A 112,969-nucleotide genomic window follows, 5' to 3' on the forward strand; every position below is an offset into this window, starting at 1 on the left:
TGTCTCAATGGCTATATATATACCACATAGGGATTTATCTTTGTTGGAGGAATACTGTCTCACTGGTTAATATACAAAATCATCTTATTTCTATTGATGGAGTGCTGTCTCAATGGCTATATATATACCACATAGGGATTTATCTTTGTTGGTGGAATACTGTCTCACTGGTTAATATACAAAATCATCTTATTTCTATTGATGGAGTGCTGTCTCAATGGCTATATATATACCACATAGGGATTTATCTTTGTTGGTGGAATACTGTCTCACTGGTTAATATAAAAAATCATCTTATTTCTAGTGATGGAGTGATGTCTCAATGGCTATATATATACCACATAGGGATTTATCTTTGTTGGTGGAATACTGTCTCACTGGCTATCATGGCTTTATACCATTTTTTTTTTTTATGTGGAATACTATCTCTGGTTATTATTTATATTAAAGATCATCGATTTTTGGGGGTTGTCCTTAATCTCTGTCAATTTCAAACATTGTAATTGTTAAAAATGAATCATTATGATAGATATTTGATTTGACATTTGTACTTAGGGGATTCTGGATTCTAGTGTATTTCAATTTTTACTGTATTATCTGTTACATACATATTGATACAATGGAACTAACAGAAACACACCATACAGCCGTTACATATCATCCATATTAAAAACACAACAGATACAACCAAACCTTGCTGCGTACTTAAATAAGGGTTGGGTGGAGTAGGGAATAGGTAAATGGAGTGGATATAGGGGATAGGTGAATGGAGTTATTAAACAAATGAATAAGAATGATAGAACAGATGGGGCTTTGCTCATTGTTGAAGGACATTCTTACACTGATAGTTGCTTAAATCCACTGCACAAGGATAGCTGTCTTGTTGGCATTCATACCTTATCTCCTATTTAATATGTATAAAATTTAGAAGTAAATAGGGTCACCAATACATGCAAGAAGTCTGTTATAATTGGAAAAGAAATAGAAATAACCTTCACAACTCATTTTCTCAACTTGATACATAAGATATAAGCCTTTGAAAATCTAATAATCTAAATCTTTCACAATTGCAACATTATAAACACTTTTTCCAAGGAAGTCACTTCATTAGAAATGATTGAATACAGAATAGGACTAATTTTTTAAACTTGACAGAAACGTTACTGATATCAAACTGTAATGTAACTTGCAAAAAACACCTGATAAAAAAAGTATGCTTCCTCTTTTTTTCATGGACAACATATATACTTAATTGACTCTGAATATCAGTGGTTCTCTGCAGGTTCCTGTACGAACCAGAAAAGACGGCCATAAAAAGTCCTCTGTCTAAAAGTAATTAAAGTGGTGTTAAACATCAATCAATACATTCTTTAAAGGACTGGAAGGCTTCAATAGACCAAATCGTGCTAGGAAAATGGACTAAACTTAAAAATGAAAGTGTTATATAAAAACAGCAGGGCATGGTTGTATTGGAAGGGTTTTTAAACAAAATGAATATCTATTGTAAGGCGAGAACAAATACTCGGCAGATTTACAGATCTGGTACTAGTTCACCTGTTAAAAATCCAAATGTATCCCAATATTGCTGAAACTCTTCTGATGGGCGAGAAGGGGCAATTTGCACTTCATCCTCACCTTCATCAGAATTTGAATCAGAATCAATATCGCTACAAGCATCTAACTCAGTATCAGAAAAACATTCTAATTCATCAAACAACTCAGGAAGTTCATTTTGACAACTAGCAATGTTCTTACAGTTCTGACACTTACAACCTGGACCACAATAACCACCAACACTAAAACCAGACTTCTTACAACTGCATCTATTAGTGGTACAGCCACTTTTGCAAGAGCAACCCTTGGTGTACCACTTAATAGTTTTCTCCACTTTATCTATGTTTACATCAGAATCCCAAACTACAGATACAGTTGTGTTTTTAATAATCCAACCAGATTTGTCTATGGGTTCTAAATGCATAGAATTGTCAAATGCTTGCTTCCAGTACTTGGCAACCCAACAACTTCTATCCCAATGAAGCTGTAAAGCATCTGAATTGGGGAGCATATTATCCTCAGATTGTATACGCTCCCACATATGCTCACGTATAATCTTAACCAATGCTGTGTGACTTTCTAATCCGTCACCCAGTTCAATAGTGTTATATAATTCACTAATAGAAGCAGATGGCCGAAAAGCAGGTCTATGTTTAGCAAAATATACTGATGCTACCAATCTATAAAATGAACATAGCCCTGTTTCATCGTGTGTGGAAAGGTTCAAATCACCTGCAATAAACTGTGCATTCTGATAAAAGCCATCTAAAAATGCTTTCTTACCACAACCATGGAAGAATGACACAAAATCACACCCACTGCAAATATATAACATCTGAATGCACGATTCAATATGATGTATACCTTGCAGTGAGAGGTCATGAGAAAGAAGTGAAACGAAGCTCATCATGTCTATAAAAGTCTTCTCATAGGGAGTCTCTTTAGTCTGTACAAAAACAGACTTCTTTAGAGACTTAACAATAGGGAGACCAATGAAAAAGGTGTCTGTATCTGGACTATAAATAACAACTCGACTGGCAGCTGCCTGAGACGCATGTAACCAAACCCGTGTATCACCTTCTTCATGATTCCCAGACAGCTGTGCAAACTCTACAATGCCAACGTGAAGACAAGAGATTCCAAGTGCTTTGTCACGGTTTTCGTCATCAAAACCACCAGCTGTAATGACAGTACACGAACTTTCTATGAAAAATGGCGATGCTAGTCTTAAAAGTTCATAGGACAAAAAATTCACCAAGTTTCTCTTGTTTTCACGGTTGGCTAGAAAAGACCTCCAACTGGAAGGCAACGAAAGACCTGTATGTATTACTGAACTCAACACAGTAGGATCAGACGCCTGAACACTACTATCTCTTCGTGACCTCTCCACATCCTTCGGACTACAACCATGCCTGTTTGGGTGATCAAACACAACATGGATTTCTGAAGCAGAAAACTGCTTATATGACCTAACAATCCACCTGTCAAATATAAACTTAGCGTAATCTCCAAAGTTCTTATGCTGAGGGGCTGGGTTGGAGTTAATCATAAACATGCCTTCCAGTATAACTGCAGTAAGTCCTGTCTCTGTGGGTAAAGCAGAAAGGAATGCATCAGGATAGCGTGACCTAAAATGATGAAGGGACAATGACTTCTGACCTTTCATGGGAATGCCTTCCGCATCACAAATAGCTCTAGGCAAAGCCAAAAACTGATCCAGATCAGAAACTGGTTCTGAGGAGAGTTTTGAAAAAGCTATTTGCTTGCGTAAACAAGAGATCACAGTCTTGTTATCCTTGATCTCCTTCTTCTGCTTATGAACAGTGACCTTAGGAGAAGAAAAGGTTTTAAGGTTTCGCCTTTTCCTGTGTGGCTGCTTAACTGAAATATCTGGGACCCTGATCAAGAAACACTGAATATAATTATTCATGTCCTCACTACCATAGTACCTGTACCTCAAAAGGGAATCTGCCTGCTCACTAGTAGCTGTGGTGTGTGTAAATATGTGATGAAGACCACCTACCAAATCGTCAACAAATAATGAGGAAACCTTCAAATTTTCCACATATTGGAAAATCGTCTGCTCTTCACTATGAATGTAAGAATTAGACAATTCTTTACGTTTACCTGACTGACCACTTTCAATATCTAACTGCACCTTCAGATTATGCAATGATTCAGCTCTGTAAGGCAGATAATATGTCATGGCAGTCAATGAAGGCAAACTGAAGGTGTTTATTGCCTTTTTGGTCTTTAGGTTAATCTCCATCTCATGAGCTTCATCAAGAGCCACTGAAAAAAAATTATCCCCAGACAAAGACACTGCAAAGCAACCAGCCTTAAAATGGTGTATGACATCAACAGGGAATGTAAGTAGGTCAGCAAAGTGATAAGGAATCATACGCATGTAATTATGCCTGTCGAAAGCAGTGAAAAGGCAAGCCAAGTTCTTTAGCGAGGCATTTCGTAAATCCCAATTTTGTTCCCTAATGGCAAGGTATAGACCAAGGTATGCCATAAAGTCTACATGAATAAAAGTATCCCAAAAACGAAATGTCTCGCTTTTTTCACTTGATAGCTTACGCCATTCATCAAATTCGACTTGTACACCTTGCAACATCATAGAAAATCTATCCTTCTGTTCCAAAACAGAAGACCAAACCTTGAAATCTTGAATATCACCTTCAAGATTCCCATTACAGTCTCTACTGAATGTAATGTCAGCACTTTTCAAAATGCCAGAAATGATTTTCTGAAAATCATTATCAAAACAAGCAACACCCGGTGACCTGTGTGACCTCATGAAAGACTCTACCTGATATCGGAACATGGCTTCCCAAACATGTGATAAAAACCGATGGGTCATGGGAAATCTAGTGCACTCTGTCAACACCTTCAGAGTGGCCCCGTGATAAAACTTCACAGCTAGTTCTTTTAGACCGGCATCATAGTATATTTTCATAAACACTGGTAGCAGGTTCTTCAGAATATGCCAATCTCCAGGGTATGGCAAAACCCAATCTAGTGCATTACCATATTCTGATTTCAGCTTAATAAGAATATCGTAAGACTTGCCATCACCAACTACAACTAAATAGTTGATCTTAGTTCCAACCTGGAACTTACCATACAAAATATTGAGTGTCAACTCAACTGTAGCTTTGGAGTCGGCGGTTTCATCCAAAACTGCAATTGAGTGAAACTCAGAAACCTCTGTCTGGCTGCAGTCATATGCTAAATAAGCCTTAAGTCCGGGAACTACAATATGATTTGTTTTCAACACTGATTTAGAGAAACAGTACGCCGACAAATCTGACACGTGTTTATCCCACGCAACTTTCTCTACCTCAGATATGGAAAAATCATCTAAAGATAACCGAGTAAACCTATTTACTTTAATGTTTGAAGGTTCACCAATGTTGTCTCCAGGTTCCCTTAAGGCCTTAATCAAATCAGATGGAATACTCCTAGATACTGATTTTACACATGTATCCGAAGCACTCTGATCTGGATCACCAGACTCAGATGGCTTTGGAACATACGTAAAATCATGCTTAACACTCGGCTTAGGTGTAACTGCTTGAATAGTCGTGCCATGAAAACCTGATTTGTTTGCTCCTGTCCCAACTATAGCATACTTTTGGTTTTTATCCAAATTGTCAAAAGATGCAACAGTGAAACTGTCTGAACTTAACAAATTAGGTTCTTTATCAAGCTGAATGCACCTACTACTAATAAAACGCCTCAACGACTCTTTCGAAACAGTTGCACCTAGTCGATTGCTTATTGCTAAAAGTTCTGTAGAAGAACCACTGTATTTGTCCAAGACATCACTTAGAAGCAAATGAAGGGGTTGACCACATTTAGAACTTTGAGCATTAAAAATGCAGCTAGCAATAAAAAGCCTAGGAAATAATCTCAAACATGAATCATCTATGCCTAAATAGCTGTTTTCCCATGAATTAAACACATCTCTGCGCAATTCTTTCTCCTCAATTTCATTTGCAGTAAGTCTATAAATGAAATTCCAAAGAACAGGGTCAAGCTTCCGTATCTCATCATGCACATCAAAGCATCTAATATCAGGTAGTTCAGAAGAATTAACACTTGAAGAAACATATGATTTAATACACTGTCTAGTGATTTTTAATGTTTCATCAAGACATTCAATCTTCTTCATTGCCTGTAAACTTTCTGACAAGTCATCAAGTTTAATCTGCAAGGCCTTATTCACAGCTTGAAGTTCATCAATACTCTTTTTATGACCATGAAGCTGTGAATGTGCACAGCGCATGAAGTCTGTACCTACTCTATATACCATCCTACCTGTCTTCAAACCCTCTGGCACCCAATAGTGAAGTGCAGAGCCTAGGCATGACTTAAGCATTTTAAAAATCCACCTAATATCATGCCTAGCTCTATTTTCACTATCAACATTTAATGAAATGTTCAAAGTGTTGCACAATTTTGAGACATGTCCACAATATTCTGAGTACAAAGACTGCAGTAAAAGTGGTTTATATGTCAAAAATTTGTTTACAACTTCTGCCAGAATCATCCTGAAACAAAATAAATCAATGTTTGTGACGTCCACTGATTTAATATCAATCTCATCAAACTCCTGTAAACAATCAACTAAAAATCCATCAGACTGTGCATGAATTAATGTGAAATTAGTAGATTTTGAAAACACGTTGTATGATCTATAGCAACTCAAACATACTATCATGCTTTCAAAATCTATTTCTTTTTCAACATTTAATTCTTCTATAATGTACAGGTTGAAATGGTCATGTTTATCTGGAGATATATTAACAAACTTTTTAGAATATTTCAAAGATTTGTCACATATACAACAGTTAATATCATAAACACATTTCTGATACTCTCTATAATGATGCTCACATAATGTAACCTTAGTATCAATGGAATGGGGAAGGGGTTGCTTAGATGAGTCCCAAAGTTTAAAGCAATTCTTAAACTTGTGGGGCTCAACTGAAGCAACCCTACATGATATATCACAATGTAAAGCTGAAAGGAAACATGAACCTGAAATAGAGACACATGGATCTTGTGCAACACTTGCACAATCACTTAAAGTGGAACATGAACCTGAAATAGATGCAGAAAAATCTGGTGCATTACTAGCACTATCACAGAGTTCTAGACTTCTGCGTTTAGTAGGGGGTGTAAAATCATCACTCACAAGACGACTGTCCCTTGTAAACTTTGCTGTTAACTTTGCATCACATTTCCTGCAAATGCAATCATCATCTTCTATAGAATGATGTTCCTTTACATATTCATAATATGCAGGTAGTCTATCCTTTTTCTGACACATATGAACATAACGCTTCTTGAGATCATGTGTGCCACAAAGTTTACAAGGACCGGGTTCCCTTCCACTATGTACCAAGCTACAATTAGTGATATGTGGCATTGTCCAACTGTTAACAATCAATTTATCACAATCTAATGACCGTTACAATTAAAAAATAAGGTAATGCTAAGTGTACAGGGACAATAACGTATGAAAATACATGTACATGCTGACTTAAAATGGATGGCTGTGTGTATTGGAAACTGATAAACAAAGACCTAAATCGGTTGAATTTACACAGATCTGTGTTTAAATTGACAACAAACACGTCTGGATACTTCGTAGATGTTATAAGTGTGTGTGTGGTGTTACAAGAGCTTAATATATGGCGATATTACAAACAAAAATGAGAGTTTTTCTGAAGAAAATTGCTAATACAACCTTCCGTGAGGAGTCCTCTTCAAAAACAACGTGGTTATGTAACGAAGGCTGGTAACGTGTAGCCACTTTATAACGGTAAATCTAATTGGATGATCTTCAGAAAACAATTATAAAATTGCTAATAAATGATTGGATATCAAATTCTGTCAGATTATTATTTCATGAAAAAATGTAAACATTGAAATCCGCCATTTTTAAATACGGAACAAACTCATTTTCAATGTAGAATTAAAGAACATTGCGCATATTGCCAGCATATCATACATAGTTAATCATGGAAATATATATATTAAAATATGTTTTATATACTTACTATTGTATGTTTCAGTTAATTTAAAGTGTTAATTCCTTAAAGAACGGAGCATCGTGCTCAAAGACGACGAAGAAAAAAATATAGGTGGCGCTGTTTGTGGGCGTAAACATTTTACATACGGGTTCTTTTTTTGTCGACAAATTGACCTTTAACTGTCAGATTCAAGCGTTTGCCTTCCAACTGCTGTAAGAGTCATTTGAGAACCAGCTTGCAGACAGTTACAGCTACTTGTTAGAATTGTGTTGTTTTCATGACTCTTTTGTATGTGTGTATTGTATTGTGTGTGTGTATTGTATTTTGTTTTTAAGTCGATTTGAAAAGCTCACTAGAGCTTGTGTTATGTAGTTTAATGAATTTCGACTCTAAATAAAACTTTGAATCTTGAATCTTGAATCTTGATGGTAACTTCACGATTTGTAACATATCTTTTCAAAAAATGAACCATGCATTTTGCTATGCGATTGTACGAAAGGTTAAACTTTCGCAGCACGCCACAATCGCAAACGTTTTACAAAATTGTCGAATTTGTAGCAGAGTTGCAGATCTTTGTTCAGTTTTAAAAGAATATATTTTTTATAAGTAGGTTTTATTTTCTAATAACTTTTTATGATTGTTTACTGTAAATATTGATAAGATAACCGCATTTATAGTTGCGTTTCATATTTCAAAATAATAAAAATATGATACATGTAACTGAAAAGAATTCATATAACGGTTTGATAAATAAAGGCAACAGCAGTATACCGCTGTTCAAAACTCATAAATCCATGGACAAAATCGGGATAACAAACTAAAACCGAGGAAAACGCATTAAATATAAGAGGGAAACAACGACATAACTCTCCAATGTAACACACACAGAAACGGACCGAGCATCAGACAAAATCCCACGAGAAAAAACAAATATAACATCAAAACCAAATACAACATCAAAACCAAATACATGAATTTGGGATAGACAAGTACCAAGACACGTCTTATCGCAATGTGAATGTATACTCAAAAATAAGAGAAAACAAACGATGTGTGATTGTGAAATGCAGTTGCTAAATAAGTTTTATTTGCTAAATGATTTAAAATGTTATACCGACGTCTTGTCGATAGAATGACAATAGACAAAGGTGCAATCGAGAGGAACAGTAATCAATATTTTTTTGTCTGCCAAACTTTGCAAATTCTCCATAACATGCAATGATTTGTTTAACAAATAGTAATACGTCTATAGTATGAAAACACGATGACACATCACTATAAGCCTTTGTCTATTGAACGAATCTACAAAAAAAATATTTGCATTTGCCCCTTATATTTTGCTACGGTGTTTTTAATATAATCAATTTATTGAAATATTTAAAATCATAATAAATCATTATGTCTTTGAACAAGCATGCTGCATACATCTTACCCAACTATTGCTATATTACTTATCTCAATATTTATGCATACGCATTTTTTCTGATTATATTTGTTTTCGTGTTATTATCTTGACCAAATAAAGTCAATTATAAATAATGAGAGTTATGAGATGTAGTATACTTGTTGATAAGACACCTATCAGACAAATTTCAAATGAAGTGGATGTAAGCAATTAAAGGTATCCATACACCCTTCGATAATAAGAGAAACCCTTACCGTATAATTGGATTTATAAAAGACCCCGACATGAAAAATAAGACAAAATGCAATTGAGAATCGAAAACTAACGGCCTTAGGGACGACATCAAAATATTAATGTAGAATATAAACACTGAAATCAAATACTAGTAGTTTTGGGGAGGGGGGATTGCTGCACGGTTTTTTAAATATTTTTTTTTTATCCAAAATCGATTTTACATGTATCCATATTAGTCAATCATTTTTCCTCAATTTAAGTTAAGAGGTTAGGCGGTGACGAAGTTGATTACTACAGTGTGACTGTCCTCCAATTAATTTTAGATATTATTTTTGCTTTGAAAGACAGAAAAACACATATTTAATGCATTTATTTTCGAACCAAAATCCTTTGAAGCCTGCGTAGTAAAATTGAAATCACAAATTCAGTTGAAAACGGGTTCGCGGAAAATGATCTCGAAATGTTAACAATAATACGTCTCTCAAAGTTATTAAATATTTTAAAAATAAATTTGTAACGAAACAATTACGAAAAACATACGTAACAAACATGCACCAACGTCAACAATGAAATGCAGGCTCTTGACTTGGGATAAGCACATGTAGAATCTTGCGGGATAAACTATCATGGAAGATACCAACCCTCCGCTTACCTGGACCATTGGTGTGACGGCACGACAGTCGAACAAACAATGCAAAACAATACAAGATAAATACAAATACGAGAAACAGCAAAAAAACGAAAACCACAATTATTATTTTATTGGTATGATGAAGACTTCAAAAAGGGTTATTCAAAAGATTGAGAATGAGCACATTATCTTGTATAACTGCATGCTAAATATATAAAGTACTGATCACATGTCACTAAATTTTAAAGGATCAATGTACTGATCACGTGTCACTGAATTTTAAAGGATCAATGTACTGATCACGTGTCACTGAATTTGGAAGGATCAATGCACTGATCACGTGTCACTGAACTTTAAAGGATCTTTGGTATATTTCGCCTTTTGCCCATGGTGTTGTTTGTTTTTAATTGACTTACGATTTTGTTATATCCTTCCCCTTTTCGTTTTGCTTTTGTCTGTGACTATAAGTATACTATTCCTAGGCTTTGCAAACATTTTGTTGAATCTATTTTTTTTCTATGAGATGTCTGGATATTGTATAATCTGAACTTTCCAATTGCAACAAGTCGTGTTTTTTTAACTACAATGCGCAAAAACTTATCAGATTAAAGGTATGTGGTAAACGGCGCAAAGTGGAAAGGGATTAGTATAAGTTGCAAAACTTGTTTCCCAATCCACTCTAAATAAATATGTTTAAACTAAACTAACGGCGTGGTAGAATCTATACTTAAAAAGTTATAATAAAAACAACAACGGAAATAACATCTATGATAATACGAAATAAGAATGATTGTCATTTATGTAATAATCGTTAATTTTTAAAGAAAGTGGATTGTTTTTCTATGAAAGTTTATCAACTTATAAAAGGTATTTTCTACGGAAGCGTATTAGCGCCACACATTTTTTTTAATTTTTCTTCCTATGTTTGCGTTGTAACGCAAACCTTTGGGTTATAACGCAAACATTTGCGTTACAACGCAAACCTTAGGAAGAAAAATAAAAAAAACAATGTGTGGCGCTAATACGCTTCCGTAATTTTCTATAATAGATAAGAAAAATGATAGCACGTAAGGGGATTACAAGGGGCAATCAAAAATCAAAAATCATACATCAAGAAATAAAGAATCACCAAAAAGTACAACATTTTCTTAAATAACCGGGATATCAAAGTCCACAAAATACTTTTATACATATTTCTGTATTCAGTTTGAGAAACAATTTAAAAAAAAATACCACACACACTTTAATAATAACAATAATTCATATTGAAATGGATTTATTGATTTAAATTTAAATTTCGAATCCATTAAAAGAAGTAAATATCCCGCTGTAGCAATATCCATCACCAGTTAGTATAATTCTTATCCAAATTTTGTCATGTTTCTTCAAAGAAAGGACACCCGACTGTGTTGATGAATGGTTCCATTTACTACCTTCATTCCAAGTATGATTTGCTAACCCAGCAGGATTACCATTCTTCACAAGTTCAGTAGGACAGCTTCCCCCTGGGTTTGTAAACATTGTCCAGGAAAAGTAAAATGTACCATCACGCGGGCTGGTGAACACGCCGGTTGTTTTATCATATGCGTCCCCAGTGTTTGTTATCACGGTACCAAATATAAGTTTTGTATGCTTTGATACCTTCGACAGATGTTTGTGTAAATTGGCTGAGAAAGCTGACTTTACACGATCTATTAAAAGAAAATCAGTGTATGATTTAAAACATTTAACAATTAAGTAAATTCATGTCAAGATAACGATATACACAAATCAAATTATAAGGTGCCGTGATCAATGGACTCGATTACTTATGATATAACATCAAATATGAAACAGGAAAGTTAAAATAAACACAATGCAAACTATGTTAAATTGCATTGATTTTTATCAAATATGTGATTATTCAACACACAAGTCTAATGTACATGATATAAAAGACCAGAAGCAAAAAGAGGCTTATTGACCAATATATATTCAGATGTATAGCGTATTAATATTTGGTTAAGTTAATCTTATTCGCCGTTCGTTTAATTATTATTGAGTGTTGAACTTCTCTTCTTTTTTATGTATTCATTTGAATGTGTGATGTACAAAGTAATTCCCAAGTTAAAGAACAGAGTTAAGAGTTCACTTGGATACACTGTATCCGCCAATTGTTATTGTATACTAGTAGTATATATTTATTTTTAACTGTTATAGCAATAATGTAATATACGATATTAGGTTCGTTTTAATATGCATCAATCCGCTTGTTACATTGTATTGATAAATTAAAATATCATACCGCTTGTTTCACTTCCGCATTCATCAGGATTCATGAGATTAAGTTGATATTTTATACTCCTCATCAATTTGTTGTTACTGCAACACTCCTTTGATTGAACAGGGGACCAGAACAAAAGAAACAAGACAAAAAACATAATGTATGTGCATCCCTGGAATTAGAAATAATAATTCTTGTAACTTTTCATACAAATATTTCTATTTCAAAGTAGAAACTAGGATTAAATACTGTTGTTCAGGGAACAACTGAAGCACGCCTCCGGGTGCGGGATTTTCTCGCTGTATTGAAGACTTCGACTGTTTTGTGTTCATTGGTCGGGTTGTTGTCTCTTTGACAAATCACCCATTTCCATCCTCAATTTTACGTTTGGGCGTGGCTTTCGTACATAATGTCATTTTAATATATTTCGCAATTTAAATGTTTTAGCAATATCAGCTTCTGAAACAATTTCTTCAGATTTCCGAACCTCGTTGATTTTCGGGTTCTTGTTTCGGCCCTTGTTTGGCAGTTAAAAGTTTGATAAAATTTTCATTTTGTTTTCTTCAAAATAGCCTAAAGTAATTCACTATATAACTAGTATTATTATAAAAAGGTGATAGCAGGCGCTGAGTTTTCCGTTGAATAAAATTCTTACAATTGAAAATAAATTTCTGTGTGTGAAAATGATACATGAATAAATCAAACCCATTGGCAAGAAATATCTATCAATAATTACATAAGATGTATGTTTCATTATAATACGTTATTCTGATTGACTAACTGCACATCACATGTTATTCCGTAAGCAATTGCATCAGACAATAACATTTTAATCATTCGTGATGACACGAGGTTAATTAAAAAAAAAAATGATAATAATCGTGTTTTCATGACCCAGCTAAAAAAATGTAATTATAAGTATTGAATGCTTCTTTTTGTAACTTTATAGGGTTGTAAAAGCGTTGACCGTGCGTACATTTTTAGAATGAAGCGCTTCCGCGCTTCATACAAAATGTACTTCGGTCAACGCTTTTACACCCAATAAATTTACAAAAAAAAGCATTCAATTCTTAATTGCAATGTCAACTGCTTAACCCAAGTCGCAGGATGCATGTCATAAACCAAGTCGCAGGATGCATGTCATCTCAAAGAGATTCGCCAACATTGTTTCCGATGTACTGATATTTCATAGAAATCACTTCAAAACAATGTTTTTAGAGTTTATAATTTTTACTACATCAATTTCAAAACAGACGTCAGATGACAAGGTCCATCAAGAACAAAACTGAAACCAAAAAAAAAACCGACACTGTCAATCCTTTAGGTTCTGGTACATGAAGCCTTTGCCGTAAATGAACACCGCCATTATAATGAACAAGAACAGGGGTCCAGGGCATATCACATGATTTGAACATTAAACGTGACGTAATCAACTCGAACCGCAGATTGTATTTGGAAGATGATGTATGGATTATAATTTCAGGCTATGTATAATTCATGTATTTAAAAAGAAATAATTGCAGATTTAAAAATGAAAACGAAATAAACTTATTTGTATAAATGTTTCGTTTTTAATCAATTCCGCTAGTATTGGCGAATCAAATAAAGTTTTCTATTAAACATTCCCAACGTTACATGTGCACCCTATTACAATTAATAAACATTTTGACAATAAAATTTGTAGTTTATAACGCTGTTAACAAATAAATATTACTTTACCTCCATAGTATTGACTTTTTTATTATTTGGATATGTGCCGGAAAGATGTTGGCAAAACTGTAATTTTACATTTATATATGAATGGTATAGCATGCAATCCAAAAATTACATGTTATTGAATATGGTATGTCATGTAATCGATGAATATGATACATTTTGTATGTCACATATGATGAATGGATCATTTAGTTCTAAATTAATTTTTTTTGAAAATTCAGTCGTGATCACAATCACGTCCTCTTTTCCTCAAAGGTGACCTACTGAATTATACTTATGACCTGTTTGTACTTACATGAGTATCACGACAAATGTCACATGTAGAGCAGGATCTGATTACACTTCCAAAGTATCTACACCACTTCCGTTTTTTAAGTTTGGTTGGGTTCTCTACACCATCTCCGTTTTTAGTTTGGTTATGTTCGTGTTGGTAATGTTTTGATTTCAATTTACTGTGCATACTGTTGTGTGTCTTTTTGAATATCGTTTTCGTTTCTGCCGTTACAATGTCAGTTTGCTTTCGACAATGCGTTTGAAGGTCCCTTGGTATCTTTCGACTTTTTTTCCAGCAATTAAATCTTATGTTGACTGTATAATACCGTTACAATCACATGATGGTTTTTCAGTTTACTTTTATCTCTCCAAAGAAAAGAACAGTGCCATTAGCATAACATTAATATCTGTAAATACATTATTAAACTTAGTTTACCGTCGGTGCCATATGCTGACTTCTCCATAAATTTGTTTAATGCCATTTAATTTCATGTACGTATTTGTTTAATCTTGGATGTGGTGTCTCCATGCCAGTAATATATTATATATGTATGTACCAAAGATAAATTGTTTAAAGCAACACTTTTGAAGAATGTTACACGAAATGTTTAATATTGTTTAAACTACAGGTGATAACTCCGGACACACTTTGACAGTGTGATAGTTGTATAAATACCTTGGATTATGAAACCTGTTAAACCCTAACTTTTTCATCTTTGATGTTAAGACAACATATTTATTTCAGTGATATGAGATAAATGATAAATCGTTCAACTAAATGTTGATATTGTAAGGTCAGGTTCCTTCCAGTCATAGACTGATCATGCAAAAAACAGTGAACTCATCATGCAAAAACAGTGAACTCATCATGCAAAACAAAATGGAACTTTAACACCGTTCTAGAAGATCTAAACTTTGATAATGACATATCACTTCTCTCCACAAAAACGCAGAAATTAACAACAGAAGCTGAATGAGTAGAAATGAAACTTAACCCCAAAAGGTGTAAAACTCTGAGATCCAAGCAAACACCGAGTAAAGAGCTGATAACATTATACAACAAGAGAGTGGAACATGTAGACAAGTGCACATACCTGGGAGCAGTCATATACTAAAAGGAGGGAGGAGGAGAACCCAAACCGCATACATTCAGCTATAAAAGGCCCAAAAATGCCAATATAAAACAATTTTAACGAAAAAACATACGGCCTTATTGTCAGTATTATGCCAACGTGAAAACAAAACATTCTTACTGCGATTTCATGGTAGATATTTAAACAGGGAAAGGCCTTTGTGTAAACGTTCAAATAAGACCCCTCCCTATAAACAAAAAAGTATAAGTATGTAAACAACATCTTGATGACTTGCTGAATTTTGAATGTTCTTGGATTTCCTTAAACTTAACGAAACGTACTTGACACAACTCAAAACGAAAGAACAACACTTCAATTGCTGTTTTTCATTTCAATATGACAGTGTTGGAGACAAACTAGCAACACCAAAGTAAAAAAAAAAAGAAGCAACAAAACAAAAAAGACAAAAACAAACCAGTCCAACAAACACAGCATAGAAATGTAAAGGCTGAGCAACAAAAATTTAAGAAAAAACCCCGATAAATGAACATATTATTCGCTTTTCGAACGACGTGTATAAACCAAATAATACACTGTAAAATATTGTTTTCAATAAATCTCTCGATTCATTTTCAATCAAAATGTATTATGAATAAAATTTGGTTAGACAATGCTGCTTTGTGCGGTATTATAAGTGTTAAACAGGGAAATAAATCTTATGAAATTTAGAATTAACGGCTTTCTATTTATCTCTTAGTAATTTTTGTATAACCTAACCAGTTTCAACAGAGGATGATTTAGAAGAAAACGTAATTTACCAATGTTACATCTTAAAAAAGCTTCAAAAAAAAAGAGACAAGACGGCAACGTAAGCTTCCCTGGCTATTTAAATCGACACTCCACATCAATGGGATGTCTAAATATCTTAGACCGTGGAAACATGCCGGTGTAGTGAGTTTGGATATAGACATATCGTTTCAGTCAACTAATTCGTGATGACAACTGCAAAACACAGATCGGCTGGCACAGGTGCACAATTAGTACCACTTGGAATACCGACTGTCAATAACAAAATCAATCCAGCAACCTTAATAAATATAGTGTCAATCAAAAAGTCCATCATTAGCATTATGTCATATTTGGTGTATTGCTGTAGGAATCAGTGTAGTTCTTCACAAAGTCGGATTTTCCTTGGCCTGAAATAAGGAACTAGTATTTACATATACTTTTTTTTGTAGAAAAAGCTTTGCTATTATTGTCCTATTGTAATGTTTATTTGTGTATTTCGTTGTCCTGAATGTTCTTGCATTTATTTGTACTGTAGACCAGTCTGGAATGTTGTACTTTAATGTTATATTTAACATTGTCATAAAAGCGCGAGGTTTGGCTATCCGCAGAACCAGGTTTAACCCACAATTTGTTTTCTAAAAATTACCTTAACTAAGTCAGGAAAACTGCCATTGTTATATTATAGTTCGTTTCTGTATGTGTTACATTATAGTGTTGTGTTTCTGTTGTGTCGTAGTTATCCTCTTATATTTGATGTGTTTCCCTCAAATTTTGTTTATTAGCCGGATTTGCCTTTTTTTCTCAATCGATTGATGAATTTCGAACAGCGGTATACTACTGTTACCTTTATTTCATTAAAAAGACAATACAGTCGATCGTTAAAATGAGTATGGGTATTTATAAATTAGAACGTAGACCACTCGAAGGCTTTAATGTTATAACATAATCAAATTGTTAATCGAAATAATCTTTATTGTAACATTTTTACAATTTATTCAGAATAATGCAGCTTTGAACCATAGTGCATGTTTTTTAAGTTTCGGTACGTATTCCACGGCAAGATAATGTATACATAATATATAGTAATGTTTAACCCCGACGAAAAATTGCGCCCGTCTCCAGTCAGGAGCCTCTGGCATTTGTTTGTCTTGTATGAATTTTATTTTTAGTTTCTTGCGTATATTTCGGAGTTTAGTGTGACGTCCATTATCACAGAACTGGTATACATTTTTGTTTAGGGGCCAACAGAAGTACGCCTCCGGTGGCGGGAGTTTCACGCTGCATTGCAGACCAATTGGTGGTATTCGGCTGTTAGTTTCTCTTTGGTCGGGTTGTTCTCTCTTTGACAAATAGAAACGAAGTCAATTTGAAATTGAGAATATGTGTCTTCAGAATGCTAGATGAGAATATCTAAAAACGTCAAAAAAGGCAGTAATAATCTGCTAGTTGTTTTGTGCTGTTTAATCTCTTAACCCGATGCTCCGTGTAGGGAGACTGCCAAGCTCATTGCCTTGAAAGAATCATTGAAACAACTCTTTTAGGAGCCCGTTGGTGACCTATATAGCTATGGCCATACAACTACTAATATTCAAAACATTTGTTGCTGTGCAGTTAAAATTATTTGTCCTACACTAGCGATTGAGCACATTGTATTGCCCATATATTTTTACTGCATGTTAAGCAATCATTCATTTATGCAAAAGCTTTGGTCTGAGCCTTTGATAATGTTACTTAGCTAATCAAATGACTCTTTAAGGGCCAAAATCTATCCAGGAAAAACATATGTACAACTTCTACAACTCCTGTATATTGCGCTAACATAAAACTTAATATTTTTTTTTACTATTCGTGTTAAACGCCACTTTCACAAATTATTTTGCTATTTCGTGGTGGCCAGCTTTTATTGGTTAAGGGAACCGGAGTGCAATGAAGACACCACCTATCGGAAGTATAGCTGACATTTTCCAAATCAATTTAGTTTAAATAAAATCTTGACGAAGGAAAGATAACTCTGAATGCAAATGAAATCTAATAGAAATAGTTGTAGGATATACTTTCGGTTGACTTTAAGTTATTTATTTATAAACATTCAGTCAAGCAATGAATTACTGTTATAGTAGTAATATGCTTGAATTTCAAAATAAGAACTTATGTGGTTGTCCACAAGTCCTAATCAATTAATTCCTAATTTATTTATGCAAACATTTCTAACTTTTCTATGTTGTGTCATGTGTACTATTGTTTGTTTGTCTTTTTCATGTTTAGCCATTGCGTTTTCAGTATATTTTCGATTTATGAGTTTAAATGTCCCTCTGGTATCTTTTGTCTCTCTTTTAAGGTTCTTGATAAATACTGTCATATATACATGCTATTATGTATCCCATATCTCCTTCGAAGTGACTAAGGTATTGTTTTTCTAAATGAGATTATCTAACAATATACATTCTTCGGTAATCTATAAGTAGATAATGCAGTGTAAACTATAAGTAGATAAGGCAGTGTAAACAAATATATTTGACATATCTGGCCTTTAATGTACAGATAGTCTATTGTGATAATAGTTTTAAAGTGCAGCTGCATTTTAAAAACGAAAAAGATAAATGTTTGTATGGAAAATGAAATATTCGTGTATTATTAACTACTAGTGGCCGCCACCTTAGACTAAAACCAGACTAAGCTAGCTAGCAGAAGAATTTAAGTGCAGATACACAAACATGTTCATTGTATATTTATAGTCGGATATTAACTTACAGTTAAGTGCAGCGGCATTTTATAAATAACAGGGTAAAATAAGTCATCATGTGTTAGTGCAAAAAGTGGTTGATGGACTGTGAGGGATTTGTTGTGTTATCTTCATAGATAGTTACAACTTTACAATGCAAGATATAAAAATTTATAGGGGGTAGCGTCAGCAAAGTAGCACATAAAAATCAACATTGTATTGACACATTTTTATTGTTGACGACTAATTGTTCGTCCAAATGTTTGGTGTCGTTTTTCTACTCTTTCTGGATTTTTTTTTTGCGTTATCCGAGGCGCATAATAAACATTTCATCCTGTCTTTGACAAGATTTCCTTTTTTTTTTTAAAGTTTTATTATTAAAGCTGGATATATCTGTCACTTTTGTATTTGTTCGTGTTTAATATTTGATTACTTGTCTCTTTTGCACTTGTTTGTGATTTATTTGGTTGCTTAAAAGTCTCTTTTGCACTTGTTCGTGTTTTACGTTAAGCTTGTCACTTTTTGCATTTTTTCCGGATTTGTTTTTTGTCTTTTGTGCTTTTGCACTTGTTCGTGTTGTTGCTTTTCAATTTTGCACTTGTTCGTGTTTTTGGTTATAAGTTTTGCGTTTTTTTTTTTCATTCTGTTAGCGTCACTGGTGAGTCTTTTGAAGTCAAAACGCGCGCGTGGCTTATATGCAAAATGTAGTCCTGGTATCTATGATGAGTCTTAATTCTGCCTATATATTAAGCTTTGGTAATAGGAATAGATGAAAATGTAAATAAGACAATTATTAATGTTTATCACTTTGTAACTCTTCAGATGTGATTTTTGTTGTCCTGTGGAATCATTCAGATTTTTAGTTTGTATTATTCCTGTTATCCCCTTTATGATTTGTTTTTATCAATTTATAACACATCTTAAGTTTTATCTTGTATATCTATTAGTCCCGTCAGTGGCGATAGTATTTAAGAATTGAATGCTTCTTTTTGTAACTTCATTGGGTTGTAAAAGTGTTGACCGAGGTACATTTTGTATGTCTAAAAATGTGCTCAAGGCCGTACTTTAACCTATAATGGTTTACTTTTTAAATTGTTACTTGGATGGAGAGTTGTCACATTGGCACTCACACCACATCTTCCTACATTTATAATCACATGGTTTTAGCTAGGATCATGAAAACACGAATTTTTAATGTTAAACATGTATTAATTCACCTGTGTACTTTATTGTGGGACCTCGTGTTACCATGAATGATAAGTTGCATTGTGTAATGCAATTGCTTTAGGAATTACACGTGGTGTACAGTTAGCCAATCATAATAACGTATTTTAATGAAACATACATCTAATGTAATTATTATTGTATAAACTGTTAACACATCGCTTATGTAAACAAAATATAAAAGTCATTCGAGAACCAGCTTACAGACAGTTACAGCTACATGCTGATGGTAACTTCACGATTTGACACATATCTTTTTAAAAAATGAACCATGCATTTTGCTATGCGATTGTACGAAAGGTTAAACTGACGCTGCACGCCACAATCATAGACGTTTTACAGAAATTGTTGTATTTGTAACAGAGTAACTGATCTTTGTTTTGAATTAAAAGAATCTCTTTTTTAACCAGGTTAGTTTTATATAAATTAATAACAATAACTTTTTAGGATTGTATACTGTAAATGTTAAGATAAGCGCAGTGATATTTGGTATTCCAAATGATAAGGATGACACGAAGTAAAAAATATGATAACTGAAAAGAATTCATATAACGGTTTGATTGTGAACTTCAGTTGCCAAATGAGTTTTATTTGCTAAATGATTTAAAATGTTATACCGACGTCTTGTCGATAGAATGACAACAGAAAAAGGTCCAATCGAGAGGAATAGAGTCAGCTTATTGACCTGTAATCCATAAGTTTTGTCTGCCAAACTTTGAAAATCTTTCATAACATGCAATGCTTTGTTTGATAAATATTAATACGTCAATAGTGTGAAAACACGATAACACAACACTATACGTTTTTGTCTATTGAACGAATCTACAAGAAAAGTATTTGCATTTGCCCCTTATATTTTGCTATGGTTTTTTTTATATAATGAATTCATTGAAATATTAAAATCATAATAAATCATGATGTCTTTGAACAAGCATGCTGCATACATCTTACCCAACTATTGCTATATTACTTATCTTAATATTTTTGCATACGCATTTTTTCTGATTATATTTGTTTTCATGTTATTATCTTGACCAAATAAAGTCAATAATAAATAATGAGAATTATGAGGTGTAGTATGATTGTTGATAGGACAACTATCACACAAAGTTCCAATGAAGTGGATGTAAGCAATTACAGGCAACCGTACACCCTTCATTAATGCGAGATACCCTTACCGTATAGTTGGTTTTATAAAAGACCACGGCATGAAAAATAAGACAAAATGCAAATAAGAATCGAAAACTAACGGCTTAAGGGTCGACATCAAAAGGTCAATGTAGAATAAAAACACTTAAATCAAATAGTTTGGGGGGAGGGGGGATTGCTGCATTTTTTTTTTTTTTATCCGAAATTGATTAATTTATTTTGGATATTATTTTTGCTTTGAAAGACAGAAAAATACACATTTAATGCAATTATTTTCGAACCAAAATCCTTTAACGTCTGTGTAGTAATATTGAAATCACACATTCAGTTGAAGACGGGTTCGCAGAAAAGGATCTCGAAATGTTAACAATAATACATCTCTCAAAGTAAAAATTAAATATTTTTGTAACGAAACAAAAACGAAAAACAAATAAAACAATCATGTACAACGTCAACCAATGAAATACAGGCTCTTGACTTAGGATAGGCACATGTAGAATCTTGCGGGATAAACTATCATGGAAGATACCAACCCTCCGCTTACCTGGACCATTGGTGTGACGGCACGACAGTCGAACAAACAATGCAAAACAATACAAGATAAATACAAATACGAGAAACAGCAAAAAAACGAAAACCACAATTATTATTTTATTGGTATGATGAAGACTTCAAAAAGGGTTATTCAAAAGATTGAGAATGAGCACATTATCTTGTATAACTGCATGCTAAATATATAAAGTACTGATCACATGCCACTAAATTTTAAAGGATCAAAGTACTGATCACATGTCTCTAAATTTTAAAGGATCAATGTACTGATCACGTGTCACTGAATTTGGAAGGATCAATTCACTGATCACGTGTCACTGAACTTTAAAGGATCTTTGGTATATTTCGCCTCTTGCCCATGGTGCTGTTTGTTTTTAATTGACTAACGATTTTGTTGTCTCCTTCCTCTTTTCGTTTAGCCTTTGTCTGTGACTATATGTAAACTAGTCCCAGTCTTTGCATACATTATGTTGAATCTAGTTTTTTTCAATCAGATGTTTGGATATTGTATAATCTGAACTTTCCAATTGCAACTAGTGTTTTTTTAACTTCAATGCGCAAACACTTATGAGATAAAAGATGTGTGGTGAACGGGATGGCTTGGTAGAATCTATACTTAAAAGTTCATAATAAAAACAACAACGGAAAGAACATCTATGATAACACGAAATTAGAATGATTGTCGTTTATGTAATAATCGTTAATTTTTAAAGAAAGTGGATTGTTTTTCTATGAAAGTATATCAACTTATAAAAGGTATTTTCTATAATAGATAAGAAAAATGATAGCACGTAAGGGGATTACAAGGGGGCAATCAAAACTCATACATCAAGAAATAAAGAATCACCAAAAAGTACAACATTTTCTTAAATAACCGGGATATCAAAGTCCACAAAATACCTTTATACATATTTCTGTATTCAGTTTGAGAAACAATTTAAAAAAAAATACCACACACATTTTAATAATAACAATAATTCATATTGCAATGGATTTATTGATTTAAATTTAAATTTCGAATCCATTAAAAGAAGTATATATCCCGCTGTAGCAGTATCCATCACCAGTTAGTATAATTCTTATCCAAATTTTGTCATGTTTCTTCAAAGAAAGGACACCCGTCTGTGTTGATGAATGATTCCATTTACTACCTTCATTCCAAGTTAGATTTGCTAACCCAACAGGATTACCATTCTTCACAAGTTCAGTAGGACAGCTTCCCCCTGGGTTTGTAAACATTGTCCAGGAAAAGTAAAATGTACAATCACGCGGGCTGGTGAACACGCCGGTTGTTTTATCATATGCGTCCCCAGTGTTTGTTATCACGGTACCAAATATAAGTTTTGTATGCTTTGATACCTTCGACAGATGATTGTGTAAATTGGCTGAGAAAGCTGACTTTACACCATCTATTAAAAGAAAATCAGTGTATGATTTAAAACATTTAACAATTAAGTAAATTCATGTCAAGATAACGATGTACACAAATCAAATTATAAGGTGCCGTGATCAATGGACTCGATTACTTATGATATAACATCAAATATGAAACAGGAAAGTAAAAATAAACACAATGCAAACTATGTTAAATTGCATTGATTTTTATCAAATATGTGATTATTCAACACACAAGTATAATGTACATGATATTAAAGACCAGAAGCAAAAAGAGGCTTATTGACCAATATATATTCAGATGTATAGCGTATTAATATTTGGTTAAGTTAATCTTATTCGCCGTTCGTTTAATTATTATTGAGTGTTGAACATCTCTTCGTTTACGTTTAATTATTATTGAGTGTTGAACATCTCTTCGTTTAATTATTATTGAGTGTTGAACATCTCTTCTTTTTTATGTATTCATTTGAATGTATGCTGTACAAAGCAATTCCCAAGTTAAAGAACAGAGTTAAGAGTTCACTTGGACACACTGTATCCGCCAATTGTTATTGTATACTAGTATATATTTATTTTTAACTGTTATAGCAATAATGTTTTGTTTTAATATGCATCAATCCGCTTGTTACATTGTATTGATAAATTAAAATATTTTACCGGTTGTTTCAGTCCCGCATTCATCAGGATTCATGAGATTAAATTGGTATTTTATACTCCTCATCAATTTGTTGTTACTGCAACACTCCTTTGATTGAACAGGGGACCAGAACAGAAGAAACAAAGCAAGATACATAATGTATGTGCATCCCTGGAATTAGAAATACTAATTCTTGTAGCTTTTCTTACAAATATTTCCATTTCAAAGTAGAAAGTAGGATTAAATACTTTTATTAAGGGAACAACTGAAGCACGCCTCCGGGTGCGGGAGTTTCTCGCTTCGACTGTATTATGTCCATTGGTCGGGTTGTTGTCTCTTTGACAAATTCTCTATTTCCATCCTCAATTTCACGAGTGGGCGTGGCTTTCGTACATAATGTCATTTTAATATATTTCGCAATTTAAATGTTTTAGCAATATCAGCTTCTGAAACAAGTTAGTCAGATTTCCGAACCTCGTTGATTTTCGGTTTTTGTTTCGGCCCTTGTTTGGCAGTTAATACTAAGATAAAATTGTCATTTTGTTTTCTTCAAAATAGCCTAAATTAATTCACTTTATAAATAGTATTATTATTAAAGGTGATCGCAGTCGATGAGTTCTCCGTTGAATGAAATTCTTACAATTGAAAATGTATTTCTGTGTGTGAAAATGATACGTGAAAGAATCAAACCCATTGGCATGAAATATTTATCATTGCAATGTCAACTGCTTAAACCAAGTCGCAGGATGCATGTCATCTCAAAGATATTTACCAACATTGTTTCCGATGTACTTATATTCCATAGAAGTCACTGCAAAACAATCCTTTTAGGGTTTACAGTTTTTACTACATCAATGTCAAAACAGACGTCAGATGGCAAGGTCCATCAAGAACAAAACTGAAACCAAAATAAAAGACCGAAAGTGTCAATCCTTTAGGTCCTGGTTACAAGCAGCCTTTGCCTTTGGTAAACACCGCCATTTTTGAGAACATGAACAGGGGTCCAGTGCATACTACATGATTTGAACTAAACGTGACGTTATCAACTTGAAACCGCAGATTGTACTTAGAAGATGATGTATGGAATAGACTTTAAGTTTATGTATAATTCATGTATTTAACAAGAAATAATTGTAGATTTCAAAATGAAAAAGAAACAAACTTATTTGTATACATGTTGCGTTTTTAATAAAAATCCGCTAGTACTGAATAAAATAAATTTGTCTATTATTAATTCATTTCAACGTTACATATGCACCGTCTTACAATTAATAAACTAATATTGTGACGATAATATTTGTAGTTTATAACGCTGTAAACAAAAACATATTACTTTACCTTCATAATGTTGACTTTGTTATTATTTGTATGTGTGCTGAAAATATGATGGCAAAACTGTACTTTTACATCTATTCATATATGAATGGTATAGCATGCAATACAAAAATTACATGTAATTGAATATGATATGTCATGTAACTTGGGAATATAATATGTCATGTAATCGATGAATATGATACATTTTGTAAGTCACATATGATTTATTGATCATACAATTGAAATTATTATTTTAAAAGTCAGTCGTGACCACAATCATGTCCTCTTTTCCTCGAATGTGACCTACTGAATGAAGCACCTTGTTGCACTTACACGCGCAACACCACACGTGCCACATGTGGAGCAGGATCTTCTTACCCTTCTAAAGTACCTGACACCACCCCAGTTTTTAGTTTGGTGGGGTTCGTGTTGTTCAGTCTTCGGTTTCGATATACTGATTTTTGTTAACTGTTGTCTGCCTTTTGGTTATTGTTTCCGTTTCTTGCCATGGCAATGTCAGTTTGTTTTCGACCAATGCGTATGATTGTCGCTTTGGTATCTTTCGCCTCTCTTTTCTAATAATTAAATCATTATGTTGCTAACTTACACTGACAGTGATATCAGACAGTTACGATCACATGATGGTTTTTCAGTTTAGTTTTGTCAATCGAATGAAAAGAACAGTGACATTAATACCATGAAATGTCGTAAGCAAGGTTATATGGTCATAATATCTGTAAATACATTATAAAATTTAGTTTACCGTTGGTGCCATATGCTAACTTCTCCATCAATTTGTTTAATGCCATTTAATTTCATGTACGTATTTGTTTTATCTTGCATGTGGTGTCTCCTTGCCAGTTATATATTATATCTGTATGTACGAAAGATAAATTGGTTGAAGAAACACTTTTGAAGAATGTTTCACGAAATGTTTAATATTGTTTAAACTACAGGTGATAACTCCGGACAAACTTTGACAGTGTGATAGTTGTATAAATACCTTGGATTATAAAACCTGTTAAACTCAAACTTTATCATCTTTGATGTTAAGACAACAGATTTATTTCTGTGATATTAGATAAATGATAAATCGTTCAACCAAATATTGATTATTTCGGTCAGGTTTCTTCTAGTCTTAGACTGATCATGCAAAAAACATGGAACTCATCATGCTAAAAACATGGAACTTTAACACCGTTCTAGGAGATCTAAACTTTGATAACGACATATCTCTTCTCTCCACAAAACTAAGCGACCTTGATGAGAAAACGCAGAAATTAACAACAGAAGGTGAATGAGTAGAAATGAAACTTAACCCCAAAAAGTGTAAAACTCCGCAATCCAAGCAAACAAAGCGTAAAGAGCTGATAACATTATACAACGAGAAAGTAGAACATGTAGACAAGTTCACATTCCTGGGAGCAGTCATATACTAAGAGGGTGGAGGGAGAAGTGACATAAGCAACAGAATATAGAAAGCAAAAGGGGCATTTCATCGCCTAAGAAATATATGGTATGCAAGAGGAATTGGCCGAAAAGAAAAAAAAAACACCTATATAAATCATTCTTTAGACCTGCACTATTGTATGGGTTTAAAACATTGAAGCTCACAAACCTTGAAGAAAAGAAACTCAATACTGTAGAACACCAATTCCTAAGAAAGATCATAATAGTAAGATGACAAAGTAAACATCAAACAAAACAGTAAATGAAATTGCTAACACTAGAAACATCAGTTGTAAAATCAGAAGGAGAATGAATAGGACACATATCAAGGCGTGAAAGAGACAACAGCATTTATGTAGCACTACATCTTGCAACGGAAGAGAAATGAACTAGAGGAATGTCACGAACTGCATGGAAAAGAAGAACAGAGAGAGAAAGGAACCAACAAGTGGACAAGTTTGAACGTGGCTAAAACAGCGGCAAAAGATAGAAAAGGCTAGAATAGCAGCATGGATGGTTTATGCGACTTCTGGCGCCAAGTGAATTAAGAACAATTGTTGATATTGATCTATGCAATGAAATATATTTATTGAAATCGTTTTTTCAACTAATGATACCTATTGACGAGGTTTCGGATGACTTAAGTCTTTGACTTTTGATAACCTCAATGAAATGTTTTGGATTGAAGCCTTTTGATATTCTTGTTTTTGATAAGTTATGATACGCTTTTCATGAGTCGCATGTTTGCGCAGGATCATTTTAATTACAGGGAGTACATGTCTTTGAGATATTACCCTTTTATAAATAGTTTTTTTGGTGGCGTTTGTGTTGCTCCATTTTTAGTTTTTTAGACAGTTTTTTGTCTTTTGGTAATTTTGTTTATTGCCATGGCATTGTAAGGTTTGTCTTAGTTTTATGGGTTTGTATCTTCCTCGTCCCTTTTAAACAAGCTTCTTGTATAATATTCTCAGCGTCTAATACACAGCAGGATTAAAGTTGTTAGCCATGCCATATCAACTAAACATGTTTGTGTTCTTATATGAATAAACACAAGTTGAAGATATAAAATACCAAGTAATACCATATCAAAAAATGTATGCTTTTCACTGCACTTTGAGTATCATAATAGTCTAACACTTATAAACCGATCGCTGTGCATATATATTTTTAATTATTTACACAATGTCACAAATGTTGATATATATTTAGTTTAGAATTCAAGAATATTAATTTACACAACTGATATATATCTATTTTTCTGTGTGTTATTTAGGAAGCCCAGTAGTTGCAGGTCAAAAGTCAATGCTTACAAATGACTTTTAGTGTTGAACATTATTTTCATATTATGCAAACTGTATATAAGTGATGCCGTATATGATTTATGAATAATGTTGTTTTCTTTATTATTTTTTAATGTTACGATACATTGAATGAAAGTGTAGGTGAGTCTACAGTGGTCAACCTCACTCCTGCTATTTGTGAATGTTTTCAATTATCAGTAGTTTTCGTTTTTAATATAGATTATTTTCCCGTTTGAATGGTTTTACACAAGTATTTTTTGGGCCCTTTATAGTTTCCTGGTGGGTGTGAGCCAACACTTTTGACGGTATGTTAACCTTCAGATGTTTTTTTCTTTTACTATTAACTCTATGTTAAGCAGTCATTCATTCCTAATATGCAAAACCTAAGGTAATTGTTACTAATTAAACTAGATAACTCTATTAGGAATAAAGCTAGTTTAAGATGCAATCCAGATTGTATTTAACAATGACATAATCCAGTGTATCGCACTAACATGTCACTTTCATGCTTTTCAACTTTGTACTTGTTTGGCTTTATAAATATTTTGATATGAGCGTCACTGATGAGTCTTATGTAGACGAAACTCGTGTCTGGCGTACTAAATTATAATTCTGGTACCTTTGATAACTATTATCACTCTTATGATATTTTTTGGCAGTCAGTTTTTGAAGGCAGAGGAAACCTAGCTGCTCTCTAAGGATCCATCGACCGACGGCAGGAAAACTGGCATTGTTCGAATAATGTAGTTTTATCAAAATCTAGAAAAAGGAAAGACAACTCAGAATGCAATTGAAGTTACTGTTACAGGATATACCTTTCGGGTGACTTTAATCTATTTATTTATACACATTCAGCCAAACAATAGTAGTAAATACATAATATTTATCCCATATTTCCGTAGTAATGACTAAGTTATTGTTTCTTCTAATTGAGATCATCTGACAATATACATTCGTCGATAATCTATATTATGTAGATAATGCAGTGTAAACAAATGGAGTTGATATATTAGGCCTTTAATGTACAGATAGTCTGTTCTGTTAATAAAAGTGCAGCTGCATTTTTAAAGGTCTGAACAGAAAATGAATTTATCGTGTATCAGTATATATAGAGTGCGAATCCAGCTAGTTCATTTTCACTGTCATATGCGGGTTTGTTTATTGTAGAATAAAGGATCATGGGAAAACTGTATTTGTTTACGTTTTGAAAATACTAAATTAATTGATTTGAAGGAAAGTTTTTACATATTTTCATTGTGATATGTCTATATTATGTACAAACATAGCATTAAAGTTCAAATGAGTGTTATAAAAGCAACATAATATAGCATATCGATTATTGAAAGCGATCCTTTTTAACTATAGATGCGATGAATTATCACTGTTAGTGCAGTCATTTCTGATGTTGAATTTTCGAAGATGCGAGGAATTTTTATTGTAGAATTATGTGATAAATGCACTTGAAACAAATGAAAAAAAAACTTAGTTGATGACTTTAGAATTTATGATAAATGTATTTTCAAATTGAAATACAAACTCCTCATTCATTCTTTAATCAAATATATAGCTTTTCAAACTTGTAACAAAAACGCTTCTCAAAATGTCATATTGTATTCTTCAAATTACGGTTTTCCTTGATTTTAAAAAAAATTAAAAGATATTTCTGTATTTTTTTGAAGTCAAAGATTGATATGGCGGAGTTTAAGTGCAGTCTGTGTAAAATAGAGACGAGTACATTTGAGGACGTTCTTCCACGCAATGCATACACTTGCGAACAGAGAAATATGCATCTTGAAACGTAATGGTGACGGAAAAGCTTATAAAAGATTAACTTTCCTAGTTGTACCCTCAACTGCTTCAATTTCCATATTCTGAAAAAGACAGTTTTTGGTAGAATAAATGTTCTTGACTCGATTGTTGCTTGCATGATTTTTACTGTGTAAGGTGAAACGGTATGTGACATACATTATCATCATCACAGTCATTAAAACATGAAATGTAAGGTGTGTGGGCGAACTGTTTTGTTTGCATTGGTACGTGACGTAGAGCACCCTTGATACAAAAAAAAATGATCCGTAATTCACAGCTCGATACCAGAGGAAGATTTAGGGGGGACAGGGAGTTGCCACCTTTTTGGGAAAGTATTTGGTTACTTTTATATGGAATCACTGGTGCGGGTCCCCTCTTAGGCAGTCATTGGGCCCCTTCTTATGAAAATTTCTAGATCCGCGAGTGAATACTATCACAGAGGTCAAACAATGCACATTTGGGTAATTGTACACGACATGCATGCTACAATTCATGTTTGATGATCTTAGACCCTTAGGACCTCTATGTGGGCTATTTCGATAACTTGGCAAAAAATCCCCATACTGGATACACGGTTAGATTCAGCATTTCAAAGAACCCAAAATATCCATAAGGACTTTTGTCTATAAATTTGGTGACTACAAACTTGAAAAAGGGACCAAAAATATAAAAATGCATGCATGGGATACATTTGTTATTGAAGGCATGACTGTAACAATAGGATGAAGATACATAAATATCTTATTCTGGGGTCTCATTTGGGGGGGGGGGGTCTGATCTCTGATCCCGCTTACTGCTTTGTCAGATATTCCCGCTTATACTATGCAGTTCTCATTTTTTGAAATTTTCCGTGTCCCGCTATACTTTATTTCTCGTTTTCACGACACAATCATTTGACTTTCGCGAATCACGCTTACAATAACATCGCTTATTCCGCGTCACACTTATAACCCAACGCAACCCACTATTCTACTCTTTTCTGACTCATATGAAGCCCATTATAAATATATTAAAAAAGTGTCTTTTTTATCCCGTCTCGTTTCGGTTTGAGCCATAGATCGATAAGATGTCATATGTGACAATGAGACAACTCTCCATCCGAGTCAGAATTAAAAAAAAAGTATACCTTTATACGTCAAAATACGATCTTTAACGTGGAGTCTTGGCTCACACCGAACAGCAAGTTATAAAGGGTCCCAGTGTAAAACCTTTTAAAAAACTTTGGTTGACTTGTTTGCTTTGTTTGTATAATTGTTTATACAAACTTTGTAAATAAGTTTGACATCTTTAAACAATATGTATCGGCATAGTTTAACCTGTATTTATATAATTATTATATTTGAATTAAATTGGGTGTTATCATAATGATTTTACAATAAAAAAAACAAAAACAAAGCAAGCACGCTCACTAAAGTCTTGCTTTATATGCTTTAAAAATACGCTGTAATAGATAAAAAAAATCATACAGTGAAAATGCTCCGCATTTACAATACTAATGAATCGCTCTACAGTGAAAAGGAAAGAATATTATCATTATTCGACAGTAAACATGACTCGCATAAAGAAAGCATCATAGTGGAATTCAGTTCAATATAAAGAAACGGAATGACAAAACCTATTCTACGTTATACAATTTTAATAATTGTGTTGAAATGAACATTTTTTTCTGCAACAACATCTTACCTGTTAGTTATAAAACACCTGCACGATCTGTTCGTGAAATATCCTAAATATTCACCTATTTTGGTATATATTTCACAGCTATTTTGCTTTAGGCGCGAAAAAAACCCGTTCGCATCTCTTATTTTGTTTTATAAGTATTATGTGTTTCTTAACATATACATTTTAACTAATTTTCTTCATTTTCTTCAAAAATAAAAACAAAAGTGGTGTGTTTATTTATCATTCTACATAAAACATTTCTGGCATATACAGTGAAAACGATATTTTAGGATCCGCACTTACGTACACTGGTCTGGTGTATTATCATCGACTAATGGCCGCCAACTATGACTACAACCGGACCAGGCCTTCCTAACTTCCGGATAGGCGCCATATTGGAAAAAAACTGGACATACTCAGAGAGGTAGGTCGTCAATTTGAAATGTTGAATTAAGAAAATCGAGCAAACCAATTTTGTATTGGATTAGTGTATATTGTACTGTGATTTAAAAATTTTGAAGTTATCATATTTTTATAAACAAAATTATTATGGTTATTGAGAGAAAGTTCTGCATTGCCAAAAATGTTACGAAAACACATGTCTGATAAAACCAAGTCTTGGTTTTATGAATTTTTGACAATTGTTCGTTTTTGGATAAGAAATTTCTTTAAATTAAAGGTCCGATAAAAGTTTAATATGTTTTTGAATGTTTATATGGCAACAACATTGCAGATCGGATGCACACTATGCATTTTGACGCACATGTTATGCATTCATTGTTATGCAAATGAGCGACTATAACCGGTTGTTTGTGTACTTTAACACACATGATGTATCATTGAAAACGTGTAGGCATTGTATGGTATGAATATTTCTATATATCTGTAATTTAAACTATAAATTGCTCAATTCAATACATTAATTAATTGTAACATGTACATGTACTTTGACAGAGAGTTGTATCATTGACAATCAATCATATGCCATCCTTTTCTTCTTATTTATCTGTATATATTTTTAATACACACACATTTATATTATATGTATAATGATTTGAATTCAAACAAGTATCAGATGTTGTTCAGTTTCATTTCATTTTGTTCAGTTTCATTTCATTGGACGAGGGAGGACACACTTCAGAACAATTACTCTCAAAAGGGGGGGGGGGGGGGGGGGGCACTACCTATACAGAAGGTGAAGTGTGCTGCTGGAATACATGAAGGTCATCTTTTCAATCTTGCAAATTATATGTGGATAGGTCTGGAAAACTATCAGAAATATATGATAACATCATTAAAGTTACAATAATTTCTTCGTCTCTCATCCTTCTTGGTGTTACAACTTAAAACAAGCTGTTTTGTCAATCTTTTTTTACACATTGGTATTACACTTTTTTTTATTGCAGAGCATTAATCATCGACATGAAACCCAAACAAATTGGAAAAGGTTACATTTTCACCTATATCTGTATTCATCATGTTGCAAAACAATATATATCCATGATTGGTGATGTTATTTTACTCAAGTATGGGTCCTTTAGCTACCCTACACTATGATATTTATTTATTCTTTGATTGATCCAGTACTTTATAGTCATGTCCATATTCATATTATGTCTTCATATAATTTCAGTTAGTGGAAATACATAGAAACAACATCCGAGCTGGTTTTGCAATTTTTCCTTATACAGACTATGAAAACACTGCTGTAGTTCTTTGATAACTTGTACATGTTGTTGTGATGTAACAAATTACTTTTCATAAACTACATGTACAAAATGAAAGAAAGAAGGTAGGATACTAAAGTCGTACTCAAATAGTACTTCATTTTTAGGGTCAAAGGCGACAGGCACCCTGCCACTATTTAAGAACATCATCGATTATTTCAATTACATTTTTGTTTTTTGTCCATGGATTTATGAGTTTTGAACAGCGGTATACTACTGTTGCCTTTATTTAGATTGAAATGATTTTGTAAAATTTATTTACACATTTATGAATATTTGATAAAGCTTAGAAAAATGTAAGGGTTTTTTTTAAACTTTTTTTTATATCTGCTATAAAATGAGAAGTGTTATTATCTTTAGACATTTATATATATTGTTCACATTTAAATTGTACTTTTAAATTGCATATTGTTATTTTTTTCTTTAAAATAGATTTGCTTTTTGCTTCATGTATAACATTATAATTTCAGGTTAGAATGCAAAACTGGTGAAGATGAAGGTTATAATTGTGATCTACATATTGATTAATTTGAAGCAGAATTTGTTCTTAAGAGTGAAATAAAAAAAAAGATGTCCCACTATTACCACAACAACAAAAATATTCATTGTTTGACTGAGAGATAAATGAATAAAAGTGTTAATTAAGAGTACTAGACACTTAATTTTCTTTTTCTATTCACACTTTTTAGTAGCTATATACAGCTATATTACAAAGCTCCAATTAGACCTATATTTATTTAACCCTGTTTCCAAATTATTTGAAATCTTTGGTAATCTTATTCAATTAGGTGGTCCTGCGATATTGGTCTATGTATCTAGTGCTGACAGTTGTTGTTGTTTTTTGTTTGACTTTTAAGATACATGGTCCTAGACTCTTTGCTATAGGATAGGCAAATGATACCGTATGTATGTTGATATCCCTGTCACATTCATCATTATGGTGTCTTTAAAGGTAGTGTTGTTTGTTGGTGTATAATCAGGATCCCAACACATCTAAAAATGCAAGTGTCAAACAAATAAAACTTAATATGACCAAAAGCAATTAGAGTTTCACACAACTTACTTAGACCAAGCTCATACAAAATGAGAATGTGGTGGGCTTACACATACTGTACATGCAAATTCTCCTGTAACTTGTGACGGTGTAACAGCTTAACATTTAAGAACAAACAGTTGATACACAGAAATGTCATCCTTAAAAAAATGAAAATATGTGGTAAGATTGCTAATGATTGAAAAAGACAAATCTCAACCAGAGACCAAATGCATCTACTGAAAAATGACTCGTTTGTGTCCCTGCATGCAAAAGGTCTCTAGTCAATATCTAAAAAACTCCATGACTTTAAGTATAAGATGTGCTTCAGTTAATACAACCCGGTGCATATCTAGAATTTTCAAAAGTGGTTTGTGGAGGGGTTCCCAATCTAGACGAATTTATGAGTGAAACCTGCAAAAATCTTGACTGACCCCAAATGAAGCTTAATGAGAGGGGTGAGAACACCCTAACTACCAAGTTTTATCCATCTTCTGACAACTGCATTCCAAATATTATGGAGCAGGACATACGACTTATGGTTACATTACTGACTGCAGCTGGAAACAACAAATAAGAAAGACTTCTTATGTTTCTTGTAATATGCTCAAATAAACTTGTGTGTGAAATCTTGGAAACTCCTAATTCCTGTTCCCGTATTGTTTGATAAATATTCACGATATTGAAAGCCAATTCGTCGGCAGCGAACAATAAAATTTTCTGGAGTAACACCAGCGTCTATATAGATAATTACTACATTGTATAGTAAACAATAAATGAATAGAGCTCTATTCTTGATGTTTATCAGTATCAAATAAGGGTATATATATTTAAAAACTCCCATAAGGGATATAGAATCTGATTCTTAAACAGAGGTCTTAATCAAAGAAACATAGTTTATAAACGGTTCCTACCTAGCTGTTTCTTTTGTTACAGTTTCAAATCGTCATAATTAAAAAAAAATCATCAAAGATCTGCAATCTAGATTTATAAATATGGAAATTATAGAATTAAGGACACAATATGTATCAACCAAATTTGTCACTATAAATTGGGTCTAGATCCGCCTATCCTGATTCAGTGAACAATACTGCAGATAACGAAGCCAACATGCATGAAAACTATATATATGAGTGGTTCTTCTCTAAATTGATATTAGACAGGTTTTCAAGGCATGATAATAATATGAAATTTCCAGAGGTGGATTTAGGGGGGGGGGGGTCTTTTGTGGAAAAAATTGGTTGCTTATATAGGGAATCACTGGAGCGGTCCCCCTCTTAGGTCAGTTAGTGGACCATGGCACCACTTATGAAAATTTCTGGATCCGCCACTGATTTCTATTATATCCAACTTCTGTATACTCGCATTATTTATATAAATTCTGGAATCATTTAGTTTTTATTTTATTAACATAATATTGATTTAAAAAGAACAGAAATACGGAAAGAGGTGAATAATGTAAGAATAAAATAGAAGTGTCGATTTAATAATATTGCAGATAGAACTAGCTATTATCTGAGGCTATAAGTTGATTACACTGTCATGCAGAGCCTTATAAATTATTATATTATAATACCACTTCACGGAGTCTCTTTTTAGTATCCAACATATTTGGATGACTTACACCAAATCACATTCTTTGGTCATTGTTTTTTTGTGGATGCGGGGGACCCTTTTCAAGTTCAACTGAGACTTTCCAATACAGTATTATAATCAATTTTATATCTATAATAGTTAAAGATGATATTTTTGTTATTTACAAATCTTTAAAAAAAAATGTAACAGTTAAAGCAAATCAATGCTTACACGAGGATACCGCAAGTGTTATACATGTTATCCAAAATCACAATTATGCAAGTGAAAGCACCGATAGTTTTTCCTCCGGTGAAAAAAATGCGTATTTGTTACAGAATTAAACTGGTTTAAAAAAACATTTTATGTAAATTTCTTGCTGAAATATAAATTCATTTTTAATTAATTTTACTCGATTAATGAAATTTGCATACCGGTAGACAAATTTAACGAATAAAACAAATTTAAATTAATTTGTAAAGTAATTTACCCCCCCCCCTTTCTATATAGGTTTGATAATACACGTAGAAAACGCTTTAATTGAGTGCATTTGTGTGCTAAGACGTGTTTGTTATCCTATTTTGGGAGTGTAGAAGAAGACCCCAAATAACCGGTCAAGGGGACATACACTTATCAAAATAAAAACACAAAAAAACTTTAAGCCAATCGAACTAGCAGGATAATTTATCGGTATGTTCGGACTGTATTCTTATTTGTTATGTAAAATCTAGATATTTCCGAAATAAAAAAGCCGCCATTATCTGAATATCATCCGAAGCGAGTTAGACTCGCCTCTCTGTGATTTCCTCTGACCGGACTAAGCTAGCTATCAGATGAATTTTAGTGCAGATACACAAACATGTTCATTATATATCTATATATATATAGTATGTTATTAACTAACAGTTTAGTGCAGCTACATTTTAAAAATAACAAGGTGCAATAAGTCATAATTTGTGCGCGCAAAAAGAGGTAGAAGGATTGTGAGGGATTTTTTGTGTTATCTACATAGATATTTTTACGTAGAAATGTTGGTTGTCGTTCTTCTACTCTTGACAAGATTACTTCTTTAATGTTTTTTTACCAAACTGGATATTTCTGTCACTTTTTCATTTGTTCGCGTTTTATTTTTGATTACTTTTGTCCTAGTTTGTGTTTTTTTTTCGTATGCTTGTCACTTTTGCAGTTGCTTGTGTTTTTGGTTATATAGTCCTCAAACAAAAAAATCAAAAATGTTCAAACCGATCCAAGTTGGTATAATATTTTAAATTTACATATTTAAGCATCCCAAACGAGCATGCTTAAACATGTAGTTTCTGTTGCAATTGTCCCAGTTCACATCGCAAATAACTATTTTCATTTGGGATATATGTGCGTCGTGTTTGGAAATTTTAAAATTGTACCAGCGTCTGTAAATTTTATAAATTGTATAAATTTCAAGATTTGGAAAAAGTTTCTCAGTTTGAATATATTGACATAATTCATTTGACATCGTGCTTTTATTGAAGAAGGATATCTGTTATCCGAAATATCTAATATTTGTTCATTTTATAGTTATTTTATGGTGATGTTCCCTTTTTGACTTGTTATATATTATTTTTTGTAGTGTACAGAATCATATGACATGATCCATCGCCTTGTAAGATTAATCGTTGACTATTTATTCAGTCATTTTATAATATATATAAACGAGTCTAAATTGAAAACTACGTTCAAACCTTTAATTACGTTGGATAAAAACCGCAATTTTTAAACTTGTGCATGTAAAACAAAATTTCGTTGTAGAAGGGTCTAACAGCAAAAACAACAATTTCCCAAAGACCACAAAAGTGAAAAGTATATTTTTAAAACAAAACGCATTTGACTAACAGGTCGAACAACTGATGTTCTTTCACCCTGCTGACTGCCATTGGCGATTGCCAAATAAAATTGATCACAAGATGTAACAAAATGGATCTTAATACAAAATTGATACTAAACAGAAAACAATTTTAACTTATGGCCACCATATATATATGTATATATATATATATAAGTGCCTATAAATAGCAGCACATGACATACAAATCTATGGGAGTGTGGATTAATCAGTACAGAGATTAATTCAATTACACAAATATAATTATAGATTGCCTAACAATGTAATTTTAACACACTATTTAGTATGTAAATATAAGAATGTTTAAAATATTTACAAAATGATGTTTTTGTAAACGAAACATCCGTTTGAAAATGTCACTTTCCAAATTATAGAAGTCAACACCGAGTGGGACACCACGGCGAGAAGGAGAAGAGAAAACTTCACACATTAGAACCCGATGGTCTTAACGAAAAAGACGAGAAAAGATACAGGAAAGATAAAGAATAATTCAAAAACAAAGCATCGTCCTTTTTATCCCGCAATATCGGCCAATGGACGTTGCTAATTTCAACTTCCAATTATGTATTTTTAAGGCAGCTAAATCCAAGAGCAACATATACATGGAGCTGCAATTTTATTTTTTTTCATTTGTAAGGCAGCTCAATCCAAATTCATCATAGACATTGAGCTGCAAAATTTTCTTATAAATTTTTTTTCTTATTTTCAAGGCAGCTAAGTTCAACATATACATTGAGCTGCAAAAGTTTCTTATCATCTACATCCGATTTCACCTGGATAGATGCACGCTTGATAAAGCTAGTTTGTCTAGCGAAATATTGCGTTTATTTTCATCATTTTGTAAATATTTTAAACATTCTTATATTTACATACTAAATAGTGTGTTAAAATTACATTGTTAGGCAATCTATATATATATATATATATACATATAACACAAAAAGATGTAGTATGATGGCCAATGAGCCAACTCTCCACAAGAGACCAAATGACTCAGAAATTAACAACTATAGGTCACCATACAGCCTACAACAATTAGCAAAGCCCATACATCCTAGTTAACTATAAAGGGCCCAGAATTGACAATTTAAAAAAAAATCAAATGAGAAAACTAACGGCCTTATTTATGTTGAAAAAATATACGAAAAACAAATATGTAACACATCAACAAACGAAAACTACTAAATTACAGGCTCCTGACTTGGGACTGAAACACACATATATACAGAATATGGCGGGGTTAAACATGTAAGAGGGACCCCAACGCTCCCCTAATCTGAGAGAGTGGTGTTACACGACAACATAAGAACGAACTATAAAATTAAGAAGGATACAATTAGAATTACATCTTACAAAAACACAAAAAAGACGTGGAAGATAAATCGTGGAAAAATCGCAGCATTTTTTTTTAAAAAAAGAACACAAAATTACGCTCCAGAAAATACCTCAATACATATTCCTGTATTCAGTTTTGGAAAGGTTTTAAAAAAAACAAAAAAACAAAAACAACAACTAATCAACACAATTTTGTTTAAAATATAACGACAATTTAATTTAAAATCATTTGTTTTATTAAAGCTTAAATTTCAAATCCATTAAAAGAAGTCCATGGCCCGCCATAGCAGTATCCTTCACCAGTTCGTTCCATCCTTAACCAAATTTTGTCATGTTTCTTCAAAGAAAGGACAGCTGACTGTGTCGACGATATCCCCAATTTACTACCATCATTCCAAGTATAATTTGCGAACCCCGCAGGATTGCCATTCATTACCAGTTCAGTGGGACAGCTTCCGCCTGGGTTTGTATACATTGTCCAGGAAAAGTAAAATGTACCATCACGTGGGCTGGTGAACACGCCTGTTGTTTTATCATAAGTGTTCCCTACGTTTGTTTTAACGGTGACAAATATAATTTTTGTATGCTGTGACACCTTGGACATATGTTTGTGTAAATTGGCTGAGAAAGCTATCTTTACACGATCTATTAAAAATAATCATTGTATGCTTTAAAACTTGGAAATATATATCAAAATAATGATGACATTATACTTGAATTAAATCGTAAATTTCCGTTATCAATGGACTAGATAACTTATGATATAGGCATCGACTATGAAATATGAAATGAGAACTCAAAGGAAAATTCAAAACGGAAAGTCTCTTATCAATTGGCAAAATCAAAATCTCAAACAAATCGAAAATGGATAACAAATCAACTGTCATATTCCTGACTTGGTACAGGCAAAGTATGTAAAATTACATTGATTCTTAACAAATAAGTAAATATTCAACACGCATATCTAATGCACACGGTGTTAATGATTAAAAGCAAACACAGCCTTTTGGTTGTTGTCTCTTGGATATATTCCCCGTTTCCATTTTTCAATTCTGAACTTGGAGTCACATTTCTTCGCATGCATGACTTGTAATCATTTATTTAACAAATCTTAATAATTTTTCAATTTCTATTGATCACTGAGCTTCTTTTTTTAATGTTATCATTTGACTATGTGTTGAAGTGCTGTACAGAGAAATGCCGCAGTTAAAACAGGGTAAATAATTCAATTGGGTATCCATGCTAATTGTTACTGCACATTAATGTTCATGTTTCAGTTGTTTTACCTTAACAATAGCTTATAATTAATACAAGATTATACATCAATCCGCTTGTTACAATAAAATTGAGAATGGAAATGGGGAATGTGTCAAAGAGACAACAACCCGACCAAATAAAAAAAACAACAGCAGAAGGTCACCAACAGGTCTTCAATGTAGCGAGAAATTCCCGCACCCGGAGGCGTCCTTCAGCTGGCCCCTAAACAAATATATACTAGTTCAGTGATAATGAACGCCATACTTATTTCCGAAACTAAAATTTAAATAATACAAGACTAACAAAGGTCAGAGGCTCCTGACTTGGGACAGGTGCAAAAATGCGGCGGGGTTAAACATGTTTGTGAGATCTCAACCCTCCCCCTATACCTCTAACCAATGTAGAAAAGTAAAAGCATAACAAAACGCACATTAAAATTCAGTTCAAGAGAAGTCCGAGTCTGATGTCAGAAGATGTAACCAAAGAAAATAAATTAAATGACAATAATACATAAATAACAACAGACTACTAGCAGTTAACTGACATGCCAGCTCCAGACTTCAATAAAACTGACTGAAAGATTATGATTTCATCATATGAACATCAGGCACAATCCTTCCCGTTCGGGGTTTAGTATCATACCATCATAACATATATTAGAAGAACATAACCCGTGTCATGCCAACAACTGTTTTTAGAATAAATGTGTTTAGTACCGACGCAAAGACCTTATCAGTGACTCAATATTAACGCCAAAATATGCAATCTTTAATGACTTGACAACAGTATCGTAATTATATCCCTTCTTTATAAGTCTATTCAAAGGTTTTGTAAGTTTATGAGGTGAATACTGACACCTTTGTGCTTTATAAAGAATATTTCCATAAAAAATTGGATGTGAAATACCTGAACGTATAAGAAGTCTGCATGTTGAGCTATATTTACGAATGATGTCTTTATAACGATAATAAAATTTAGTAAATGTTTTGACTAGTTTGTGATATCGAAAACCCTGGTGTAATAATTTTTCAGTAATACATAAATTTCTCTCGTTAAAATCTAAAATATTGTTACATACACGAGCGAATCGTACAAGTTGAGATATATAAACACCGTAAGATGGTGACAAGGGAACGTCACCATCTAAAAACGGATAATTAACGATAGGAAATGAAAAATCATCCCTTTTATCATAAATTTTAGTATTCAGCTTTCCGTTAGTGATACAGATATCAAGATCGAGGAAAGAGCAGTGGTCATTGTTAGTATTAGCTTTATTTAAAGTAAGTTCACCAGGATAAATTTCATTAATATACATACTGAAGTCGTCATTATTGAGAGCCAAAATATCATCCAAATATCTAAAAGTATTATTAAATTTGTTTAATAGATGTTGTTTTGATGGGTCTTTGCTTATTTTTGTCATAAATTGTAACTCATAACAATACAAAAAGAGGTCCGCAATAAGTGGTGCACAGTTAGTCCCCATTGGAATTCCGATAATCTGACGATATACGGAATCCCCACAGCGAACAAAAATGTTATCTAGTAAAAATTCAAGGGCATATATAGTATCAAAGCATGTCCAATTAACATAGTTTTTTTGTTTATTGCTACTAAAAAATGACCTAAAAGAGTTTGAACATATATATTCACATTCTGATTTTTTGAATGCCCATTTAATTAGGTGTGTGATTTTTTTCTTAATGAGAATGCGAGGCAATGTGGTATACAGGGTAGAAAAATCAAAACTTTGAACAGATTCAAAATCACCAATATAAGCATGCAATTTATCAAGTACTTCCAACGAGTTCTTGACACTCCAAAAGTAATTTATTCCACTATTTTCGAAGGCCTTATTTGAACAATTTATTATAAGGTTTTTAATTGTACCAAGTGTGCTGGTAAGAATAATAGACAATTTAGTAGTTGAACAATGGCTTGAAGACGGAATAAATCTATATTTGTAAGGGGTTTTGTGTAGCTTCGGGAGCCAATACATAGTTGGGACTTTCATTGTATTTGGCTCTGCTTTTAAAGCGGTGGCTAAAAGTTGATGTTTGTTACAGATTTCGTTTTCTGAAAATGGAGTTAGTTGGAATGTTGGTGAATTGGTGATTTCCTTTTTCAGAACCTCAATGTAAAATTTACGTCAAACAATAATAATATTATTAGCAGCTTTATCGGCCGGGACAAAAACAAATTCCTTGGCTAGTTCTTTTAGTTTATGTTTGATACGAGAAATAGGTTTATTGTGGTTATTGTTAATAGTAAAATGTTCTTTAAAATGTTGAATACGTATATCAACTATCTTCATTACTGAAATTAGAAAAAGAGTCCAAAGATTTTTTGTCAGCTTTTTCCCGTTTTATCCATTTCATACAGTAAGTATGGAGTGAGTCGTGGATGATATTACGACACTCGTTCCAATTAATAATTGACGGGGGACGATATTTAGGTCCTTTACTGAGAAATGATTTTAGTTCTCGGTCTTGAACGATGTTAAGATCTCCTGTTATAACATGGGAAATGGGTCCATAAATATATTCGGAATTACTGCAATTACATGAAGTAGGTGTATTTTCACTCACGGATATTAACATCTTTACACAATTGACTATAATTAAACACAAATTTCCAGGTAGATTTCTTGTAAATATAACAAATAAGAGGTAGCTCAGTATTGTCAAAATATCAAGGAATTTGTTCTTTAACAGAATGGTCGTTAAATATACCGGCAATATTTACAAAATCAAAGCCTTTATTGACATATTTAATTTTAATAAAATGTTTTTTATGATCTTCAGGGCGATCAATTTTGGGAAATAATTTAGAATAACAATATGCCATAATAATTTGAACAATTTCATACTTAGGACTGCTATATGAAATTGTGTTGCAATCCTCCAAAAGTTTATTTAACTTATTAACCGGTAACGAACAGAGTTTTGTTATTAGATAATGTCTGCCGTTGTTTTTTGGAATAGAAATTAGGTCCGAAATATTGGTATGATTGGCCCGAAATTTTCTTTGATTGCGATTTGTTCTACAACCATGAGAACGGTTTTTACGAACAGTTTTAGAAATAATATCCAAAATGTTAACGGAATTGGTTCTAGATATATTACCAATTCCCATGATATTATCATTTAGACCGAGAGGGTAAACTGTCTGGAATTTTTTAATCCAATTTAATTCAATTATTTTCCGTGATCGTACAAACTTTGAATGCGATTCACCAGGCTGCTTATTTACTACTGCTAAATATTTAAAAGGATGGTTGTGCTTCTTAAGGTGTTGGTAAATGATACTTTTGAATTTATTAGGTCTTTTAAAATGTATACATTAGAATATCATACCGCTTGTTTCACTTCCGCATTCATCAGGATTCATGAGATTAAACTGGTATTTTATACTCCTCATCAATTTGTTGTTACTGCAACAATCCTTTGATTGAACCGGGGACCAAAACAAAAGAAACAAGACAAAAAACATCATGCATGTGCAACCCTAGAAATAAGAAATAAGAATAATAAATTTGCTACCTTTTCGTACAGATATTTGCATTTCAAAATAAAACAGATAAGCAGTGAGCAATTGCGTTTATATTCGAGTTTCGAGCTCTGGTCCTTGTTTGGAAGTTTATTCTATGATACAATTTGATTTTTTTCGTGTAAAGTGCCTCAATACATTCACTTCATAAATAGTAATACTTTAGAAATATGATCGCCGAGTACTCTATTGAATTAAATTCTCACAATTAAAAATAAATTTCTTGGTGTGAAATTTGTTCTAAGAAAAGGCAACCCTATTGGCGAGAGAGATTGACGATTGCAAGGTCAGCTGTGGATACCAAGTCGCAAGATGCAAATAGATTATCACCAAAATGTTTCCGATATACTGAAATTCTATATAATTCACAGCAAAACAATGTTTAAGGTTAACATAATTGCCAAACAGACGTCAGACAGAGACAGAGGCATTATCACCAGGAACAAAATTAAACTCAAAATAACCGAAACAGAAATGGGAAATTTCTCTGTCAATCGTTTGACTGTTGGTTACAAGCAGTCATTGCTGTTTGTTAAGACTGCCATTAATAAGGACAAAGCATTTTTAAAGTCCACCTGTATTGAATAAAATTAAGTTTTCTATTATACATTTCAACGTTAAATGTGCACTGTATTACAATGAATAAACAAACATTGCGACAATAAAATTTGTAGTTAACAAATAAATATTACTTTACCTCCATATTGTTAACTTTATTATTATTTGTATGTGTGCTTAAAAGATGTTGGCAAAACTGTACTTTTACATTTATATATGAATGGTAGAGCATGCAATACAGGAATTACATGTAATTGAATATGATATGTCATGTAATCGGGAAATATGATGTGTCATATAATCGATGAATATGATACATTGTTATGTCATATAATCGATGAATATGATATGTCATGTAATCGATGAATATGATATGTCATATAATCGATGAATATGAATACATTTTATATGTCACATATGATGTATAATTGATTATACAATTCAAAACTTTAAAAAGTCAAAATCACGTCCACTTTTCCCCGGACCTACTGAAATACTTAAGCACCTATATGTACTATATGTATCAACACGACAAGTGCCACATGTAGAGTAGGATATGCTTTCTCTTCCAAAGAACCTGACACCATCCCCGTTTCTTGCCATTGAACTATTAGTTTATTTTCGACCAATGAGTTTGAATGTTTGGTATATTTTGCCTTTTCTTTTCCAGTAATTTATGTAGAAGGGTTTCTGTTGTTTACTAACACTGGTGTATCACGCGGGTTGTTTGCTTTGCTTCAATAGGTCTACAAGGTCAGTGATACCAGCATATGCTACTCCTATCATTTGACGCGTGTTGTTGTTTTATTTGCTTGCATAAGCTCACTTGGTCAGCGAGACCCGACTGGACTGTTCCAATCATTCGGCACTTGCAGTTGTCATTCATTGCTTGCATTAGCTCACTAGCAGTAGTGACCGAGACCAGACTAAAAAGAACTGTTCCTATCATTCGGCACTTGCAGTTGTCATTCATTGCTTGCATTAGCTCACTAGCAGTAGGTCAGCGAGACCAGAATTGACTGTTCCAATCATTTGACACTTGCATTAGTTTTTCTTTGCCTGCATTAGCTCACTAGCAGTAGTTACCGAGACCAGAAAGGACTGTTCCTATCATTTTACGCGTGCAGTTGTCATTCATTGCTTACATTAGCTCACTAGCAGTAGGTCAGCGAGACCACAATTGACTGTTCAAATCATTTGACACTTGCAGTAGTTGTTCTTTGCCTGCATTTAATTTAGCTCACTAGCAGTTGTTACCGAGACCAGAAAGGACTGTTTCAATCATTTAACGCGTGCAGTTGTTTCCCTGCTTGCATTAGCTTACTAGCAGTAGCTACTGAGACCAGAATGGACTGTTCCTTTAATGTTACGCGTGCAGTTGTATTCTTTGCTTGCATTAGCTCACTAGCAGTAGCTACCGAGACCAGAATGGACTGTTCCTATCATTCGACGCGTGCAGTTGATTCTGTGCTTGCAACAGCCAATCTCCGGCGCAGAGTTCATATCCGTTCCATACATGCTTTGCAATACTGCACTTAATATGAGTGTAGTGTTACAAAGTATTGAACGGAACGGATATGTGAGCTCTGCGCCGGAGATTGTGCAACAGCTCACTAACATCAACAATACGGTCAAAATTATATTATGAATTTGGATTTACCGTTGGTACTTGGTGCATTGTACCATATGCGGACTATCCACCGATTGACCGTTTAATGACAATTACGTTTTTGTTTTATCTTGTATTTGGTGTCTCCCTGTCATTTATTTATCTTATATGTATGTACGAAAGATAATTTTTTGGAGCAACACTTTTGAAGAATGTTGCTCGGAATGTTTAATTTTGTTTAGATAAGAGGTGATAACTCCGGACATACTATGACAGTGTGATAGTTGTATAAATACCTTGGATTATAAAACCTGTTAAACTCAAACTTTATCATCTTTGATGTTAAGACAACAGATTTATTTCAGTGATACAAGATAAATATTAAATCATTCAACTAAATGTTGATATATTCAGTGAAATCGTGTTTTCCTGATTGATACCAACTAAAGAATCCTATTGACGAAGTTTCTGACTTAGGTCTTTGACTTTTAATAAATACAACGAGAAGGAACAGATTAAAGTCTTTGATATATTATTGAAAAATTTGATAAGTATTTAGTGAGTCACATATTTCAGCAGGATCCGTTAACCTTTCGAGGGTTACTGTGTTAACACTTGAATTTGAGTTTTTGGAGGAGTTCGTGTTGCTCCATCTTTAGTTTTCTAGACAAATGTTTGTATTTTTGGTAGTTTATTTCTTGCCATGGCATTGTAAGTTTGTCTTCGTTTTATTAGTTTGTATCTGCCTCCTCTCTTTTAACGCCTCTAGCTGCGGGATTTCCTCGTGGTATTGAAGACCCATTGGTGGTCTTCAGTTGTTATCTGCTCCTAGGTCGGGTTGTTGTTTCTTTGACACATTCCCCATGTCCATTCTTAATTTTAGTTCAACCTCCTTATTCAATAGTCTGAGCGTCTAATACAGAGCAGGATTGAAGATGATATACAGTTCCTACATTTTGTATTAATTATACATGGTCTTGTTCTAATATGTCTGATATAGTTTTCACAGGACGTTCATCCATCATCATGATTTTTTGACCATTTCTTTATCTCGGTCAGAGGAATGATTTATAGTACAGGTAAATGTATAATACAACACACAAGTTTAGGATAAAAACAAATAACAAGTAATACCATATCAAACATTGCTTGCTTTTCATTGAACTTTGAAGTATCACAGTCTTACATTTATAAACCAATCGCTGTACATTACACCTTTTGGTATTATTTAGATACTGTATGACACAAATTTTGATATATATTTAGTTTCGAACATTGTGTATGTGTGTTTGAGAGTTATTTAGGAAGTCAAGTACTTACAGATCAAACGTCAATGGTCAAACAAGACATTCACCTTTAAAAGTGTTGAACGTTCTTTTTCAAATTACGAAAACTATATATAAGTTACTTCAAATGATGAATGGATTATGATTTTTCTTGTTTTTTTATGACAAAACACATTGAATGAAATTATATTCGAGTCTTCGGTGGTCAATCTTATTCTTGTCGTTTGTGAATGTTTTCAAATAACAGTCGGGTTTCATAAGTGTTTCGGGCTTTTTATATTTATAAGACCCGTTGGTTTTCCAGTTTGAATGGTTTTACACTAGTTATTTTGGGCCCCTTTATAGCTTGTTTTTCGGCGTGAACCAGCATTTTTGAAGAATGTTACTCGACATATTTAATGTTGTTTTAATCAAAGGCTAAATGTTGAAGACCGTACTTTGGCCTATAATGGTTTACTTTTTTGTGACGCAGATGGAGAGTTGTCTCATCGGCACTCATATTACATCTTATATCTATGTCGATTTATTTTACATTTGGTATTACTGGTTATTTTTCTACTGACATGTTAAGTGTCTTACGTTTTTTAAAGCGATAAAAAAAAACCTTAAAATGTTAATTTGCTAAAATAGTTATAATTGCTCTAAGTATTATAGTTAATTTTAGATATTAGTAAATAATATATGAGGATAGTTTGTAGGAGACAAGTTGCCTAAGAACACAATTGGTTCGTGGAAGATTTCTTTGAGACAATGAATTGAAATTAAATACTCAATTGATAAGTTGCTGTGCAACAAACAAAATTGAATAAAAGCGTTGATTGAAGAAAACATTATTTTTTTCTTTCATATTGATAATTGTTTGACAATATTTCCCCACAAACAACATTTAAAAAATTCTTTTTAACTATGTTTTTTTTATAAAAAAAAATAAAATAAGAAAAGAACTTGAAAGGTACTCATTACTTTTTTTATATTTTGCTGTCACGAATACAATTTTGCTGTCATACATACAATTCAGTATTGTATTCATATTTATGAAAATCTAAAATGAAAAATTAATTTGAGGAATTTAAACGAACATATTTAATCTGTTGATCTGTACTTCTAACTTCAGGTTTTGTCTGGATTCTTTTCTTCGATATTAAAGGCTCTTTATTTTGTATTCATTAAGAAAAATTTAAAGTCTTTTTATGATCATTTTTTTTTTAAAGAAAAAGACATCTCCACCAACGTTTCAAGGTTAACTTCTTCTATTGACGTAAAATCAATATATTCAATTCCAAAACATGACCGATTTAAATCCGTTTTATTTTGCAATAATTTAATTTTGGATGTAACACGTCTTCTGATTGGCTGACGTGGTTTTGTTTATCAGCTCATAAACATAATTTTGTCATGTGACCGTGGAGTCATGAACCTTTTTCGTGGTTTTCTCTGGTTTAAAATAAAATTTAGAATTAAATTATAGGAAATGTCTGTACTATTTTTCTACACGGTTTATTCAATGTGCACCACATTGTTGATGCTATTACTGCATAGACAGTCATTCCTGAATTTGTATTTCACTATGAGCTGATAAACAAAACAACGTCAGCCAATCAGATAACGCGTTACATCAAAAATGAAATTATAAATTTATATTTTCTAACGTTAAAACATTTTCATATTATTATTTTGTGTCCAAAAAAAATATTTTTATGAGTATTCATTAAAGAAATTAATAAAATAACAAACGACAAGGAATGTTATTTTACACTCGATAATGTCAGCGTATTTATAGATTGGTTAACAGTCAAAAACGAAAGTTACATAAGTAGAAATCTCTGTGGCAACAAAAATGGGAAAAGAAAGTATCAAAGTATCAATAATCAGGGAAATGCATGGACGTGACAAATTGAAGCAACGAGACATACACTATCGGACATAAATCAACAGCATACACACATAATGACTTTTTGGTAGTCAATTTAAATCTCCAAAAGGATTAGCATATCCTGCCCTGCTTCACTAGCGACTTGTTTTGGGTCTATCAATAGATAAAGCAGGTAGAGACTGACATCGGAAAGAATTGTTTGTTGAAGAACATGCTACACTTCGATAACACACGTGTTATCAGTATTGACACTCTCCTTCACCAAGTCGTGATGGAGACTTAAATCTCTTGAAGTGATGATATTACCATGGCTTGGTCTGTTCAGTTGTTCTGTATGATACAATGATGGTGTTCTGTTGATAAATCGTTGCAGTTGACCAATGCATTCTCCTTCCAGACGAACCAGCTGACATTTCAGAAAAAGGAAATCCTATACTTGTCTATGGATGCTAAAACCATAACATGTAAAATTGAGAATGGAAATGGGGAATGTGTCAAAGAGACAACAACCCGACCAAAATAAAAAAACACAACAGCAAAAGATCACCAACAGGTCTTCAATGTAGCGAGAAATTCCCGCACCCGGAGGCGTCCTTCAGCTGGCCCCTAAACAAATATATACTAGTTCAGTGATAATGAACGCCATACTAATTTCCAAATTGTACACAAGAAACTAAAATTTGAATAATACAAGACTAACAAAGGCCAGAGGCTCCTGACTTGGGACAGGCGCAAAAATGCGGCGGGGTTAAACATGTTTGTGAGATCTCAACCCTCCCCCTATACCTCTAACCAGTGTATAAAAGTAAAAGCATAACAATACGCACATTAAAATTCAGTTCAAGAGAAGTCCGAGTCTGATGTCAGAAGATGTTACCAAAGAAAATAAACAAAATGACAATAATACATAAATAACAACAGACTACTAGCAGTTAACTGACATGCCAGCTCCAGACTTCAATTAAACTGACTGAAAGATTATGATTTCATCATATGAACATCAGGCACAATCTTTCCCGTAAGAGGTTTAGTATCATACTAGGCACTTCTCCTTCCAGACGAACCAGCTGTCTTCTCAGAGAAAGAAAATCCTATACTTGTCTATGGAAGCTAAAACTATAACATGTGCATGCATTGTGTTAACATTTCAAACGTTCTTCGATGTGAATGAAAACATGGTCACGTGTAAAAAGATTTAGAATCTTCAATATTGGCATATAAGATTAAATTATATGTAAATAACCGTACAATCTATTAGTGTGTAAAGCGATGACATCATCTACAATATAATAATACTCTTTGTATTTGTTTTAACGTTTAAAGTTCTGAAAGTGCCTAATATGATTTCAAAACACATGGTATGGTATGACGTTACGCGCGATGTTTGTACCTCATTGAAAAATCGGTGTAGTTGACATAATGCAAGTCCAAAATATTTTATTTGGTGATATCATATTCGTTGCTATTGTAGGCATTTTGAACAAAAATGTTGTTTTTTTAAATAAAAAAGAAAAATATTTGTTGAAACTATGTTTTATGCTGCATGCGACAAGCTTCAGTTTCGAAAAACCGCTATTTTTAGGCTGTCCCGCGTAACATATTTCATTTATTGTAACCACTAAACTGTGATTTTCTTCTAAACTATTTAATATTTTGAGAAACGTTTTTTTCCATTATTTAACACAGAGGTTCCTTCATTTTTTATGCATTTTTTATGACGTTCTGATGACGTCATAGAAAAAAAAAGTGTTCCATCCTACAAGGGCAAATCTGTCCCACGGGAGAAAATAAATTGGTATTCCAGATTTGAGAATCAAAAACATTTATCTAAAAAGAAAAAGGTTAGTATTCGTATTTACTACATGAATGTTATTTTGCTTAATTTTATGAATTTAAAAACAAATATCCTGAAAAATGATATATGGTAATTTATGAGAGATTTATCAAAGGCTTACAAGGTTGTCGCACCGCCATTTTTTGACGTAAAAACGAACTCAACTCAAATTTACGTCAATTGTTTGCTTATCAGAGCTCTTATAATGGTAGAATTTTATTATTTTTCAAAATGTTGTTTTTCTTAATTTTTCAAAAATCTAAAGTACATCAATTTTCGATAAGTAGTTAAAACGCATCGTCGATTTTGCGGAGTCTTACAAGAATGTCGCACATGCTTAAAACCAACGTTTCAGTCGAAGTTTTGGTTTGAACGTTACGAAATATTCGCGACGTTATGTTACGCTTACATGTACGAACATCGCGCGTAACGTCTATATATAAGAGTTTGGTAATTAGTTGGAAGAAAATTATCTCTGCAACGTTGTTTGTAAGAATGTGGGGTCATCCTTGTTGTCCCTTTAAAACTATAATTGAAATAAAAAGAAGACGTGGTATGATTGCCATGCAATGAGAAAATCTCCACAAGAGACCAAATGACACAAAAATTAACAACTTTAGGTCATCGTATGGCCTTCAATAATGAGCAAAATCTATACCACATACTCTGCAATGAAAATATTAAATATGTTCCTGTTGTTGAATGTCATACTTAATAAAGATTAGAATATATTGTCTGGCATAGTCTACAAACAACGGTATGTTGTGTATTTACTTGGTGTGTTGTGTTTAATGATACAAATAGAGACATTTGGCTTGATTGCTAGACAGCTAAACATTGTTGTGTATGTGCTAGTCCCCATTAATATTATGACCTGACATAGTATATGTAAATGAAGCACAAGTTTTTTTTATATAAAGGTTAAATTACAACTTATAAGAATTTGCTTTCATATTAACAAAATCCTTATATATAGAAGACTTCTAGTCTTAATGAAAATGATTAAAATGAAAATGAAAAGTGGTTTGTAAGGGGAAAAGTCCTATGTTTTTTAGGGGGAGGGGAGGAGGTGCACAACTCCAGCTAACTAAAAACAAAGTTGAGATTTCCAGGTATCGAAACCTATATATTGGTTAAGTAAAACACATATCTACCCTGTACACCTATCAAAATTCATATCATATCGTCTTACACTTCCGGGTAAATACAATTTAAAAACCTTGAAAGATAAAATTAAACTATTGTTATATAATAAATAAGTTTAAGTATTTTTCAAAAGTCAAACATATCATGTAGACATATTTTAAGGAGCGTATTTTTTTTCTTTTTCCTTGATACATTTATGAGCTAGTGTTTGTGAACAAAAATATGAAAACATTCCTAAAAGGATTGCAAATTTTGGAGGAAACTTCAGTGAATTAGTGTTTTGCTGATGTCATCATGTTTTACAGGTAGGTGCAAAGTTTTGTTTATATATATCTAGACGTATGATAGCTTCTGTTCAGAAAAACAACTAAATCATGTATATAATTATGACATAGTGATATAATGTATCATATCACAAACAATTAAATCTTAGAAATAGTGCAAATGGTACAATCTTACTTTCGGTTTTGAATTATCAAGAACAATTACGGGGGGGGGGGGGGGGGGGGGGGGGGGGAGGGCATTTATTTTCGGTTGTTTGATTGGTCCGTTTATTTTGTGAAACATTTGTTTACTTTTATGTTCCCCCTCGAGAGAGAAAAAAAACAACATTCAGCAACAAAATAAAATCAAAACAGACAAAAAGCAGATCAAAGCACGACAAATTTTATTAAAGATTTTTTTTATAGCATTGTTAAATGGATAGTGCATTCTGAAATATACGTCTCACGAGGTTTGTACTACTTTCATTTTCAGGAGACGTGAATTTGTCTTTTTAGAAAACATGCAATTCTTGAAAAATGATACGACTTATGCACTTAAATTTTCCTTGAAATGCTGACTGTGTTTCTTAAGAAATGTAATCCGATCTTGCTACCTTTAAAAACTTGTGAAACATTCCATTAGCCAGTGTCACGTTAATTTGTTTAGTGTAGCTATATATATATATATACTTTAGTCAGAAAATCAAAACAGAAAAAACTGAATCTAAAAGTAGTATAGTGAGGTTATTAAGTTAAATCTAAAGGGTAGCATAATGAGTTAAGATTAAAACTAAAATATAGTGAGTTTCAAATTAATAAGTTTATATTAATAGTCCAGTACAGCGCATTAAGTGATTTGGTGTCATAGGAGAGATACCCCATATTCTTTTTTGTTGTTGTTAAATAACATACCAAACGGGATTGGAAATAACCAAATCCTATAAAATCCTACGGAGAAATATTCTGTTCTCTGACAAGGGTAAGCATCACATAATCTGTCTTGCGATTCGGTGCTTGGCCATGGACTAGGCATAAGCTTCGCTTTGACAGAAATGCTTTCAAGTGCCTAGACAAAGTATAAACATAGTTTAGACATGCGATTACCCTGTTGTTAGAATATGTCAAAAACTGTGTCAATATCATATATACATACATATGTTTGGTATAGATAAAATGGAAATTGATATAATGTTATGATCAGTTAAATGATAATGATAACCGTTACAACTACCATGTTATCATATCGAGAGTCATTCAGCTGAGAAAATCACAAAAATACAAAATTGACAGCAAAGTAAATTTTACACAAAAAAGCGTCAAAATATGATAAAACTTTCTTATTTTAACACCTACCTATAGTTTTTGTAAGTAAAAATTATTCAGATTGGTCCACTTCATCTTTATAGAAAGTATGAACTAATTAAAGTTTAATTGTGGAACTGTAATTTTTTTCACGATAATAGCCCCAAAATAGGTAAAAATCGATGAAAAATGGGAAAATCATCACAATTGGTCATTTTCAAAGGACTGTAGCAAAAAAGAAGTGCACAACCATGTGATTTTTTTTTTCACTAATAAAAACATAAACCCAGAAATCAGGCTTAGAAAAAAGTTTAATTCTAGAAATTTTTGGCTCCTCAGAGGTGTACATTCTTAAGTTATCACAGTGAAGAGAAGTAAGAAGATGTGGTATGAGTGCCAATGTGATAAGTCTCCATCTAAGTCACAACTTGTAAAAAGTTTACCATAGGTTAAAGTACAGCCTTCACCACAGGGCCTTAGCTCACAAGCACCGAACAGCATTTATAAACCTAAATATGTTAGGTACATGTGTATTACTATTTATTAACTAATTACAAAATACATTGAACCATTCAATAAATGTATAATTCGTCTGTCGAACACGTTAGTGATCCTTTTAATCAAATTATTAAGTAAGGTCATCAACTTCAAAGAACAAAGGAAGATATGTGACAAATATTGATTTTATTTTCAATAATTTAAACTTATCATGTATTTCTTTTTGGTTATGTTCCCAATCCTTGCCATTACTAATAGTTTGCCGAAGCACAAAGTCGTGCTTTGGCCAGACTGCTTAAGATGTCTTTACACGATTTACACTCGTTGCATGTTTTTGATATATGTGTGCTTTTAACTGTTGAGATGTATGGAACAAGTATATATTTTGTTAAGGGGACAGCTGAAGGACGCCCCCGGGTGCGGGACTTTCTCGCTGCATTGAAGACCCATTGGTGACCTTCTTCTGTTGTTTGTTCTATGGTCGGGTTGTTGTATCTTTGACACATCTCAATTTTATTTGAAGACGCTGTAAATTCTGTATACTATTAAGCATCTGGCAATAAAATGTCAACTAAACGCTCTTGACTTTATATTAGTTTAACAAACGTTTCTGTAAATTCTGTGTACTATTGAGTATCTGGCAATAAAATGTCAACTAAACGCTCTTAATTTTTTGGCTTTAAATTAAGTTGATCAAACGTGTCATGCTCATGTCTCACATTCACATCCAATTTCAGATATCCTTCCTGGTAACCAGACGTACATTCTGTGAATTTAAATATATGCATTTTCCTTAGTACCCGACGTCCCTCTAATGTTATTTGGTTTTTGTAATTTGATGAGTTTTTTAATGTTGTTGTCTCAGTTTTTTGTTTTTTTGTTATTGTTTATTTGGATGTATACTTCAAAAGAGAAGCAAAAGACAAGGTGATATTTAAACAGTTTGTATCAGGATATCAAAATTTCTAGATACAAGCGTCGGTCGGTTGGTCCTGTCAGTATATATATACACGAATATAAATTGAAAACTACGTTCAAACCTATGATTGCGTTGGATAAAAACCGCAATTGTTATACGTGTTCAAAAGACCAAAAAAGTGAAAAAGTATATTTAAACAAAACGCATTTGACTAACAGGTCGAACAACAACTGATGTTCTTAAACCCTACTGACTGCTATTAGCGATTGCCAAATAAAATTGATCACAAGATGTAACAAAATGAATCTTAATATAAATTTGATACTAAACAGAAAAAAACATTACTTGTTGCCACGATGTTATGCCACAAACATAAGGTGTCAATATTTTTTTAGTACACCAGATCCGGATTTCGACAATAAATGTCTCTTCAGTGATGTTAGGGATCGAAACGGAATTTGGAAGATCATATAAAAAGTACCTGCATTTTTAGATAGACTCTTGAATTTTAAGAGTCAATATAGGATGAACGGATCATATAAACCGGAGGGAAAATATGATACAAGCCCAAACGAAAAAATATAAACGAGTCTAAATTGAAAACTACGTTCAAACCTAGGTGGTCGTGTGGACTAGCGAGACGGCTACAGAACAGGCGATTTGGTGTCACGATATCTCAGTAGCATGGGTTCGAATCCCGGCGAGGGAAGAACAAAAAATTTGCGAAAGCAAATTTACAGATCTAAAATTGTTGGGTTGATGTTTAGACGAGTTGTATATATAGATATTCCAAGACAGTGATCTACACTTAAAATTCCAGGAATATAAAATATAGAGTCACGTTTCATTTAAACTAACAAAGTTAATCTAACATCTAACTTCCGTGTTTTTATATTCATAATTTTGAATGGTTTATAAAATTTATTACATTATTGTTAGTATCCAAAATATACCGGATAAGTTCGTGTCAAGTTTGGAGGATGTATTTCCTCAGGAATACGGGGGAACTCACTACACACATTTTATTTATTCAACTTATTATTTTATGAAATTCAACTTTATGTACGGGAAAAAAGTTATTAGTGTTGATAAGCATTTAAAAAGTACGGAGATAAATTTGAAAGGATATTCAATTAAAGTATGTTTGACAGAGGACACTTTAGGTAAGTACAAAAAATATACATTGTATATCTTTCTGCTTGACCGACTTCACTTCATGATAAGTCTTCTTAAATATAAGTAATATGAAACACCGTATAGTTTTGTACCTACAATGTAGACCAATGGATAAAAGGAGATTTAAAGTTAATGTATAGTTAATTTTCAGAAAATCATTTTAGAATTTTTAAGAAAAACAAATTACCTAGTAACTTAATGTAGTTGTTAATTTCTAAGCTATTTGGTCTCTGATGGAGAGTTGTGTCATGAATTATCATATTCATATAAATACTAAATACGTCTATACATGTATCTCTAAACTAGTACCACCTGTACACTGTCATTTAGTTTGTACACACTCTATGAGGAAATAGACAAGGTCATCCACTTATATTGGTTACATGTATAAATTAGCGACCGTATTTTTATATTATTTTAAATCAGCAATATAAATGTATATAGTTTTTTGTACTGATTCTAAAAAATATCTGGTTTCTATATGTATATGATGTAATTAAGCAGCCGGTTTGATATTCGATGTTCAATATTTAATATCCAACCGGCTGCTAGCAGTCGATTCAATAATCTTATTCAAATGAAAATCATACATACTAAAATTTTCGATAACATTAAAAACATGATGCTCATGATATCCAATCGGCTGCTTTCAGTCGTTTCAATAATCTATTCAATTGAAAATCATGCATACTAAAATTTTCGATAACATTAAAAGTATGATAAAAGGATTGAAAAGATCGGTCGGATATGGTTGTAGTATCCCTTCTAGTCGTCTTAAATTCTCGTTGTCCTCAAATACAAACCATATTTAATTCGCAGTATTGGGTTTATCAAAATATAAATTTGTAACAATAAAATGGCCTTCCAACGACCATATTTTACAATTAGCAATATGCATGTATGTCGATATTTATTTAAATGTAATGAACTGTAACGCAAACTTATAAAATCAACCCCATGGCATGTTTGATTCTGTTTTTGTTTAGTCCCTTGGACTTTTCCAAGACTAGTTAAGAAGGGCGCCCGTTTTGGTTGTTTGTGTTGCATAAATACGCAGCCTTAAAAGCTTGTTATGTTAAGAACTCCAAACTGCTGCACAGTGTTAAGAGAGTTACACATAAGCGTCTGGTTCGAGAACTCATTGATGGGGCATGACGTGCTACATTGTATGTTGCAAGGCTAAATGCCCATGTCCACATTACCTTGTTTTGCTAGCCATAGTCTGAAAGTCTTGTCCTGCGTCACAGTTGATCCAATGTTATCAGAACCTATGGTCTGGAAGTCTTGTCCTGCGTCACAGTTGATCCAATGTTATCAGAACCTATGGTCTGGAAGTCTTGTCCTGCGTCACAGTTGATCCAATGTTATCAGAACCTATGGTCTGGAAGTCTTGTCCTGCGTCACAGTTGATCCAATGTTATCAGAACCTATGGTCTGGAAGTCTTGTCCTGCCTCACAGTTGATCCAATGTTATCAGAACCTATGGTCTGGAAGTCTTGTCCTGCCTCACAGTTGATCCAATGTTATCAGAACCTATGGTCTGGAAGTCTTGTCCTGCCTCACAGTTGATCCAATGTTATCAGAACCTATGGTCTGGAAGTCTTGTCCTGCCTCACAGTTGATCCAATGTTATCAGAACCTATGGTCTGAAAGTCTTGTCCTGCCTCACAGTTGATCCAATGTTATCAGAACCTATGGTCTGGAAGTCTTGTCCTGCGTCACAGTTGATCCAATGTTATCAGAACCTATGGTCTGGAAGTCTTGTCCTGCGTCACAGTTGATCCAATGTTATCAGAACCTATGGTCTGGAAGTCTTGTCCTGCGTCACAGTTGATCCAATGTTATCATAACCTATGGTCTGGAAGTCTTGTCCTGCGTCACAGTTGATCCAATGTTATCAGAACCTATGGTCTGGAAGTCTTGTCCTGCGTCACAGTTGATCCAATGTTATCAGAACCTATGGTCTGGAAGTATTTTTCTATTGTCATCGTCTAAAATATAGTTTCTACATGACAAAATTACCACTGGACGATGAACGAATAGCATAAATGGAAGGAGAATTCTACTGATTGCCATATTTTCATTTTTTCTTTTCTGTTTAAAACAGAAAATATTGTTTTTGCTCAATGTTAAAGGTAGTATCGTGATTGTTTTCTTCTAAAACAATATCTTTATAATATATATATTGCACTTTTCTTTGCTGTTATGACAAATTATTCGACCTACAGCAGTTTTCCAAGTATCCATGTGAATTAGTCACTACATAACCAGGGAGTTTATTCAGTGAATTCGTTTTTAAAGGTAGTTTGGTAATTTTACAATTCATATTCATTACAAACAATTTTGCAAAATATATTGTCTCGTGATTACGGAAAGTGTACAGTGACTTATAGTTTCTTATATCCACATCCTTTGACCTCGTGGGTATCTGTTTCCTTTGCAATCATATCACATCATTTCTGACTTATTCTTTTAAAAATCCGACCTTTTTTCAAAATCGTAAAACTAAGCTTCCTTAGCGACGAATGTTTCTTTAACGGTCTAGATACAAAAATGAAATTACCCATTTAAATCCAGAGACGATACATCGATAGTTAAAGGGAACTTTAATAGTGTTTTATATATGTCATCTATATTTGTAATATGAAATAAGCATATATAACATGCATAATGATAATAATCACACACAAAAATGTAAATCGAATAAGTCGATGCGAGAGGACAAGAGTTAACATGCTTTTTGTTCAATATGATTTAACAGATTAACAACATATTGAATTGATCTTTAACGGTAACCCTACTCTTCTCATTGAAGGTATTGACTATTTTAAAACAGTGTTCTTGTATTCTCCGGTATTGTAAAACAATCTTGTTTTTTTAAATATGTATGGAGAGAGAGAGAGACATACACAAAGGGAAAGGACATATTCACACAAAGATAAAGAGTTTCTCATTGGTAATCATATATATTACCACATCTCCTTTAATTTATACATTTTAAACGTATCCAATTTTAACCACAACCCATTTGTTATAAGTGCCAATTTAGTGATATATTGTTGAGTAATCGATTAAAGATCTTTGTAATTTCCGCGTTTCGAAGTATAGAGGAAAATTATTGTACCAACGGTTCTTTCAAATACTATGTATGTACAAGTACCCGGCCACGTCCACTTGTACTTTTGTCCATCTGATGAGTTACGCCTTTTTCAAATGATTTTTATAGTTCGTTCTTATGTTGTACTGTTATACCACTGTGTCCCAAGTTAGGGGAGGGTTGGGATCCCACTAACATGTTTTACCCCGCCACATTATGTATGTATGTGCCTGTCCCGAATCAGGAGCCTGTAATTCAGTGGTTGTCGTCTGTTTATGTGTTACATACTTGTTTTTCTTTCATTTTTTTTTATATAAATAAGGCTGTTCGTTTTCTCGTTGTCTTGTTTGAATTGTTTTACATTGTCATATCGGGGCCTGTTATAGCTGACTATGCGGTATGGGCTTTCCTCATTGTTGAAGGCCGTACGGTGACCTTAGTTGTTAATTTCTGTGTCATTTTGGTCTCTTGTGGACGGTTGTCTCATTGGCAATCATACCACATCTTCTTTTTATATGGACACGTGATATTAATTGTAGGATCACGTGAGTGGTCATTTTACGCGGGTTCATTTTTCTTTTAGACCACTCTCTCGCCAACTTCGAACTGATCAAGTTCAGGTTGAATGTTGATTCCTTATTGTTTGATTTTTTCTTGTGTTGTGCTATTTAATGGTACTAACATTTGTCTATGTTAACAATTATTAAGCTTCTCAGTACTGTTCAATGCACACCTCTCGGGACGATCTTACGAGCATTAGGGTTTGGACACAGGTTTCCATATCGACTAAGGTAACTTGGTTGTTGGTTTTTCCTGACCGGCGTGTTCGTTTATGTATCGACTAAGGTAACTTGGTTGTTGGTTTTTCCTGACCGGCGTGTTCGTTTATGTATCGACTAAGGTAACTTGTTGGTTTTTCCTGACCGGTGTGTTCGTTTATGTATCGACTAAGGTAACTTGGTTGTTGGTTTTCCCTGACCGGCGTGTTCGTTTATGTCAGAGTATTTTTTTTTATTCGTATCGAAAGCTTGAAAATTGTTTATATGTATATAAATATTATTTGCATAAAATGTTATGTGTATTAACGAAAGATTATAATAAAATTCGGTGTCCTTCTAGTCTTGTTGGCGAGCGGCAATTGTAAAATTGTGTGTGATATATTTTTGCCATATTTTAGAATAGTGTGTACCTACATGTACTCTTGTTTAATTATATCTCAAACAACAATATATAATTCGATCAGATGTGAAGATGACAAAAAGACAAAACTAAAACCAACTATAGAGGTCAACGCGTGGCCATCAACAATGAGCAAACTACTATCGTATATGGTTTTATAAAAATCTCAGGAAAACAGGATTATAAAAAACAGATAAAGAACAAAAAACGAGACCAATTTAAGTCTGTAAACGGAAGCAATTGGTAGATAATCATCAGTTGATTGCTTCAGAGGGAACTATTCATCATGCACCTTTTGTTAAGAAAAATAAACAATATATAAATTTAAAGAAGAACAAATTCATTATTACGAAAAGTGTTAGATGATTGTGAAGCTATACCGAAAAACAAAGACTTAAAATTGTTTGATTTGGCAAAAGATTAAACTTTACAAATCGTCACCTAAAACCATCCAAGCTACATTTGTACTTTGCAAGTTAGCTTCCTTTAGAATGTATATTTGTTTTCAGTATCATGTACTAAGCATTCATGAAATAATATCTGAAAAATCGTAACTTTTCAATAACATTGAACAAACAATTAAATTAGAGGATACTGGGCATCATAATTTAGACATATATCCGATGAAATAAAAGAAGAACGGACAGCTATAGAGGGTTTACAAGCCGTCTTCATCTATACATATATGTCGAACTCTTAATGGGCCAGTGCACAAAAATGTTGTCAAAAGGAACGAAATAGTGTGCGTCCACCCGCTAAACATAACAAGAAGATTTGATAAGATTGTCAATAAGACAAGAGACCAAATGACACAGAAATTAAAAACTAAAGGTCCACTATACGGCCTTCAACTATGAGCAAATTCCTCGCCAATCTAGCATCAAAACGTCACAATCTGGAAAAGAATATATACATACAAAATTAGTTAACTTACAGATATGACGTAGACGGTAGGGCCCGTATTCATAAAGGTGATTTAAATTCAAACTTTTAACTAAATTTTCAACCACCTTTAAGAAAATAGTTCTGGGTGTTGATTTCAGTCGCTCTTTCTCATCCATTTGTATATCTGTTGGAGCAGAGTTTTTTTAAAGGAACACGTCCCTATAATGAAGTCCGGATTGTAATAAAATGCACGAGCGTAACGTAACTAAACACCATACGGAGTGAAAAAGATTGTGTTACTGCTGCGGAAGTGGAAGGTTACGATTGGAAAGTTGAAATCATCATGTTGTCATAGAAAGTATTAAATTAGTACCCATTGGAATGTCTGTTGAGTTATAAATTCATCAAAATGAACAAATACGTTGTCGATCACAAAGATCAGCATTTTCTATTTGGCATCAGTGACATCTTCACTAAGTAGCATTTTCTATTTGGCATCAGTGATATCTTCACTAAGTAGCATTTTCTATTTGGCATCAGTGACATCTTCACTAGGTAGCATTTTCTATTTGGCATCAGTGATATCTTCACTAAGTAGCATTTTCTATTTGGCATCAGTGATATCTTCACTAAGTAGCATTTTCTATTTGGCATCAGTGACATCTTCACTAAGTAGCATTTTCTATTTGGCATCAGTGATATCTTCACTAAGCAGAATTTTCTATTTGGCATCAGTGACATCTTCACTAAGTAGCATTTTCTATTTGGCATCAGTGATATCTTCACTAAGTAGCATTTTCTATTTGGCATCAGTGACATCTTCACTAAGTAGCATTTTCATAACCTATAACAAGACATGCATATGGCGAAAAATAATTTGAACGCTCTATATCCTCATTCCCTCATCGTTAATTTTCAATCTCAATCAGTGGGATAAATTATTCATACAGAAGTTCCTGGAAAAAATACACTTGTTAATGCAATGATATCTGGTATCAAATAAATAATAAAATCACACTGTAAATGAAACCATATAACAAGTAAATAAAATGATGTCAAAAGAACTTTTAGCAAGCTCGAAATACTTAACCTGTAGATATATACAGCTCCACACTCTTAACATTACTCGTCATAATTTCTGGGAAATTGTTAACAATTCCATTAAGAAAAGCAATGCGTATTGCCCAGGGTAAATAGAAATTTGGAGAAAAATAGACAGAGAGTTGAGTCTGTTTTATTGAAAAAATCAAACGCATTACAATCTGTAAAGAACATACAGTCACGTGAAATTCACAACAACCATAGGCTAGCATGACATCTTTTATAATTAAGAGCAAGTCAAAAGACGTAAAAATAATTCGTAATTTGGTAAACAAAAATATTATAAAAATAGTACGACAAACACTTTGTGTGAAATGCCTCCGTTACTAAAAGTTGTTTCAAGCAGATTTATATAATTTATATACTTTCATTCATAATCACTGCATTTTCAGAAAAAAAAGGAAAACGGTGGTTGAGTAATGTATATGTTTTATATATAAACAATTTACTGTTAAGTATAGTTATAGTATAAACAAATGTTTGTTGTCGAATGGAATAAAACATAATGTTTCTGAGACCACATATAAAAGTAGTTGAGAATATATGTTATGTTATCTTTTCTGCAGTTTATTGAATGTACATATGAAATTGCAAATGTCATTGTGTGTAAAAGGGTAAATGGCATTTGAGATTTTAATTGGTGTGTGACAACAGTGTAAAATAATAAAAAATCTGTTTCATAAAAATAAATTGCGGAGAGCAACTTCAGAAATGTTTTAGGCAATATTCATTTTCATTCTCAATTTTATAATATATAGAATTAACATTTAATTTCTATCATCTGTGAAAATCAAGCATATACTATAAAGCTAAAATTGTGGAGACCTACAAAAACCGAGGATGACAAAACAAAAAAAGATAACAGTATACTTATAAAAATATAACTTTTAAAGTTTACGTGTTCAGAATCATATGTTCAAGGGTAAGACAAAACTATTAAGTTAAACACTGCACTCCGGTAGCTACCCAGGTAGATTTTGTAGTTATTTTTATTTTATTAGTGTTATGGATTTACAACCCTAATATTGATCATATTAAAAACAAGACATATATATCAAATCTTTGTTTGCTTGTGATAAAATGTTGCGTATGAAATGATAAAACATTTAGTTAATGGATAAGATGGTATGTTATATTATTTCTTATCAGGGTAGACATTTTGTGTAGAGGGGATACAATGTAAACCAGCTAAACTATTTTATAGTCTTTAGCTTTTTGAACTGTATGGGTATTTAGAAAAAAAAAATGTTTTTGTACTAATTGTTTGCTTCTTTTTTTTTTGATTTTGCATATACACCGCTTCTTTTTCATAGGTACTATTTCTGTATCAAAAATATGTAGTACTGGAAAGCTACTTTGATTCAGTACTTTGAAATTAGTGTAATATTTAGATACCTGCATTTTACAATACTCAAATCGTACTTAAAATTTATGTACAACAAGTTTTGGGTTTCACCGTTACATATTCAGCATTTTCAAAGTTTGTCTATTTCAAATCTCTTAAAATTATGATTTTTATACATGGAATATTGTAATCACTGTTGGTATTACTTCTGTACCAAAACCAAATGTACAAATCAAATACTGTAAAAACAGGTACCTTAATATTGCAATAATTTTATAAAGTAAAGAAAAAGTACTCAATATTAGAAGTAAATTTCCATTACTACAGATGTTTAGTAATAGTACTTAGTATGCAAAAGTAGCAGTGTACTATATTTTATTTCGGTTCCCGTTTCCATTGATTTTACAGCAGGAATTACGCATAGAAAATAAAATAAGTAGATGTGGTACGATTTCCAGCTAGACAACTCTCCCGAAGAAACCAAATGCCACAGAAATTAACAACAATTATAGGTCACCGTATAGTATGGCCTCCACAATGAGCAAAGCCCATACCGCGTAGTCAGCTATAAAAGGCCCCTTAATGAAAAATGTTAAACATTTCAAACGAGAAATATAACGGCCTTATTAATGTACAAAATGCGCCAACTTTACTCCTCACCTAGGACATCGATGTACATGTAAATGTAAGAGTCCAATAAAAAAAGAAAAAAAACGATGTAAATCATTTGCATTTTTTTTTTAACTCATCCGATGAAAACTTGTGACAAGTGGACGTGGACGGGTATTAAAAGTATACATCCCCACATCAAAACAAGTGGACGTGGACGGGTATTAAAAGTATACATCCCCACATCAAAACAAGTGGACGTGGACGTGTACTCGTATATCCCCACAACAAAACAAGTGAACGTGGACGTGTACTTATACATACCCACAACAAAACAATTGGACGTCGACGTGTACTTATACATCCCCACAACAAAACAAGTGGACGTCGACGTGAACGTATACATACCCACAACAAAACAAGTGGACGTGGACGTGTACTTATACATACCCACAACAAAACAAGTGGACGTGGACGTGTACTTTTACATACCCACAACAAAACAAGTAGACGTGGACGTATACTTCTACATACCCACAACAAAACAAGTAGACGTGGACGTGTACTTTTACATCCCCACAACAAAACAAGTAGACGTGGACGTGTACTTTTACATACCCACAACAAAACAAGTAGACGTGGACGTGTTCTTATACATTCCCACAACAAAACAAGTGGTCATGGACGTGTACTTATACATACCCACAACAAAACAAGTGGACGTGTACTTATACATCCCCACAACAAAACAAGTGGACGTGGACGTGAACGTATACATACCCACAACAAAACAAGTGGACGTGGACGTGTACTTTTACATACCCACAACAAAACAAGTAGACGTGGACGTGTACTTCTACATACCCACAACAAAACAAGTAGACGTGGACGTGTACTTTTACATCCCCACAACAAAACAAGTAGACGTGGACGTGTTCTTTTACATACCCACAACAAAACAAGTAGACGTGGACGTGTTCTTATACATTCCCACAACAAAACAAGTAGACGTGGACGTGTACTTATACATCCCCACACGTGTACTTTTACATACCCACAACAAAACAAGTAGACGTGGACGGATACTTATACATCCCCACAACAAAACAAATAGACGTGGACGTGTACTTATACATACCCACATCAAAAAGTGGACGTGGACGGATACTTATACATCCCCACAACAAAAAGACACCAAGTAAAGAAGGAATTATGTTTTTTTTAATTTTTTTTTATCAAAACGTGGACACTGTATGCTATTATATCACGTCTGATACAATCAATTGATTATGCTATCTTTTCCTTACAGTGTCTCAGTTTTCGTATGCTCAAGTGAATAATATTGGGTCGGCCGTGATATGTTGATATGTCGGATTGATTTCAAGTGTTGCAAAAGTTGTTTTTGAAAACACATAATATATTAAAACAGTGTTTGCTGTGTGCTTTGTCTACCCGCTCAGGCATGTGATAGAGTATATTAACACCCTCGTATTAGCTAATCAAAATATGGTATTTAAACGTGAAGTATAGTTAAACACAATATTGACTGCTGTATTTTTGACATTTTTACGTTTTTTGTCTGTTTTTATGTTCGCGCAATGTTGTCAATATAATGGATTTTGATGCTACTGTCATACAAGTGAGAGGTTTATCTAGCTTTACAACCAGGTTTAATCCACTACTTTTGATTCGTTTTGAATATAATCATCGTAGTTCAGTATTTTTGTGATTTTACTTTTTATGTCCTTAATTTCAATATGTTTTCTAATGTCTTTTTATGTCCTTATTTTCCAAATATTTTCTAATGTTTTTTATGTCCTTAAAAACAATATGTTATAAATTGTCTCTAATGTCTTTTTTTTTTTAGGTCAGACCTCTTCAATGGGATCATGGCTTCAACAGTCTTTCCTTCTGTAAGTATATAGTCAATGGTAGTAAATTATATTTATAATAGATATAAATGAAGTTGGCACGATCTTGACCAATTCTGTAAAACCAATTTGCGACATACTATTAGAACTTGTAAGTTAAAAAGAAAAAAATCTCATTCTCGTGTCAAAGACGTATGTTTTTCCCTTGTTATACCCTGGCATTAAAACCCTTGTCACGTGAGGACTCCATTTTTCTGTTCAGGGTGTATAAATTCGAATCCAACTCTGGTTAAAATGTGTACAATGTAGGTTCAATCCGAGGTCTCTTTGAAAGAGAGCGCCATGCTATCTGAACATTAAGAACACTTGCAACATCTATCTGAGGATTCCATGACCCTCATTTTCCAGTAGTATTCTAAATTCCGAGTATTCCCCACGACCGACCCCCTATTGCAGAAACTAAGTATTGTTGTTATTGTCAATTTGTTCTCGTCCTGAACATGCGTGACGTTATTAAAATAACAATCAGGCATAAAAGTTCATGCAAACAGTTTTCATTTCCTTTTTACTATCAAGTCTTAAGATTACAGCTTTCCCAATGATTATTTTTTTTTAATTTAATTATTCTTATAAACATATCATTAATTGGAATTGAAATGATTACTAGTAATACCAACACTGCCATAACAGTACATTTATCGTTAGCCCCTAAACCAGCGTCAAACCAGCGTCAAATGTAAAAATCACTCAAAAGCTTACACATGTTTATGTTGGTATATGAAGACCCTTTCATATTGCTGGTCTATATGTAAATGCGCAGTGCATATATTCTACGGTAAAACATATGCCACATCTGGTTTTACTTTTCCGTGTTAGATAACATGGATACCGCAACTAAACATGCTTATAGACACGCACACTTTACAAATCGACTAAATACTGGAGCAGACCGACATTGTATGTGATGATTTGATACCGATTTCACATGTTTTCGCGGAAAGGGAGACTCAAAAAATATAATGGTCATATGTCAGTACACGACCGTCCGAAAAGAATATCGCATGGCATATAAAATATGGAATTTTGTTTAGATCCTACAAAATAAACCAATTTAAGGCTACTTATATTGCCTCTAAATACTTCACTTCTTTTTCGACGTCTGTTCATTGAAGTTTTTATAGATGAAAGGTGCAAAAAAAATTTTTTTTAACGTCGATGTTGTGACAGGAAACATATTGGAATCGTATAGAGGTGTCTAGCAAAAAGCAATGCACATATAATACATCATTCCTCGACATTTCAGGGTTTATACATAATCCCAACTGATAAAAATTAAGTCACTGTAACATCTATACAGATATCAGAAGGATCATCCAATTGTGTGCAGTGCTGTAAGCAAATCTGTATGTTGCTGTTCCAAATTTAAAGACCCACATAGTTCCTATAAAACTGTTGCGAAAGACCCATGTAGTCCCTATAGGAAGGTTGTCAAAGACTAACCTAGCCCCTAAAAGGTTACTAAAGACCCACCTAAAGTCACCTATAAGACAGTTGCCAAAGACCAGCCTAGTCCCTTTAAAAAGGTTGAAAAAATACCTAGTTCCTATAGAAAGGTTGCCAAAGCCCAACCTAGTTCCATATATACAATGTAGGCAACTGATTCTCCTCATAAAAAAAAAATACATTTGTATCTGTAATTTTATCTGTATTTTATTTTTTCATTTACATGTTGTACTGTGAAATCAATCATCCTTAATCAGAACGATAGTTGTATGTGTGAGTGTATGCGAGTGGGAGAGAAAGGCTTTTTATTTTTACTTTATGTGATAACATGCTTGTTATGAGCCCTATGATTAGGAAATAAAGTATCCTTATCTTATCTTTATCTTTATAAGGTTGATAAAGAACAACCTATAGTCCTCATAAGAAGGTTATCAAAGACCCGTCTAGTCCATTTGAGAAGGTTGTCAAATCAAAACAGAGTCCCTATATACAAGTATATAGAATAGAATAGAATGGAATATTTTTATGGACCAAATTAGGGCCCCAGGAGGGCATATATCATACAGACAATATTATTATAAACAATAAAATATACAATACATAATACACAAACAATAGATATGTAACATTATATATAAGAGAGTTGTAGAAGACCCAACTAGTCCTTATTTATTAGATAACATAAATTTTATTTCAAATAGTGGACCCATTATAGGCATAATCAGTACATTGAATTGTTTATCACACAATTCTAATAGACAATAGACAAGAAAATAAAAAAAGAAATACATTTGACAAAAAAACATGAAATTTAAATTGAGTTAATAATACATGTAGTCACATTAACCAGTAAGAAGTTTGCCAAAGATCAGCTTAATCCCTATGCCAAAATATTCGCCTAGTCACTATAAGTGGGTTGTGGAAGAATTACTGAGTCCCGAAAAGAGGGTTGTAGAAGACCCACGTAGTCCCTATGAGTTTGCCAAAGACCTGCCAAATCCATTATCCCGATAAGGTTGCCAAAGACCATCATAGTCCGTATAAACATGTTGCCGAAAAATTACCGAGTCCACATATGAGGGTTGTAGAAGACCCACCTATATAGTCCCAATAGGAAGGTTGAAAAAAACACTTAGTCCCTATAAGAAGGATTTCGAAGACACAACGAGCACCTATAAGAAGTTTATCGAATACCCACCGAGTCCCTACTAGAAGATTGTTGATCGAAGACATGGTATGGCTATAACTTTATCTCATTCAAAAATAAAATGGATATGTCCGACACTGTATTGATAATTTAAAGACCTTTATTTCTTATTGCAACCGTACCAAAGCAGTATCACTTAAGTAAATCACATTATTAGGTGTAAAATAATATGCAGCATGCTCACATAGTAAGAAAACCCTTGAACCTCACCTGTTCTCTTCCTGAATATAGTTTGCAAGTCGAAACCTAGGACGGTCTATTCACTTTGGTTGGTTTTTTTCACTAGTTAGAAATACCTCTGTAAATACCTTCCTGGATTGAAATGATCCGGAAGGAGGAAGCAATTTGCATAAAATATGCTTTGTGTTTTCTATAAATATACAAAATTTTCCAACATTAGTTCAGATTATTTTTAACTGTATAGATACACCTTAAAATTATTTATAACATTCAGTAGATTGTAACCAATAGAGTAGAAAAAGACGACTTTTGTACAACAACGTTATTGATATAAGAACAAGCGTTTATTTTTTTTAAGGTTAATAGTGTCGTAGATGAATATAGTGAAATATTATAGAAAAACAATCATTTGATAATTTAAAAGCATCCTGTTATTAACTTAAAATACATTCATTTTTTATTCGCGTCTTCATTTATCGCTGACTAAATAATGTATATATATTGTTTCACGATGAATAGCGCACAAGCTTTATTCAGGGCCACACAGGATTGATCTCCATCCTGGGGTAGGGAGGGGTATAGTGTTTGACTTTAATCCTGGGGTAGGGAGGGGTATAATGTTTGACTTTAATCCTGGGGTAGGGAGGGGTATAATGTTTGACTTTAATCAGGAATTAACTTTGGAAAAAGTAGGCTGTATTTGGAAAGAGGATTTACATCAGAAATGTATATTTCTGAGTACATTGGTAATCCACACCAGATAATCAGCTTTACTGAGATTTAATTTGTTTTTTATGTTAAATTGTTTAATGGTTACAACATTATCAAATTTGAGTCTATAATATTGAAGTCTTGTAGAAATAAAGGCATTCTATTGTCTCGAATGTTTAAAATGTCCAGTCGCAAATTGTTACTCGTTTTTTCTATAAAAAAAAGTATAAAAAACGTGTTTTTATAAAGTTATCCCGCTTTTACATGTACAGGTGTATCATGATTTGATGCATGCTCCAAAATATAGAGAGATGTCATCACCACTTCAAAATAACAAAAAATTTAAGACCTGAAACATTACAATGATTGCGAGATCCCGCCTGAACAGTAAAAAACATGGCTAGGGCAAACTGCTGTGTTTATATATCACGTGTTACTCGGTCCTCAGACTCGATCTTTTCGGATTCTTCGCCTTTATTGTTTTCTCTTGGGTTTTGTCGACTTGTTGTCTTGTCTTTCAAACTTCAGAATGTTATTCTCCATTGGTATCTTTAAGTTAATCATTACATTTAACATTTTAAAAACCAAACAGACATGTATTTACACAATCGACAAATACAATTCGAAATTGGCATTCTGTAAAATATAGTTCTAACTTACAAGCATTAATGGTGCAAAATGTCGCCCATCACAAGTTAAAAAACCTATAAACTTAAAAATTTCATTTTACAATTACATTTAGTACAGGATATCATTACCTCTGATTACGGCTTGAACTTAGCGGACTGACACATATGTAGGTATCTTATTCATTTAAAATGCGATACTACATATTTACTATTAAGAATTGACTCAGCATTATAATACCGAGAATTTTCTTTTGACAGTGTATATTTAATTTTGTTATGATCTAATACACACGTACTGTAAAACATAAACAAAACTACCTTTACCCGGCCAATTGATATTGTAGCCTCGTTCTAATACTAAATTGCCCTAGTTCTCATTTCAGCTGGCAGACGTGTTTACTGAGGCTATTTTAACTGAGGATATATTTCAGTCTTTAGACCAGGTGTCCAGTAGGACCATGTCCGAAACTATGGAAGCTGTGAAAGGGTTAAATGAAAATGACTTTCTAAATCAACATGTGCTTAATGAAGAGAAAGCAGAAGTTATCATAGCAGGGACAGTCGGTAGGTAAAAACGAAAGTAGATTTTCAAGGAATTCCCCCTGTTGACAAAATACCAAGAAATTAAGTAAGCTGTGAATTTCCATTAATGTGTTTAACGGAAATGATTGCTACTTTTCTTTAATCTTTTAAAAATGGATTGGGAAGCAAGTGATATAGACTTTTGGACTGGAAATATATTTAGTAAAATTAGTTGTTTTCATGACAACGGAAACGAAAGTCCTCAACTACCGGCAAGCACAGGTAGGCCTTTACATATTTTATTCAAGCATTTCCTACATGTATTTTACACGTGTGTTGATTATTGTTAATATACTTATTGTGTTATATTCTAATTTGTTTAATTCATTCGCTTTAACCTGTAGTGTCACTATTTTTTTCCTTTACCCCCCTTTTTTTATCCACTCATATCAGACGACTACAAGTAATTTCTAAGACCCATGTGTTTGATATAGTGTATATAAATGAACTAAGACTGTTACAGGCTATAACATCCGAACTTTAGTTTATATGACCCCCCTTTTTTTTAAAGTATTTTACACAACTGTGATCTGAGTTTACTATTTGAATTACATTGTTTCAATAATACCTTATGATGTCAAATCAATATCTCGTTTTTGTCTGTTTTTCTAACGAATCAGGAGACAAAAGCTGTAATTTGTTTTAATAACTCCATGACCAAGCGTCAACTGCAGGACCATGTCTGAAACTAATGGAATCTATGAAAGGGTTGATGTCTTTTTGTCTAGTTGTGCTGTTGGACTATTGTTTTATAGACATATTCCCCACATCTCCTTTCGTTCACATGAAAATAAAACGATAAAAGGAAGATGCTGCTAAAACGAAAGTGAAGAGAATAACATTTCATAGGATATTGCGATGAATGGACATCAATGGTTACGAAGTCTGTTATGTAGTCAACATCTATAGTATTCACCCCAGGAGGTAAATCAAGTAGGTGAAAAGTAATTGCAATATCCCCTTTATGGCGATCCCTTTTAGTCCCCCGTCTCCTGTTTTTCCCCAATTTTTGGTTATCCCCCATGGCACACCATAATAGTATTTGTCAACTTTGGACATCCCCGTCAATATGACTGTGGTAGGTTATTTGTATTTTAATATGTGGATCAATACTCAAGCCTACACCTAGCATCTCCGCGAGTGAGAAAGAGAGAAATTAGTTCTAGGAAAACGTTTAATAATCTGTTACAATTGTTTGTGATAGCCACTGGAAAATGGATAAAGGAAGGAAAGTAATTGAAAACTGTTCTACATTAACGCAGATAAAAGCGAGGAGATTCGTGTAAAATAGAAAACTAAGCAGTAGAGAAGACAAGCATGTTATTCTGTGGGTCTACAATATAGAATAGAATAGAATATTTTGTATTTCCCAAACTATAGGCCCCATAAAGGGCATTCAGTCAGATATAATTGATTTACATAATTGGTAACAACAACACTAATAGCGGCACATACATATATTATTTGGAATATAAACATTGTTCAGAATCAAGTCAAAAAGCACATATGTATTGTGAATAAAAGAATAATAAAATTACATTATATGCATTTATTCTCGAATTATTTACTTGACTTAGTGTCAGTGTTCATACCAGTCCTTGAAGGCATAAAACTTTGCTCAGTGCCCTGAGCACAAAAATCATGCTCGAAACATGAAATCCAACAATTTGATTGGTTGATTTTCGAGTTTGAGTACAAAAATCATTCTCAAAAGTTTTATGACTGTGAGGCCTGATCTCCTTAATTCAAAACAGTCACAAGTAGTATCACCAAGCCGGCTGCTGATTACTACTGCTATATACACGACCTGTTTTCATAAATTAACCAATAACAGTATATTCAATAAATTCAATACTATTTTCTACAAATTGTAAGTGCAGATATTGATGTAAATGTACTTTGACATTCAGAACGGGTAACTTTGACATTCAGGGCGGGTATCATTGACATTCAGGACGGGTAAAAAATGGCAACATTTCTTTCTTCCATAACATAAAAGCTGAGACTACTATAACACAGTTAGTGTTATAGTAGTCTCAGATAAAAGTAAACAACTGAACAATCTATAGTGAAGTCGGACACATGACAAAGTGTATAATTACATATGAAATGTTTGTAATGATATGATAAATATTTTAAGTCACTGAGAACTTTTTATGATTATGTATATTTAAGAACACAATTGAGTAGGATCCTGGTGATGAAATTGTAATTACAAAATGACTTGTGACGTTTCTTCTTTTGTCGTGAGCTTCAGAACAAAAAACGCATGTTACAATTTTCGAGTCTATTTTCCCCTCCGGGTTTCCCCAAATATTAACTTCCTGGTCTAGAGTTATTTTATTATTACATTGTTGACAATGTTAAGGGTATACAATAACTGACAGTTTAAATTATCTCTGGGGTGCATGCCAGAGGGATTTAAATAGGTTTTATCTGTTCGGTTGATAACTTTATATACGTAAAATATAAACTTGTAATTTTAATCGATACTGTTATAAAATTGGAACAGTTTTAAATAAAATGATATCTATATTTTTACGTATATAAAAATCAATGTACTCATTATGCCTATAATGGGTCCTCTATTGGAATTAGAAATAAAAATGTGCATCCAACTTTGAAATTAATTGCATTTCATTTCAATTACCTTGTACCTGCTAATAAATGGCTACTTTTACTTCGCATTTTATTTTGCAATCCGAACGAGTTTTATCTTATTTTTTTAATTATAACCCTAGACATTTTCAAGTCTGAATAAATGGGAGGTCTCACCTGAGACTACTATAGTCTCAGGTTCACTTATATAAACTCATTGATTTGTAAGTAGCTTTTAATGATGTCTTTATAAAAAATGTTGCTGACAATTCCTTTTTATTTTGAATACATTTTAGGCCCAAGTTAGATAAACGTACTCTATTGTCATATTATTGAGTCTATATATAATAATGCCTATAATATTGACCCCATGCATACCGGCCAAGTTCAAGTTCAATCTTGGTATTTAAACTTTAAGATCTCGGATACACAGTTTATAAATGATTTTCAGAAAATCAAGTTGTAAACCTTAGTACATTTGTTTGTGGTAATCTCGTATCGAGGTCTCGAGGTCGAGGTATGCCGGTAAAGTAATTCCGGTTCAACACTTACCATGTGACCTGTGGTTTTACTTATGTCTTTTACCTGATTAATAACAATCTTTTTTACGTGTGTCTTTTCCCTGATTATTAACAATCTTTATATAATAATAATCTTTATCATTATATTACTTATACCCTTAATAACACGGAGATTTTGATATCCTGTCATTGGCTGTTTCTACTATTTTTTTCTTTTTAACATTTATTTTATATAATACTAACATGAGCATGTTAACTATACTTGTTGAGCAGTTAGACTTTCCGTGTATAAACATGTCTATTTAAATATTCACTTCTTTTGCACATGGGAAGTTTTAAATAGTGTTTGAAAGACGACACCCGAATACTACGTTTTTAAATGTCCATACACAGACCCATTGTTAGTCCTGCCATTTTGAAGTCCATAAGTCTACAAGTTAATGGATTGTTTTGTAACTCTATAGTTTATATTTCTCAGGGTCGGGCTATGATAGAAGTTATATTGCATTGGTATTTGTCTTAAAAATGATATTCTACCGGGTTTTTTTTGGGGGGGGGGGGGGAATCTGTCGTACATATTTCTATGATTATACAATAAAGACGTGTGGTATGCAAATATTTTAATGGTTACATCATAGATTGTTACTTCTCAACTGTCTGGCTTTACAAATCTTCATTTTCAACTGATCTGTTCCGAAGGAGCTTTGTATCTTGGTAACATTCGTCGACTTTCGAGTTTTAAAGTTGTTTCGTTTGTTTTTGTTCACAAACAGAACTTTGTAACTGTATAGATAGTAAAGAATATTCCGCCCCCATAAAGAGTATGTAAACCAGACATATACGTTTCAGACCATATTAGGTTTGGACCAAACGCGTATGGTCATGACCACATATGTACAACATTTTTTCTGGTTTGACCAATTGAATATGGACTAACCATAGACTATTATATACGCATACGGTCATGACCATACTCGTATACTAGTATGCTTCATTTTAGTATATACAAATGCTTTTCTGTTACAAATCATGATGTATTGTTTTATGTGTACATATTATGCTGCCCATCAAGGGCCCTTGATTGGGATAATAAATATTGTTTTTCTTATTATGCTCCCGAACATATATATAGAGAACATAGTCATAATGTCTTTTTGTACCTAGATTCATCAGACGTAGTAATATATTATAACATAGCTACTTTAATTTTAAAATACGATTTAGGATTGTTATAAGAACGATAACTCTTACTTTTTACAGACTCGAGCATCCAAGAGCTGACGCAGCCTGATGATTTAATGATACCTTTAATGTGGCCAAATGTGTATGGTGACCAAGGTGGTGAAACTCTAGTCGTTGAATACGAAATAGAGGTCCCTCCTGAAGAAACGGAAATGATTTATGCAAATTCACCCGGTTCTGCTGGCGATATTTCAGATTTCTCTTCTGGTAAGTTTATACTATAGTGACCAATGTGTTGTAATTATGGAGGAACCGGAGAAACAATGATATGGTAAGTTGCATTAAAAATTTAATTTTCATAAGTTTGCAAATGAAGCCTTCTGCCATAAAAATTTAAGAACAAAAGTACCAAAAGGATTTCACGTTTTGAAATAGTATGCGTCTCTTTCTATGCAGACAACGTTGGCCAGGTAAGTCCAGACTCCGGTCCAAAGAGGAAATAGGGCACAGTAAGTAAATGTTGGGATAGAAGAACTATTCTGGTTTCCTGGTATCCCCCACCTCAAAAACACGTATCTTTCGTCAGTTGAGATAGGGCGTTCATATCAGTCAATTTATTGATAAAACTCGACACTAGACTTAAGACCTATTGGTGACCTTCTAGATCTGCTGTTGTCTGTTCTATGGTCGGGTTGTTGTCTATTTGACACATTCCCCATTTCCATTGATTTTCAATTTTATTCCATTAATGGCAATTTCTTTTTTTGGCTGAAAAAAGCAGACCGGAAGTTATTTATGCGTCAGAAAATATGTTTTTTTTCTTGTTTAAAATAAACATGATGTATTGGTATCATGAATCAAACAACATATATTCTTGTTATATTCCAAGTAATATTTACATGCATTTGCAAACGTTCTTTTGTCATCAAAATTACAAAGTCATAGCTGTCCGCGTGTTCCACTCAAAGTCACTGTCCAATTAAAATAGAGAACTCTGATTTTGTTATACTTCTCATGAAGTAGCACGAGATCAGAGTTCTATATTTGTATGTGCACTCTGTTTTGTTCCCCCCCCCCCCCCCCAAAAAAAAACCCCAAAAAACAAAAACGAAAACAAAACAAAAACACGATGAATGTCGTTCCGTTCAAAAGTTTTGTTTTTTCTTTTCAGAAAAGTATTGAAACATGAAATTTTGAATCTTTTCAAAATACCCTTTATGTAATAATTTACGTCATGTATGCGGCTGTGGGAGTCAGACTGGCTAGCTGACAGCACCAACTTGGCTTTCCATTATCTATTGCTACGTTTTTTTTTTAATTGACATGTATTGAACTTGTGTGATATAAAAAAAATTATTGGTGGTAAATAAATGTAGAACGTTTGTCGTTCTATTCCCTCAAGTCCTTGTCTTTACACAAATGATGGAAAGTAACTTATTGTTCACTTTGGTGTTGTATTTATTGGACATCCCTCTCAGATAATCTTTTAAGCTCACCTGGCTTTTTCTCATCACTTGACGTCCGTCGTCCGTCGTTAACTTTTTACATTTTGAACTTCTTCTAGAGAACCACTGAATGGAATGAAACCAAACAAGGCATGAATGATCCTTATGAGTTGCTGACCAAGTGTTGTTACCTTGTAGCCGATCCATAATCCAAGATGGCCGCCGGCGGGGAACTTAGTTTAACATAGGACCCTCATGGGAAATGCATACAAATGACTTCTTCTAGAGAACCAATGAATGGAATGCAACCAAACATAGCTTGAATGTTTCTTATGAGGTGCTGACCAAGTGTTGTTACTTTGTAGCCGATCCATAATCCAAGAAGGCAACCAGCGGGGGACTTAATAGTTCAATATAGGACCCTATGGGAAATGCATACACATGACTTCTTTTAGAGAACCACTGAATGGAATGAAACCAAACATGGCATGAATGTTCCTTATGAGGTTCTGACCAAGTTGTGTTACTTTGTAGCCGATCCATCATCAAAGATGGCCGCCAGCGGGGGACTTATTTTAACATAGGAACCTATGGGAAATGCATTCAAATTACTTCTTTTAGAGAATCATTGAATGGAATGAAGTCAAACATAGCATGAATGTTCCTTATGACATGCTGACCAAGTGTTGCTACTTTGTAGCCAATCCATCGTCCAAGATGGCTGCCAGCGGGGGACTTGGTTTAATACATACAAATTTCTTCTTTTAGAGAACCGCTGAATGAAACCAAACATATATAGCATACATGTTTCTTTCTTAGTGAGGTGCTGGCCAAGTGTTGTAACTTTGTAGCAAAATTTTATCTTTTTTATATGATTTCAAAAACCCAGGTAGAGTCAGTTGAGCGATACAGGCTCTTGAGAGCCTCTAGTTTTATTAAAGTATTTAATGCTTCTTTTTGTAACTTCATTAGCGTGTTGCAAAGAGTTGACCGAAGTACATGTTGTATGCCATGATTCGCGGAAGCTCTTCATTCTAAAAATGTGCGCACTGTCAACGCCTTTACAACCATATCATCGGAAGTTACATGAAGAAGCATCCAATACTTATAATTACATTTTTTAGGTAGGATCATGAAAACACGAATTTTACCATTTTTTTTATTTAATTCACCTGTGCACTTTATTGTCGGACCTCGTGTTATCATGAATGATAAGTTTTATTGTAAACCAATTTCTTAAGGAAACACGTGATGTGCAGTTAGCCAATCAGAATAACGTAATTATATTGAAACATACATCTAACGTAAATTACTAATTATTCTGTTTTGGGAAAAAAAAAACAGATGCGGTTATATATAGCTGTTCATAATTGAATTTAGCTCACCTGACCTGAAGGGTCAATTTAGCAAGATCGTGAAGATTAAGATGTTAATTTTTACCTCTTGGCGTTCGTCGTATTTTTATTTTTACCTAAAATTGTTTCCTCTGAATTAACCGCCGTACGTTTTTACTTTTTTTGTCCAGCCTTTGACTTTTGTCGAAAAAGCTAGACATAGCGATCCCATCTTCCGTCGGTGTCGGCGTCGTCGTCGTCTGTGTCGTCCACAAATATTCACTCTATGGTTAACGTTTATATAATTTTAATAAATTTCTTTACCTATCCACGATTTCTACCAAACTTTGGACAGAAGCTTGTTTATGGTCATAAGATAGTATCCAGAAGTAGATTCTGTAAAAACAAGAATATGTCCAAAGTACACGGATGCCCCACTAGCACTATCCTTTTCGATGTTCTATGGACCGTGAAATTGGGTAATAATCTAATTTGGCATTAAAATAAGAAAGATTGTATTATAGGGAACATGTGTACTAAGTTTCAAGTTGATTGGACTTCAATTTTATCAAAAACTACCTTGAACAAAAACTTTAACCTGAAATTCCCACTTTCATTTTCTATGTTCAGTGGACCGTGAAATTGGGGTCAAAAGTCTAATTTGGCTTTAAAATTAGAAAGATAATATCATAAGCAACAAGTGTATTAAGTTTCAAGTTGATTGGACTTCAGCTTCATCAAAAACTACCTTGACCAAAACTTTAACCTGAAATGGGACGGACGGACGGACGAACGAACGGACGCACATACCAGAAAACATAATGCCCCTCTACTATCGTAGGTGGGGCATAAACATCAGGTGTTTTTCCGTATTATACTTACAAATGGACTTAGCTTTTCTGCCAGTTAACATTACATTCACTCTATAGTTAACGTTTTAAAAAAATAATAACATTCTTAACTTATTCTGGATTTCTACTAATACTGGACGGAAGCTTGTTCATGATCAAAAGCTAGTATCTAGAAAGATTTTTTTTTTTAAATATATTTATTGTTTTTCCGTAAACATGTACTTATAGACCTCATATTTACAATGGACTTAGTTTTTCTTGCAGATAACATTACATACAGTCCGCAGGTAAAGTTCATAAACCAATTATTAGATTCATAAAGTAGGTGAGACACTGGGTTCCGTGGAAACCATACATTTTTTTTTGTATATTGGTGAAAATCTTTAAAAGACAGGACAGGTGAACACAGAAGACCCTCATGGGTAGTTAAAGCTGTTAAAAAATATCATCACTAAATACTAACCTCAAGTTCAGAAAAAAGAAACATTCTTTGTCTGTCGTCTTTCTTGGTGTTCCCGTCTGTATTTTTATCAACCAAATTTTCTCTTTTGACACTTTGGTATTCCACTCTTACTTTCTCGAGCTAACATAACACACCCCATGAAACCCAAACAACGGTGGGAAACGGTTACATTGCTACCTACTCAATATATTAAGGTATACATTTTAAACATCTAAATTGTATGAAGGGTTGGGTAACCGAATCTAGCCCCCCTTCTCCGAGAATAAAATATATGTTTGTCTGCATTGTTTGAAATCTTTAAGAGCCAATAAATTCGACCCTGTGCCTGAAACTAATTCAGGTTAGTTCAATTGACCATACCTGTTTTCAAAGTTGCACTAAAACATAAAACATATTTTTCTGTGATTTATGATTTGAAATGGTATACATATGTAGGCTTTTTAGTCGGTGGTTTCATACTGTTATGTCACATCAAGGACTTATATATGAGGGGGAGGACAAAGGGTACCCTTCTCCCTTCTCCCATCCCTCTTCTCCTTTCTCCTACCCCTTTTCTCCTTTCTCCTACCCCTCTTCTCCTTATTTAATTTTTTTTAATTTACCGGAAAAAAGAGAGATATTTTATTTTTTCATATTTTATTTTTTTCTCCAACTTTTTCTCCTTTCTCCCAGCCTTCCTCTCCTTTCTCCTACCCCCTTTCTCCTTGTCTCCCTTACCCCTGTCCTCCCCCTCATATATATACGTCCCTGGTCCCATGGAAGATAAATCAAGATAGTTATGGCTAATCATATTTTTAAAGAATATATTATATATACATGTACTGGAAGTATGTTAATTTTAGAATTTAAGTATAACAAGTGAACATTTACAGGTGTTGTCCTTTTGACATTGTTTACCTGTTCACTATTTATAGTTAGTTCAATACACGCATGACAATTTAGTGTATTACTTCCGGGATTATCCCGCCAAATATCGTTGCTAAAGAGACGAAATATTCCAATAAATTTCATTTAAAATTATGAAAATGTATTATAAAATTTATTTGGTATAATTTCAAGTGCACTAGATAATCGAGACTGTACAATCCGTCTCGATTTATAAGATCATTTGTCTCTGTAAAACCCGGAAGTAGATTTGACATATTTTGTCTAGAAGGCATTAGTTTCACAACTCTCCTGTTTAATTTGTTTTACTGGCATTAGATCGTACGAATATCACAAATACGTACTGTTAGTGAATAATGGAAATAATTGATTTATCAAAAATTAAGAAAGGTAAGGCCAAAACAAGTCGTAAACAGCTGTTGTAGGACGAAATATCTGTTTTGTCAAGTCCAGCAGATTTACCACGTCCTAGGAGGGGTAGAGGTTAAATTTTCATTTCAGATATACGAGTTGTTGATAATTTTCTTTTGGTTTGCTTGTATATTCATAACTGCTCATACAATTAATGATAATTAATTTTGTTCCTTGATTGTTTTTATTTATCACTGCAAAAGTAGGTCATGCAAACGATTATGAAAGCAGACAAAGGGAAATAACTCTAACATTAAATATAGTATTTTAAAAATAGTGCAGCCTAAATGTTCATGAAATGTATGTTCTATGTCTTTTATGTTTTAATATTTGTATTGTGTATGATTTTTATGTAAATGTATGCATTTGTCGGTTATAAAAGCTCAGAGAGCTTATGTTTATTTGTTATAAATGTGACATGCCGACTATTTATAAATAAAGCTTTGAATTGAATTGAATTGAACTCTATTTATTTTAACAGAACCTGAGAATGACAGCAGCTGTGGAGGCAGTGATGGTAGCAGTCCAATGATCTCATACAGTAAAGTAGAAGTAAAAACTGAACCAGGCTTAGATGAGCAACGTCAGGCAGCCCCGTATCTACCAGTGCAGGCAATATTATCTCCATACGAAGAGGAAGAGTTAGAAGACAGTTATGATGCAGTTATTCGCCATAAAAAAAGACGGAAAAGCGATGCAGAATATATTGCTGATGGTAGAAAAAGACCTGGTAGAAAGAAGGGACAAAGTAAATATAAGTTCCTTTGTATATAAACACAAGTAACTGGGAAAGCTCTGTTGAAAAAGGGGGAGGGGGTCTAGAAAAATAAACAATTCTATATATAGCTATATCTACATTAAATATTCTCTCCAAGTCACTGTTTATTTCCAGATGTAATTTGTTTATACATAAATATCTTCTAAACATGAAACTTCTAACACAACCACTCAAATTTGTTATTTATTACAAAATGATACCTATTACATGTACTAATTTGTATGTAATATGCCATACATCATTGTCATGATTGTACATGTGTACTGTATAAAAAAGATGTGGCATGATTACCAATGAGCCAACTCTCCACAAGAGACCAAATGACACAGAAATTAACTACTATATGTCACCGTACGGCCTTCAACAATGAGAAAAGCCAAGTCTGCATAGTCACCTAAAAAGGCCCTAAACAAGCTTAAGGCTCAAATTTGACCAAAGAAATTTGAATAAAGTACTAGGCAATCAAATGCAAATGTATTGATTTAAATTGTTTCCTCCTTAATCAGATGTATTGATAACTGATACATGTAACTGGACATGTTGGAAGAAGACAAATAAATATTTTGAAATTTAATACAGTGGTATTATATTCTACAAAGATTTAATGGCTTTAATTTTTTTAGCGTCAAGTGTGTATCATCTGTGGGAGTTCATCAGAGATCTGTTACATGATCCTAAACAGAGAATAATTAAATGGGAGAACGAACAAGAAGGCATTTTCAGGGTTGTAAAGTCAAGTGAAGTAGCTAAACAATGGGGCAATATGAAGAAAAATAGAGAGAAAATGACATATGAAAAACTGAGCAGATCGTTACGGTAGGTGTTATTACATGTACAAGGTTACCACTTGCGCTATTAAGTTTTTTTTCGTTTTAGACCTTTGGCTTGTTTGTGTTTTCTTAATTTCATGTCTCAAGTTAGTCCAAAAATATATCCACACATGTACAGCAGTAGAGCCAAAGATGTAAGACTTTTGCAATTACCATAGTAATGCAACAATGCATGACTGTTAAGTAACAGACTAAATGAACAAATTCTTTGAATTATAAACACATACATTAAACATTGTCATATACAAGGACAAAAATTAATAAGGAGAAGTAAAGGCATTCCTGTTCAATGCTTGACCTTGAGCACATCCAGCTCTCTGAAACATGTAAAATATTGTCCTGGATTATCACAAGAAAAGAGGTCAGTGCCAAATCCGAATGTACTAAGCAAATTAAAATTTCTGTTACTTTTAGATTATCTTAAACCACTGAAAATGAGATCAAGTTTATTAATAAAACATCAACGAGGAAGTAAAATATCAGATTACCTTGTACATGTTGTATGTAAATCAATCAGGGATACTACTTATACTAATGATTTCATAAGTCACTTATATAAGTTAATATTGAATGACAAATGGAAAATTTTAAACATTATTTACATGTCATGCATGTAACCAAATCTTAAAATTCACTTATATCTTAAAATTATGTGTTTTGTTCACAAGATTTTGCATTTAAATAACTAAATTATTCAATTTCATTTTCACTGATTTATATCTAAGTAAGCAAATATTTTGTAATGTTATGATTGACATAAGTAAGGTTAAACAAAATATATGTCATGTATGTGTGGTTTTAGTTTCTTGATTTCTGTAGCTCATTCAATGAACATACATATTACAATTATTTGAGCAAAGTTGTGAAAATACATATACATGCATAGATATGAGAAGATGTGGTATGATTGACAATAAGACAACTTTCCATCCAAGTCGCAATATGTTAAAATAAAAACATTATAGTTCAAAGTATAAAAAGGTACATGTTGTACGTATTGTTATGTGTTTACTTTTCTACATTGGCTAGAGGTATAGGGGGATGGTTGAGATCTCATAAACCTGTTTAACCCCGCCGCATTTTTGCACCTGTCCCAAGTCAGGAGCCTCTGGTCTTTGTTAGTCTTGTATTATTTTTATTTTAGTTTCTTGTGTAGAATTTGGAAATTGGTATGGCGTTCATTATCACTGAACTAGTATATATATTTGTTTAGGGGCCAGCTGAAGGATGCCTCTGGGTGTGGGAATATTACATTGTCACATTGAAGACCTGTTGGTGACCTTCTGCTGTTGTTTTTTCTATGGGCGGTTTGTTGTCTCTTTGATACATTCCCCATTTCCATTCTCAATTTCATGTATATATGGATGTTCTTACAAGTTTAAAAAATGTGTATGTAATCAATACATTTTACGGATTAAAGACAAGAAAACAGATTTCGAATCAATTTATAATCTATATTTAGATATCAAGAAATTAGAAAAGAAAAATATTGTGAATCAGTTCAATTGATAATCAATATCATGAATATACATGCTGTACATATTGTACATGAATATGCATGCTGTACATATTGTACATGAATATACAAATGTACATGCTGTACATATTCATGATATTGTACATATTGTACATGAAATATTAAGACATCATGAAAATAAGGATATTGTTATATTTTATAGGTATTCAAGAAAAGAAGGATATTTTGAAGATGTACCTAAAGATGAAGGCTACCCTAAAAAACTTTGTTTCAAATTTGGACCAAAATCTCATGGATGGAAAAGATTGTGAAAAGTGAATGCAATAATGTGAATCAAAGAACATGTAAAATGTGAAACGAATGGAAACAGCATGTGAATCAAAAGACATATAGGGCTGTGTATGGCAGCGTGCCAAGATGATGTGTGGTACTGTTGATGTTGAATTATGAAAATGTGATAATAAACTGTGCAATTTGTATCTACAAAGCACCTGTTAGTGAAACATTTATATCATAATCACGGTTATTACAATTAACCAATCAAAACATGAGTCAGGAAATACTTAAAAAGTGGCAAAAGTGAAGGCAACATTTCATAGTCTAAGTCTATTGTTATGTTACTGTATAGCACTTATTAGTGTGGCTTGTCGTGAGACATCTATCATTATCATCAATTATCTTATATTAACATAGGATAACACATTTGTATTGTCATTTTAATTTGATACCTGTGAAAAAATAAAATGTGATAAACATGATAAATAACAGCAATAAACACTGCTGATAAACATGATAAATATAATGTGTTTATATGCATAAATAGAAAGTTTTTAACTTGAGTGTTTGTTTGTAAGTTGTTTATTTATGACTATTTTAATAATGATGTATGTTGTATTTTTATTCCTAAGTGTTATTCATCATGTTCATGGATTCTACAAGTGTGCCTTTTTTCCATCATTCCAAGGTTTAATCTCAATTTTTGTTTAAATCCCCAAAATAGATTATTTTTTTGTAGAATGAATTGATTTTTAACAAGTAGAGGCTTAAATTTTTGTCTATGAAATATCAAATTATTGATGCACTAAATTACGAAAATAAGTGTTCTATGTAGTATGTTAAATTTTGTTAATTTTTTTAAATTTTATTGTTATCACAATAAACACGGTAAAACATACCTTTAAAAATGTGATTTTCTGAAAATAGGCTTGATTGGAGATGTGACAAATATATTTCTGCTTTTGCTAAACATGCTAAATGAAAAGACCTTTGTAATTAAAATCAAAACCAAACTTCATTGATTCTCCAAAAATGCTAATACTTACTTCCATAATCATGATAAAACGTACATGACCTAGTGGATATGGGAAAATTAGCTTCCGGAGGTTGATGTAGATCTGATGTTTTCAATAAAAGACGGAAATTAAAATGTTTTATTATGATTAAAACCAAAAAAATAACCGAGCCACACAAATATTCAGGACTGGGATTTGAATTCCTGTATTCTTTTAACCAGTCTATTCTGAGTTTAACACACACATATTTAAAAAAAAAATCAAATGTTAAGTTATAAGTTGTACTTAAGCACAAATACATGTACTTGTTTACATGTTAGAGTAAGTATTTAGAGATACATTTGTACTATTTCATTTAAATTGTTAATGAATTCAGTATAATTTATTTAAAGATTTTGTTGTCTGCAAAGTAAAGTAAATGTTAATAAAGATCTGTATATTTTGTAGAACAAAGATTGTAATTTATTTATAGATTTATGCATTGCTTTTTATGTTTTCTCTAAGTACTGATTAAAAAGGAAGAGGAAACTTTTTATGACATTCTTTTTACTGGTTTAAAAATTGTTGAAACTAATCCTGTGTATACAAATAATCCAAAAAGTGTGCCCTACATGTACAATGTATGTATACTGTTTGAATGTTTTAACATACAATTTATTTGTCTAGGAATAATTCTTGCCAGTGCTGTTGAATTTAGTATTGGGTAACTACTTAACGTATATACATTATATATCTTTAATCACAGAAATGACATTAAATTGTAACATTCCATTAACTCTATGTTAAGTATATCATACTTGTCATACTAATTTAAACACAGTCTCAGACTATTTGAATTTTTTTTATGATAATTTGCAACTTAAGTTTTTATCAGGAAGAGGGTATTTGAATTCTTTTAATTACAGCAAACTCAAATTAAATTAAAGAAGATTATCAATTTTGAATATTGAAATAAAAATGTACCAATAACCTCCTTTAACCGCAATGTTTGATGTTGTAGAAGTCAATGAAGTCTATTTATAACTTTTAGTCTTGAATAGTTAAAAGTTGTAATTTAGTTTTGAGCCTATTTCTGAAAATAAATAGTACTTTGGAGACCTGTTTTGTAATCATTCTTTTTATGCACAGATTAACCTGATTGGTCATTACAAATCATCTCCCGTAATTCATGTCAAATCAAAAACAACCAAATCTTCCATTATGTGTTTTACAAAATCTATTTAAAATTTCTAAAGTTAATAAAAAGGCAAATTTTTAGATTGCTTAAAACAGAACATACTTTCCACTTTCCTGCATTGTTACTGTGAAGGTTAAGACATTCAAGAAAACAGTATATTTGGTTAAATTTTACTGATTTCAAAATTAATTGTATACCATGTATACTGTCTGACATAAATATATATAAACGTGATAAACACAATTTTGATTTGATAAGACAGCTGATCATTGTGTGTTTTTGTGGAAATTGTGAAGATGCTTCAAAACTTGATGTCATAGCAATACTCCAAATGTCTAGCCTCTTATACAGTTTGTTTTAACATGTATAACAGTGGTCATGTTTAAATGAATTGAAGATGAAATAAAGAAAACTGTTTAAACTTGATTAGAATGTTTTTAAGAATGTATATCTGCACTTTGTACTAATATTTATAATTAATGTCAGATTTAAAAATCTTACGTTACATTAAAATCATGTTACACCTAGATATCTGATCATTACAAGAATTTCTATGCAGTATATATGTTGTTTTATAGTTTATTATTAATGAGTATTTTATGTACAATTGCTGTAAATAATATTGTATATAAAAGAATAAAATATATTAAGTTTTTGTAGGAAATAAAATATAATGAAATAATTTCTTCTTTTTTTCATATTTCAAGTTTTAACAGTCATGACAGTTAGAAAATAGAGAAAAGTACTAGTTAGTGAATCAGTACAAAAAAAGTCACACATAGACAATACATATAAAATTGAGAATGGAAATGGGGAATGTGTCGAAGAGACAACAACCCGACCATATAGCAGACAACAGCAGAAGGTCATCAACAGGTCTTTAATGCAGCGAGAAATTCTTGCACCCGGAGGCGTCCTTCAGCTGGCCCCTTAACAAATATATATATACTAGTTCAGTGATAATGAACTCCATACCTAACTCCAAATTGTACACATTGTACACACGAAACTAAAAGTTAAAATAATACAAGAATAACAAAGGCCAGAGGTTCCTGACTTGGGACAGGCGCAAAAATGTGTAGAGTTAAACATGTTTGTGAGATCTCAACCCTCCCCATATACCTCTAGCTAATGCAGAAAAGTAAATCCATAACAATACGCACATTAAAATTCAGTTCAAGAGAAGTGTGAGTCTGATGTCAGAAGATGTAATCAAAGAAAATAAACAAAATGACAATAATACATAAATAACATAAACATATAAATGTCTTCTTTAAGAGAATCATTAAGTAGAATAAAACCAAATATGACATGAATATTCTTTATGGGGTGCTGACCAAGTGTTGTTACTTTGAAGCCGATCTACAAATGTATCATCCAAGGTGGCTGCCATCTGCCGACTTAATTAAACATAGGAACCTATCAAATATACATATACAAATGTCTTTTCCTAGAGAACCACTGAATGGAATAAAACGAAGCATGGCATAAATATTCCTTATGAGATGTTGATGACGTGTTGCTACTTTGTTGCTGATTTACTTTTTAAGATGGCCACCAGGATTATTGTGATACTGCATCCTAAAATTAATGGTAAGGATAATCTTTAGCATCACATGCCACATCTGACCCATTACTGCGGATTTATTTTTTATCGTGAGTTCTTATTTTCGTGGATTGCTGAACACTTGACTTGCCCTGGATAAAAAAACTGCATACAGCATGATATAAAATGTGCAATCCGTTGAACATTTGAATTCGTGGTTCACCTGTACGTACAAAACCACGAAAATTGGTATCTAACAAATAATTATGAATCCACAGTATTCATTAGTTCAATTCTGAACGAATAACACTTGAGAAGTTCTGAAGGTATATTGGTATTTCACAGATAATATCGGATATGTTCCTTGTGTCATTACTACAATACCCTTCCCTTTTCACGAATGTGACCTACAGAATTAGACATTTTACCAAATTTGAAATAACATAAGCAACACGACGGGCGCCACATGTGGAGCAGGATCTGCTTACCCTACCAGAGCACCTGAGATCACCCTCAGGTTTTGGTGGTGTTCGAGTAACTTAGTCCTTAGTTTTCTATGTTTTTTCTTTTGTACTATTATTTGTCTGTTTGTCTTTTGAATTTTAGCCATGGCGTTGCCTGTTTATTTTCAATCTATGAGTTTGACTTTCCCTCTGGTATTTTTCGTCCCGGCTTTTATAAAAATCAGACCCTACATTCATGAAAGTAATATCAATCAGATAGATAGTTCAAGTTCAAAACCTTTATTTATAGACGAATATCAGTACGGTATACAGAAATAAAGCTCTATAAAGCTTTGATATCGTCTTATTACAAATAAAACCTTTTGTTTTAATCAAGCACATTACATAGAAGTCTTTTAAGTAAGCATACTACACACACTAGAGCTTCACTATCAAAACAACTAATTACATTAAAGCATGCATATAAAATATTAAACAGATGTACAAGTATGCTATTATGCAGTGTAAATATAGTCTCCAATATTTTCGGTTGTTTGTTCATGGCGTTTTATATCTAGTTATACTGTGGCGGTCTGTTTATGGAGGAAAAATCTAGCAATTAAGATTGGAGTTAGACTCACCACAAAGACACCGAGGCTACACTTTTAATGAAATACTAGTATAACGTACGACCATCGACAGGTTCTGTAAAGTTGAGCGGGAAATATGTACTGTTACGCAAAAAGAGACTAGGAACAGGGATGTTACCCCTGTCGCTAAAAGGCCTAAGGCTCATATACATCGAATGTGACAATATAACATCAAAGACACTCTAAACAATTATTGTGTTGGCAGATTTACATATACAGCCAGTGCATGAATTTTGAAGATTGCATATACCAGGTCTCATGTGTCGAAATGTCAGACAAGCTTTTGGTCAGCTTTTGTACTAGTATCTGTATTGGTACACGTAGACTTCTGTTTAGGCTTTTATTCACGGTCGAGAAGAGCGCCTTTGTTATGAGCGGTGTTCTTGTAAAGCGATCTTGAATGATTCTAAAGAATCTGCATGCAAAATTATATTTGGCAGTTGGTTCCAATTTATGATGTTTCCACAAAGAATTAGTGTTTGTATTGTGGCTTATTGCTGTCTGGCACTTTAATAGAACAAAAAACAAAGGATATGTGGTATCTATCCATAACACAAAGTCAGTAAATGCACAACAAAAAGCAAAGGAACAACGATTTTCAGTATCGCTGTTCTTCACCTCAAAGTTACAGTGAGGCTTTCAGCACGGATAAAAAAACTCTCACCTCACTGTAAGTTTAACCCTCTAGTGTTGTTTATTATGAGCCGTTTAATATATCCCTGTTTCACAATTTGCAAACATGTTGGGTTTGCTAGTTCTACAATAACTCCGAAAAAGGGAAGCTTGGTACTTATTTTTCTATTAAAAAATGTTTTAAAAAAGAAAAATATTTAGAATTGCAGGACTTAAAAAAAATTTGTAAATTAAGAATAAGTGCTCATTCTTTAAAAATTGAGACAGACAGATATTCAAAAAAACATATAGAAAGATCTGAGCGTCTTTGTTCTAATTGCTCACTTGGTAAAGTTGAAGATGAGCTTCATTTTTATTAGAATGCCCTCTTTATGATATTCAAAGGGACGAATTTTTTCAAGACATTTCTAACAATTGTTATATTTTTATAAATTTAAATAAATCTTCTAAATTTCTATGGCTCTTGACCCAAGAAAATGTTACTCTTATTGAAAAACTTGTTATATTTGTGACTGTTTTGAATTAAGGAGATCAGGTATGAACACTGACACTAAGTCAAGTAAATAATTTGAGAATTAATACATTATACATATACATATACATGTATAATGTAATTTTATTATTCTTTTATTCACAATCATGATATATGTGGTTTTTAGCTTGATTCTGACCAATGCTTATATTCCAAATATATATGTATATGCCTCTATTATTGTTGTTGTTACCAATTATGTAAATCAATTGTATCTGATGTTATGCCCTTTATGGGCCCTGTAATTTGGGAAATACAAATATTCTATTCAATTCTATTCTATTCTATTCTGTCGTGTTGGTGTTATAAAATTGTCGGTTGGTAGAGCAGGCACCAGACCCTCAACCACCTTGTATGTACCGATTATCAGGTTGTCTACATCTTGATATCGTAAAATATAAGCTGCGAGACATAATATGAAGCTTTTTGTCGAGTGAGCGTAGCGAACGAGATCAAAAAGCCTTCATATAATGTCAAGCAGCTGATATTTTACAATATCAATATGCAGATAATCTGATAATATCTTTATCGGGCTATATTTGCGTGTTTCAGAAGTGTTTTCTTTGTTTCACCAGCACACACAAGATTACTTGATAAGTTCGGGTCAAAGTTATTAACGTCGGTTCAAACATTATGACGTCGCTGATATGTCCGGGTCAAAGTTATTAAGGCCGGGTCAACGTATTTGACGTCACAAAGACATGATACGGAATAATATTAAGAGCTGAACAGAGTGATATAGGTAGCAATACACAGTTAGGAAAAAAACTTAAAATTGACGCTCATAATTTTTAAACACCCTCTTTCCCCTCCTGTCTAACAAAGAAGGCTTTATATGTGTGTTATGCATGTATATACTTTTAGAAAGAGAATCTTCCATAGATTTTATTTCTAATGGTCATAAGGGTGAAATATAATCCCTTTTGTAACCATGGCAACAATCTGCATTTCTTAGATACAAAATATAGCAAAAAAGGGGGGTGAACATGTCACAAAAGTCTCCAAAATTTGGTCTAAAGGAAAATTTCAAAATTACAGTGATACCTTTCCTGGTTCAAAAAAAATCATATGCCTTCCTGCTCGTTTTTCCATAAAATTTAATTGAAAAGATCGAGCGCAAAATCTTTGTTGATAAACACTACCATAATTTATGGACCTATGGACGGTACGGATAGGAAAATACGGACTGTCAAACATATAAATGGCCTATAAAACATGTTAAAAACAATCTAAATATTCATACAAACACACTAAGAAGGCTATATTATTCTTCAATTATCTAAAAAATCAATTTTATTGTACAAAAACTTTCATATCAGGGGCCATAATGCGAAACTAAACTTCTAACTGTGTATTGCTACCATAGACAGTGGGACGACCGATAAATAACAGGATCAGACGGAGGTGCTTGGTAGACATTATTACAAAATTACTAGTGATTACATCACATTGAAATTACTTATCATAAAGATTGTAACTCATTTAATCTATGTCTTAGTCCGTCTGACCATACTGTCGAGAATTTTCATGTGCCCGTGAGAGGTGTATTGTTGCGCATTAAAAAGATCTTAAAGTACAAAGAGTTTTCAGAAAGTTATGAATACAGGTTATAAGAGATTGTAGTCAACAATCTTGTTGTGCAGAAACATAAAATACTTAGTATGTTAGTATGCATACTTGACAAAGTCAAGTTCTACCAAGAAGTATTTTAATTATGAATTGTCATTTTATCTAATTTACTAAGTACTCTTTTTCAATTGCTCTTAATATCTTACAAATGAAGAATATGAAAAATTAAAAAGGCAGACATATATATCTATATATGTTTTTTGTTTAACAAGATCGACACTTAAGAGTCTGAGGTATGGCCTGTAATATAGAACACCATCAAGGTGTCTAAAAAAAACTACATATATAAGCGCACTGACAGGACGTTTTACGCCAACATATAAACCATTTTAGCGCAAGATTATTAACCCCTTTTAAGGAAAAGTAAAATTATCAATTCCCATTTTAGCAACAGAATTTATAAATCATAAATAATATAATTTTATATAGAACTAATAGAGCACAATACAAACCATATTTCATAACAATACAGTACTAAAAAATCCGTTCTAGTCTGGAATTTATATCCTAGAGATGGTACACAATGGGGTTCTGATATATACCCCATGTACAATGTTGTTCTTGATATTGAGTAGGAACTGTTCCGTTCCTTTATCACATCTAGATTGAGAAACACAGTCATCTATACACTTATATTGAATTATATTGTTCTTTTAAATTTGTTTACAGCACCCAAACAAAACGAATATATAACGGTATTTCATCCCATAATACACTTATCTTTTTTGTGTCAACATCATTAATTTCCATGATAAGACAAACTTTTAGGTAAAAACATTTAACATTAAGCAAGCATCAATAACTGTTTTTGGTTTTGGTATGGTTATTCTTATCCAACAATGTTAGTTTGCGCTAAAATTGGCTATCGACAATACAGGCCAACAAACTATAAACTCTGAACTAGAATTGGTTCTAAATTAATGTTTGCGCTAAATAGATCATTGATAGTCTGTTGTATAGAGGGGAACTATCATTGCGATTCACGCTTGTGTTGTTTGTTTACTGTCCCCTTTTGTTATATGAATACCCCATATGCCCGTATGTTATGAACATTGTCATATTTTTCAAACGTTTCATAAAGGCAGGTCAGTCTGTTTATTAAAATAACATAACGTATGTAATCACTTATTGAGCCTCGTCAACATATATATTAGTGTTGGGGTTGCAACTAGCTAATGAACAAAAACACATCTTACGTTAACGACATTTAATAAAAGAGCGCGTAAAACAAAAAGGCGTTTCCAGACATCACTTGTACAATTTCTTAAAACATACATATTAACTGAATGCCACATATATATAAAACACAAGAATATAACATACAAATAAGTAATTACTAAAACACACCCGTGATTCGCGGGTCTGTTACTGAATTAAAGAATATAACTATGCGTAAGCCTTATTAGTATTGTCATCTGATAAAGTCATGTCGATTATAGGATGCACAGTTTTCTCTGCTTTCAACATCTTTCTGTTCGAACCCGTCGACCTGGAACTTATCAGTTATTGGTATTACTAATTTTATTTGGAAAACAAAAGGATGCACAGTTTTCTCTGCTTTCAGCATCTTTCTGTTTGAACCCGTCGATCTGGAACTTATCAGTTATTGGTATTACTAATTTTATTTGGAAAACAAAAGGGCCTGGAAAGGAGTATTTTTGAAGCAACAGCATCGGCCTTTATGAGTTATAAATAAAGTTGAATTCTTTGATTCGCTATTTACGTCATTCCGGCTAACAAATTGAAAACTACATGCTGTACCTATACGCCTTATTTTAAGTCAGATTTTTATTATTCGTATTGTCATCTTAGAAAGTCATACCTATTTAAATGCTACAATCGGGAACACAGTGACAATGGTTGAATTTAGTAGTGTCAACCCTGTGATAACGACCCGTGTATATCATAGCAAAATCCTAAATACAGCGTTTGGTGGTGCGCCTGTCACATGCAGAACGTACAGATAACGATAATAGGTAACAGCTAGGTGAATATACTATTGGTATCGGTATCGGATTCGACCCGGAACTTCTTAATTATTGGCAATAGGTGTAATACCACCAAATCATGGTACGTCACATCCGGTTGCATACGAAAGTAGGTCTAAAAAAATATTCCCTTGAATTTGACCATTGTGGGTAATTAACCCTACATTTTATTGCAGTAAAACTATTTCTGTGTCATAAAAATATGTCTTGGGTATTTCAAAACACCATTATTTTTTATTTGTGATTTCTATAGAAAATTTTGTAATCTTGAGGTTACATGGTGACTAAACCTTGTACACAGATAGAATAAGGGGAGAAATTTGATTGGTTAACTTCCAATGATGGTTAATTTCTTATATGCAATGAAATGTTATGTGAAACTTTTTCTATAGAACTGGACAGGATAAAACTTTACTCATGCCAAGTATTTCTTTATTTGAAACAAAGATAAATTCTGCACAATTTTTTGAAAATTGCAAATTTAACAAAGACTAATAGGGGAAAATCAATGGTGGTATTACACCAATATTAATTATGTGAAAAACAAAGGGTCTGGAGTGGTGTAATTTTGAATCAACAGCATTGTACTATATTAGTAATATATAAAGTTGAATTCTTTGATTCATCGTTTTTACGTGATGACGGCTGACAAATTGGACCTCGTAATTTTAGTATTATAGATATATATATCTAAATATATTATATTATATACGTCCTTTGCTTTTAAAGTTTTGGGTAAGAGTGGTTCTGGGTAAAGTACACCAAGAAAAATGTTTCGAACGCACCAGATTTATAAAGTTTTAGTCTAAAGAGACAATTTTTAATTTTAGTTTTCATCCATACACAGCTAATCGCCAAATTGCAAATGTGAAAAGATAAAAAAGACCTATATTCCCGATTTTATGTTGCTAAATTGTCTCCTAAGTAATTGTTCTAAATACATTTTTTGTATCTCTTCGTGATAACCGAAGTTAGGAGTTTATATTAGGTATAAAAATCGTTTCTGATTTGGTGTTAGTTAATTTAATCGATTAAATATTTTCAAATAAACATTTAAGGAAGGACAACTCTGATTGTTTTAAATATTATACTAATGTTGTGTATGCATTATTTTTCTTAGTACGACAAGAAATTAAATGTCCGATCTTCTAGTCATAACACCAGTTTCAATCCACGATTTTTCATAAAATGGCACCAAGTCATGTTGTATATGGCCATTGTTATCAAATAGTTGATTATATGAATGTTGCCGTTTGTTTTTGTAACAGGTCAGTGTTTCTGTTGTTCCGTTTTTCCCTTTTACTGTTGATGTATAACCGTCAGTTTTTGGTATATCAATGTGACACGGATTTGTTTCAGTTAAATCGATGTATGTCTATTGAACAGAGGTATATTAATATTGCCTTTATTTAGGACAGGCAATCCAAGATTTTGACATATTACTAACCCTTTTATTAAATTTGAAACATCTTCGAAATACGATATACCAATATCAACAGTATCCATACATTTAATGAAATTAGAATCAAAAGGTTTTATCTGATTTCTACGGTTTACACCAATTTCTACCATAGGATGAAAGAGCATTTTCAATTACAGGGTGACAATCTTTTCAATTTTTGTTTAGCGAGTTTAGAAATTTTTGTCCCTTTGTTAGAAAGTTTATAACTTTTCAGTCATGAACGATGTCGAAATCTGTAACGAATTGCAAATGGATAAAGAGATCATATCATATTTAAAAAAAAAATGAAGTTACTAACTTTTATAAAAAATAATTAAAAAAAAAAACAAAGAAAGAAAGAAAGGCAATAAATTTCAAACATCTGAATGCTCAAATTCAGGGAACTATTTAATCAAAATATGTCACGAAACCCATTATTCAATTCAGTACATAGAAACTGGAATCTTTTTACATATCAGTAGATCAGAGAAGACATGCCATACCTTTTCATATTCATAGAAGTCTAATTACAGACAAGAAGATCACAAAATGCATTACACAAAAACAAAGATATACATTTATTAAAAAACATTGTGGAAGAGTATTATTCGAATATATATGAAATCAAGTTTGAATACTAAACCCTGATTTATGCATACATTTATGCAGCCAATTTGAATATACTGGTGGAGATTATATCAAGGAGGCATCACCGTAGCCAAAGGAATAGACAAACACAAGTCAATGATACACTAAAAAGGGAGGAACGTATATATACTGTATGTTTAACAAAATCAAAAGTTACTACTAAAAGTTCATTTTGCATGTTAGTCCAGCAGATAGGTGAATAACAGTGCACTTCGTGTTAAAAGCATAAAATTTGGTAGAAACATAGTTTGGACCATTCTAAACAAAATTAGATATGGAGACAAGCTTGATTTTATCCACTTCCGGTTTTGTCATCAAAATGGCCGACATGCATTTGATAACTGATTAATGGTAATTCAAATCTGACAACTGGTAGCCAAAGTTTACTGTGTCGACTATAATCTTATTCATGTTTTGAAAAAATGTATCATTTCTTCGAAACCCTCGGGGTATTTTAATCAGAAATTTGTCATTTCCGGTAGAAAATATCATAAGAAAACGTAATTTAGAGACAAAATATATATTTTTAATAAAATAAAGCCATATTGTAAAAAAAAAGGTTGAATATCTCTGACCTTCTCTGATATTGTTCAATCATACATCAGCATAACGAATCGTTCGATTAATTGTGTAATAGTGGTTTTGACATTCAGAGTACTCACCTGGGTTGCGTCCAATATCGTAGCAGCTACATAGGGCTTCGTAGATTTATGACTATTGAACGTATAGATAGCCTAGCTGATACATACAAAGATATATATAGCAGCTCGACTACTCGTTCAGTAGACACACATCTACGTAGCACAACGTAGCTTCTACGATATTGGACGCAATCCTGGGTAGAGGTCAACATCGATTTTGACTATTGAACGTGTAGATATAGACTAGTTGGTACATAGCTATTGATAGCAGCTACGTAGCCGCTACATAGCTGCTGAAATATTGATCTCTACCCAGGGTTCTCATGACGCTGAATGCTGTTGTGACACCATTCAACACCATCCATGTATCCCATGCGTTTTTCACCTTAACCAGCGATCTATGCCAGTGTCGAATCCAGTGAATGCATAAAAAAACAGGCAATGCATATGCTTTTTCTTGTCCTAAAAAGTTAACAAGCTTATGAATTGAAATGTGTCCGAAGTGTTTTCCAGTCCTAATGCAACCCATGAATAGCTGCATTTGTCACATGAAAGCAGGACATAACAAGTACTTATACATCGGTATCAGCTGTATCATTGATTCTCTTCCCGAAAATGTATTAATCCATCAGTTTATTTGACAGAAAATGACTGAGCTCTGTTTTGTTTTTATCTTCATGTGAGTTACTCTATCAGTTTCGTGGTTAGCATGATTGCTTTTGACAACGTCTCTTTGTACCACCAATCTTTATATTGTATACAATAGCTATTACTAGTACATCTTGTCAATGGTTCTAAAAAGTAAAATCACAAAAATACTGAACTCAGAGGAAAATCAAATCGGAAAGTCCCTATAATCACATGGTAAAATCAAATGAAAAACACATCAAAACCGAGTGGACAACAACTGTCATTTTCCGGACTTGGTACAGGTATTTTCAAATGTAGAAAATGGTGGATTAAACCTTGTTTTATAGAGTCTAAAGAACAAGCAGTCTGTAGCTGTCTCCAGGAAATTGATTTCCTATCTCTTCTACCACAGAAGCTACATCATGGATAAACAACATTTGAGCACTTAGTTTCTGCTCATGGAGACTTGTGTCCTCTTCATCAAGAAATTGATATATGACTGTGCATGTGGTTTCGTTCACCCCTCTTCTTAAACTCTTAAGCAAGTCTTGCAATTTCTTGTCAAGCTACCATCCATCTTCGCAGGGCTTATGGGTTTGCTGTTAACAGTGCCTCCATCTGACTTAACAACATTCCTGGGTGCATGTGTAAGGGGTTTATTTTGATGCATGATGACCATGATGACGGATCTTTGAAGAGTTGACGTTTAGGATTCGTGTGTAGCTGTTGAATGTTTAAAACATCTAAGCAGTCGTTAGTGTTTCCTGCGAATAAGAGTCGGTTGTTTTATCTTGTCCATACAAACACATACTTACAAGAGCTAAGAGAGATCTTGGAACAGAATTCTACTCACAGGTCACTGGAAAACTACCGTCAAACCCAAATGTTACAATAAACATGTCGGCGAGAATTATTGTTACTGCTTTATAAATCTGCATTTAGTTTGAGTCAAAGTAATCATCACTAGCTTTCTGAAATAAAGGTTATATATCATCTTTGAAAGTAAGTTAATTATATCTCCCTTTTTTATTCCTGATAATCAGGTTAATAAGCAAGCATTAGATATAAGAAGTTGTTGTATGAGTGCCATTGAGACGAATCTTTATCCAAGACAAACATGTGAAAGCTCTCTCACAGGCAAAACACGCCTAGAAAAACTGGCCTGACATCTTGAATACTGGTGCTAAATCTTCTTCGGTTATGGAATCTTCAATGCAGCTGATGATGTCAGCTAAAGCGATCCCATGGCTTATTTGTGCGTCTCTTCCTTATTCAGTCTCATCTTCACTAGAGACTTTTGATGCCTGCCGATAAAGATATGCAAAACATTAGACATGATATTCGTTTCTTGTACAATGAGGTCTCCAGCACTGAGCTTCTCCAATAAAGTTGTGTACTGAAGCTTTTGTACACATTGACGAACAGGGATATCAACATTACTTCATGTACTTGTTGTTTCTCTGTAGAGGTTTTCATCTGGATTATACGAACAACAAAAGTAACAAACACATTCTTACATTGCTATTTTTCATGGTAAGCTGGTGTGGGTGAGTTTCTAGCTCCAATTACCTGTGTTTTTGTTACATATCATATGTATCCTTTTGATGTCTTATTTTAGCCCTCTTTAGTTCTGTGTTTAGATGGCAGGTCTTATGTCATGTGGCATTGTTTTTGTACGTAGAACGTGGAAGACCCCTGCCATCATATTGTGTATACAGATCGGTCGTAGATTGTAAACATGGAAGTTCTTTGTATTTAACGAGATTTCCCGCCAAAGTAATATATCCGGCAACAATATTGATACACTTTGTGGGTATAGGGCATTGAAGCTGTTCGCCTGTCATTTTTTGACAAATAATACATTTAACATTGATAATGGAAATAAGGAATATATCAAAAAGACAACAAACTAACCAAAGAGCAGACAACAACCGAATGCCACCAATGGGTGTTCTATGCAGCGAGAAATTCCTGCAACCGGATGTGGTCCTCAGCTGGTCCCTATAGGAAAATTGTGTACTAATTCAGTGTAAATGGATGTCACATTACTCTCCAAAACTTATAAATTAATCAAAGTAGAGTCAACCTCTTCAACATTTGAGGAAGAACTACCTTTTATTCGATCATCTGAAGTCTCAATAAGTATTAATCTTTAAGAGCTCATCTTTGAATGGTTATTAAGACTCTTGATTTATCGAAGTGTATGTCTATCTTCATTCAATTATAATAATGAAATAATTGTGTTCACCATATCAATTGTATTTTAATGGTCTCCAAAGAAACAAATACCTGCCTCCATTACATCCATTTACGTACTTTAACCTATAATGGTTTAATTTTTAAATTGTTATTTGGATGGAGAGTTGTCTCATTGGCACTCACACCACATCTTCCTATATCTATCTATTACATCCATCTTCTTTTTTTTTTGCAAATTGAAAGTCGGCATTTTTCTTGAATTTTAACATGAAATGTCGACCGGAAGTTAACCAAACGTCACCAAATTGCTGCTCCAACAACACTGAAAACCATCTAATGTGATTCAGATCAATTAAAACATCAGTTCTCTTAGTTTAAACAAAACAGATTGAAAGAGAATTAAGAAAAGTTAAAATTTAAATATGCATCCGCCATTTTGGATTTTACAGGAAGTAAACTATATGTCCAGCTTGCCTCCATATCTAAAATTGAAGAGTATAGATAGAAGTATGTTTGAGCAAAATTTGGTGCTTTAAATACGAAGTGCACAATTCCTTCATATATTGCACCTATCTGCTGGACTATGTTGACCTTTTATATTTACAGCCATTTGATCACTTATTGTTCAGGATTTTTGACCTTCACATATTTAGACATTTGACCCTTACATTTTCAGGACTTTTGATCCTGACATGTTCAGGACTCTTGACCATCACATTTTCTGGACCTTAACCCTTACAGGTTCAGGACTTTTGACCATTGCATGTTCAGGACTTGTGACCTTCTCAAAGTCAGAACGTTTCGACCATAACATTAACCCGTTTGTTAAAAGTTTTTAAAGTATTCTTAAAATATTCGTAAAAATGATAACTACACATTATTTGTATTCAAAGCTGCGCACTCATATCAAACAATCAAATCAGCTTAAGTTTCAGGCTGCCTTTAAATTTTGAAAATCTCTACTATATATATTGGTTGCCTCAATTACACACAAGATAAATAGTCAAATATAGTTTCATCTCGTCGGCTAGTATTATTTTTATTTTTCCTTGACTAAAATCAAAGACCTTTGCTATCCGAATTGGTAATAAAGATTGACTACCAGGCGTCGAAAATAAATTGAAAAGAGTGCGACCATATAATTTAAGATGTTCTTTCATTTTATGAAATTGTTGTCTTGTAGAAATACAAACAGGAACAGTGTTTGAGCGAGCTGTCCTCATTCTGAAAAAATAAACATGGTTATTGAAATGTATAAATTGAAAAATAGCAAGGAATTAAAAGTATTACATTTGTGTTCTTGGCATTAACTAACGAGACATTACTTTAAAGACATATAGTAAACTTATTATACTAGTAATAATTATAATGCTTTCAAAATACCAATGTTGTAATTTCAATCTACTTATCTAAACACTTTGATCCACTTTTTAAAATCTTGGATAAACAGAAAATTGACAAAAATGGAAGAGACATTTAAATACATTAAAATAACTTAGGGTTTTAAAATACATGTAAACTAATATACATTCACGTGAAATTGTAATACTTTTAATGTTTATTTATGGTTTCTATTTATAGCTTCAAAATAATTGCTGTCCCAATTTTACAGATTTATTGGGAACACATTTGCATTTTAATAATTATACATAACATTGAAAACAAATTACGTATTTACTGGGTCATTGCGATTATACGAGGAACTAAGGTTTTCCCGACCAACTGGTTATAATTTGCCTATATCAGATTAGATATTACAGTCTATTATTTACGGTGTCTTTGTAACAAAAAAAAGATTTATCTTTAAAAGGAAGTGTTAAAGGGTAAATAGCGTGATATAGTTTTTACGATACAAAACCTATTTAAAATGTTTTGAAGATTTTACAGAAGAATGATAGCAGGTTACGTAATAAAGGATCTGCGTAGAGTTATATACTGCAGATGTTTTATGTCTTCAAATTAACAACATAATTCAGGAGATTAATTTGCTTTATTTTTTATATAAAAACAGATGTGGTATGATTGCCAATGAGAAAACTCTTCACAAGAGATCAAATGACACAGAAATTAACCACTATAGGTCACCGAACGGCCTTCAATAATGAGCAACACCCATACCGCATAAGCAGTTATAATAAAAATGCGCCGAAATGAGAAATGTTACATTAAGAACCCCAATGCTGTTATTTCTGTGACATTTGTGGAGAGCTATATCATTAGCAATCATACCACAATTTCTAATTTGTAACATATATATAATTCCTGTTTTAAGGTGAAATTGCTTTGCCATAAAACCAGATAAAGGTTATCTACAGTCCGTTTTTATGTGTGTTGACGTTATCTTTTGAAGTAGTTCAGTGTTTCGGTTGATCCGTTGGTTACCTCGTATAGTTGCTGTGTTTTAATCAGGTTTAGTTTGCCTTACGGATTCGTTTTGCTGAAACGAGTTATCATGAATATTGAACAGCGACCCGTATAATTCTGTTGCCTTTATTTGCAAAATCTTTGGTTTCTGTATGAAATTGTTGATGTTTTTTAGTTATTGTACGGATCTTCGAGTTTCCCCTTTTCATTACCCAGATGGTGAAATTTAAGTTTCAAGAAAATTCAATTGTTCAAATGTGCATCTGGTGAAGTCAATTTGTTAACGTAACTGTTATTATTCATACAGGGCAGACTTCGTCCCGAAGTATCTCTTGGAAAACAAAGGAAATGGCATTAACCCATATAATTTCAGGTTCCTATATACAGGTCATGTCATGTCAACGAATAATTAAGTGGCTGTGTTTATTGCATCTATCCATTAAAAAACAAAGTAAAGGACATCATATCTTATATTGATTAACATCTTTAGATTCTCATCATATAAGAGTTAAATTTAGTGCAAAAAAATAACTTCAATTTTCCCATTGTAAAGTTGGATGGGTAATGAAAAAATGCAAGTAACATAAAACGCAAAATACAGTTTCCTATCATGATTTTTTTGATAGATGATTGCTGTTTACAATGAAGCTATCAAACCAAGTAACCCAGATGATGAAGAGGACGATACAGTGGAAGTCGGAAGGTTTGCGGATGCTTTCATAATTTGGTTGCCCCTTAATAATCTTTCTTTGTCATAGAAGATCATTCATATGTTCCACTTGTCGTAAACGCAATCCTATCTCATCTTTCTCGATCTATTTCTTGTCTTTACTTGCAATATGTGACACGAGGGGAGCGGGGCACTGGTGGAACAGAAATTGGTTACCCCACAGAAGCATCCGAGTTAGTTTGTGTGTTTTGATGGGGCTCGTTCCGTCTCAAGTTTCAGTTAAGTCGTTTTTGGATTATTTTGTCTGTTTGTTGTTTTTTTCTATTTAGCGAAAGTGTTAGCTGTGTATTTTTTGAATATTTTGGCAATATCTTGTACTTGAATTTATTGTAAGTACAGGATTAAATAGATCGTTATATTTTGTCCAAATACGGCGACACTATTTTCTGCACATTCAAATTAGTAAATGCACCATGTAAAATATTTACACATCATTGCAATTTGCTAAATTAGGTTTTAAACAAGGATGTTTATCATCTTTTCTATATATTTTGAGATGTATCTTATGATTACAGCTCCATCATAATAGAGATTGGAAAGATATTGTGGTGTTGTCTTCAATGATTATTGTGATGATGTTTCAAATTGGTTTATAGATTGTACAGATTTGCAGTCCTTTAAATAAGTAAAACAAGGCTACATTGAAGACCTGTTGGTGACCTTCTGCTGTTGTTTTTTTTTATTTGGTCGGGTTGTTGTCTCTTTGACACATTCCCCATTTCCATTCTCAATTTTTTTTTAAATAATTACTCCGTGTCTAATTATGTAATAAGTAAGACCCCGGAGTACGATCGACGAAGCTGTAATCTAAGTTTTCGTATTGGAAAATACAAATATTATATCAAAGATACTAGTGCGTAATTTGATTCATACGTGAGAAGCTTTCAAGTTAAAAAAGTGTAAGAAATCTAATAAGGAAAAATGAAAAATGCAATGACTACAAAAACTATTTCCTTGTACATGAACTTTAGTATGATTAGTATATTTGCATTCTGTCTATTCTGCCAATGACTTTCATTTCGTTAAAAATTAAAGGCTAATTAGAATTTCAGTGGTAGTAAAAAAACCTTCAACATGTTTCAAATAAGGAATCATTCATACGTTCTGATGTGAAAATTCAAAACATGTATCGCTAGTCATAATAAATTTTTCTTCTGTTTCAAAATAAGTACAAAAAAACATATATTTTACGTCATTCGTTCTCTTTGTGAATAATATTGTAATAACAATTTCGATATAACTAAAGCTGCATGTGTTTGTACTGAGAAATACAAAGATCAACCACTCTTTTGAGAAGTTATTTAAGAAATAATGCATGCAAGCCATATAGTAGGCAAATACGTTTAGCTAAATTTTACGTGGAGAATGGAACAACCTTAGTTCTCACTATCCACTAGAGTTCAAATGAAGGGGATGACATTATATAGTTCCCATCTTAAGGCTTTACACAAAGAGGAAAACCTATACCATTCAGCTATAAAATGCCCCGACTTGAAATTTGAAACAATTCAGATGAGAAAACTAACGGCTCAATGTATAACGCCCCTCTTTTGTAACAAAATAATCTAGGAAAAACAAACATGACACAAAAACAAACGAACAGTACAAGCTCTTGACTTGGGACCGTCATATAACAAACATAACAGGATTTAATATTTGTGTGAGCTTTTAATGCTCCAATAACATATAGGATAATGGAGTAACAACATTGCATAATATCACATGCTAAAAATTAGTTGCAATTGACTTTACTCGGTACAGTGCAGGAAAACAACAACAAAAACAATGTTCCGAGGTAACAGAACTCCAAGATTAAAATCAATACCCGGTAAAAGCCATAGATTTTTTTGTCAATTTGACATCGGCTGAGCTATTTATTCAAATTTGATAATTTAGTTTTAAAAGTATCTTTGGTTTTGATTTTTATGTTTACCATTTATATTGGTTAGTTTAGTGTAAACACATTTATTTAAAGTGGATTTGGAAACTTTGGCTTTTTAGTTTTAAAAGTGTCTGTGGTTATGATGTTTATGTTTACCATTCATATTGGTTAGTCTAGTGTAAACATATTTATTTATAGTGGATTGGGAAACAAGTTTTGTAACTTTTATTAATCCCTTTCCACTTTTCGGATTGCAAATTCAGTTTGTAAACAAATAAAACTACAATGAGTACTAAAGTTGTTTCCTGGTCATTAGGTGTACCAATGAGGTTACAATTTACAATTAGTACATTTTTACTTATATCATATTGTTTTGTCTATTCGACCGGTTTTTGTTCATTCTTAAATTTAATTATATGAACAAAAAGAATTAGAACTTCAATGAGAGTAAGGAAGTGCATTTCATATATTAAATAAGGAAAAACCATTCATACTAAAAATATGGGGTTTTACTTTGTGATTAAGTAATATAAGACAGTACTTACAAATAAGGCATCTGAAAGTAGAATGCATAGATTAATTAAATCGTGTCTTTTTCTTGTGTATTGTATATTAAAAATAAATACATATATTTGAAATATAAAGAACATATAGTTGATATGCTATTAAGAATTAAATAAAATCAAACTAGAACTAGGAATATTGTTTTCATTTTTTTACATCAAATGTAGCCCACAATTTAAATTAAAAATAATCGTTCATGCATCAAGAACAAATTATAACTAATAAAATAAAGGCAAAAATACAATACCACTGTTCAAAAGTCATAAAGCAATTAAGAGAATAGAAGTCCAGGTCACAAAACAAACACAGAGGGAAACACATAAACGATATGAGAAAAACAATGGAACATCAGTAGCAATAAACTGCTACGAAAGCAAACGCCAACATAAATAGAAACGAACTATTCAATAACAACTGCTATATTTCTGACTTGGTATACACGACATTTTAAGAAAAAAATGTTGTGGGTTGAACCTGTTTTTATGGCTAGCTTAACCTCTCGCTTAAATTGCAATGTTTGAAAATATCGCTAAGATGACAAATAAATGCAAAACACTCAGTACAGACAAAATGCACAAAATAATAATATGATACATACAAAGTATAAACCATATAATAATACAAATTTTTAAGTGACGACACTCTCCTTGAATTGACAGTAAACCAGTACACCAAAATTGAATTATGAAATTTGCCTTACATGGATGTGTAACGTCACAATTTTTTTTCTTTTTGATTTTGATTTGAAATAATATAGGCCAAAGGGAGCATAAATGGTAAAAGGGTCGATTCAGGTCTAAAAACTAAGTGTGTTCGAAATGTTAAACCTTCAATAACGGGGTGGCGATATAATTTCGTTCTGGGTGCAATTGTTGTCACACATAGAAAAAGAAGTTCGATATTTTCATGGCATATTTGAAAATTTTTGTAGAATTAGTATGTCAGTTTTTCAATAGGTACTTATTGAGCACCACTACTGGTCGAACTGTTCTTGCACTGATCGTAAAGATAATTCTGTGGACAAAATAAAAAAGGTGACATTTAGTTGTTAATGTCTGTGTCACTTTGGTCTCTTATGAACAGTTGCCTGTACCAAGTCAGGAATATGACAGTTCTTGTCCATTCATTTTTGATGCGTTTTGATTTTGCCATGTGATTATGGACTTTCCAAATTGATTTTCCTCTGAGTTCAGTATTTTTGTGATTTTACTTTTTGTATCATTGGCAATCAAACCCATCTTTTTTTTTATATTTACAAAATTCTTTGATTTGTTCATGATTTACTCAGGTTAAAATGAATTTAAGAATAATTTATAAGAAATGACTGTAATATTTGTTCTGCCAGCCCAGTAGTCAGCACTTTGGTGTTGACATGAATATCAATTATGTGGTCATTTTTATAAATTTCCTGTTACAAAACTTTGAATTTTTCGAAAAACTAAGGATTTTCTTATCCCAGGAATAGATTACCTTAGCCGTATTTGGCACAACCTTTTTGGGATTTTGGGTCCTCTTTGCTCTTCAACTTTGTATTTGTTTGGCTTTACAACTATGTTGATCTGAGCGTCACTGATGAGTCTTATGTAGACGAAACGCGCGTCTGGCGTATTAAATTATAATCCTGGTACCTTTGATAACTATATTCTGCATATTCGAAATAGCATAAAAAATATGGCGCACACTTAAAATAACCCACTACGCGGGGAATTCAGTGTGCACCACATTTGTTGGTCTCAAGACAAAATAATGCTTATGGGCTGATCCACAAAACGACGTCAGCCAATCAGAAGACGCATTACATCCAAAATTATTGATCAATTATTAAATTATTGATCAATATTTTTAGAAAGGAGGAGGAATGCTGAGAGCAATTCGTTTCCCCTGAAGGTGCTAAGATAGAAGAAAAAAATCTTCATTCCTGCAAACATCATATTAATTCTTAATTCTATAAATGTTGTGGAAGTATATTTATTTATATCACATAAATTTTAAAAAAACGTTCATACTAATTATATGCTTCTACATACTGTGTAAAGTATATCAACACATTAATTACAAAAACTCATCTACAGGAAATTAATCTCTTGTCAACAGTACGACACAAAAAGTTTCTATTTCATGTGTTTTGCATTTTCTTTCAAATAGTGAATAAAATTTATATTTAGAATCAATTAACAACATAAAACGAAAATGTATATTGTTTTATAATCACATATTTGCACATACGTATTAAATTTTGTACAAGGTTGCCTTTTTTCACGGTGGTTTAGGCGTCTTTACACTGAATCCAGTTGATGTATTCGGATTGTTTTTTTCTCAGTCTGACAAACGCGATTTATGCATTAATGAGTTGTTCATAGATATGTACTAGCTTTGTTTCATCCGTTTTTTATTATTATTTGAGTCAATATGACGAGCCAAGCCGTTATCAACTGAATTGTACAGTGTGTTCAAGGTGAGGAGATGGTTAACTGCTAACAAACATGCTAACCCCACAAAATGCTGTATATATGTTTAATTTATCAAAATCTGTAATCGTCGTCGACACGATTTTATTTGATAAGAATTAAGTAATATTAATAAGGGGTGAAGGTAAAATATTAACAAGACAAAAACAAACGCCACTTAATAAGGACAACACACATTCTTAGACTGGTTTCTTAACAAAATATGTCACCCTTCAAATTGTCCAGCGTCTGTAAAAGTTAGGAAAACATTAAGCATACACCAAAAAAGATGTTATCACAATCAAATATTCCAAATCACAATAAAAAACTGCTAACTGCATGGAAAACGATACATGCACAAAGTGTTTGTGGAAAAAATTCCCACGAAATAAAATTTAAAAATCAATTTTTAAAAAGCATCTCAAGAAACGGATGTCAACATAGGTCCTTTAAATGTTCAACAATACAATAGATCAAATATAATAAGTATTTTTTTTATTATTGTCAACCTATTCAAAACAGAAACATCTCACAGTCTTCTTAGGTTGCATGTAATCTTTATGAGACACTTTCTATTGTTTATGTAAACACTCGACATTCAAAATAGTTACAATTAAATATAGGAGATTTTAAATGAAAATCATATTTACCCTCATTTCGTGCATGAAAACGCTTTTTTGATTAAATAATGGTAATAAAGTAGCATAAAATAATTTTACCAAAAAAACAGAACTCAAATATGCATTGAAATAGACATAAAACCTTACAAAATAACAAACATTATGGACAGAGTGTAAACAACTGTCAAATTCTTGACTTGATCATGTTGATACAGGTACATTTATTTTCCCAGAAAATTGTGGTATACACCTGGTTTATAGCTAGCTGAATCTCCTACTTGTATGACAGTTGGTCATACTTTTATGATATATTCATGACGTTTGGTGAGCAACTCACATGGAAAAATGTAGGTTAATATTACAATTTGTTTGATCCAATAGCAAAAACTATGTAAACATACATCTGAGACAAACAACAAAACTGACTAAAAATATGAACATATAATCTAATCTTACAAAGATGCCAATACAATAGTTATCAAAGGTACCAGGATTATAATTTAGTACGCCAGACGCGCGTTTCGTCTACATAAGACTCATCAGTGACGCTCATATCAAAATATTTAAAAAGCCAAACAAGTACGAAGTTGAAGAGCATTGAGGATCCAAAATTCCAAAAAGTTGTGCCAAATACGGCTAAGGTAATCTATTCCTGGGATAAGAAAATCCTTAGTTTTTCGAAAATTCAAAGTTTTATATTCAGGAAATTTATAAAAATAACCACATAATCATAATTGATATGCATGTCAACACCGAAGTGCTGACTACTGGGCTGGTGATACCCTCGGGGACGAAACGTCCACCAGCAGTGGCATCGACCCAGTGGTGTAAATAGTTATCAAAAGTACCAGGATTATAATTTAGTACGCCAGACAATACAAAAATGTTTTAGTTTATAGCAAATATGACAAAGATGCCAACAAAACAGTTTTGTAGATAGTAAATTGACAAGGACGCCGACCTGTATGTATTCTATCTACCTGTGTAAGATAGACATCAAAACCCCAAATGACATAATTGTCATTTCTACACTTGCAGGAACTTCTTCAAAATAAAGCAAAGAAGTAAGCAATATCCTTTAACTTTACTTTCCGCTATATAAATGATGATCTCTCACTAAATTATTCAAATTTGGTGATTATGTTGAACTCATCTAGATAATTGAACTAGATATAAAGGATACAACTGATGCAGTTAAGTCTGCCTCATATCTTGACTTACATTCACAAGTTGAATATGAGGATCGGTTGAAAACAAAACTTTACGACAAAAGAGATGATTTCAGCCTCCCAATTGTGAACTTTCCATTTCTATGTAGCAACATTCCAGCAGCGTCTGCATACGGAGTATATATCTCACAATTGATACGATATCCCCAGGCTTGCTTGTCCTATGATGATTGCTGCTCATAAAGAAGATATTAAACCAACAGTTTCAAATGATGAAGTTGAAATCGTACATTCGTAAATTTTACGGACGCCATCAGGGGATGGTTGACCATTATAGATTTTTTGTTTCACAGAAAATACCGGATATGTGCCTTTTGTCGTAACTAAAATCTCGTTCCCTTTTCACAAATTTGACCTACCGTAAATAACTTTTTACCGGCATTATAGTATATTTTCTATCTATAAGTTTGAATGTCTCTCTTGTATCGCAATAAAACATTTTCATTTCTATATAGCTTTTTTGTTGTGGGGTTCGTGTTCCTTAGTCAAGTTCTCTATATGTGGGCGTGTGTACTATTAGTGGTCTGTTTGTCCTTTTCTTTTCAACCATGGCGTTGTAAGTTTATTTTCTATCTATGAGTTTGAATGTCTCTCTTGTATCGCAATAAAATATTTTTATTTCTATATAATGAAATATCCTGTTCTGAGTTTGAGTATACATACATCACTTGCAATTCAGAGTTAATTTTAATGAGAAATATACTGCTAGGAAACGGTTTAAACAAACATTAACCAATACTTGTACTATATAGTCAACACTTATATTAGGCGATGTTTATTAACTTATAAAATAATGAGGTGATTGTTGCGCATATGGTGACGAACATATTGTTTTTCGTACTTCACTTTGTTTTACTGAGGGCGAAACATGCAATGTTTTTCATGACGCTTTGACCACTATGCAGTATGACATATATAGAAGAAAACGCCTGTCATTCCGCTGTACCTTGTATCTTTGTTTTTGGTGCGAGTTCTCATTTTGTTTTACCAATTTAACGTTTACTGTGCATTTGTCTTGTTACATTTGATTTATCTTATAATGTGTAGTCTCCCGGATTTCATTTTTAATATAATGGTTTGGTATTTTACTTGCTATATGCTTTTCCTGAGAAATTGTCGTCCGTATAGTAATAATGTCCTACAATAAGTTATACAGTAGCATGTGTACTACAACATGAATAAAGGCAACAGTAGTATACCGCTGTTCAAAACTCCTAAATCCATCGACAAAAAGCAAAATCGGGGTACACAAGAAGACGAAAAATTCTAAAAACAATCTTTAAGATTAATAAAATTGAGATTGGAAATGGGGAATGTGTCAAAGAGACAACAACCCGACCACAGAACAGACAACAGCAGAAGGTCACCAACAGGTCTTCAATGTTCATTTTATCATACACATAGTAGTGAATATTTATAAATTGACTGATTCCAATTTTTTGATTTTTTTTTAAATACTAAGGCTTTTCTACCTCAGGCTTAGGTTAACTTAGCTGTATTTGGCAAAACTTTTAGAAATTTTGATTCTCAATGCTCTTCAACTTCGTACTTCTTTGGCTTTTTTTGATTTTTTTGGATTCGAGCGTCACTGATGAGTCTATTGTAGACGAAACGCGCGTCTGGCGTTTATACTAAATTTAGTCCTGGTATCTATGATGAGTTAATTTACACTCATGCTATGTGGCTTTTAGTTGGAAGCTGTCTCAACAGTATTAATAAAAAATCTTCTTATTTCTATATATAGAATGCATTTCAATTTATCTTCAACGGCAGATGTGTATTCAGATTTGTATTCTTAATCTTATAATGGACTGATGTCAAATCCTTAGACTTGGTACATAAATTCAATCCAAAACGGTTTATGATGATACACAATTAAGACAGTCAAAGTACTATAACAAAAATACTGAGCTCCAAGAATAGTTCTAAATATTGCAAACAGTAGTTTATAGATAGTTTAATCTCGGAAAGTATTGAGGAAATCGCATGACCGATACTGGGTTCGTCAGTATCATCAAGATACCGGTACAATGTTTAGAAAAACCGACTCGTGATGGTGTCCTCGTTAAACTTAAACAAATAGTTTTACTTAAATTCAAACAATACCATATGTGACTTGTGTTTTTATTATCGTTAAGGAAAACGTTTCAAAATATAACAGATTTATAAATGTCCGAAGACGGATTTTAACTGCAATAATAATGCTTTTCTAACAAATATGATTATGTTTTAGTGCAAATGTTTGCACCTGTCCTAAGTCAGGAATCTGTGGAAAGGAGTTGTCGGTTGTTTGTGTAATTTATACGTGTTTCTCGTTTCTCGTTTTTTATATAGATTAGACCGTTGGTTTTCCCGTTTGAATGGTTTTACACAAGTAATTTTGGGGGCCTTCATAGCTTATTATTCGGTGTGAGCCAAGGCTCTGTGTTGAAGACCGTACATTGACCTATAATGGTTAACTTTTATAAATTGTTATTTGGATGGAGAGTTGTCTCATTGGCACTCACACCACTTCTTCCTATATCTTTTTGAAAATAAAAGGACATATTTTACAACTTTCAAAATAGTAAAGGAGATGAAATAGATATAGGAAGATGTGGTGTAAAGTATGTGTTTTAGAAAAGTGTCGCATACAAAGTCAATTTGTTTTAAAAGAACAAATTCAACCTACGTAGTATTGTCATTCTAAAGATATGTTGAGCATTGTTATATAAGCGAGAGGTTCGGCTAGCCATAAAATCAGGTTCAACCCACCATTTTTTTTCTGAAAAAGTCCTGTATCAAGTCCGACAATTGGCAGTTGTTATCAGTTCGTTCTATGTATTTTTGCGTTTGTTTTGTTGCACTTCAGTGTTATTGTTATTCATTTGTTTTCCTATTATAGTTGATGCGTTTCCCTCGGTTTTAGTTTGTAACCCGGATTAGTTTTCTATCGATCGATTGCTGACTTTTGTACACAAATATACTACTGTTGTCTTAATGTTTTTCTTATGTTATATATTAGCAGAACAGATGAGGTTTTACAAAGTGATCATAGGTCGCCAAAATATCCTTCAAGATTTACTCCTCTGTCAAAATTTGAAACCAAATAAACCAAAATATAGACGAATTAATCCTGGGATGATCCAATTTCTATTTAATATTATTAAATTAGCTGTTTCAACTTCTAAACTGAGGGAAATAAAGTGTTGTAAGACCAACTGTGCTATATGTTTTTCACAATACAAAATCCCAGATGCTTTTTTGGGGTTTTCTATTGGGTTCTGCACATATTTTGTTATGAACTTGAGTTAAAAAAAGCTTTTCATGTTATGTGTTCTAGTTATGCATCGTATGTTACTATGACCTTAAAACATAAATTACTTAGAATTTCTGGCATTTGTGTTAAAAATATCAACCTAATGTGATCTTAACATATCAAATTATTCTACGTATCAAGCTTGGTATTCAGGACGTACTGAAAATATCCAATGAAAAACTACTGCATATCACATATCTCAAGTTATACTCTTCCTTTTCACTACATGCGAATGAATAAATAACATTGACACCATGATATGTGTATTGCAATACATATAGTGAAAACGAGGCCAAGGCCGACAATCAAGTGTCAACATTTTGGTTTCCGGGATAAATAATTCATACATTAAGCAGGGGGAAATGGTACTTATTTCGATGACTTTTTTTAAAATTTAAAGTATCACAACTTGATTTTTGTACTTTGAGTTATCAGTTATGAAGTTCATTTTAACATGTTTAACATACAAACCAATTATAAATGCTTAATACTATTCATCACTACAAATAGATATCTCAAATATGAATAGGACGAATATTCTTTTATATATTTCAAAATGTATTGAGAATAAAAATACATTCCAGCTACATAATGTACCATAACTATCTGTAAGCGCTTTTTGCTATGTTTGACTCTTCAGACATAATGTTAGACACAGTATTTGTGACTGGATTGTTTTTTATTTCTG

General features: G+C 32.8%; 2 protein-coding genes and 1 long non-coding RNA gene across 5 annotated transcripts; 2 read left to right on the top strand and 1 right to left on the bottom strand.

Moving 5' to 3' along the window:
• Positions 1 to 22,640: 22,640 nt before the first annotated feature.
• Positions 22,641 to 25,050, bottom strand: LOC134683621 (collagen alpha-1(X) chain-like). Its single transcript, XM_063542930.1, has 3 exons — positions 25,006 to 25,050; positions 23,688 to 23,838; positions 22,641 to 23,041 (listed from the first exon to the last, which is right to left on the bottom strand). Exons 1-3 carry the CDS (start codon positions 25,009 to 25,011, stop codon positions 22,641 to 22,643), a joined length of 558 nt encoding a protein of 185 aa, XP_063399000.1. The 5' UTR covers positions 25,012 to 25,050.
• A 6,546-nt stretch (positions 25,051 to 31,596) lies between these two features.
• On the top strand, positions 31,597 to 33,501 carry LOC134683520 (uncharacterized). The gene is made up of 3 exons (XR_010101041.1): positions 31,597 to 31,629; positions 32,839 to 32,997; positions 33,403 to 33,501. It is a non-coding gene; the product is annotated as an uncharacterized LOC134683520 (long non-coding RNA).
• Positions 33,502 to 51,997: 18,496 nt separating this feature from the next.
• On the top strand, positions 51,998 to 84,501 carry LOC134685015 (ETS-related transcription factor Elf-3-like). Of its 3 annotated transcripts, none has more exons than XM_063544360.1 (7): positions 51,998 to 52,171; positions 66,108 to 66,153; positions 70,725 to 70,905; positions 75,303 to 75,491; positions 81,095 to 81,361; positions 82,015 to 82,207; positions 83,901 to 84,501. In XM_063544360.1, the coding sequence occupies exons 1-7, from the start codon at positions 52,161 to 52,163 to the stop codon at positions 84,007 to 84,009; spliced, it is 996 nt and encodes a 331-aa protein (XP_063400430.1). In that variant the 5' UTR covers positions 51,998 to 52,160; the 3' UTR covers positions 84,010 to 84,501. The 3 variants fall into 3 exon arrangements, with proteins under 3 accessions (XP_063400430.1, XP_063400429.1, XP_063400431.1); XM_063544359.1 differs by lacking the exon at positions 51,998 to 52,171 and adding an exon at positions 55,790 to 56,011; XM_063544361.1 differs by lacking the exons at positions 51,998 to 52,171; positions 66,108 to 66,153; positions 70,725 to 70,905 and adding an exon at positions 70,989 to 71,145.
• Positions 84,502 to 112,969: the final 28,468 nt, after the last annotated feature.

This window comes from Mytilus trossulus, chromosome 9 (genome assembly GCF_036588685.1).
Source record: "Mytilus trossulus isolate FHL-02 chromosome 9, PNRI_Mtr1.1.1.hap1, whole genome shotgun sequence".
Lineage (NCBI taxonomy): Eukaryota > Metazoa > Mollusca > Bivalvia > Mytilida > Mytilidae > Mytilus > Mytilus trossulus.

What these genes read in the sequence shown, in the direction of transcription:
- LOC134683621 (XM_063542930.1), bottom strand. An exon ending in ATGCGGGACTGAAACAACCG is followed by an intron (nt 23,042 to 23,687) that starts GTAAAATATTTT and finishes TTCTTTTAATAG; the next exon opens with ATGGTGTAAAGTCAGCTTTC.
- LOC134685015 (XM_063544359.1), top strand. Translation starts at nt 55,989, where the DNA reads ATGTTTGACAGAGGACACTTTAG. An exon ending in TTTGACAGAGGACACTTTAG is followed by an intron (nt 56,012 to 66,107) that starts GTAAGTACAAAA and finishes TTTTTTTTTTAG; the next exon opens with GTCAGACCTCTTCAATGGGA. An exon ending in AAACTGAGCAGATCGTTACG is followed by an intron (nt 82,208 to 83,900) that starts GTAGGTGTTATT and finishes TATATTTTATAG; the next exon opens with GTATTCAAGAAAAGAAGGAT.